Consider the following 144,179-nt stretch of genomic DNA (forward strand, 5'->3'; position numbering starts at 1 on the left):
AAAGGTCATGGAGGACAGGAGAGGTGCCTGAGGACTGGAACAAAGCCAATGTCACCTCAGTCTTCAAAAAGGGCAAGAAGGAGGACCCGGGAAACTACAGGCCAGTCAGCCTCACCTCCATCCCTGGAAAGGTGATGGAGCAGCTCATGCTGGAGGCCATCTCCAAGCATGTGGAGGACAAGAAAGTGATCAGGAGTAGTCAGCATGGCTTCACCAAGGGGAAATCATGCTTAACCAATCTGATAGCCTTCTCTGATGGAATGACTGGCTGGGGAGATGAGGGGAGAGCAGTGGATGTTGTCTACCTTGACTTCAGCAAGGCTTTCGACACTGTCTCCCATAACATCCTCATAGGTAAGCTCAGGAAGTGTGGGTTGGATGAGTGGACAGTGAGGTGGGTTGAGAACTGGCTGAATGGCAGAGTTCAGAGGGTTGTGATCAGTGGCGCAGAGTCTGGTTGTAGGCCTGTGGCTAGCGGTATCCCCCAGGGGTCAGTACTGGGTCCAGTCTTGTTCAGCTGCTTCATCAATGACCTGGATGAAGGGACAGAGTGCACCCTCAGCAAGTTCGCTGACGATACAAAACTGGGAGGAGTGGCTGATACCCCAGAGGGCTGTGCTGCCATTCAGAGAGACCTGGACAAGCTGGAGAGCTGGACGGAGAGGAACCTCATGAAGTTCAAGAAAGGTAAGTGCAGGGTCCTGCACCTAGGGAGGAATAACCCCATGCACCAGTACGGGTTGAGGGTTGACCTGCTGGAAAGCAGCTCTGCAGAGAAGGGCCTGGGAGTGCTGGTGGACACGAAGTTAAGCATGAGACAGCAATGTGCCCTTGTGGCCAAGAAGGCCAATGGTACCCTGGGGTGCATTAGGAAGAGTGTTGCCAGCAGGTCGAGGGATGTGATCCTGCCCCTCTACTCAGCCCTGGTGAGGCCGCATCTGGAGTACTGTGTCCAGTTCTGGGCTCCCCAGTACAAGAGAGACATGGAGCTACTGGAGAGAGTCCAGTGAAGGGCTACAAAGATGATTAGGGGACTGGAACATCTCCCCTGTGAGAAAAGGCTGAGAGAGCTGGGCCTGTTTAGCTTGGAGAAGAGAAGACTGAGAGGGGATCTTATCAATGTGTACAAATATCTGAAGGCAGTGTGTCAAGAGAATGGGGCCGGACTCTTTTCAGTGGTGCCCAGCGACAGGACGTGAGGCAACGGGCACAAACTGAAACACAGGAAGTTCCATCTGAAGCTGAGGTAAAACTTTTTCACTGTGAGGGTGACAGAGCACTGGAACAGGTTGCCCAGAGAGGCTGTGGAGTCTCCTTCTCTGGAGATATTTAAAACCCACCTGGACGCAATCCTGTGCAACGTGCTCTAGGTGACCCTGCTTGAGGAGGGGAATTGGACTAGATGATCTCCAGAGGTCCCTTCCAACCTCAACTATTCTGTGATTCTGTGATTCTGTTAAAGGTACCTTCTTGGTGCTTCCTAAAATGACAAGTCTGTAATATAAAAACTGCAGGCAATCTTCTAAGCAACCTCTTGCAAAGCCAACATCTTCAACCAAAGTTACCTGAAACAGAAAACTTGCATTGAAATTGTAATTTCAATAACTTGAAATTACCTACTATCAGAAAACTCTAACTCATGCTCAGGCCAGGCTTATCTCAAAAAAAAAAAAAAAAAAAAAACCCTATCAGTTCATTAAAGACTATGCTGGATATCATGAACACAATTGGCCAAGCTAAGGTCACATTGAAAATTTCTTCTACTATCTCCTAACACATGAATGTTTGACATTACAACTTTAATTGTTTTAACATTTTTTCCAGTTACATGCAATTTTATAGGCTTTTATTTTAAAAGCAAGCTAAAAAAAAAAAGTAAACCAAGGGCAATATATTTGCAAGTAGGAGGTTCATCCAAAGCAAAGTTATATTAGATTCAACTCATGAACATCTGCCACTTGAGCTAAAAGAAGGGACTAGAATGGGTGTGGAGCTAAAGGAGCATTTTTTGACTTTTCTTCAGAATGAACTCTGTCTCCGCTTGCCCCAACCTGTTACCCTTTTCTTTCTGTCCTGTCTGCACCTCACTCCTTGCTTCACCCTGATTCTCTTTGCCTCCCAGCTTCTGTTCACTAACAGTCTTATCCAATCTCTTCCTAACCTGGCCTAATCCCCTTTTTAGTTGGGCTGATTACCAGTCGCCCTCCACCAAGTTATAATCCCTATCTCTCCTTATGCAGCCAAACTTTCCTTAAACCACCATTTTTCTTCCCCTCGCCCCAACCCTGTCCCCTCATCCAGTCTTTGTCCCATTTCCATACCTCACTTCATTACAAGTCTCTCCTTGTATAACTCCTTGACACTGTTTCTGTTTCACACTCCAAACTCCAGTCTCACCAAACTTCTTGGCCTATTCTGCTCCTTATTGTTTCCCAGCTCTGGCTTTTGAACCCCTCTTTTGCCAGGTTACTTGAATGGTAGCTAAAGGTCACTGAGAAAGCAGAAAATACAGGACCACTCATCCTTAATTCCAGGGTCAGATCCTACCTTACCTTCGCCCTGCATACGGGAGCAAATAAAAGGGAAGAATTTCTGACAAATGATAGCATACAGGATGATGACTCACCTTTTGTGAAGGAGGCACACACAGTTCAACTAGCAGTATACTCTGGGAAAGGATAGCACATGCTCAGGAAGCAAGAATTTTTTGCAATTTAGCTTTTTAATATGAAGGAAGTTGGCTGAACATATATTTCAAATGTTTATTATTTGATCAAATTTCAACAGATTTTCAAGGGGCCAATAAAAAAAGTACATCCCTGACCCATATTTCAAGTCTCTGTTGGAAAGGAGGGGGCTGCTGTTCAAAGAAACATGACAAAAACGATGCATTTCTGAACCACTTTGGTTGAAATTAAAATAAAATGCAAAAAAAAAAAAAACCTTAGTCTGAAGCTGACACAAAACATGAAAAAATTTTCAACTAAAGTTGTGCCAAGTTATAAGCAACTTCAAAATGGGAACTTATACTGGGGATTTATAATGAAAAGTATTGATAATGTTAATATTAATAATAACGCGATGCTACAGTCCTGCCTATAATAACTGACAAGTAACACTCTCTTATATAGGCCAGAAGTAAAGATATATAATTTGCCACAACTCTATGGACAAGCAGCTACATATATATCTTTCTCTTACAGCAAAACGAGTGAGATAAGAAACTAGGTGATGGAGGATTTTGCTTCTCCACAGAAGTAGGATTTTCACTGGTTTCACCAGTTGTGCAAATTTGTTTTTGCACAGCCGTATTTTCTTTTAAATCCTGAGGAGCAGACATTTGTCCACTAGGACAATTTTTCAGACATGTATGAAAATATCCCTAGTTACTGTGTAGAGTGAACAAAATCCATATCCAATATCCATACGCAATTATGTTCCATTAGTCACCCTTCCTTCCACCCCCTCCTTCCTTCCCATTACTCTTTTGCCAAAGACACCTGGCTTTTTATTAATTATTGCACAGATTGAGGATGTCAACCTTGAGCTACTGAGTACCAACTTTTCACTTGACATTCTGCCAGAAAAACTCTACCTCCTTCAAGACAGTGCTGTAAGCCCTATTATCACCAGTACTGCTGATCAGTCTACTCTCTTAGTTTACCTAAATAAGCAGCACTCCACTTAACCTTTAAGAACTCTAGCATCTCTAATAAAAGCCTTGTTACTTTTCCCCTCGTATCCTGACAACTTACTTGTCAGAGGTCAGTAAGAGAGTGTTTATCATTCAGCTTCAGAAACATCTCTCAATAAATGCTATGAATGAAGAATTACAGTCAGGTATTGTCTTGCATATAATACTTGTTAAACCACAGTTTGAGGTTGGAGGGATCTCAGTGCTGGGTTGGATCCATGTCTGTTTTATAATGGCTTTCAGTTGGTATAAGTTGGAAGGGCAAGGGGAGAAAGCTGTAATAACTCAATAGAGGATGAGCATAAATCAGAATCAATAGGGATCTGATCTACATATAATGCAAGTGACATAATAGGCAGATGCAAGTGTATGTATCATTTGCATATGTTATTCTTTATTCAGTCCAGCCAGAGTTCTCTGTAAAAATGACTTTCTGATCCAATGATGAAAGAAAAAAAATCCAAAATATTATTCGTTTCTCATGTCAACTCTTTGCTGTGGTCCCCAATGAAAATCGCTTTTGATAGTCAAGGCATATGCCTAGGTCTTTGGAGTCCTTGGTTCAGGGCATTCCCTTAAAGACAAAAACAATCATTTTGACATGCTTTCTTATCACTACTTGAACACTTTTGTTAGTCTGACACCTATGCTGCTTCATGGTCATAGAAGGTGACACAGAAGGTTTGCCACTTCAGACCAGAAGGTCTCCAGTTCTCGCTTCGCATCATTCTTACATCCTTTGCGGGAATACACATGCAGGTCCTGCATGTGTAGCACATGCATGTTACAGCAAGCATGGATACTAGAACCAGATTTTGCATTAACCCATTCAGGTAGGAGCATCCTTGGTTCTTCACAGAACATCATACAGTCTTTAAAATCATGCTGCCTGTTAGAAGAACCTTTATGGCACACTTTACTGATTGCATTATGCAGTAGCTTCATAAAACAGCAGTATTATGCCCATATATCACACTACAGAGAACATACTAATCAGCTTGACCCTAGATGGTAATCCACCTTTTCCCTACCATTTTACTGAGAAAGAGTCTGGCTGTGCTTTTTCCCAATGCTCTGATGTGTTTTTGACCTCTTCTCTTAGATGAAAAGATGCTGCCCATGACATCACACAAAATTTCCCTAAGTCATTTTGAGTGCCAGAAACGCTGTGCTGAGTTGAACAAACTCTGAGGCGATAGATACAGGGATTGGGTTCATTTGCAGTACTAAGGAGTGAAACCTGTTTGGCCATAAAAGGTAATAAACAGTATTTCCAATAGTAATAGGTGTTTAACTGTTCAGAAACGGTGCATGGAGGGATATGTAGGCAATATACTACTTCAAGGCTTGACTATGGCTTTGCCATCCGTGTTTCAACAGACTGGAAAGCAGCCTGTCATTTGGACAAATGAGTTGGGGTTTGCTGGTCCTTGTTTTCTAGCTATGAAAATAATTGGGGTGTCACTGCTTATAAACTGCAGCATATTTTTCTGACATACTAGTGTAATTACACAGGTTGCTCATTATTATCCTAACTCACCTTTTTTTGATTAATAAAAGCCAGTGCTTCTTGTGTTCCTCACTCTCTTGTATAAAAGGAATACAGAATTACCACACACTCTCCCCACTTACATTTGTAATACAGGCAGCCATTCTGCTTTGTGTGACTGGGAAGGTCATACTAATCTCCTCAAACTTAATGGTTAGAGGGCATGGCTAAGCCTACAACATTTGCAAGTGCCTGAGTATGGGTCACCACCCCCACACAGGGAGATTGAGGAGATGAGAATGGTTAATGATGATACTCCACAATTTAATGCCAAACATCCCTTCATATTCCAACCAAATTCTTTACTAAGAACTCTTATCTCTTTTTTGCTGATATACATGTCTGCATACTGTAGCTTATTTCTGAAAAATCAGTATTTTCATGTCTATCTTTTAACAAAATCTTAATTTTCTTTCTGTTATTGCACTAATATCTACAAATCTGTGAAGGAAATGCATTACATACATTCCTTGTTAGCTCCAAAATTTGTGCAACTTGTCATGTCTGCCACACTACAGGCAGAACAGCAAAAAAAACCACAACAAAATAGGAGTAGTGTGGGCAAATGTGATCACATGGCTATGTCTTCACGTAAATCTTTATGATTTTTTATTTTATCAAAAACCAATTCTTAGTCATGTTACCAAAATTAATGCACATTATTTCCACTGACAAGGAATAAAATAATATTCAATCATGTCCTGGTACAGGAAGCACTAGATCATGTCATGGGTAACATAGAGCGCAGCTAACAGAGGCAGCGAACAGACGCAGCAGTTTGCGCAGCAGTGGTTGGGCTCTGACTAGAACTTGAGGATCTTGTGGAAGTTGTGGGCTTTCTGAGGACCCCCGAGGACCTAGAAGGTGATCGCTGTGAACAGGAAAGGGGAAGCTAGGCAAGGACAACTGCAGGAGGCCTTGACTTCTCCTGGGAAAAGCTCGTGGGAAAAGCTCCAGCTAGGAGTGGCTGCTGCTAACGAGCTCTCTGGGTTACCCCTGACCAGAGGGGGTTGGGGCCTTTGATCCCAGTGGCCCTTGATTGGGCGGTCAAGCACCCTGTGAGTCAGTGCTAGGGAGAGGCCTATATAAGAGCCAGGCCTAGAGCGCAGCTCCCAGAGCGCAGCGAACAGAGGCAGCAGTTTGCGCAGCAGAGGTTGGGCTCTGACTAGAACTTGAGGATCTTGTGGAAGTTGTGGGCTTTCTGAGGACCCCCGAGGACCTAGAAGGTGATCGCTGTGAACAGGAAAGGGGAAGCTAGGCAAGGACAACTGCAGGAGGCCTTGACTTCTCCTGGGAAAAGCTCGTGGGAAAAGCTCCAGCTAGGAGTGGCTGCTGCTAACGAGCTCTCTGGGTTACCCCTGACCAGAGGGGGTTGGGGCCTTTGATCCCAGTGGCCCTTGATTGGGCGGTCAAGCACCCTGTGAGTCAGTGCTAGGGAGAGGCCTATATAAGAGCCAGGCCTAGAGCGCAGCTCCCAGAGCGCAGCGAACAGAGGCAGCAGTTTGCGCAGCAGTGGTTGGGCTCTGACTAGAACTTGAGGATCTTGTGGAAGTTGTGGGCTTTCTGAGGACCCCCGAGGACCTAGAAGGTGATCGCTGTGAACAGGAAAGGGGAAGCTAGGCAAGGACAACTGCAGGAGGCCTTGACTTCTCCTGGGAAAAGCTCGTGGGAAAAGCTCCAGCTAGGAGTGGCTGCTGCTAACGAGCTCTCTGGGTTGCCCCTGACCAGAGGGGGTTGGGGCCTTTGATCCCAGTGGCCCTTGATTGGGCGGTCAAGCACCCTGTGAGTCAGTGCTAGGGAGAGGCCTATATAAGAGCCAGGCCTAGAGCGCAGCTCCCAGAGCGCAGCGAACAGACGCAGCAGTTTGCGCAGCAGGGCGCGCGAAGGGACCTTCATTTCTGTTCCCTGTGGTGTACACTTCCTCAAGTATGGTCGTGACACGCCGCACAACGCGTTCCCCAGTGACTGTTGGAGTTGCTGCGTCAGAGGCTTGGACCCAGACTGACCCTCTGACAGTAGATGCGGCTCTACAGGTCTCAGGCTGTAGGGAGTGCTTGGGGCCTCTCCAGGAGGCCTGGGCTGGCAGCCAGCTCTCCTGCAGGAGGTGTGCTGCTGTTGACGAGTTGTGTCGTCAGGTAAGGGAGTTACGGGAGGAGGTCAGTAGGCTGCGCAGCATCCGAGAAGCAGAGCAAGAGATAGACAGGGTATTCTCGGAGACTGTACAGCTCCAGGAGTCCCAACCCCCTGCAGCAGTGGAGTTGCCAGAGGGCTCTGTGCCGTGTGAAACGGTACATCATAACATCACAGAAGAAGGCTGGAAACTGGTCACTGCTCGTGGGAGGAGAAAGGCTCCTACTCCTCCTGAAGACCTGAAGCTGAAGAACAGGTTTAGTGCCCTCCAGGATGAGGAGGAGATGGGCATGGCTGCCAGGGAAGTAACCGGGACAACAGACCCTGTGCCCTGCCGGAACACCCGGAAAAAGCGGCGGATGATTGTTGTGGGGGACTCCCTGCTACAGGGGACGGAGGCATCTATCTGCAGACCTGACCTCTTGTCTAGAGAGGTTTGTGGCCTGCTGGGGGCTCGTGTGAGAGATGTCATGCAAAGACTGCCAAGGCTTGTCCACGCTTCGGACTATTACCCACTGCTGCTCTTCCATGTGGGCGCCAATGACACCAAGGGCAAACTGGAGACCATCAAGCAGGATTTCAGAGCTCTGGGGATGGTGATCAAGGGTCTGGGAGCCCAGGTCATCTTCTCCTCAATCCTGCCAGTGAGGGGGATGGATGAGAGGAGGAGGAGACGGACTTTCCAGGTTAACGACTGGCTGCGCCGCTGGTGTTGGCAACAGGGTTTTGGTTTCTACGACCATGGGACCCTGTTTGAAGATCGACAACTGATGGCGAGAGATGGGATCCACCTCACGAGGCGGGGCACACAGGTCTTTGCCAACAGGTTGGCCAACCTGGTAAGGAGGGCTTTAAACTAGGAAAGATGGGGGAAGGGGAGAGTTATAGTGACAGGGTAGTTGGCAAAAGACTGCTCAAGTCAGGATGCCTCCAACAGGTGAATGCAGCCAGGGAAGTGCGCATGGGATGTGGCTATGGAGGACCCTCTTTTAGCCCTCCTGGGAAACCTGCATGCTCAATCACCTCCCTGAAATGCCTGTACACCAATGCACGCAGCTTGGGGAACAAACAGGAAGAACTAGAGATATCTGTGCGGTCGCAGGGCCATGATCTCATTGCCATTACGGAGACATGGTGGGATAGCTCGCATGACTGGAGTGCTGTCATGGATGGCTACGTGCTTTTTAGGAAAGACAGGCCAGGAAAGCAAGGTGGTGGGGTTGCTCTTTATGTGAGAGAGCAACTGGAATGTATTGAGCTGTGCCTAGGGGTGGATGAAGAGCGAGTTGAGAGCTTATGGGTAAGGATCAAAGGGCAGGCTAGCATGGGTGACACTGTTGTGGGTGTTTACTACAGGCCACCTGATCAGGATGAGGAAATCGATGAGGCCTTCTATAGACAGCTGGAAGTAGCCTCACGATCCCAGGCCCTGGTTCTCATGGGGGACTTCAACCACCCCGATATCTGCTGGAGGGACAACACAGCTAGGTACAAACAGTCCTGGAGATTCCTGCAGAGCATTGGTGACAACTTCTTGACACAGGTGGTGGAGGAGCCAACAAGGAGAGGTGTGCTGCTGGACCTCGTATTAACAAACAAAGAAGGACTGGTGGAAGATGTGAAGGTTGGGGGCTGCCTTGGCTGCAGTGACCATGAGATGGTGGAGTTGAGGATCCTGCGAGGAGGCAGCAGGGCACCAAGTAGGATCACAACCCTGGACTTCAGGAGAGCAAACTTTGTGCTCTTCAGGGACCTACTTGGAGGAATCCCATGGGTGAGGGCCCTGGAAGGAAGGAGTGTTCAAGAGAGTTGGTTAATATTCAAACATCACTTCCTCCAGGCTCAAGAGCGGTGCATCCCTATGAGTAGGAAGTCAAGCAAAGGAGGTAGGAGACCTGCATGGATGAGCAAGGAGCTCCTGGCAAAACTCAACCAGAAGAAGGAAGTCTACAGAAAGTGGAAAGGGGGACAGGCCACTTGGGAGGAATATAGGAATGTTGTCAGAGTATGCAGGGATGCGACGAGGAAGGCTAAGGCCCGTTTGGAATTAAATCTGGCTAGAGATGTCAAGGACAGCAAGAAGGGCTTCTTCAAATACATCAGCAGCAAGAGGAAGACTAGGGAAAATGTGGGCCCTTTGCTGAATGGGGTGGGTGCCCTGGTGACGAAGGATGCAGAGAAGGCAGAATTACTGAATGCCTTCTTTGCTTCAGTCTTTACTGGTCAGGCCAGCCCTCAGGAACCCCAGACCCTGGAGGCAAGAGAGAAAGTCTGGAGAGAGGAAGACTTTCCCTTGGTGGAGGAGGAGTGGGTTAGAGATCATTTAAGCAAACTTGACACCCACAAATCCATGGGCCCTGATGGGATGCACCCACGAGTGCTGAGGGAGCTGGCGGACATTATTGCTAAGCCACTCTCCATCATCTTTGAAAGGTCATGGAGAACAGGAGAGGTGCCCGAGGACTGGAAGAAAGCCAATGTCACCCCAGTCTTTAAAAAGGGCAAGAAGGAGGACCCAGGGAACTACAGGCCAGTCAGCCTCACCTCCATCCCTGGAAAGGTGATGGAGCAGCTCATCCTGGAAGCCATCTCCACGCATGTGGAGGAAAAGAAGGTGATCAGGAGTAGTCAGCATGGCTTCACCAAGGGGAAATCATGCCTAACCAATCTGATAGCCTTCTCTGATGGAATGACTGGCTGGGTAGATGAGGGGAGAGCAGTGGATGTTGTCTACCTAGACTTCAGCAAGGCTTTTGACACTGTCTCCCATAACATCCTCATAGACAAGCTCAGGAAGTGTGGGTTAGATGAGTGGACAGTGAGGTGGATTGAGAACTGGCTGAATGGCAGAGCTCAGAGAGTTGTGCTCAGCGGCACAGAGTCTAGTTGGAGGCCTGTAGCTAGCGGTGTCCCCCAGGGGTCAGTACTGGGTCCAGTCTTGTTCAACTTCTTCATCAATGACCTGGATGAAGGCACAGAGTGCACCCTCAGCAAGTTTGCTGACGATACAAAACTGGGAGGAGTGGCCGATACCCCAGAGGGCTGTGCTGCCATTCAAAGAGACTTGGACAGGCTGGAGAGGTGGGCAGAGAGGAACCTCATGAAATTCAACAAAGGGAAGTGCACGGTCCTGCACCTGGGGAGGAATAACCCCATGCAGCAGTACAGGTTGGGGGTTGACCTGCTGGAAAGCAGCTCTGCAGAGAAGGGCCTGGGAGTGCTGGTGGACACCAAGTTAAGTATGAGGCAGCAATGTGCCCTTGTGGCCAAGAAGGCCAATGGTATCCTGGGCTGCATCAGAAAGAGTGTTGCCAGCAGGTCGAGGGAGGTGATTCTCCCCCTCTACTCAGCCCTGGTGAGGCCACATCTAGAGTACTGCGTCCAGTTCTGGGCTCCCCAGTACAAGAGGGATGTGGCACTACTGGAGCAAGTCCAGCAAAGGGCCACAAAGATGATTAGGGGACTGGAGCATCTCCCCTATGAGAGAAGGCTGAGAGAGCTGGGCCTGTTTAGCTTGGAGAAGAGAAGGCTGAGAGGAGATCTTATTAATGTGTACAAGTATCTGAAGGGAGGGTGTCGAGAGGATGGGGCCAGACTCTTTTCAGTGGTGACGAGCGACAGGACGCGAGGCAATGGGCACAAACTGAAACACAGACACTTCCATCTTAACATGAGGAAAAACTTTTTCACTGTGAGGGTGACAGAGCACTGGAACAGGTTGCCCCGAGAGGTGGTGGAGTCTCCTTCTCTGGAGATATTCAAAATGCGCCTGGATGCAATCCTGTGCAATGTGCTCTAGGTGACCCTGCTTGAGCAGGGGGGTTGGACTAGATGATCTCCAGAGGTCCCTTCCAACCTCAGTGATTCTGTGATTCTGTGATTCTGTGATAGTCAGTTGAAGGAAGTTGCAGTAGGGAGGAAGGGAGCCTTAAAAGTGAAAATAAATTAAAAGAGAAAGAAATTCTGATATTTGCAGCTCTCCTGTGGAGACTTGGAATGGACATGGCCTTAATTTTGTATCTCTAATAGCAGAGACAAGGTGTCCATCAGCTCTGCCTACCCTCAGCAAGGAGTAATATACTGCATAAAAGGGTTCTTGAACCCATACCTTGTCTTTACTATATATTTATGTATTATGCTGGTGAGCTGCTATGTGGTTAACATCTTTCACCTTTTAGGCTTCTTTTTTCTTATTTTCTTTTCCCTCCCTTCTCTTTCCAACAATCCTATGAGCCACTATATTAAATGCCTTCTTCTCCCACCATCCCCAGCTTTCCAATTTCTACTCAAACCTAACATGCTCTGCTAACAACATGATCTGAATGCTGCTTGTCCATTCAAGTCTTAAGATCATCTTCAGGGTGGTTCTGCACCTTCCTGTCTTCTCTGACTCAGATATGTAGCCCTAATGTTATGTCAGTGCTGTTCATCGAAGCTACCCAACAGGTATGGGTTCAAGAACCTGTCACACTAGTTCCATGACAGTATCAATGCAAAGGTTAAATCTGCAGCTGTAAATACTTGCAGAGGTAAAATAAAAAACACTGAGGTTACTGCTGCTTTTTGAAATCCTCTGTTCTGAGGGGTGTGCAGATATACAAGAACAAGCACTGCTACCAAGCAGTGTAATTTACTCTTCCTTTCTTTCCACTGTTATTCACCTTTCTGGAGACAGGATCCAGTTCTGATCCCACCTCATGTTATGGTTCAAGCCAAGGCAGAAAGACCAGAGCACAAGTGATTATTCTAGAAGACATTGTTTAAATACTGCAATGCACAGTCAGAAGTTCCAGATGTAATAAGACAAAGTATTAACTCTTAAGTACTTTATAGGCACAAATATTTCCTTTTTTACAGAAGTTAGAACTTCCATTCAGCAGAGACCCTAATGACATTAACTTCAACGGCCATTCAGTGAACCTCTGCAGTATGAATAATAAAAGTGAATTATGAATTGAAGCACAAGTCTTTCCTGAATCCCTCCATGTTCTGGGTATCATAAAACTTTCAACCAAATCTTTCTTCCTGTTACCTATCAGTGTATAATAACACCTTGGGAGATCTTCTCAACACCTACTTCCAGCTGGTAAGCAGTGTGCAAGGTCATCTCTGAATATTTTTCCTGAAAATACGGTTGAATGGTTCCTAAGAATCCTACTACCAGTAAGTCAGAATTCTTTCTGATATGCTACCTACTGTGTTTTAAGTTTTGAAAAACAACAGTTTTGAAGATTTTTCCTCTGTAGCCACAGCTGGGTGACGTAACACAAAGCTCTGATAGCTGTTACTGAGTACTGTACAGAAGATTTCAGAGCAGTGCTCTATGTACGGTAAATAGTCATTCACCAACCCTAGATGTGGAACCAGAAATTTATAATTCTCTTGTCTTCTGCAGACAAATGGCTACTGGTCATTGCCTGTAAAGGGAAAGGAAATGCTAATTTTCTGGACAGCAAGCTATTAAACAGCAGCTTATTGATAAATAAGTTAAACAATGGGTGCTCCCCAGCCTTCCAAACTATATTGATTTGTTTTCGTTATTTAATGCGGTTCAGGTCTGGTTTTGTATCATCTCAACTATAAGGAAAAAAAGCTAATATAAAACATTTTAAATTGGAGAACAAAGGTATCAGGACTACTAGAATTATAAAATTATAGTCATATAATTCTGGTAAAAAATATAAAATTCAGATTTAAAACAGGATACAATGGATAGCTAGCTAGGCATACAGTAAATGAGGACTATTATGAATACATTTTTTATTGCAAATACAATGGAGACAATGGAGACTCACAGACGTTCTGTGAATATATCACTTTTGGTAAACAATTTTGTTATTTAATCATAATTTTTGATGCAGCTAGATAAAACAACAGTGCTACCTGAAACCTGTAGAATAGGGGATTCAGATATCATAGATGTTTCTAACTGAAAGGATAAAGTTCGCTGTAACTAAGGGAAATCCAAAACTCTCCAGACCTTTCAGATGAAAATTGATGCTATTGCCATATTCCTGACTGGGTTTTAGATGAACAAACAACTGATCTATTAGATCTATTTTAGCTGGACTGTGGATGTAGCTGTGATGTAGTCACAGCAACACCAGTTGGCAATTTAAAATACCTGTAAATGTTCCAGGCTTGCTTAATATCTATGGCTAATATTTTAAGTAGGTTAAATCAATATATCTAATACATATTCGTATATATATAATATGTTTTATGACTGAAATTTAAACAACAATTTGCAAACTGACTGAAGAAGGAAAAATATTCTAATAGTAAGGAGTTTTATTTACACTTATCAAGGGCATCACATGACATCACAGGATGTTAACAGTTCCATTGCATGCATTCAAGCAGCCATTAGACAAATTCATACACCCGCTTTCAACATCAGTAACCTAAAGTAAGGCCTCTAAGAGGAGCACAGAAAAACAGTAATTTGGCTATAAACCTGTACTATATGTTTTATCTTGAAAGATCTATTGAAGAGCAAATATTTTAACTTTTAAAACATCAGTGATTTTACAATCACTCCCAAATCACCTGAATGCCTGTTAAGTGCTTTAACTCCCAAAACTCCTGATCAAAGGATACTTCATGATTTCTGACCATTCACAGTATTCATTTGAAGTGATGGACATCAATTTTTATTTCCTTATTTTTTTTCAGGAATCAGTTATAGGAACATACAGGCATTTTTTTTTTCCTCTTTGCTTTTTTTGTGACTCTTCCATACCAACAACTTTAAGTGTGTTCCTAAATTCTCATTCACAATGTATTCACAATACCTTTACAATGTATTCTTTAACAAGTGCAGATGTCTTGTTAGATATCTAGTGTATTAGCTGTGTATGGTAGTTACGCAAGGGAACAAATCTTTCCAGCGAATGAAAAGACTTTTAAAGAATATCTACGCTTTTCAAGAGAAGGCTCAGTCAAAAAGTAAATCTGTGCCCTGCACACTCTCTAATAGTGCTTTGTGAGACCACAGAGCTGTATGTGATTTATTTGTGATTCAGCCTGCTACAACTACACTTCAGAGGGCGAATTTGAAACTACACATCCCATTTACCATTGAGTGACATGATTATTTTGTTAGTCCAACTTTAATGACATTGGGTCTTCATGACCGGATGGGCTACTGGGTCAGGCACATCAGGATAGGCAGATTTGTTTCTGCCACCTGTATAGACAATACAGTTGGACGTGGAGGCACAGTGGCTCAAATTTCCCCTTAGTCTGCTTCGAAACTCATTGCAGTCAGAGCCTGAATTTACATGCATGCTACACAGACAGCTGCTGAGTTTGGGCTTGTGTAGAAATATGAGCCTTAGCTCACTTACACACTTCTGAGATGCATGGGAAAGTTTTGTTAGTAATGGGTAGGGATAACACAAAGTTAAATGTCATTCCCTAATCACAGTGCAGCTACATTTCCCAGTTCCTTCTTTTACCTTTTCTTTTTCTTAAGTTCTTAATCAAAGGATATATGGCACAGCATGTCTTTAGGTCCTTGCATTCAAAACAAATAACCTAATAACCATACTACCTGTACCGTGATCTGACTCAATCACAGTTTACTCAAAAAGAGAGAAATATTTCCACCCTTAGAGTTGAGGGAAAAAAAAAAAAATTTAAAATGCTCCTTTTTCAGGAATGTACTAAATCACCCTGTCTTCCTCTTTGTGCCCCCAAGGACTATTGATTTTTTTCCTATGCCATGGATAAGCTTGACCTGGAACAGTACTGAATTCAACTTTCTCCTCAAATAATCTGTAAGTCATGGCTGGGATATTCTTCAGGGAACCACAGGACTGAATTTCCTCTGGTTACATTAACATGCTCTCTGACATCCTGGATATGAACTATCGCATTATGGACAATAATAAGGAAGGTGGGGAAAAATCTTCCTTTAGTCTGGTTCAAAGGAATGTGTCAGTCACTACTGTACTTCTGGGGGGCCTAACAAAGGAGGAGCTGAGTGTGAAGAACTCTGTTAAAACTAAAAAAAGCAGAATCTCTGTCATTCAAAGGAGCTCCATTCTAAAACAAGGGCATATCACCAGAGTACAGGCACCTCTGAGACTTGGCGTTAGATGGTCCCTGGCTTGCAGAGACGCAGTTTTGGACCTTGGCACCTAAACTGTGTCAATGTTCATTTTAGGAACCGAAACCCCTTTGAATCTGATCTTTACCATTTAAAAACAATAAAAACTAATGTAATGCAGAGTGACAGAGATAAGATTTGTTTACTGCTACTGAGTGTTTCCAAATATGCAGGAATTTCAATGACTTTTACAGGAGTTTTTAATGAAGAATGGGATTTATGATTTTTCTCAGTTCTCATTTCAAAGATGAAATATGTTACAAAAGTAAAATACATGCTGCTGTGTTCTTGAGCATTTAAAAGATATCTGAATGAAAATATAGGATATAGGACTATCTGACAGTGTTATTAATACAGATCTACAATTCACTATTGTGCTGACAATATTACATGTAAGCCAATTATAAAACCTTCTGCACATGGTAAATATGAGAACTTTTGATAAAGGTGGCATCAGATCTAGTCTCTTTTCCATTACTGATATGATGATTACTAGCCCATAAGTAACTTCAGGGCGTTCTCCATCACCAGAGCAAAATGCACTTCCTTATCTCAACTCTGTGTAGATTTTTAAGGGGAATGAATTCCACTCTCTTTTGTTCTTTCCTTTCAAAAAAATTTCTATTTTCACATTCTTTCTGTTATCCTGCTTCTTTTTCTTGGTTTCTTCATTTTCCTTCAACAGTGAGAAATTATCCTTCTATTTATAAGTTAGTTTTTCTCTTTAGTAGCTCCTGGCGGTGTGCTCTGTTTATGAGTTAGACATAAATTGTCCTATTATTAGCAAAAGACTGTACTGGTGACAGCACCTCCTTCCCTGCTCTTCTATATCTGCAGGCACCACTTCATAATTACATTTTGGATGTACATTTAGATGAAGCAAGGATATGGGATACTCCTGTACTCTTGGGATTAAAACATGTAGAACTACTGCATATCTGTTTAACTACTCACGATCTGACAATGATCATCAGCTCTAAAAGGCAACACTAAACTGAAGGTGTTTCATCTTCCACCAGTGAATAGAACTTAGGTGAGGGAAGATTCAGGACTCACATTTTCCCCTCAGTCATTCACTGAACTACTTCTACACTAAAGAAATCTTCCCAGTAATCAGATTTCTCACCTATTGCCTTGCCAGTCTGAGATACAAGAATAAAAAGTAGAAGGTATACTGAGTCAAGGTATTCCATCTCATGAATCAGTCATGTACATCTCAGGTAAAGTAAAAACTCCTGAGTTATCAAGTTTTCAAAATAAACTCAAAGAAAGCTTTCCTATGGTTTTAAAGCTCTTGGATATCTATAATATTCTTTATTTCATTTTGCTTCATGGGGAGAAGACAAAGATCTGCAGAACTTAATGCCAGAAAAGATCACCAGATCACCAGATCCAATGATCTCTCTTTTTTATATTACAAACTTTATACATTGCTCAGTTTCATACACACCCTAAGGTTTTAATTAGACCATAGTGTTTCAGAATAAACTCTGGGCTACAGATAGAAAAGAGGAGATCAAGACATTAGTAATGCCAAAGGAGCCTTTGATGTTAGAAAACTGACGAAGTGAGATCTGCTCTGATGATTCCCAAAAGCTGAACCACATCCTACGTTGCAGAGGAAGTTGAAAACACCTTCTCCCCAGCGCGCAAACACACACACATGCACGCACAGCAGCAGCATCAAGATCCTTTTCAATCTAAATCAGGTTCATCCCTAAGCTAGCAATCAGCCTGATCCTCAAACTTGGGGCAAGTAATAGCCACCAAGAACTGAAGAAAGAAGCTTCTCTTTACTAACTCAGAGCATAGTTTTGAACCACCTATCACCCCATATCTAGCTGTGGTCAATCTTTGATACTTAAGAGGAAGGCCAGAAAAAGTAAAGAAGATGACCAGAGTACAGCTTACTAAGTACAGCTAGACGTATTCCTGAGAGTTCCCATCCTCTTTTGTAGATTCAACAGATAGGACAGCTGAAGTATCAACCTTTCTGCATTCAGATAAACATGAAGACTGTGGATGACTTTGCACTACAGGGCAGACACATCTAAGATAGCTCAGGGTAAGGCTGAGACTGGAAGCAGTGTAGCCACGTCAGCATAACTACTTAGCCAAAGCATAATACAGTACAGCAATGATGTGTCTGCGTTGCTTCCAGCACCCAGAGCGCAATTTCTGCTCAGCATTTTACAGATGTGTAGATCTACCACCTCATCTGGAGCTAGCCTGAAAATCTTAACCAGAATTCTGCACTGTAAGGCGGCCCACCCCGCTATACATGCTTCCTGTTGTTTCAGGTCACACAAGAGAGAATTTAGAGACATTAAACACATTCGGTATCTGGCAACGCAGCATCTCCTTTGCATTATTAAAAACTTCTGTATCCCTTCTTCTTGACAACAGCAACTTGCTGAATACTTTTTCCTAACACTTGTCAGGAACAATTGAACCCCTCCATCTCCAGGAAATCTCAATGACCAGATTACATCCAGTACCACTGTGTATTCAACACCATGAACATAGGAGCAATTCTGTAAATAGGCATGCCTCTTCTTTTGAAAAAGTCTTAGGAAAATAGGCATTTCCTACTTATTTTCATTATTTTCTTTCTTGTTCTTTTTTAGTGGAAAATGAATATAATTTAAGCATGAGCACTACCATCCTTTGCTTCCTCTCACAGTTAATCCTTTTTTACCCACACCTTTTTACAGGTAATTTGAGAACTGACTGGATCAGTACCCACCTGCTCTCCTCGGAAAATCTAGTCATCTCTCCTAGCCGTTGGTCATTTAAAACAAATTAAAACATGGAGAGCAAAGCCACGTTAACTTCCTTCCTTCCTTGGTCCCTTGAGGAAAAGCCTTTCCAGCATTGACTGTGAGTCTTATTTGACTGACTTTTGCACTTTCAATTGGTCCTTGGATACAGCAGTGAGAAGATATTTCCTGTGTTGTAGAGTGTAATAAGAGCAACAGATTTTACCCTGAGCCATGAGCTGAACAAGAGAGGAAATTGGAATGCCTTGTAGTAATTAATCATTGTACGATGAGACCTGTCAAAACCCTTTCTAAAGCTATACTGCTGTCAATAATCAGCCAGTACATCACCATCTGTGATTGCTTAAAATACCAGCCTGTACTATGATCAACATATTTTGCACTTTTACTTCTTTTTTTTATTTACCAAATATAATTATCTTAAGTACTATATATGCCACAGTGCTTGCCAGATGACAGTACTGCTGGTGTCAATATCTAAACTAAATGGTTTTTGCCCATAGTAAGTATTCAACAAATCCCCTGAGCTGTGAAATAAAGTACCACCTAAATTACATTTGTATCTAGTCTAAGTTCCAGTGGTAAGGAAAATTTATCACCGAATGTTTGTACTCAGGATGTTGACTTATGGTTGAATGAGAAAAGAGAGAAGTATGTCAGAGTAGTTTCATGTCATACTCAAAGTTAAAATAAATAATAGCTGCCAGATTCTCAGCTGATACGAAAGAAAGTAATTCCATTTTAATGTTGGAAAATTATGTTGTTTTACACCATTTGGGATTCTGGTCCACATGTCCAAACAGAACTGAACCTAAATTTTGTATTTTATAAATTTTATATTTTATCTAAGTAACTGAAAACAGCAGCACCACCAGCTTCCTCTGAAAACTGCTAACTTGCTCTTTCTTTTACCGAATGGCTGCGTGCTTTGTGGGATAGGGTAAGAAGTCATGAGGTAAGGCTCACTTTACTTCTAATATTATATCTTACTTAACAACAAAAATTAGAAGTTGCTTTTTCTCTCATTCAGTGGCTGCATGCAGCCTGTGATGGCTGCATGCCCTGTGTGGGCATGCAGTCCAATCTGCTGTTGCCTGCAGTCACAGAAATCTAAAATGTTAAAATAGAGGCTAACAAGCAGAGTAAAGGAGGATGCTGCCTGCAGTAATTTATTTGCATAGTGCTGTTTTTCACAGCTCCAGTGAAGGCTAAGGAATATTGGTCCCAGACTTGCCCAATGAATGACATAGTCAACTTTGTGCAAGTCCAGGAGAGAATCCTGCTCCACCAGTTGGCTATTCAGACTTTTTGATGCATTTGAACTGCACAGAATGCAAGATTCATTAAAATAAATAAATAAAAAAGACAAAAGAGAACTTCCACATGATGTGTGTAAATCAATGCAAAACTGATGCAGAGGTGCTTCCATCTCTGCAAGACATTAACATTTGCATAATAATGATCTTTAAATGATAGATTTTAAAGTAGCCTCGCTGTGCAATTGCATGCCTAATTTGTACAGTTAGTGTAATTTTGGACAAAAAATGAGGAAACGCAAGTCCCAGAGAAGAAATAAGCAATAAGGAGGAAAGCAGTCATTAGCCTGACAGTTCTTTCCCTAAATTACCCTGAATGCAAGAACTTTAAAATCTAAGAGTTAAATGATTACAGAATGGCCTTGTTTAACTCTTGATCATTGTACCATCCCCTCGTTACTCTTTAACTGGATGTTAGCACTGTGATGTGAGCAAAAATGCTACCTTTTGTATATATTGATGGGCCTAGGCATGTTGATGCCCACTACTGTGTGATCAATTAATCTAACCTTCTTCTATAATGTCAGATGCCTAAACAGCTTCTCAGAGGATAAGAGAATGCTGTGCAGCAGTCATCTGCAGTAGTTGCTTGTGTGAGTTCTTACACCTGTGACTATGTCGGGCAGACATTTCTAGTGAGGTCAAGAACCAGAAGGCAAGGATTTGCCTTCTTTTAGACAGAGCAAGTCTGTTTTCTGGAAGCCCCACATCCTGAGTGAGATTTCAAACCACTACAGGAAAGGGAGAGGGCACATTCACCCCTCACCACATTTTTAGGAGAATAAGTCCTGTTCTGTTTAAGGCAAGACCTTTGTACTCTTTTCCGGATAGCTTATCAGGCCCCGACAGCTGTGTGGAAGGAGGTACCTAAGCTGCAGAATGCAGCACTGAGATTTCAAACACACCCGTGACTCTCACTTTTCCCTGATTAAAAGCACTAGCAGGTTCCTCTGTTTCAAATGCCAATAACTCAGTATTCTGGTTCTTTTAGATCCCACTCTAAGGTAATTAACTCTCTGTAGACACTGTACAAGGAACCTACTTAGCTAACTCAGGGTCATGTACTCCAAGATCAGGGCTGCATGCCTAAAGTATAGGCACTGTGCAATCTTTGTTGCAGCATCCAAGTCCTCTTTTGCATTGTAGAGGCCTACAAAACTCAAGCTGTCCTCATTTTGATCATCTCCTACGACTGTGGGGGGCAAAAGCAGGGAGGTCATGATGGAAGGGTATGAGTAATAAGATATCACTTGAAGAGCCCTCTTACAGAGGATGGGAACAGAAGACCTTGCCAACAGGTTCTGGCTATATAAAATGATGAAATCATGTTTCCTGTATTGGCTGCATAAAATATTTGCAGTTAGTGAGCATAGCCTTGCTGCTTCCTTTATCTCTTCTCATCCTGTTTCTTTAAATGTTTGGAAAACCAACTGCATTGTTCCTTGTGGTCCGGATGTGTCATGAGTGACCAAATGAATAACCCTGTCATATAGTATTGCTCCTGGGTGTACTAATTCCTAATGGACCACAAGAAACCCCAAGATGTGCTTGCAGTCAATTAACCAAAATAAAAAAATTTCTCTGCTGCAGTGACCTATCTTGTTCACCTTTCCAAATTTTTGCTCTGTTGACAAGTACAACAATTTTCAATCTTTTATTTTTATTTTTTCTGGTCATTCATATATAAATATTATAAAATAGATTAGGGCAATGAAAAAAATCCTTGTATGACTCAGCTCCAAACTCATGCACTCAGTGATAATTCCTTGTTTACATGCCAGGACCTGTAAGATAACCTTGTTAGTCTTTTTTGTTTACATTAGCCTTTTCACTGTGTACCATGTTAATTCTGTATCACTCTAATTTTTAAGAAAAACTGTATATAACTATGTCACATCTTACAGAAACTTAGGTATGTTACATTAACACAATTACACTCAGCAACCAACAGAGTAATGTCACAAAAAAGAAAGTTATTTTGACAGGATCTACTTTCTATACACTTATGCTGGTTGACATTCATTCTATTTTCCTCCTATTTTCCTCCTTTAATTCTTTGGTAACAAAGTCCCATATCAGTTGCTCTATTTTTTTTTTTTTGCCTGGAATCGATGTCATGCTGACAACCCTATAATTATGTCGGTTGTCTCATTTAGTCTTTTTAAACACTGGCACAGTATTATCTTTCTTCCAGTCCTCTGGAATGTCCTTAGTGTTCTTGCAAATCAACATTGTGGTATACGCCAGTTGGATACATGCTGGTTTACCATTCACCAGTAATTTACTTCTGTAATCCATTTTACAGAAGTTTCCAGCTAATGAGAATCTTGGGCAGCTCTGTGTGACTGCTCTTTTTTGCCTAAGTTGAAAGCTTATGAATAAGCACTTTAACTCTAGCAGCGTCCTCCCTGAAATGAGAATAAAACTTCAAAACCTTTTTCTTCTATAATTTTAATCAAAAAAATTCTAGATAGTTCTGTCTTAAAGTATGCAAGACCTGTTTTTATGCACACATACACACATATGGGTGTGTGGAAAAATATACATATATGTACATGTATGTATTTTCTTATATATTTGTATACATATGTTTATGTAGATGTGACAACTGAGTTATATGAAATATGATTTGTGGTTAGCATAATTTTGGCCATGTCTGTGCTAACAAGTGATTTAGTACCGTAGGAGTAGTCAGTAGATCTAAGCAGTTGGTGATGAGGCCCCCATACCTAAGTAGTACGTGAGCCAGGTGTTACGCTGTCCTGGGTTTGGTTCCGTCCCTTTATGTCCTTATTAGGAGTTGGGCTGTATTTGGTATGCAATGAGAGAAGAGCTTTTTTCTCTGAAAAAAATCCAGTTGCATGCACCAAAACTGCTCTACAACCCAAACAATTTACAGCAAATGCTTTGGTCAGAGAATTTGCTTCCAACTGCAGTCTTGTTCTCAGCCAAAATGCTAATGTATACACCTCCACTGACACCATTTTGTTGTACTGAGAGCACTTCTTACGTAATGTTTTAGCTAGTTTCTATTTCTCATATTTTAATTGACATTTTAGATTCTTTTTTAATAGAAGTACATGGTGTTGCATCACAGATGAGAGTAAAACCTACTGTGCATCTCTGTTATTAGTTTACAGGAGAAAAGCAAAGGAGAAATTTATTTTTCACAGTTTATCAAACAGTATTAGCAATTTGTTACATGTATTCAACCTAAAACCAATAGATGCAATAAAAGAGCTAATGAGAAGAACCGAGTGAGATTTAATCCTACCCACGTCAAGCATTTAGATGAATGCAAGGCTATACAGACTATTATTCTAACCACATTCTATATCACATATATAAAACATCATTTCAGTAGTTGAAAATGCTTTCATCACTTGTACAGGCAGTTCCTTCCTTTTGCTGCTTATAGTCCCTGTCTTAAACTTAATTTGCAATGTTACATGTCATATTGGGCAGAAAGTGAATGTCATGAGGAACTTCAGGATAATAAAACATATGCTCATCTCTTTCTAAATATCACAGAGCAATATGAACAACTTCCTTCACGTGGCACTATTTCCTTGTCATATACTAGATCTGTCAGAATGGTTTAATGCATGTTCCATGCAGACAATAGGGATATGACTAGCCTGTCTAGGGACTGCTACTCTGCCTCTATGATCCTGACATAATACAATATTTATATTTGCCATGGGTTGCAAAATTTACTCAACTTGTAGTAACTTGTAGATTCTACTGGGTTCAGTCCAGTCCCCTACTTCAGAGGCTCCAGTGTAGAACACTTTTCAATCACTCCCTGAGCAACATCTTGAACTTTTTCGCTAGAATTTTTGCTAAAATTTGTTCAAACCCAGTTAATTCTAGAACCTCACTGTGCTAGCAAACCTGCTTGCAATTTCCAGTCTAAATTAACTCATGACCAGTTCATAACCTTTGGTTCATGCCCATGCATTCTTTGGCATTAGCTGCTTTTCTCCCTTGCTAGTATTTTTCTGCAACATATTCAAAGATAGCACCTTACTTAGACTTCTCTTTGCAACAGTGATTGAGGAAAGCCTTTTAGGCACACAATTTATCAGACCCAACATTGATCCAACAAGCATACGAGAAGTAGGTGAAAAGTCCTGTTTCATATATTCTTAAGAAAGTCTCATTCTTTGTCCTAAAGCTTGATAATTTTAATGAAAAAAAGCTTTAAATAGGGAATTCTTACAGTAATTTTAAAATTATTTTAATATGCTTTTAACATATTTAACACATAATATCTTTCATCTGAAGATCTCTGAGGAATTAATTCACTAATTAAGTACTGCAACATCCTTGAGAGGCATATACCATAATTATCTCCATTTTACAGATGGGGTAAGTGAAGCACATGGAAGCTAAGTGATTTGTCCAAACTAATATATTCCACTGGAGTGTAGCCGAGAGAGATACCCATGGTTTCTAATTTCCAGTGAAACAGTAGCTTACGCTATACACACCAGTCCCCCAAGCAGGCTGTTACTATTTTCTTCAGCAGAAATTGTTGGCTTCCTTTTTGAAAACAATATGCAAAACTCTGCCCCAATTCACATTGTCTAGTAGCTGCCAAGCAGTCTAAAATCTGTATTTGCGTACAAATAATTATAAAGGTTTGTACTCAATGAAAGACTGAGTTGGAAATGATATCCAAAGACACTTGCTCAATGACAGACTTTAATCCTGTACCTTCCTTCCTGACTGCACATCTGATCATGCAAAATTCAGGTATCTCCCTTCATGACAAAATCATGTCTGATTAGGTAATGGAAAAGTTCATATGCCTCAAGTCATATCATTGGAGGCTGCTATCATGTCCCTTTGACTAATCAAACATACATCCATCGCATGATAGGGAATATCTTCATTTTGGTCAGCATCCTACCACAGATCCAATCATATAAGAATGCAGAGGCTGCCATTTATGATCCCTGAGTATCTCCACGAGAAGCTGCATGGCTTGCTTCAGCCAAAATTTTAGTTGCCTATTACTAGTAGTTAGTAAAGCACCTTCCTTCAAGCAGGATTCTGGAACCTGAGCTGAGAATTGTCTGTATTCTCTTCGATCCAGTATACCTTAGCCAACACAAAATGCAGTCTTGAGAGCCAGCACCAAAACTTAGGAACCTCATTGTTTCCCTTCCTCTTTTCCCTGTATCTCCTAATTACTACCATATAGTTCTCCCTTCTTGCATATTATCTTTCTGACCCCTGACTTCTTTGCCACTTTGTGATGCAGCCTCAACAGGAGAATGCCACACCTGTCTTCAGCTTCCCTGATTAGTGTGTATCCTAGAAGGAGCTAAGAGACACTTTGAAGAGAAGCAAAATCGAGACAGCTGGTTTGGACTGCTTAAGCAGAGTAGGACATTGGACTTGTTCTTCCTTGGCAAATTTAGAACTACTAGACCATGCCATAAGAGATAGGAAGTGCTACAGCTCTGACCTCTTCAGCTCTCTGAGTGGGGAAGAAATGAATGGACCAGGTTCATTTGTTCTGAAAAGAACTGTGGGCTTGAGACTCCAAGCTGATTTGCTTAAGTTGTGATTTAACTTCCTAGCAGCTCTGGATAGCTCCCTTCTCAATGTGTTGGCTGATTGGATACATTCTCAGATGACTAACTGCCCTATTACATGTTGTTTCAGATTGAATTACAGGTCCAAAAAGTTAAAATTTTCCTAAAGGACAAAAATAATAGAAATGCATAGCACTTAGCACCTCCTTGTTTTCCAGAAGTTGGTGACTATAAAACAAATGAGCTGATTATTTTCCTAATTCATGTTTCATGCACCTCCTGCTCAGACTAAGAGGAATTACACATGTTCATTTAGAGGTAGAAATGTCATAAGTCTAGAAAAAAATATGCTTATCACTACAAGATATAATGCTATAAATGTATGCAAAGCTGTTTTTGATATTTACATGACAAATCAGAGATTAAAATTCATTCTCAGAATTTCAACTTCACACAACCTCTGTTGTCTTAGAAAGCATACAATGTCCTCTTAAAATGGCCTATTATTAGAAAAGAAATAGAAAAATATGTTATTGAATGTGAATGTGTTTTGAATACCAGATAAACACAATTTACTATAAAATTAATGTTTGGATTTCAGCATTAAGATCTACATTTTAAAATAATTTCTACAAACTAAGCATCTATTTTAGATATAGAATTATTCTGAATATGGCACTTGTTATTATCCAAATAATATCCAAATTTTTTGAAATAAACAAAGAAATAAGATACAAAGTTATTATCAACTTTAAGATTGTCAGTGGATTTTTTTCTCATTCTTTCCTAGATATTGTGCATCAATATCAAGAGCTAGAAAGTGAATAAATTTTATAGTGTAAAAAAAATCATCATAAGCCTTGTATTTAAAATAAATATAAACACAAAGATGGTAAAATTTGCCAGTGATGCATGAAGAACTTATATGTTAAAGTCTTTACATCTACTTTTATGTTACTATATATGCATTAATTAAAGAGCAAGAGCAAAAAATATATAAAGTTGATGAAAGGTTTACAGACCTAGTGACCTATCCCAGCCCCAAGGATTAGTACAGAAACTGTGTGTGACTGCAAATTATTACACCAACCTTATTAGGATAATGATTTTCCACCTTCTATGGTGCTGCATTGTTATCCATAAGCTCCCAAAGGTCCTTAAGCTTGTTAATAACCGTTATAGATGTGCAATGAAGTGAATCAAGACTAAAATGAACTCACCTGAGCCTAAGCAGATTAACCCTGCTCAAGACTGATGATGTCCATATAAATTCATCTGGATCTCTTCCTATCAACAAATAGAAAAGTGATAAGACAAGGGTATATTTTATCTGTTCTTTAAAAAATAACTTCAGGAAAACATGTGGGAGACAAATTCAGGAATTACCCCTTTAACTGTAAAAGAAGGTCTGTCTTCCTATTGGGGATATATCTGAGCTCTTGGGAGTATATTCTATGGGAGTTCAGTATTTAGAATTCTTTAGTTCAACTCACAGACTGAGGGCACTGTGACTTGTAAGCTGACTGCAAAAATGTGAATTAAACAAAGCTGGTCACCTTCTGTACTAGTTTATTAGCTAGACTCCAAAAACGTTATTGAAAAGATGATATGGGGAAAAATGAACAAACATCACATTCAAAATAAGGATACAGGAAGCAATTGTATGAAACTCGTAGACTAGTTTTGTATTACTGAAGAAAGAAAACAAACCTTGAATTTGATCTATTATAAAGAGAAATGGAAATATTGCTATAGGATAGTCTGCTAGGATTCAAAAAGAGTACTTTCACCAAAAAGATGAAATTTATGAAACTATGCCATCAGTGGGATTTCACATATATCCTAATATCTTATTTTCTATGAATATTTAACTCCACAGGATATATTTTCATGGACATCTAAAAATTAGATGAAAACAATGCCAACTTTTCAGATGACTTTCAGACATTCATGGAAAAGTGATTAAGCATAAGATCCTGAAGCTGAGATCCAAAATCATGCAATACCAAAATATTTCCAGAAAAAAAAAAAAGACCCTTATTGTGATTTTTGAGCTTTATAGAAGTTTGGTTTGTTTTAGTTCATCTGCCTCACATGAGAGTACAGATACTTCCTCACTACTTAGAATAGACCCTGCCAGAACTGGAATTCCAGTTTCCTATGTTCAGCTGTTGTTTTTCCCCACTGAGCAGCAAGAGTTCAGACAGATGTATGTAATAAATTCAGAAATGTTGATCTGCACTGCAGATGATAGGCCGAACAACAGTACAGTCATAAAACTGAAACGTTTATACCATGCAAACAGCCTGTACTATATTTTACTCCACACTTCAAGATATATCACAATGACAGATTTTCTAATGTCAGGATATCGTATCAAAAGAATTCAAAGAAGTTTCTCAGCAGCTGCTGTTAGAATAGTTGCAACTGACATAAAACTGTCTCAATCATAGTAGTTATCCCTATTGCTTACAGTTTTGGAGTATTTTTTTTGTTAGTGCAATATCAGAGTCAGAACAATCTTTTTAATGAATATATTCAATCATTCTACAAAACTGCTAATGTTTTTAGTAATGAACTGAACTGGAAAATTTATAGTAACAGGAAAACTGTATAAAGAGAACTTAGAAAAAGTAAGTGATTTTTATTCACACTATATAAAACATTTTAATTTTTCTTCAGGAGACATCCTGAACTGTGGAACATGGCACAGCAGATTTCCAAAAGTTCTATACAGTCTTTTGGTCCCTTAGTCTAACATTACCAGTTTAATTCCTTCAAGCCTGTACTAACATAGAACATTGTTGTTCTATGTGGCAGCATAATCGCATAAGATTAATTATCAAGAAGGTACTTGCAGCTTAAATAATTGGCCATCAGGTTGCCAATTACTGCTTGTGCAGGAAATCCAACAAATTTTTTTTTGCAATAAACGTAAATATGTACAAACTAGCCTTTAAAAAAGACTATTTGTATTCAGATAACTGGAATGCAACTATTGAGAAATAATTTCTTAATTCTATTTTTAAAAGTAGCTTCTGTAATAGTTGTTCTTTATGCAGATGGTTGTAAAGTCAATGTCCATGGAAAACTTTTGAGGCTCTTTTAGCAAATGTACTATCAATCTGGATCAGTCACAGCAGGTGTATACAATTGTAAACATGTCTAGTCTGGAAAAGAAGCAGCTTGGCTAATGATGGAGATAAATATTGATTTGCATTTTTAACATTTCCTTTGTATTAATAGACTGTTTCATTTCATGAGCATATAAGCAATCATGTTAAAGTGATGGCAGTATTATGGTATACTAGCATATTCATTCCTTGAAGTTCCCCAATCAAAGACAAAACTAAGTTGTTTGCTCTGATATTTATTTAACGATGTGAGCCCTGACTGGACTTGAGTCAACCTCAAGTATTTCATAGAGCAGCAAGTTTCTTTTGAAATGGAGCAATGTAACCATGCTTTCAGGTGTTATATAAATAGTGAAACAGTAACTCATAATATTTCTTTAAATTAGCACAATGCTAATAATTGATGGGGGAGGGGTCCTATATAGGTTGCCTGGCATAACAACAAAGCTATTTCTCAATATGTAGGAAAAAGAATAACACAAGTTACAAATGTACAAAATATACAATACAATAATCAAGATTTAGAACTGCCCCCAAATATCTGAAAAAGACTTACAAAATGCTTCAATGATATATTGATAAGCAATGTTTTTCCTGAAGCTTTTTTTAATGACATATGTATTATCATACAGTCGTATTCTCATTAGAGTCCTTATTTTACAGTCTTATAGTCAACCATTCTGAAAGAGCTCAGATGCTTCATGCACCCACTGTAAATCTTTCAGTGTAGGGGTTCTTGCTGCCTCTTTCTGAGCATTTACAGTTTCATCCTCCTCCTCAGGTGAATCAAGGTCAGTCAAGTCAATCAAGGGTAAAACTTGGAAAATGGGGCAATATTGACAAATAGCAGAAGACAGTAGCAAACAATTGGTGATGGAATTTGGACGCAATGAATAGAGAAGTGACAGCCAGTGGGGTACTGCTGCATAGGTACAACTAGATACTTCCAGTTATGATTTTTTTTCGTTTCTATATTCACTATAGGAAAAACTGGTAACTGTGTAATGATGGCAGTTTAGTCAATATGCTCAGACACACACACGCATGCACGCACGCACGCACACACTACACTTTTTTAATGCTGAGAATAAGTATAAATTATAAATAGATCTTGACATTATTAGAATTAAAAGTTAATGACTAATGTAAATGTCATTTGACAGTTTAGTGATTACTCTGATGGAAAAGTAGTATCAGCCAAACTGGGACAGTTAGAAAGCACTTGGAACTTCTTTTGGAACTAGTTTTCAGAAGTTATGAGACACAGAAATAAGTCTTTTAGTGTAAGACTACAACTGTGGACATCAAGTGGAAGAGGAAAAATTAATTCCAAAAGAAAAACACTTTTCAGAGATTATTAGGGGAACATCCAGGCTGATACATTCCGGAACTCCATGTCTCTTACCTTTTCACCCGACCTACAGATATGTCTAACCTCATCCAAAATGCTCCTGTTCACCTACACCTCACGCTCTTCTGGCCCTTGAAGTGGCCCACCCATTTCCTCCACCCATTTCACCAGCCTCTCTCTTTACCTTCCTCCTCAGTTTGGTGAGATAACCATTGACATCACACCATGCCCAATATTTACTTCTCAAGCAGTCACCTCAAAAGGCTTTCCCAGGTGCCAGGGCCAGCCCCTGGCTGCCCAGATAGAGAAGTGAGCAATGCTTGGGTCCCTTCCAGGAAGAAGGAAAGCAGGGAGGATGGCCATGAAAATAACTGTAGAGGTTGCCGTGCAACTCTCTGTGATGAACAAAGATGCAAGGGCTGGTGAGGAGCTATCAGAAACAGGACACACTCATCCTGGGAATCCAGAATCAAAGCCATGCTCTTTCCACCTCACTTACAAGATCCATCCCACCAAACATTTGTAGAGAGAGAGGAAGTTGCTACTCTTGCTGTCCACCTGCTGTACGCTATTTCAAGAGCAACGCAGAGTCTGCATCCATATGAAAAGGAATAGGCTTGGTGAGGGCTGGAAACAAGTGGTTTTGTGCCTTTCCTCTGACCACACTTCCAATTTCATCTCCTCAAAGCCTTTCTCTCTACACCTGACTCTTCCGTCTACCCTGCTGCTATACATGGAAGGACTTCAAAAATAGAATAATTCAGCGAGTGTGGGTATTGAGGGTATCTCCCACAGTTATGAAGGTTTTATTTAGGCAATAGTCTTTATGTTTTGAGGGGTTTTTTTTGAACAGGTTATGTTAATAAACATGAAACTTTCTTGGTGTTCTGTATATCTAAGAGACTTTGTCTTTTATTCTTGAATCTGAGAAGAATGTCACATAAGTTTATTACTTTCAGACTACAAATTCTTCCATCTTCTTCCACCTAAAACTCTACTTTGATCAATGTATCCACTTTAGGTCTGTGCAAACCATGATCAAAAATAAAAAAACCTCCATCTTTAAGAACATTCAGCTTACTAAACACATCTTATCTAACATTGGAGGCAATTTAAAGTAACACTGCATATCATTAAAGGATTACAGATAGTGTTTGTCCAAACTAGCCTTGCATTTGTGGCCTGCTCTTCAGGATTAGTGGGTTTGGCAAAAACAGTGAAACTAGATCCACATGAATGAAATTGTTTGTGGGTCTCCCACAGCAGGACATTCAGAGAGTGGATACAGTTCTACAACAGCCAAGTGAGATATAACTATGAAGTTCAACCTACACCTTTTACAAAACTATTAGAAGTGTTTGATGTCAATAAAACCAAGATGAATCTAATTTTTCTTTATGACCTTGTATCTTCTACATTCATTGTTTAGCTAATTATGTGTCTGGCATTTTGTAAATGCAGTTAAGCCCCAGACGTAGTTAGACTGACAAATTATGACCATTTTTTGTTTTAAAGAAACATATACAAAGGACATATGCTTCTATATGCAGAAATGCAAATACCTGGCCGCTCTTTAAATGTGTTCACATTCAGTAACATCCCACTGGATATATCAGGACTAGTGTTAGGTGTCATATAGAAGTCCAGGCGGCATATCCATTGTGTATCCACCAGATATGAATGGCATGCAATACTTCAAGTTTTTCAGTCAGTACCACGCCATAGCCCTGACAGATAAGGACTTGTGCTTGGTGTCAGCTGTTCTCCGACTGCCAGCTCCATGGCAGATTTTGCTAGGAATGACTTTCGTCTGCACTGACAACCAAAATATAGTGAACAGTGTCGTTACACTTCTGAGATGAGAGTGAAAGGACTATGTGTGAAGTGCCAGTCAGAAACAGCAGAATATGAATACACGTTACTTAATGTCACTTACAAATATAAGACACAAAGACTAGAACAATAACTTCCTCAGCAGAAGGGAGGGGGTAAGCTTCACAAAGATATTTCATCTTGTTTAAACAGAAAAGAGTCAGGAAACAGCACAGGGTAGGAGTGAACTTGAGTAACCCTAATGAATAAGCAGTGTGTTCTACCCTTGAAGTCAGTAGCAAAATGCTATCATGGCAACCCATATACATGCTCCTCAGACATGCAAAGTTCTCATCTTGACAAGTGAGGCTTCTAGATATGTATCTAAACTCATCCCAGATCTTTTGCTGGCACAGTTAGTGAACTAATTCATGCAAAGACTTTTGAATTCCATAATCTTGCTTCAGGATATTCCCTAGAATATGTGAAATACACAGAAATGAATATAAAGACTCTATCCTAGAGAGAGTAAAGACAGCAAAATCAGTTTTTCAAATTTTAAAAATATTAGAATTTTCAAGCTTAATTTAGCCCTTCGATACACAAAGGAAACGTTAGTATGTAGAGATATGACCCTAGACTGCGTGTAGAATAAAGAAACACCATCTGGAAAACTATTCATTTCTTTGCCCACACTTTAAAAAGACTGTTGAAAACTCAGAGAGAGCTAAAAAAAGAGGTATAGGAGTGCTTTCAGTTCTAGAATGCTTCCAAAGGTGTTATTTAGCTCTGCATGGCTTCAAGAGACTAACAGTATATAACATATAAAACCATTTCTAGCTACATTAATGCACCTAAATAGTAAATTATGGTTGAAGAGGTGACTACTGAGCATGCATGAAGGTAAATTCAGACCTTCATTATAAGTTCAAGTCTGTGTGGATTTAAACAAGAATAAGAGAAAGTCCATCTCTCATCCAAGCATGATCTCCTTGCCAAATTTCAAGTTTCTGCTGCAAGCTCTCAATCACTAAAAATTCCTCAAAGATGGACAACTAAAACTTAATGTAACTCTGACATTTTTCCCTGACTTCATTCATATTGTACCATTTTTACTGAAACCTTGTAAAAAATCAAGCCTGTGGATTTCCATGAACTATGGAAAATTTTAGTCCAAATGGTTAAAATTTGTAGAAGGTATTATAATTCTACAAAAGGGATCATACAACAAAAGAGTATTAGATACCTGCTATAAAAACAATCATTAGTAACCTAAAACCGGATTGATACCTGATTTCTTTCATATGAGAGAAACCTTCTGTTTTCCCTCATCTGAATGCATCAATTGGAATACAGTTTTGGAGGAATATTTGTATGATCTAACACCTGAAACCATTTTTTACCCCCGGCCCTTCCTTTTTGCACTAGCATACAGCCACATTCCAAATGCCTGTATTCCTTTGATTCTTCTTCATTTCTGATAACACTTGCCTCAAACTCTTGGTGGCTCATGCCACCAGACCTCCAACCACCATGGATAACCTCCACTCATTATTCTTCTTCCCAGCCGCCTTTTTCCTTTTTTTTGTTTTTTTTTTTGTTTTTGAGTGAACGTAATACCCACTCTAAGTGATTCACAGCTACTGCCTCTTCATAACCCATTCCTTACATCCTTAGGATGTCAAAAAATCTATATCCTGACTGAGCTTCTTCCTCTGTCACATCTCTTGACCTGAATCAGATAACGAACTGATCTTCTTTCTTGCCTGCTGACCCAAACATTACTTCATCTTCAATTCACGTTATTTCTTCTCTTCCAAAAAGTACTGCCATTGACTCTTATGTCTCTCACTCCATGTTTCTTTCATCTGCCATACACAGAAAGCCTCCCCACTAACACATTGGAGTTAGCATCTCATATTTATTTTCCAGGATTTCCATCTTTATTACTCATGCCTTGAGCTTTGTATTTCCTCATCCTTTTTCCTTCATTTGACTTGAAGCCCTGGCTGAACTCTTGCTAAAATTCCTGCTCTCTTGACTTGGTTTTCACCATGCTCACTCTCTCACATTTCTCAGTTTATCTCTTATGAGCTTTTGCCACTCAGCCTCTCCTTCATACTTCTCTCAATATTTTCTGATATTCTTTCAACATTGGTATCATATCATCTGTTTTCAACCCTCTGCTCCCTGTTCTCTCTTCTCTTTCTTCATTAACATGGTTTTAATGGTCTTCATTAAAAATTTTTCTTTAATGTTCTTCACTTTCCTCTGTCCTTGATTTACCTCCCTATTTCTTATAATGCAAGGTCTGCTCTCCAATTGCCAGTGCTGGCTCATTCTTGCACCATTTCCCTCTGATGCTGCTCTTACCATTAAGGAATGTTTCTAAGAAATATCTAATAATCAGGGTATCTTCTCCACCACAAATTCATTTTCTTCTTCCGTTCTTACATTTATTTAGTGAACAGGTCTATTTCCAGCCTAAACTGATCTGCTTTTCTACCTAGTGGAACTCATGCTCCCTCTCCATGTTATCATTTCTCACTTTTGGCTCACTCTTCAAACTTCCATTTGTTTCAGCACAGGAGCTCAACAATTTATTTTAAATGATTGACAAAAAACAACACCAAATCCATCCCACATTCTCATTAGGGATTCCGGTCCTTTTGCTGATCTTTCCTGAATTCATTCTTATTCATTTTCTTGTTTTTCTCCACTTTTAGCTCTCCTGTGGTCCCTTCTCCTTGTAATATATGGATAGCTTACTCTCTTCCATCTAACTAAAAAACGGTTTTGATCTGATTGCCTACCTAGTCCATCCACCTGCCATCTCTGAGGTAAGTGAACTTTTCTACTACACTCAAATTTAAATGCATTTACATCCTAGATCATCTCAGTCAAATTCCTGTCTGTTTTAATGAACCAAAACCAATCTCATTTAAGTGCCTAATGGCATCCTGCTAGCCAAACCTTAAAACTAATATTCACTCTTCCCCTTGTTCTCTTAGCTACCCATCAACTCCAATCTTTCAAAAAAGCCCCATCCTCTTATGACTACCCTCCATGCTTTTTTTCAGGTTCTTTTTTTACTGCTATAAATGGTCTGTCAGTATGTCATTCCTCAAAATATTTCTTAAATATGACACACAAAAAAAACTCCCAATAATTTGACCTCTGAATGCAGTAACCAGTATCGTCCATTGTTCCTTCAAAATCTCATTTGGTGCTTCTTGTCCATATATTTGTAAGCTCTGCATTTTGTGAATATAGTGGCCAGCACAATAAGGCTTATGAGTTAGGGCTCCAAATTACAGTAATGTTACTGATACCACAATTAACTTTCAGCGTTCCAGAAGAAAGTGTCTTTTTGGAATCCTCCCCACTTTTCTGAAACCACCACTAGTCAGTGCAGACACGAACAACATGCCAAATAGACTTTAGAGTGAATGCCAGGAGATGAACATGTGAGTTTCACAGAGGCTAAAATAAGCCAGGTAAGCAGGTGAACTGTCATGTGCCAGTAAGGTGAATAAGGAAAGATGAATAGCTTTGTTCTTTGACATTCACTATCGTATTTTTTAAATTCAGGATTCATTGGAGATTGTTAAGTGTTCTGAGGAAAGCACATGATCAGATGCTGGGCAGACATGAACAGGCTAAAGATGATAACAGTAATTATTAGATTTTTGTTGTTATTAAATGAAACACTGGACTTGATTATGTAAAGGCATTCTAGATTTCTATTGCTGATGATTTTTAAGAACAATTAACGAAAACATATAACAAGGAGAGTTTATATATTGTTGGTCCTATACTGTGGGAAAATGTTACATGATTTCTTAGGATCATCTCCTACCCTCTTTCTGTGTTTGTTAGAATTTTGACAATAAATCAGTGATTTGTTCATGAATAATAAATATTCGTGAGATATATCATCATTATTCCTCTTTTATCTTTGGTTATGATTGAGAAAAATTAGAATAAAACACTAAATATGTAAGCCCCTTAGTCTTAGACAAAAGGAATAGAAAGTAATAGAGTGTAACTTTAAGGATCTTTTTCCTCAGGATAACAGGTATGCTAGAAAGATGCTTGCTTTGATGAGGAGATGCTTTTTTGAAGTTCTGAAAGGAACCACTGAAATGGAATGCATATAATCAAGAGATTCTTGATTCCATGCTAACTGCTAAAATAGATCTCAACTTCATACCCCCATGTTAATAAAAGCACTGGATTGAGATCACCTAAATAAGTTAAAAATATGGATCAAATCACAACTACTCCAAAGCTCAAATAATAAATTTGAGTGTGTGAATTCCATCTATCACAGACAATCTAGACTATGACCAACTGACATGACATATATTGAAGCAGCCACAAAATAATATCTAGATTTGTATATTACACATATATCCAGTCTTCAGCTGTAATAAACTCAGAAAGAAAATCGACTGAATTTTGATAAACCCCTTCTATTCTTCTAGAAGTCTCACTTTGAAAGTAAACTATTTTTATATTAATAATATGATATAAGCAAAATAAATAAAAACATCTGTTATAATTTCAAGATATGCTATGTTCTTTAACATTTGGTACCTTCTCTCTAAATGCTTGTTTATAAAAGAATGGCTTTTTTTCCCAAAATAAAATATTCTTAGGTAACATTTTTTACACCAGAAAAAGTCATGCCTTGAAAGAACTATCCTACTATACTTAGAGGGTTTTTTTTTTCTTTTCTTGTAGCTTTACACAGAATCTCAAAGTTCTTCACAGTACTCTATTCTCGCGAGGTTTTGCTGCTTCTATTTCTCAGCAATGTACTAAATGTGAAAGTTGACCCCACAGGTCTTAAATAGGTGCCCTTTGCTTTTATGCTAGTCATGAAAATCACAATTGCTGTAATAATTTGCTCCTAGCAGTAGTCTAGCAGCTGTCTAAATTTACAAGGTCAGTTCTAGCACAACCTAAACCAGACTTAGAGACCTCAGGATCAGGTTTCAAATAACTGCACATTCCTACTTTAACCAAAAGCAATCCCTGAGACTCAGCACACTTTAAAGATGAATGTTCATCTCTTCTCACATTTGAAACTTCAAAGACCCAATTACTACTGGGCTGACATTGGCTGTTTCATGATACTTCCTGTGCAAAGTGCTACCTCTCTGCACTTTGTGTTTCTGATGCTTCTGTTATCGCTGGCCAGTTTCTCTCTGGCAACACAAAATTCAGTACCAGGTTTCCTCTCACTTCTTTCTTACACTTGTTAAAAGCAATTACTGTTAGCATCCATATTTGAACTTTGATTTCTGTTTCCAGTATTGCTAATATTCTTTATGATGGCTACATTAATCATGAGTTATTGGGTTATCTCACAGTCAAAACTATTGGAAACACGTGGCTAGAGGAAAAAAAACAAAACCAAAAGTAATTCTACTAAAAAAATCAGCATTAGGCTCAAGATAATACCACTATAACACTATTGGTACATGATTTGCTTTCAGTGAAAAACATTGACAAAACTAATCAATCAAGTAAAAGCTAATGCTCACCCTAGCAACGGTAAAGTTGTTCAATTTATAATTGTGTATTTTTGGTACAGAGCTTTAGTCATTATTTTAATTTCCATTCAGTGATTTAAAGGCTTTTATAATGGACAAACTGAAGTGTAAAGTCACAGATGGAAATCACACACATCTTTTGTTCACAGCTCTCCTTCACTAAGTGGGGTAATTTGCACAATATGGACTTATATTTCTGTGTCTACTCAAAATTTTATTATTCTTCATTTAGTATCTATATTTGATTAAAATAATCCTGTATGATAGCTCCATCATACACAAAAGATCTTGGTTAATTCATTAAAATTCTTAGTCAATAGATGGCATAAAAGAAGAACAATCACAGTATCATCATAGTTCTTGAGAAAAACTATAAATTTATAGGACGAGTGGGATGGGATGGGAATGGATGGGGAGGAAAGGAAAGGATTCCTTATGTAAAACAGTTAGAATTTTTCTTTTCATTTTATTTCAGTGAAACGCTATTTCATAGAATAAAGTATAATAATACAGTTTGGACTGCAATGTTCACTTAGGAAATAACTAACTATGACTCTTCTGAACCATGTTTTAAAAGACGTAAAGACTTACAATGTATTTAAGAAGCTTAAGCTAAATTTGACTGCAAAAAATTTTTAAAGTTTAGTTGTGTCTTGGTATTAACCTGCAATGTTGAAATTGTTTGTCCTTTATAAGGAAAAAAGTGAAATCATTCCCAGTAACTTAATACCCTTAAATGGTTTATACTAAAATGGTTTGGTCTCTTTTCAGGGATTTACCTTAATGATATCATTCCAAAGGAGTCTGGTTTAGATCAAACTGGGTTAAAGATCATGACTGTCAAAAGATAATGTCATTTAGATTCCATTACTAATAAAACCAGGGGTCATTTTGAATACGGAAACAGATTGATATTCATGCTTTCTTTGCCTCTAATACCTTTAGTCATACATTAAGAAGTCATGCATCAAAAAGGTAAGACCGAGCTCATTCCAGCATAGCAGAGAAGTATGTCAACATCACATTTACATGTTTAGCACTTTGTCATTTCTAAAAGATACCCCAAGAATCATTCAAAATCATTGTTGAAACAAATAAATGAAATTGTTTTGTCTAGCAGATCCTAGTCTCTATATTTTATAAAAAATTAAGGGTGGAGATGCAAAATCACAAATTTATTCTATTTATTCTATTAATCCATACAAATGCACTCATTTGTATGTACATTGTACAGTCAGTACAATGAATATGAAATGCAAAGTTAGAGTAAGCTAATGTAAGATTGCAAGGCTAAAAATTTACAACTCATTACAGTAGTTCAATAGTGACTCTTCCCTTGACTTATCTATTTATTAATTTATAGCTCCCTAAACTGTGCTTGGTCTTTTCCAGAACTATGTGAATTTCACTTATTCCCTGAAAACATTACAGTTTTAATTAAATTAAATTAAAACAAGAATAGGTAACAGACTATACGCTTGCAATGAAAGACTGCAATAATCACTTTGAATGAGAAACAACAGAAGCACAATTAAACAGAGGAATATTTGCCACTTTGGAATACCCAAGCTGTTTGCCTCAAATGGCCATTTGTAGCGAAATATCTAAGAAATCAAACAAAATAAAAAACCTATGATTCTCATTACAGTTTTAGATCTTGCCATCAGCAGTCCAATGCGTAAAAGGAAAAACAGAAACAGATGACTGAGCGTTTGATGAGAATTAAAATAGATATATATCTAACTATGATGGAATATGTTTTGATGACTTAGGATCCTACTAGCACACTCCTGTTTGCCTGAGTTCATGATTTAAACAATTTATATTCAAATCAATTAATTGCTAGAAGTTCAGAAAAGATTCAGAACTAAACCATTTTGTTGACCTGAGGGTTTAGTTTTCTGATACGACGGTGTTAGCCCATTTTGAATGTTTACTGTGAATTTAGTATTTTTCAAAATTTCATTCACTTTTCTATCTAGAGGTAATATTAGTAGGAACCACTAGATGGTAGTATTATAGACAGTGCAACGACTTCTGTTGCTTGGATGTTGAAGGGGTAGCTCTTAAAAAAGCTGCTGTTTGTTAGCTATGATGCAACTCTATGGCTATTTGCATCTATTTCTGATGCTCTTTGTATTCATCAGTATTCATCATTCACAGGTACAGCTGCTGCAAACTTAAATGCTGCCTGGTAGCATTTGGTAATAGCAATTTGGTAATAACCAAAACATTTAATGCATAAATTTGTTGTAACATGCATTCTCCCACAGTCTGTCCCCTTAGCTATGCAAACAACACTGACCATATTCCTCCTCAATTTCTTCTTTCATTCTTTCTTCTACATAACTTTCCATGACAAATCTCCTGTGTCTGCCTTATTTTATTTCAAGGATTCTTACAAATTCTTTTCTGCTATGAATCCTGTAAGAAGTAAATGAATTAAAAACAAAGGTGAATCATCATACTCCGAAACTTGAACCTTTCCCTTATTCTCCTTTTATTTTTCATCACCCTTTTAGTATAGTACATCTCAAAGAAGATAGCCTTTTTTGTTTCTGAGAATTCAGAATGCTTTTTGTAACTGAACAAAAACTAATATTAATAAAGGAAAAATATACAGAAACAAAACATTTCACTGGGGCATGTTCTTCTGCTAAAAAGTTCATAAGGGTTGTATAAATATATTTAAATGGACACTTTATAATATACATTCCTGGTAAAATCTTTAACTTGCACTGAAATTAATGTGCCATATGGAGAACTGGACAAAGTTTATCCTAAAACAGATAAACCAACCTTTGGAAAAAATAAACACTACCAGATACTTCATGGGTTGAATCAGTTACACAATCTGTTGAAACATGTGAATTACCTGCTGAATCAGATATTTAATCTACTAAATCAAAGTCAACACCTACTGAGTAAGCATAGCACCTAGTAAAAAACTATTAGCACAGATATATGTGTTCATGTGAGTTACAGTAAACACGTTGCCCAAGATATACAATGCGCACTACGTTAGTTCTGTTATTTATTGCATTACGTTTACATGAGAACAAATGATCTGCTATGAGGGAATTTTCCATTCAGGTAGTAAGAAATAAGTTTTTTTCGTATAGGGAGTCAATTTTCTTCATTAAATGGCAGAAATTCTGGCCAATGAATTTGTAGATAATCTAAAATCTAAGCAGATCTTGTGAGAACCCTTGGAGGAGGGGAGAGAAGGCATCTATGCAGAGGTACTTTACTCCCTGCTTCTTTTATTACTCTTTCCCTCATATATTATATTGCTACACATGTAACTGCAATGAAAAGTATGTGGGAAGAAGAAAAGGGGCGTTTGTCTGACTTGACTCATGAAAACATCAGTTTGTAGATCCACTGGGTCAGCAGCAGATGATTCCGAACACAGTGTCTTTTCTCAGATCCTCCATTCTTCAGTCCTACTATTGTACAAACTTACACATAAACTGCTTTTTAATATTTTCCTTAGACGTTTTTGGAACCAAGTGTGCTACGTCCATGTTGTCTTTTGTCCCCAACACATTTATTTAATGAATACTTCTGCCTTTTCAGTATTTTGATTGGCACACCTTCTTCATCTAGCAATTAGTCAATGTTGCTGTTCTAATCCTTTTGTTCCTTAATACTCTTAAGATATTCAATGCCCTTAGCTCTCACATCAATAGAAATCCCTTTCTGTCCATTTGCTTCCTTTATCATTTTTCTAGAATTCGAACCTTGAGATAAAGTTTCAGTTTTCCTTTTCTTCCATGTACTTTGTACATGGATATCTGTAGTATACATACTTTTCTTTTAGACCTGCTATCATTTCTTAGGCCATGTTGCTGCTTTCTCAAAGCCATGCCCTTCTTTTTCAATTACGTTTTGACTGTGCCTGTTGAGACATACAACATGTGCCTACCTTTGCGTTTTAATTTGTATTTTTGAAGCAAACCTGCCAATTGTTCCTATTTATTGTACTTTGATTTGCATCATGGAGTGGTCTTGGAGTACACGAACTGATTTACTTTGGGGAAAAAATCAATAAGAAGGAGTGTACCTAATGCACTCCAGCTGTAAATGGGCATTTGGTCTATAGGACAGACTACAGCTAATCCAAGTAACCTTCCTGCACCCCAAAATGTGTGTTGTGTGGTCATCAGCACCAAATGCTTCACTCTATATATCTGCCTCTACTGGTCCACACTGCTTGCTAATGAAGACATAGCCTAGACGTAGTAGACATAGGCAGTCCCAACTATCTTTCACATTTTTTTCTAGCAAATTTAAGTCCTAAACACACACCCACATACCTACACATATATAGAGATGATGATTTATTGTGATTAAGACTACTTATGTTGACTTTGCACAAGAGAAAAATGTATTATGATTTTTATTTAGAAAAACAATAAAAAATATTCCTTGTTTTTTTAAAGAGCTATGCAAGGCAAGTACAATCCCATAAGTTCATTTCATAGTCAAATGAGCCATTCTCAAATGAAAATTAATATCTTAACACATATTTGGGCAAAGATATTGTGATATTGAAAATGAGCCAAAATACAAAAAATGTGAAGCTTTTCTAATCAGATTTTGAATATATTGAGTAGCAATCCATCTCCACTTAATTGTACGGAATCCACCATTTTGATGTTGGAGTTTACAGTCACATTTTGAGTAACAGATATGAAATAACAAGCAAATTATATTCTCCTCATAATTTTGGGGGAAAAATTGGTTTGCCTTTTTTTTTTGTCTTTTTCCTGCCTTTTTTTATTGTAGCATAAGAAATACAAAGAAATCTTCTGTATTCTGTGTTATAGAAAATAAAGCAACTGAGTTTTTGTAAAAAGTTTTGTTGATTTAATGACCTAGGATATTTGAGTGTTTGGGCTGGTTATCAATAGTGCAACATGATACTTGAAACAGAACGCTGACTGCTGCAGAAAGGTTGCATGTTGTCCAGCAACCATGCTATGTTTCCAGAAGATACATTTTCGTATGGCACATAACTGTGAAACAGGTTTTACTCATTAATACATGACTTGTTACTGACCTAAAACAAAATTGATAAGTTATTTGCACTGCACCATGCTTGAGATACTGAGTAACAGCTGCATGTCTTTTATCTATGGAATTGTCACACAATATTTTCTGTTCATACACACTGGATCAAAAAAAAGTATTTGTTTTACCTAGAGCAAACAACAACATCCATTATGAACCTACTTCAGCTCCTTTGGTATCTTGGAATAGGCACACACTAGACTTGACATATATAGTCCATCTTTCATAAACTGAAATGCGTTGTTTATGGCAGCTGAACATCTCTCAGACCACAAGGTAATTACAAATACTTTACATTGCATGCCCCAGAAAAGAATATTGATTTTCTGCTGTATAAAAAAGCCCAGCAAACTTATCTGATACTGTATGATAATATGATTCCTAAAAATTGTAACTTTTAGAGGGTTAGATAAGGCATTATAGTAGTAAAAATGCAGCCTGTTTTGAATATTAATGGAAAGTAACCGTTTATGCTGTTAGATAAAACAGATTCTTAACTCATCTGGTTTTGAATGGTTAGTTGCAGATCATATAATGAGAGAAAACATAGTTTATTATTATTATTATTATTATTGCTTAATATTAAGCACTGATATAATGATATAATACAAAATATTCTTACATAAGATCTTAGAATATGCACACACACACACAAGGCAGTTAAAGGGAATGTAAATCCAAAGGACTAGAGAGGTAAAATGTAAGCGAGTTTGTGAGTTATAAATGTTGCATATGTCAAAGGTTTTTATTTGGGGATTATTTGGCTTTGACTAAGGCTTTCCAAAGGAAAAATTTTAGTTGGAGGAAATTATCTAGAAATTGTAACTCTGTTATTCTATCCTTTTAGTTGGCAAAGCAACTTTCCAGTTCACACTCTAGCACCTCACTTCCTTGGTAATCCCACCAAGTCATCTTCATACCCTAGCTGGATTAACAGACAAAAATGGTGACTCCACCATAGAAAATCCATTGCAAGCACTGTGCACTTTTGTTTCTCCTTCAAATTCTTCCCTGAATCTCACTCTTGTCTGCTGCTAGAAAAAGATGTAGTTGCTTTTATGATGTGGCTGGTAAAGGTCTGAATTAGAGCCATGCTACCACTCATGACTGCTTCCCTAAAAAACGCTTCATACTTTGCTTACTCTTTCTCTGGGCTTCTCCTTCCAAATCATTCACAAAAGTCTTTGAATTCAGGTGTCATTACTGTAAAAACCACAGAACCATCTTGAATATAAAAGGAGATGAGTCAGTACCACTTTCCACCAACTTGATTTGTGTTTGTTTAACATTCCATTTTCTCCAGGTTAGTGTTGTTTGTTTTTTTTACGGATTCTAATGTCAGGCCCTGAGCACACGGCCGTCCCAAGGGTTTGAATACCTGGCTTCAGCCTGGTCCCAACCCTATGGAGGTGCCCAACACTGGGACTAGGGCTGCCCCAGCTGCCCCTGGCACCCTGCTCCCTTGCGTGGTGATAGGATCCTGGAGATAAATGAGCTGTTAAACTTTGAATAGTCTCATGCAACCCAGAGATGTGCTTAAAACCTCGGATAGAAGTGACTTGTTTATTAATCAGAAGCAATGGTGAACAAGTCAAACCCCAGCTATTACACTATGCAGATGACTTTTTACTAGTAAGTTTTATTTGCTATCTATCTATCACCGGTTTTAGTTTTTCCCCTAAAATATATTTTAATGGAAACTACAAAGCCAGGCAAGCCTGATTTATAAATTGTAGGTAAATATAAGAGTAGTTAGTGAAAACACAGTATTTTTGCAAATCCAATCTGGAGTCTACTGACGTACTGTGACATACAGCAGAGAAAAAGGCATACATGGAAAAGGCAGAATGGGTTTATTCCAGCACAATTTTACTTACAAGGCCTAAATAATTCAGTTGTCTTCACTCAACTATGCAAGGAACTTCTTGAAAGAAAATAGGATCTTGATGTGCAAACAGGAGTGCAATTAGATCTTCTCAGTTATAAAATAATTCAATAACATCTCCAATATATAATTTTCTCATTTGTAATATGAAAATCCTGTGCAAAGTTTTAAGAGATATATTTGTTAAAAATGTTTTAAGTCACTCTAGAATTGAAGATTAATTTTGTTGTGAATTAAGAAAAGGGTTTAATTGGAATTAAAAGTTGAGAAATAGATACACAAACTAGCAACACTTTCTGTCCTTAAGAACACTAATAAAAAATATTTCTGGCCAAAAATTTGAGAATAGTCATATGGAAATTTTTGTATGGGGTTCTCACACTGAGCAAAAGCTTACTAGAAAACTATAACAAGATTCTGAGAAGATTTTTGCTTGAATAACCAAATTTGTGTGAGGATGAGCAAGAGTCTACTAACCACCAGGACTGCCCCTTCCTAAGTTATTATTATCATAATCCATGATGATATCTGAACCACAGATGGTCAGATGTCCCAGGACTGTGGCTTTTTTCAATGGATTCTAGGTCCAGTAAATATTTGATAACAGTCCTCAGTGCAAGTAACCCATTTAAGAGCTCTGATATAGCAGTCCTTCACTGCTTGGGAGGATGTGGAGTATCTCAGACTTGAAGAATAGCATTATTCAGATCCTAAGCACTGGGCTTCAGTTACCAGTGGTTCCTAAGAAAACTTGCAGAACTCAAAATAAGAAAAATTCTGTACAAGAGTTTCATAAACAAAAGAAATGATCCCCAAAACACGAGTACCCAATTTGGCATCTAAAGACCAGTTCAAGGTTGAAAAAGAAAGAAAGAACCAGCTCCCAAATCTTGATTCACAGCTGCTCAACTATCTCTTCTTTAGTTCTCACATAAGCTGAGAACATAGGCCTAGGTTGTCCTAGTGCTGCCTACACCTTCTCACAGTCCTGTTCACCACCATTTCACTTCCTGAACTGTGCCAGGAATTAAGGCAACATACAGTTTGAAGTCTACCTCAGATTCATTTCTTGAATTCTTTTCTTTTTTTTTTTCTGCCTTCAGAAATGTCTCCTGTAAGAACTGCGCTAAAATCCTTACGTTCATTTTGAGAAGAAAGGGAGCAAGGGAAGACATCCAGAGTTCTGGTGTAGGAGCAAATAATCAATGGACTCTGTAATATCACTGGTGACATGCAAATTAACCAAAATGGAGGAGCCACATGGTGATGAAACTGTATGCCTGGTGCACTCCCAAAGCACATTCCACTCATGGGATTAAAGTTAAAAAAAAAAAAAAAATTAGAACATTTATGAAAAAGACACCCTTACAGGCCTCCTTCAACATATGAAAGTCAAGGTACCCACAAAGATATCCACCCATCTCTATGCAACTCCTCCTCTAAAAAAAAGACAGACTGTGCACACAAAGGACGCTTTTTCCCTCAGCTTGACAGTCCACTGCATGCAGGCAGATAAAAGCATTTTGGATGCTTGCCAGGAGAGAAACCTTAAAGCAGCTTCATTAGGCAAAAGTAAGATAATCAAAGTAAATATACAATGCTGCCTTTGTTACTTAAGCTTTTTGATTGGATGTTATGCCATTGGCTAGCCAATTAATACACTGAACACAGGGCACTGACAGTTCTGGGCACCCGAGGGTGCACACAGGGGTGTAAGCATCCAATGCGTGACAGGATTTGCAAAAATGGCTATGCATATTTCCCGTTTGTTCAAAGCCGAGAAGATATCCATGCAAGAGGTCATTTCAACATGCTAATTATAATTTGTGTATGTTAATTATGTCAGTGTATGCAAAGGTGTGCAGCTCAGGAAAAAAAAAAGTTAATTTGTAGTAACAAACTGAGTGCTGGCCCTGGCAGTGCAAAGGGGTAGGTAGCAGAAAGGGCAAGCAAAGCAAAAAGTGTCCAGTGATGCTAATAGAGAGAGCTATGCCTCTGTAACTAAAGACAGGTGATAAAGTATTCCTTAGAGCTCTATCCAATGCCATGAATTATAGACTGTGAAGCCAGAGAGTTGGAATGGAATGAAGCAGAACAGAGACAGAGATGAACAGTAAAACATCTTGTGCTACAATGGGAATACTATAGGGCCTCTAAGCCCAACTGTACAGATGATCCGAAGACTTGTTCCCACCACTTCTGTCATTACAATTGCAGGCCACTTGAACAATATTTCCTCAAAGAGCAAAGAAGAAGACAGTGTATATGAAATGATTATTAAGCATTTATGTTCGCACAGCTAACCACATTCTGAAGGCAACTAAGGGCTACTTGCAGAACTCAAAATAAGAAAAATTCTGTACCAGAGTTTCATAAACAAAAGAAGTGATCCCCAAAACATGAGTATCTAATTTGGCATCTAAAGACCAGTTAAGGCTACTAAAATGATTAAGGGACCGGAGCATCTATCATATGAGGAAAGGCTGAGAGAACTGGGACTGTTTAGCCTGGAGAAGAGAAGACTGAGAGGAGATCTTATCAACGTGTATAAATATCTGAAGGGAGGATGTAGAGAGGATGGGGCCAGACTCTTTTCAGTGGTGCCCAGTGACAGGACGTGAGGCAACAGGCGCAAATTGAAACACAGACAGTTCCATCTGAACATGAGAAAAAACTTCTTCACTGTGAGAGTGTCCTTCCTTGGAGATATTCAAAAGCCGTCTGGACACAATCCTTGGAAACATGCTCTAGGTGACTCTGCTTGAGCAGGGGGGTTGGACTAGATGATCTCCAGAGGTCCCTTCCAACCTCAGTCCTTCTGTGCTTTTCTGCTTCTGTGCAACCTCAGCCAACATACTCCATGCCAATATCTTCTACCACCCATGACAGAACCTCTCCCACTGTGTTCATGTACAAATGCATATGTGTGAGACCCTACCTTTCACAGAATCACAGAATCACTGAGGCTGGAAGGGACCTGTGGAGATCATCTAGTCCAACCCCCCTGCTCAAGCAGGGTCACCTAGAGCACATTGCACAGGATTGCATCCAGGCATGTTTTGAATATCTCCAGAGAAGGAGACTCCACAGCCTCTCTGGGCAACCTGTTCCAGTGCTCTGTCACCCTCACAGTGAAAAAGTTTTTCCTCAGCTTCAGATGAGGATGATCTGTGTGCGGTCACAGGGCTATGATCTCATTGCAATTACAGAAACATGGTGGGATAGCTCACATGACTGGAGTGCTGTCATGGATGGCTACATGCTTTTTAGGAAAGACAGGCCAGGAAAGCGAGGTGGTGGAGTTGCTGACCTGCTGGAAAGCAGCTCTGCTGAGAAGGACCTGGGAGTGCTGGTGGACACCAAGTTAAGTATGAGGCAGCAATGTGCCCTTGTGGCCAAGAAGGCCAATGGTATCCTGGGCTGCATCAGAAAGAGTGTTGCCAGCAGGTCGAGGGAGGTGATTCTCCCCCTCTACTCAGCCCTGGTGAGGCCACATCTGGAGTACTGCGTCCAGTTCTGGGCTCCCCAGTACAAGAGAGATGTGGCACTACTGGAGCAAGTCCAGCGGAGGGCTACAAAGATGATTAGGGGACTGGAGCATCTCCCCTATGAGAAAAAGCTGAGAGAGTTGGGCCTGTTTAGCTTGGAGAAGAGAAGGCTGAGAGGAGATCTTATCAATGTATACAAATATCTAAAGGGAGGGTGTCAAGAGGATGGGGCCAGACTCTTTTCAGTGGTGCCCAGCGACAGGACGCAAGGCAATGGGCACAAACTGAAACACAGACAATTCCACCTGAACATGAGGAAAAACTTTTTCACTGTGAGGGTGACAGAGCACTGGAACAGGTTGCCCAGAGAGGTGGTGGAGTCTCCTTCTCTGGAGATATTCAAAACATGCCTGGATGCAATCCTGTGCAATGTGCTCTAGGTGACCCTGCTTGAGCAAGGGGGTTGGACTAGATGATCTCCACAGGTCCCTTCCAACCTCAACCATTCTGTGATTCTGTGACTAGGGATGAAGATGTTTTTAGAACCTCAATATTTAACCTTGTTCAAGGAACCTGGTAGAATCTCATTCAATGGAAACAGTCAGCTTTCCAATAAAATACTACTTAGGCAGAGGATATCAGATGTCTGTGGAGGAGCTGTGATCCATGCTACCATCTTCCTTGGTTACTTCTCTATGTACAATGCGAATTAGCTCTGGATTTCCTTGGGGCAATAAGTATTTCCTTCTTCAATTTGTTCCCTCAGTACCATTATACTCAAAACTCATCAAACACTAATCAACTTCCATGGTAGCTATGATTTCAGCTTCAAGCCTCTTTAAACATTAACATTTCTCCAAACTCTGAATCTACAGGATCACGACTACTTCTAGGAGATGGCAAACTCCTGTGGAAATCCCTGGAGAGAGATCTCTCTCCTCCAGTTGCACAGAGGCAAGGGTCAGAAGAATGAGGACGTGTAATGTGGACAACCAGGCAACAGTTATTCCATCACAACACACTGCATAAAAAGTGTACAAGGACACCTACTTAACTGGTGTCTTCAACAGAACATCAAAAACCTTCTCAAAAGCCAAGTGCAGAATACTGTGGAAAGAGTTTGTGTCAAATGCTGCACCTCCATATGAATTGCTCCAAGCACCTCACATGCATGTATTCATCTTGCAGAGGTAAGAGCTGGCACATGGTCTCATGACTGGTGACTTCACATCCCTAGAGGGTAGTGTAATGAACCTGCTGCACAAACCTCTTCTGAATCAGCCACCAGTTCTCTGTCCATGACCGTGAAATTCTTGTGGCCAAGACTGAGATTACCGCTAAAATCCACACCGGACACCATTCACCTTGTCAGAAGCAGTAGCTGTAACTAAACAAACAGCCCTGCACTTCCAAATGCTAATTTGCTTCTAAATAGCAGTAATACGCATAAGCATCCAACATCTAAGGTAGCTTCAGTGTCATTTTTTGCAAGAAAAGCTACCTTTTCTATGAGTACAAGTACAGATGTACGTGATGCATGTGTGTTCACATGCACAACCGCTCCTTGTCTATTCTTTTTGAAAGTATTTTTGCAAAATAAGAATTCACTTGTTCTCATATATTTGTCAGTTCTACCACTGGCTATCATCTCCCTTCTTCCTTTTTTAACAGTAATCAGCATTTTTTGGAGATGAAAAGAAGCCTACTCTGACAAACTTCCAGAGATCCTGAGCAAACCGCCACAGAGCATTCAACACAGTGAATTAGTATATGAAGAGAAACTTGAATATGCCAGACTTACTACACATACACAGATCCATTGTGCATGGCCAAATGACTCTCTCTGTTAGATCAAGACTCTATTGATTTTCATAGAAATACAGCTGAAGAAATCTGCTTAACATGCTGCATTTTCTTATACAAATTTAGCAGGGGGACAGCAAACAAAGTAGATTGCAGGACACTATTACTCAGGAAGAACAGGAAGAGAAAAAGCTACAACAGCCAGGGCCACCCTTGAAAGATAAGTGGACAGAGTCTATATTTGACTTGTGTCATTGGCGAGTGTTCTTCTGGTGGTGACCATGCATAAATGATGAGTTTTTAGAGGTTTGCTGAGGCTGCTCTGGGAATTTTTTGAGTAGCTGCTACTCAGTCTTGTGTGAGAGGGGGTGTAAACAGGCTTGGCAAGCTGATTCTCATGACTGAGGAAGAGGTGGATTCTGGGCCTAGTTGAGGATAAAAGGCAGTAGCTGAGCAATTAGGACAGTATAGTAAGCAGGAGGGAGTAAGTATGGTGGTCTGCCCTGTGAGTCTGTCTTGGTGAAGGTTTTTATCTGGCTGAAAAGTTTCAGGTCAGCTTGCTGTGTCTTATTTTTCTCTGTATGCTCTTACATATTTATCATATATTATTGGAAGGCTTAAGGGTAGGAAGAAAGGAAAATTCTCTAAGTTGCTCATTTAGAGAAGAAACTGAGCTAATATTTTGTGCTAGCTGCAGGCTTAAGTCCTCCAGTGACTGGGGACTGCTGAGTTTATTGCACAGGGTACTAATAGCTGTGATGGGGCAGGGTTTGAATGTCATGTAAGAAGCCCCAGGACTGGAGAGAATAGGTTATGCTCCCCTGATGTGTGAAGCCCTAACCTAGAACAACTTGAGGAAATGAATGTAGATGAGACCTAAAGGGATGGTATAAAGCAACCCTGCCTTCACAGTGGTAGCCTTTGTGCAGCTGAAGAATACAGGTCTCAAGGAAGGATGGTGTTCTTCTGGCAAGGAAGGCTCATATTTAATGAGAACTACTTTCCAGCAAATGTTGGTGTCATCTTGCACTGAGGATTTTCCTGTAGCAAGGGTGTCTTCAAGGACAGGAAGGAGTGGTGATAATCAGGTTTCCCTATTAGAGACATAGGTGAGTTTCTCTTCCAAGAAGACCATACAGTTGCTAACTAGTTCATAGCAATAACAAAAGATGCCTAGATAAAAGTCAGGGAGCAGCGAGAGTGGGGCTGCTCCAAGAGGAAAGGAAAACTGAGGATGACCACAGTACAGTCATGGGCAGTGCTCTCACTGACCAGGTTGCTGTCTCACAGTATCTGAACACAGAAGGCTGGTTACAGTGGCAGGATCCATCAGACACCCCAGACAAGACAAGGTGATAATCAAGTCCAAGGTCAATCCAGAGATACCAGTCAGAAAACCCTGTCTCCTGCTCTATCTGCAATATTGGTCTAGACTCCAGCCAGGAAAACTGGTCAATAAGCCAGAACTAGGCACAAGTACAGCCATGTCATAGCTCAGGCAAGGTCCAGGACTGAAATTAAATGAAGTTCCTGGCCCAATAAGCAGATGGTCTGTGGGTAGAGGCCCCAGATGAAGCTGACGGTGCACTCAAGGATGGAATAGCTACCTCATAAGGACAGACTAAAAGACTGGGACTCTTCCTGGAGAGAAGGCTGAGGAAGGCATATGACCAAGGTTTAAAAATTCAATGGGGGTAGATAACCTGAATGCAGAGCTCTTGTTCACTAAATGCAGCAAAGCAAGAATGATGTGGCAGTGAGTAAGTGAGGCATTAAGCACTAGATGAATTTAAAATACTGTTTTACCAGTAGTTGGTGAATTTCTAGAATGTGCTGCCCAGGAGTCTGTGGAAGAAGACAGTTCAAAAAAAGATTAGACAAATTCATGAACAACAGGCTCCCACATGGATAATAAAAAGAAAGGATAAAGATTTACGTTGCAGCATTCCTAATACAGTAGCTGTAGAAGTTGGGGGAGTATGTGAGGAACGGCCTGCAATTTGACCAGGCTCATGGGCTCTGCTTAGCTTGCATCCTCTGATCGGCCCCTGCCAGAACACTGAAGGGGGCAGATGGACTGCTGGCCTGCCCTAGACTGGGCACTTCTCATATTAACAGTGGAACCATAACACTTTGTCTGTTGTATTATGTAAATGACCTGGAGCAGACTGCTGAAGCTAGTCCAGAGAGCACCTGATCATCACTCCAACGGTGCCAAACTTATCTGAAAGCCTTACTGTTCGAAATTTCCACTTGGTAGCTGTAAGCATTCACTTCAGTTTCTTCACTTTAATCCACCTGCACCTTCTTCTACCAAACATACTTCTGATAGATACTTATCCCAGGAAGATGGAGTAACTGTGCATTGCAAAGGAATTCAGTCATAATTCATCAATAGGAGGAGTGATAGTGTTTATCTAAGACGTGGTTATAATACTCAGCTCAATTGGCTGAGTGATATTATTGAGGTCTGCACAACAAGAATAGTATGCTGGCCCCAATTCTCTGGCAAGTCCAAGACAATGAATCTATCACTGCAGGTGTGGGTTTCCTACTTCAAAATAGCAACCAAAGCTATGCAGTAGCTTTCTCATTCAGGAAGGCCCAGTTCAAATCAATTTAAATTGCTCAAGCAGCTGATTGTTAGAGCATTTGGGTTCTAAAGGTTTACTATTCACAGCATAAAGAATTATTTCCTTTTATCAGTTTTAAATTTGCTAACACTCAGAGTAACTGAGTGTCTTCTTGTTCTCACATTATGAGACTAAATTAAGAGCACCAAACAATCCATCTTCATTAAACAATTCTTTATTTGGTATAACGCTTCATTCTTCCTTTTTCTAAATTATTTAACTTAGCTGTTCTCAGACAAGTTCTCACACACTGCTTGCCGTGTTGGTTTCTCCATCCTGAATATATTTGTCCCTTTCATTTTTCAGTCATTCAACAGGGAGGTGATCAAAGATGGATGCCTTTTCTTCGGATGACTGCTGAATATGAACTTCAGTAATTCAAAACTAAACTAGTCTATTTTTATCTATGTTTGCAGATGTGGAAGTTGCATAATTTTCCATGAGAGCTATTATGGACTATTCTGTCCCCATCCTTTGTTTGGATGCACTGATGGCTGAATATTCTTCTCTATTTCTTCCTCAGCTTGACCAAATGAAAGGTCAATGAAATCTTTAGTTCCACTGGACAAAGAGATGATAGGGGCTGGCTGTAGAGGGGAACTGGAAAGAGTGTCTTTTCCCAGAAATTCCAAAAAATAAAATGGGAGAGGCACTGACTGAACAGGTAGTTGTTCTCAGGACAGTCTATTCCTCCAAAAGTCAGTTCCTGATTAGAATTGCCTTCTACCCTCATAGCTGCTAGCCAGGGTAGTTGACTAATCAAAAGATGAGCAAGAAACTCTATCTGAAAAAGTAGGGAAGAACAGATGAAAAAGTGTATTTCCATAAGCATAGTACCCATCTCACATGACATTTAGCCTGGCTGCAGTGAATCTAATTTTCAATCTAGTTCAACAGAGTCCCCAAAAGTGACCACATTGGGTATAGATGCATAGATACTTCCAAAAAGCAAAACCATTCTACTAGAATGTCTGTTTTTACACGAAGGCATTATCACAAACATGATGCAAATAAAACAAACAATAAGGCAATAATTCCAAAGTATAAGTTATATGAGAATGAAACTTGGTCATGCTGGAGGCACTGTAGTCTAAAGGGGGTCAAATCAAAAAGGGAATAAGATAACTGTCAATGAGTAGTGTTCAGTCCCTATAACTGAATAAATAGTAAGCAGGTAATACTAGGGTTATGCTAATGATTTGATTTCCTCTTTTTCTATTCAAATCACAGTAGTCACAGTGACTGGGGACACAAAAAGAGAAATCGCAAAGGATGCAGCAGAAGAAAACACAAGAATGATGGCAGACCAGTCATACACAGTCTGGGTAAATATCAGCTGAGGGAATGGTAGAGATGAACTTCCAGGTACTGGAAACACCTGTTTGAAAGAGATAGTCAGCAGGACAACTAGTGCTTGCCTTGCTCCTAGCACAAGCTAAGGTACCATTAGGATGTTACTACCAAAGAACTGCTCTGTAGTAGTTCAGCCACCGGTGGGAGCAGCTGTGAAGGGAGGAGGGAGGAGCATTTAATTTCAAATGGGAAAACTACTTAAAGTGACAGTATATTAAAAAGAAAATAAAAGGTGTATTTGAGAAAGTATAAAGGTTGCAGTTAGCTTGGAGGTTTCTTACGGACCACAAAAATATCTCAAGTCAAATATGCACCCCTATCAGAAAAGGACTATAAAAGGACCATACAATGTATAAAAGTTGCATAAGGAAGCAGCTTAGGAAAAGAACCTGTTAGAGGTAAGTCTGTATCATTAAAATGAAACAAGACAAAACAAAACCCCAAATGGTTGTGTCCAAACACAGAAAAGAACATAAATCTAAAATAACAAGAACACTGGCCAAATGAGTCTGAAAAACAATTTGCAAAAAATAATAAACTTTCCAAACATATCAGAAACAGCAGGCCTACTAGATCTGTAAGGTAAATAGACATGCAGGGATTTGTTGCTTTGGTATGCACAATTCACACATTCACAATGGAATAGGCTGGAGAAACTGGTAGAACCTATAATAAAAATAGACTTGGTAGATGCATGGACAGCTATGACATAATGTGTCATAATGATTTGTCTTTTGTAGGTAGACCTTTAGAGTTCATTCAAGGAATCAATGAGCAAGTAGAAAATAGTCATTGACACTGGATTTCAAAAATTATATATTTTTAAAGATTATTTAGTAAAGATTTTTAATGTAAATAAATTCTTATGGGCTAATAATTAAAAGAAAGCAATGAGTAAAAATAGTGGTTGATAAATACAAAGTAATGTACGTGGGAAAGTAATCCTAAGTATTCATGTACATCAATGGGCTGTAAACTACATGTTACCCCTCAGGAAAGAAATCCTGGAATTACTGCAATTACTTTTCTGAAAACCTCAGGGCAAGACCCTGAGCTGGGTAGAAAAGCAAATAATTTTAATTTTTAATGAAAAGAAAACAAAACAGAAAACATTTTGACTGAGTACTGCATAATAATCCTGAACTTGAATAGTTTACAGTTTGTGTCCACTCACCTCAAAAGATTGTAAAGCTACAGGGAAGGATAGCAAAAGTGCATATAAAAGTTTTTTTTAGAGGAGAGATTTAAAAGATTTGTTTTCCTTAATCCAGATGACAGGCAACTGACTGAGTGCATGACCATGGTTTATCAAACCATGAGTGGAACAAGGAGGATGAGCAGGGAACCTTGCTGCTCAAACAGACAAGTGAGGATGCGTCAAATGAAATTACCAATTGCATAAATCAAACAAAAATGAAGTATTATTTCATATAATGTTCAACTGAACTGTAGAGCTCTGCTATGCTTTCACAAATTCCCAAAATGGGGGGCAGGGAGAGGCAGATAGTATATACAGGTTAATGGAAGAAAAATCCCCGAAGAGTTGTTAAACATAAGTATATTCATCTCTAGGTTAAAAGATTCCTGAACTCACAGGTATCTAGGTAGAAATATCACTCAGGGTTTGTTCTGTTCTTATACTCAGATGCCAATCTCTGAGAATATATGGGGTGGGGGCGCTGGCCACATCATCATGTGTTGCTGAGTGACAGAGACCATCATTCCCAAGCATTTCAATGACTTGGCAATATTCTAATTGCTGACAAATGAACTAGATTTGGCCCCAGTGCAGTTGCTCGTTCTGGAAAAATGATTATTTTTCATTAATATCACCTATCTTAAATGCCTTGTTTATGCAATGTGACTTGCTGCATTTTTGAAAAGGATATATTCAAAATGTTAATGATTATTTTTTAGGTTTTTATGATATAAACAGATTTCAACTGGGATTAGGTTCCCAATTTTATGAGTCTGTACAAATAGGGGTTTGGTACACTCAGTTCAACTCCCTTTAAAAACACTCCTTAAAGGCACTGCTGCTTCTATAACTTGCTGGTCCTCCTCCACTGTATTATCTTCCTCATGTTGTTTTCTGTCTTCCCTTCCTTTTCTGAAACAATTCCTAATTCCGGATTCTCCATGTTTTTTCTCTCACCTCTCCATCTTTCCTCCATTGCCTCTGCTTTGGGGAGAATCGATTTAATAGATAATGGTGGAAATGAAGTGTCATTATTAATAAGAGATAAGAGAGTTCATACTCCTGAGTCCCTGTCAGAAGTAGGCTCAAGATTTTAACAATCATTGCTGTATCAGCCAAAGCTCCATCCACATCTGGTAGACTTCTTCACAGTCTTCAGAATTAAAAGTGTAGATTTGGTTTTATTTATTTTTGACAGAAAATCTTCTGTACTGGATAACCTAAATATGTGCAGAGGAATAAAAGCCAGTTCCAGAACATGGATGGGATATTTAACATGCTGCTAACAGATTCGGCTTTCTTCTCTTCCACCAGTTGTGAAAATAATGACAATCTTAAAGCTGGTTGGCACGTTTAGCCTTATAAAAAAAGAGGACTTATTAAAGGGGAGGGTCTTTTTCCTTTGTTAGTCTTCCTTCAAAAAAATAATTCAGTTGTATCTGATTGATCAGATTTTTCAGAAAGATAGACTGCCTTCTTTTAAATGATCACCGTCACCTTTGGTCTCCAGTAAAATTGAAACCTGAAGATGTTCACAGTAAACATTAACTTCTCAGGATGCCATCACTTTCCATGACTTGTTAGGGAAGGAGGGAAGGTTGAGTCCACAGAGTGCTCTGGACAAAAGATGGCTATGTGCTTTTTATAGGTCTCCATAGGAATTAGGCCAAGTTGCTTTCAAGGAATATAGTCAAATTTCTCTTTTTTTCACAGCTGCACTGACAGGATGTGCAAAATATTTAAAGAACGGAATCAATAGTCTCTTTTGTAAGGCTCAAAATTCAGTCTCAGTTCTTTTGACTTAGTTCTCAGTTCCTGTCAAAACTCCTTCAAAAACATTTTTCTGTGGACACCTATACGTCATCTGAAACTCAACATTGCTAAACATTCTTACTTCAGATCCTCGAATTTTCCCAGTCATTGCAGGAGGACCACAATGGTTATGGTCTTACTTAGGACCGTAACTACCGTGCCATCTCTGATTATGTGCTCTCTTTAAATGCTTTAGATCCAGACGATGTTTGCTTTGCAGTGTCTCTCAGCTTGTTTCATCTAATACGACCATCCTCATGTTTGTCCATGTTCTTGTCACCTTGTATCTCAACTTTTGTAACACATCTTTCATCTGCCTATTGAAAACTGCTGTTTTACACTACTAATAACCAGTCAGAATAACCCTGCAAAGATCACTTTCTTTCTCTATATTTTTGATCATTTCCGCCTTTTTAATGGCTCTATTTACAGTAAAGCTTTGGCTGCAGTACTGTATTCGGTTTTGAACCAATTGAAAAAAGTCTGAGAGACAGCACTGAGATTGATGAGAGGACTTATATGGAAAAACTCAATGAGTCAAGGTTGTTTAGTCTAAAGAAGAGATGTAAAATGGAGAGATATGAAAGTCTACAAGTATGCAAAAGGCTGCTGCAGGGGGGAAAGGAAAAATCTGTTTTCCATGTTCATGTTGGATAGGACAGCAAATAACAGGCCTCAGTTGCAACAGAGAAGATTTAGGTTACTAATACAAAGTTTTTTCTAGTGATCAAAGTTGGTGAAGCATTGGAACAGTTTGTCTAGGGAGGCTCGTTAAATCCTCCTTTGGATATCTTTAAAAATAACTTGGACTGATATATGCCAGAGGTGATACTGGTCTTGTTGATTATGTCTTCTGGCACAAAAGATGGATTAGATCATCTCTTCATGTAACCTTCCAGCCCTATAATGATTATAATTGTTATATTGCTAAATTTATCCATTCTCTTGAGAGCTTTGAAGACCAAGAACTAAGACCTCAAATCTGATTTGATAACTGAGGAAAAGCCATTGTTTAATCAAAGAAATAAAGTAGCTTGTTGAAGTGCATCTACTCTATTTAAATGTTAAAACATTAGGAATTTTTCTCTATATAGAAATTTATTCCCAAGTGAAGTGTATTACTGTAATACCCTGGCTCAAAAGATAAAAAAATATATGGCTCACCATGGGCACACTAGCCTCTGACAAGCTGGAATACTGCCTCCTCCCTATCCACAGATGAAAGAAAGTGCAGCAGCTGTTACCATTCAGGTAGCTGGTAGTGATGAAGAGCCCAGGAGGAGCCTGAGGTGGTCTATCGCCTTGACAATTGCAGGACAGATGGCCTTAGTTGTGATTTATATTACTAAATATTTCCCTCTTTCCACCTCTGCATTGCTTGAATCTAGCATCGTTCAGGTGGCCTTCACATGGGCACTGACTGAGGTAATGATGCATTCCCCTCATAAGAGATGCAGAGTAATAAACTATCAGCATGTGGGTAAGACTATACATGAACTTCCGTTTAAGAGTCAGTCCTAATTGCTTCTAAATTGAGGCTTTTTAGATTTTTGAATTATTGTTGTTTATTCCTTCTAGGTCTAAGATTGTGTGGGTAGCAAGTTTCAATAAGGACAATTTCAGAACATATATTCTTCTGTCCAGTCAAAAAGCTTTCATTAAATCTTTTTTGCCATAATGTTGCACTGCAAGATAGCAGACACTTGAGATTCAGCCAGAGTGCTTCTCAACAGACTGATGAAAAAGATTTTTTGATCAATTAAAAATGGGTGAGGATAAAAGTTCACAGTATGAATTATATACACTTGCTCTTCTAAACCATAATTAACAGTTTAAAGACAAAAGTTGAAGAGCCCTACTTGTTGAAATTCAGCAAATTTCAAAGACATTTTTATTGGGGAGAGAAGGGTTAAATAGGAAAGGGGGATCCACTTTTGAGTATCAAGCTGCAGATTAAAAAACTTCTGAACTGACACAATATATTTATACTCTAGAATAATTCAACTAAAAATGCTTTAGTGAGTGCTACGGAAAAGGAGAAGATAGATCTCTTAATTTCCATTTTGGCTGTGGGGTAGGACAGACTGACTTTCAAGGCCCTAGCTTGCCCAGGTCTGCTTTTCTTTTTCTATAAATATGCAAATCCATTTTTAATTCATTTTTTCAGCTGTTATAGGTCACTTATGAAATAACATTTGCTGAGTGGAAACAATAAAAAGGATGTTTTCCTTTCTTGATGTAGATAAGCATTTGAAATATCTTACTAGCTTCTTCAAGCCTTTGATCTCTTAGTTGGATAGCTCTCTTCCTTAGCATGATCTTAGGTTTGTATTCAAAAAATACTCTTGGCAGATCATGCTACTTTTTCTTTTCCCTATTGGGATTTTCAGCAGAAAACATACTGTAGTAGTTTTTTTGTTTGTTTGTTTGTTTGTTTGTTTGTTTGTTTGTTTGTTTTAGAATACACAGATATAGATATATATATCATAGAAAAGGTTGGAAGAGACCTCTAGAGAGCATCTTGTCCAATCTCCTAGTTAGGAAGATTAGCTTCAAAGTTAAATCATGTTAAAATTTCATGTTGAAACACGGCCTTGTCAAATTAGGTTTTAAAAACCTTCTCTTCCACTACTCAACTACCTTCACTATGACTTCTCTTTTCCTCATATGTAACCTGTATTTCCCTTGCTGTAACTTGTGACTGTTGCCTCTTGTACTTGCTGTGCATGCTGTACATGCTGTGCCTATCTGAGAAAGCTGGTCTCAGTCTTTCTATAATTGCCACTTGAGATTGTTCAGTTTAAGTGAGCAGACATATATGCATGTCTGCTCAATGACAGGAACAGTTGCACAGAAGTATTTTATGGAAGTTATTTAAACTACCACATTAATGGATAAGCTATTGTATTCTCATTGTCTACCAGATTATTTGCCATTCTTAGTATTTTTTTTTTCAAATAGCTGTCTGTTTTCCTTGCTGTGAAGTTGGCAGACTTGACATATGACAACATCCTAAGTTCAGAAGTTCAGAGGTAGCAAAAGCATCACAGAAAGGTTCCATCAAGGAAAATGTAGGATTCTGTTTTATGACTTTCTTGGCTGTTCCACTCTTAGCAGCTCTTTGACTTACCATACACATTTAGGCAACATTCTCATAACTTTTTCCAATTAATACTAAAACACACTAGAAAAGGAGAACGATTTGCCCCTGGAAAAAATGTTTACAGAGTCTAAGCAGAACTATTAGCCATGCAATAAATGTGTACAATTTAAGCCTTCATGATGCACAAATGTTTACTACATCAAAACTGCAGTCCCCAAATAACATAAAGCAAAAACCTAGAAACAGCTTTCTTGAGTGAAAAGAAAGGGAAAAACGGAGGCTGAAGAATGAACTGTCTTTTCTAACTTTCAAAATGATAGTCTGAAAGGCTTTTTCATTAAAATAGCTGAATTCTAAAAAGTTCTAGTCAGACATTATTTTTTGTCAGCTAGAGGGCCTACTTCTCCACAACTGTAATTCTTTTTTTTATTAACATTAAAGGTCTTAATTTTGCCAAAACAGAGGATCTACAGTATTTTGTTGTACCCTCATAATTTCCTGTATTTTTTAAAAATATATTTTTTAACTATGGCAAGGTAAGAACAAAGTCTCCTGATTTTTCTTCCAACTTTTTATATACAAAAGTTCTTTTACAGTAAGGGTTTTCAAGAGCCAACTGAAAAGTTTACAGCAAGGACGTGTGAGAGTTCGGAGAAAATGTGCTGTTTTATGCTTGTGTTATGCTCATGCAGTCTGAAGCAGCACATATGTTGAACTTATGCCCTGTAAAATGTTCACTATAAAAAAAAAAAAAGGAATCCATACATATTTGTTTCATTATAATGAATGGCAAAAGTCAAGATATGTGGTCATTGATGCCAAATGTAGTGGCTACTGCATAAAGTAGAAATCCAGCATCATTGATGAAACCCATTTTCTGGAGAAAAGATAAAATATTATTTACATCAGTCTAACTGTGGATTTTCACTCTATTTTGTAAAGAAGTTGAAAACTGTATTTCAGATTTCATGCCTGTAAAACAAACAATTTTTATATGATTGCCTTTGATAGTAAGATTTTTTATTATCTATGATCCATTTAATATTTAGAATATTTTGTTTAGAGTTATCAGTTGGCATTAAAGGACAGTAATTTCTTCCTTTCTGTGACTGACCAACAGCAGGAGAAGAAGGCAGAGACTAAAATGGACATAGCAAGTGTTAGAGAAGCAAAAGACTTTCCCGAAGAAGTTTGTCAGAAGTGGAAATAGATGGATTTTTGTGAGAAGCAAAACCACAAACTTCACAAGAAACAAAAAATAAGAGATCCTACCACAAAAATAAAAAGGAGACAGTGATCATAGGATTTCATTTTAATCATGGTATAGTACAGTGAAAAATACTCTGGTGAAGGCCCTAAACTAGAATTTTATGGTGAGCAAGGTGCGCCAGGCAATCACCAGAGCCTAGGAGTTTTCCAGCAGTAGCAGATGCTGAAGTTAATCAGCATTTGAACCCTCGCTGCTAGGCATCCCACCAGAGCCTCTCAAACATAAAGCTCTCCAAATGCTTGTACTACAATGTTAATACAGGTGGTTTTTTGCTTAAAAAAATATGAAACTGTGTTTTGTTTGGCTAAAAAGCATCAAACTGTTAAGTACACAAAAATACACAATTACTCTGAGGTACCTTGAGACATCAGCGCTACCGCTATCAGGAGTCCACTAGCACTGGTTGTGATGTGTCCTATGGCTCAGCTGTTTCCACCTGCTCTGGCTCTCTGCCTGGGGCTCTCAGAGCCCCTTGTATTTTTTCCCTCATGGAATTTGGATCAAGTGTTGCCTGTTTCCCTGACAAATGCATCTGTGTGTATTGAGGGCTTGATACAACCACAGGAGCAATATCTCAGCATACCACTGCTGTGTATGACCATTGTTTCTCATTATAGAAATGCAGCACCCATTTCTGGGAGGTGGTGACCCCAAACCTAGTCATATTTAGCTTTTTATTTTACATTCTTCCACTTGATATACTGGGAATTCCCAAATCTTGGCATGGTTTTTCCTGCAGTGCAGGCATTCTCATTTTCATCTGTTGTCCACTGAAGAAAATATCACAGTGAAACTTTGTATTTCAGCAGTGCTACATTGTGTTTTGTGAACTGACCATGACTATGCACTCTTTTTGCTATGTTTATTATTCTGACATCAATTTTCAGTATCCCATTAGATTGGTGATAACAAAGACTATCTTTAATATTTTACAATACATGTTCTCAAACATCTGGCAAGTACCTTCAAGAAACATTCCATAGTCATCTGATAGATATAGGTGTACAGTATGGTCTTTTTTTCTTTTTTTTTTTTACACAATAATTCTAAAAGATGGTGTCAACTTCAATTCTCCTTTTTTTTGTAAAATCTTCTGGCTTTCATACTTGCTTGCTCAGACAAGCATCACTCCAATTTCCCACATTTGACATCACACATTTAGCCAAGTTCTGTAGGTTTGCTGCATCTATTGAACTGTAATAATTTGGGTTCGTGTTTTAGGCTTAGGCCTCCATAACCTAACAACATTTAGCACATCTTTTCCCATGTAGAGGTTTATCTGACATTTTCTGATTTGTTGCTCTACTAACTTGAGGAGTTGGTAGTAAAGGTTTTCCTTTCAGATTAATCATCTGCAAATTCTTTTCAAAGTTATACTAAAGTATTACACTCCTCTGTTAGCTTGAAGATAGTATACAGATATTGTGTGTGCTCTCTCTCTGAAAACAGTGAACTAATACATAGGGTTTGTGACAAAAACTACTTCCTGCCTCTTCTGAAATCATTTCTCAGAATGGTGACACCAAGACAGTCGTGTGGTACATTATCAAGTGTACTGACACTTTCAGACGTGAGTTTTTTTCACGAGAAGAACCTGGGAAAGAGCAGGTTGTCATGTCACCGTGTGGTACTGCTCTTGTCAGATGGCCACTGGTAAGTAACACAAGATTTCAGAGTTCCTTAAATCTGAATATTCTGTTGTGGCAACCTAGTCATTATTTTGCTCTAACACTTCATTAGGCTGTATCGTAAGGAAAGTGTAGACATTTTTTCCTGCACTCCCTCCAGCACAAGAAATGATTATGTTACCCCACATACTCAGTTCATAGCTGTTCTGTCATGTGATATATGGAAGAAGGAACCCTAGAAAAAGGTGTTCAGCATTTTTAGCCCTATCACTGTTAAGACTTCACCTGTCTTCTGACAATTCAGATATGCTAGGCAAACAGTTTTCAATTTAAAATTTTGTTAATGTAATAATTGTAATTGCACTTAAACCTTCTGGTGGAGTATCTAGTGAAGAACAAGCAATCAAGATGAGCTGTTGTCACACGCACTTGGTTCTTGGGCCATAACCCTTGTCAGGACAGACATAACCCTACATGAACAGAAGGAATCTCAGCAGCCATGTTGTAATTCAGATCCCTGCCCTTTCAAGCCCTTTGCTTCTCACAGCGTAACCAAGTGATCTGTGGGTGCTTTAAACCTATGTCTTCCACAGCCACAGCAGGATCTTTGCTTTTATGGAGCCAATAAGCACTTTCTTGTCCATAGCAGAATACTTTCTCTCAAAAGTAATTTCTCTAGAAAACAAACAAAATGCTTCTTTTAGAACTGTTAGGATTTTTGGTGAAAACAATTCCTAGTCAATCTGAGCCTTCAGTCGTCACAACTATAGTTAACACTGAATCAAACAATGTAAAATCCAAGATGATTATGTTCAAGGTTTTTTTCTGGAAACTAGCTGACAGTTGTCTGGGATAGACACGTGTGTCCATGAAGAGCTGCTCTTAGTTTAAAGCAGTGTACTTGGAATACAGTTTCCAGCCAGTACATTAGATATAAAGAAGTTGTCTGTGAGTCTTCATGAGAATTCATGAAACAAATAATATTGCAGAGAAACCAACTGGGCCAGGTTCTACTTGGATTTGAGACCCCATTCTCTGCTTCCCCTTCCCCTTCAAGGAAGGCATACCCATCTCTCCGGACATTTGGATTATATTTTGTTTCAGCCCAGTTGTACTAATGCCTCTGTATGTTTCTCATGAGCTCCAATACTCTTTGCAAGCATGTCAACCAGATAAAGAGTTAGGCTGTTCACAGAGAATCATGAATATCAGTCTTCAGAAAGTACTGATGGCAAAATACATGTCTACATAGTATTTTTTACACTTATTGGACTACTTACTCTGTAAGGTCTCTTCCTCGAATAAAACAAGCCAGAATTTCATTATCCTAGCACAGAGTTAAATGCAAGTGCACATTTAATACTGCCCTATAGGATTAATAGTTTACTACTACCAAATGCCTACACAGAATCACAGAATGGTTGAGGTTGGAAGGGACCTCTGGAGAGCATCTAGTCCAATTCCCCTCCTCAAGCAGGGTCACCTAGAGCACGTTGCACAGGATCATGTCCAGGAGGGTTCTGAATATCTCCAGAGAAGGAGACTCCACAACCTCTCTGGGCAACCTGTTCCAGTGCTCTGTCACCCTCACAGTGAAAAAGTTTTACCTCAGCTTCAGATGGAACTTCCTGTGTTTCAGTTTGTGCCCGTTGCCTCACGTCCTGTCGCTGGGCACCACTGAAAAGAGTCCGGCCCCATTCTCTTGACACACTGCCTTCAGATATTTGTACACATTGATAAGATCCCCTCTCAGTCTTCTCTTCTCCAGGCTAAACAGGCCCAGCTCTCTCAGCCTTCTCTCATAGGGGAGATGTTCCAGTCCCCTAATCATCTTTGTAGCCCTTCACTGGACTCTCTCCAGTAGCTCCATGTCTCTCTTGTACTGGGGAGCCCAGAACTGGACACAGTACTCCAGATGCGGCCTCACCAGGGCTGAGTAGAGGGGCAGGATCACATCCCTCGACCTGCTGGCAACACTCTTCCTAATGCACCCCAGGATACCATTGGCCTTCTTGGCCACAAGGGCACATTGCTGCCTCATGCTTAACTTGGTGTCCACCAGCACTCCCAGGCCCTTCTCTGCAGAGCTGCTTTCCAGCAGGTCAACCCCCAACCTGTACTGGTGCCTGGGGTTATTCCTCCCTAGGTGCAGGACCCTGCACTTGCCTTTCTTGAACTTCATGAGGTTCCTCTCCGTCCAGCTCTCCAGCTTGTCCAGGTCTCTCTGAATGGCAGCACAGCCCTCTGGGGTATCAGCCACTCCTCCCAGTTTTGTATCGTCAGCAAACTTGCTGAGGGTGCACTCTGTCCCTTCATTCAGTTTCCATCCATTCATCAATGGATGAAGAGGTTGAACAAGACTGGACCCAGTACTGACCCCTGGGGGATACTGCTAGCCACAGGCCTCCAACCAGACTCTGCGCCACTGATCACAACTCTCTGAACTCTGCCATTCAGCCAGCTCTCAATCCACCTCACTGTCCACTCATCCAACCCACACTTCCTGAGCTTACCTATGAGGATGTTATGGGAGACAGTGTCAAAAGCCTTGCTGAAGTCAAGGTAGACAACATCCACTGCTCTCCCCTCATCTCCCCAGCCAGTCATTCCATCAGAGAAGGCTATCAGATTGGTTAAGCATGATTTCCCCTTGGTGAAGCCATGCTGACTACTCCTGATCACCTTCTTTTCCTCCACATGCTTGGAGATGGCCTCCAGCATGAGCTGCTCCATCACCTTTCCAGGGATGCAGCTGAGGCTGACTGGCCTGTAGTTTCCCAGGTCCTCCTTCTTGCCCTTTTTGAAGACTGGGGTGATATTGGCTTTGTTCCAGTCCTCAGGCACCTCTCCTGTCCTCCATGACCTTTCAAAGATGATGGAGAGTGGCCTAGCAATAACATCCACCAGCTCCCTCAGCACTTGTGGGTGAATCCCATCAGGGCCCATGGATTTGTGGGTGTCAGGTTTGCTTAAATGATCTCTAACCCGATCCTCCTCAACCAAGGGAAAGTCTTCCTTTCTCCAGACTTTCTCTCTTGCCTCCAGGGTCTGGGGTTCCTGAGGGCTGGCCTCAGCAGTGACGACTGAAGCAAGAAGGCATTCAGTAACTCTGCCTTCTCTGCATCCTTCATCACCCGGGCACCCACCCCATTCTGCAAAGGGCCCACATTTTCCCTAGTCTTCCTCTTGCTACTGATGTATTTGAAGAAGCCCTTCTTGTTATCCTTGACATCTCTTGCCAGATTTAATTCCAAACGGGCCTTAGCCTTCCTCATCGCATCCCTGCACACTCTGACAATGCTCCTATATTGTTCCCAAGTGGCCCCTTTCCACTTTCTGTATACTTCCTCCTTCTGGTTGAGTTTTGCCAGGAGCTCCTTGCTCATCCATGCAGGTCTCCTACCTCCTTTGCTTGACTTCCTACTCATAGGGATGTACCACTCTTGAGCTTGGAGGAAGTGATGCTTGAACATTAAACAGCTCTTTTGGAGACCCACTTCCTTCTAGGGCCCTAACCCATGGGTTTTCTGCCTTCACTTCAGAACACATAAGCAGTGCCCTCTACTGTCCAGCACCAATACTACAACATACACATCTTTTCACTCTTGAGTTTTGCAGAGGTGAAAATAATAAGCCAGTCCAAGGTTATAGACTTTCTTTTCCCCTGTCCCATAATTCAACTACTTTGTTCCAGGGAGTCAGATTTTCCCGTGAAACAGCAAAGGTGTTCTTTTTCCTGATTTGACCAATACTGGCAGAGCATGCCACAAACCTTAGCATTTTTGATGTCATAGCCTCATTTGAACCTAGTGTCAAACATGTATTTGGCCCTTGTCCAAGATTTTTCAACTTTTAAGTGATTTCCATGTATTCTAAAAAAGAAAAACAAAACACAGTAACAATATTTAATGACTGATAACACCATCCCAAATCCAGAAATCACTATCCTGATCTCTTTGAACTAAATATGGTTTCATGTAAAAAGCTCCCCCTCGGTAGTAAGTAGAAGAAGCTAGGGGTATGACTCTCAGCCACGTTTTAATAGCAACCTTAATTATTTTCTCTGGCATCCTATATTCAGCAACAGTTCTGGCAACCATAATCCACAGTTGTGATTTTTGTTTTGTTTTGATCAGTCTGATAAAACAGTTCTGGATTTAGCTCCATATCAAAGTCCACTTATCAAGTAGCCAACAGAGTGTGTATACAAGCATCGGATCCCTCCCACACCCAGTCTGTGTTTGGAGTGCAGATCAGAGATTTTGTGGCTAGGAAGTCATCTCTGTGCATCAGGGATGGTTTGGCAGTATGCATGTATGACAGTGACAGTAATCTGTATGTGGATGGTGTCAGCTTAGACATCTGTCTTCTCCATAAGTATATAAACTTTTTTTGCATCTGTATTTAGGCCAAAGTCTCCTTTTCTCCTTTAATACATGCATCTGCAGTGTTTGTTATTATTCTTAACACAGGAACATATAGTCTGTAGTTTTCTCTCCATAATTTTACAATAGTTTTGTCAACATTTTCATTAAAGATATTCATGGCAACTTAATTTTATGTTTATTGCCATAGTATCTCACAAGTGAGGCTCCTTAATCTTCAGTTAGATAATTATTAATACTTTTTTGTCCATTACTTGTCCATTTCAGTGGACAGCTTTGCATAACATGATTAAGTGCTGGTTTGGGTAAATAATCAGCACTATTTAGGAACACATTTCTCTGCATTGCCTGGTGCGTCATTGAATCTTCAGTCATCTTCCCTGTTGGGTAGACATGTCTTTACAATGATCTCTTTGTTCTTCCTCCTATATTAATTTCCCCATATATATTGTTTCTGTTAGCTGAAGGATTGTACTTTTGCTTGTCTGCATTCAGGCTATTTTAACTCTCTGCGATGGTGCTCAAAAATCAGTCACTTCTCCCCCTGCCTTAACTTGAAGATCAAACTATCAGTACCTCCTACACAATACAAGTTTTCTAGTGAAACATCTCAGGTGCCAACTGCACTCTTGCGCAGGAACAAAGAGTGTCTACCTAAGGATTAGAAGGAATGAAACTGCATACTGTGTTCCTTTCAAAGTCACTGAGAGAAACCTGCTGACAACTTTGGTATAACAAAATATTTAGTGTCAACCCAGAATTTCTTCTGGTTGGTAGTATAAGAAAAAGAGCTTTTTATGCTATATATATATCTTGTTCTTGTAGATATGTGTGTAAATGAAGGCTTTTATCTCTTTTTCCAAAATGTTTCTCGTCTTTGCAGAAGACCTCCCCCAGATGACCTAGTCAATCAAATATTTCCTGAGGGTCTGGTTCTTCAAGTGTGATTTCACAAACTATTTTATTTGGATTTAGGGTTTCTAAAGAGATAATTTGCCTTAATTGGTCAGATTATCCCAATTAATCTCATTTACACAGTAATGGATGGGCTTAACATTAAAAAAGAGAAAAGTCATATTAAACAAAACTTAAAGTCAGAATTTTAGATGCAATTTTGTAGATAAAAAGTAAATGCAACACAAAACAATCCCTGGATTATATTGAACAAGACTCTTCTAAATGGCTTGGCATTTCTCACCTAAAATTCCTTCAGTATGTCCCATTTCACATGACTGGGCATTTTCACAGAATCATGCTGCCTGCCTTAAAGCTTTAATGGCTTGCTTTTTCTATTCAGTATGTCTAGAACTAGAAATATATCCGGATGCAATATTGAAAAAATGTGATCACTGGGTTTACACTGTGGTTTCCTGTGCTCTCTCTTCTATTTCTAATAAACCTTTATATCTTAGTTGTCTATTTGTCAGCTGAACTGAGCATTAAGCTGATGCTTTCAGAGTGCTATTCACAATAACTCAGTGGTAACTTCAGTGGTAATAATTTCAGGTCCATCATTGTGCGTGCACAGTCAGGCTTACATTTCCTCATTTACTGTAATATTCATTTATCAGTATTTCATCTATCATTTTACCACTGTCATTCGTGAGATCTTCTGAAACTTTGTCACCTTTGTTATTCCTTTTTCATGCTCACTTATGAGTACATTTACAACACAGATCTCTGCACAGATTATTACTATCCTCCTGCTTTAAAAATTGACAACTTATCCTCTATTTTCTATCCGTTAGCCAGTTATTAATCCATAATAGGGCTTCCTTTTTATCTCATGACAGATTAATTTAACAGGTTGTGGTGAAATTTTTGAAAATGCAAGCACTATATCAACAGCTTTAATTCTTCCAAGATTTGCACTGATTCTGTCAAAGTCTATCAAATTTGTGAAGTTTGACTTCTCATTACAAAAGCCATCTTCTCACAATTCCTGCTTAGGCTGCAAACCTGGGCATACCTTGTTGGCACTAGCAATTTTTCGGCTCTGAGGATCTGCTCTGGTTTGCAATATTTAAGGCAGGACAAGTTCAGTGTCCTGTCCCTTGTCAGCTGGTATCCAGTTGCCTTTCTTCCATGCATCTCTTTTCTCTGTCAGGCGACAGTGTCAGAGAAATGTAGAGCCTGCAAAATATTCACACTGAATGGGGTGGGGGGATGTTCCACTGCTTGGCAAATTCTAATTGTTTTATTTCTAATTATCTTTAAGGTATTTTCCCAAACACAATCACAATCCAGGATCTTGATCCTACAGCATTGCAAAACTACACTTCCACATCAGACAGGTCACACATTCTTCAGTATTTCTCATATGCTATATCTTTATATGAATCTATTTGTTTTAAAATTAAGTTTTTACTTAGCTCATGCAGAAAATTATTTAATACAGTGCCTTCTTACTAAATGGGCAGCCATTGCTTGCAAACACAGACTGAAAAATTATTTAAGTTATCCTATTGTCCTCATCTTTCATGACTTCTTCCTTTCCCACTCCTCTCCCCCAAGCATCAACAGAGTTGGTACTCATGGGCAATTTGGATCATGCTTAGTTCTGTGTAGCTAGCGAGCCTCCTTTGTCCAAAACGGATGTTGCTCATGACTCAGAGGCTTTTTGGAATACATTTGCATGCATTATCCCCTGCACCAATTGCAACCTATTTTCATGGCACCTAATGTGAAAGGTGGACAACCAGTGGCTCAGCAGCACATGTATAACCTAGCAGGAAGCAGCTGAAGAGAACAGACAGTCTCTACTGTTGTATGCTGCATCTTTAAAGAGAGGCTGAAGATTTTTGGTGGCTATAAGCAACAGATTTACACCACAGTTTTTTTGCTGCAAGGACAGAGCACAGTAAGAAGGCCTAACTGAGGGAAATTTAGTTTGGAAGTGTGTTATTCTGATAGTACTGTGTATAAATGTATAGTAGTGTGTATAAATGTTATGGACACATGAATTATGAAATTTGACAACTAGAACACAAGAAAGTAGCAAAAGTATTACATACAGTGGAGACAGATGGTTTAACAGTAAGTTCCTTGAAAAACAGCTCTCCTTCTGCCTTAGCGTATAACTTTGAATATCTTATGAGGAATGGAGAGATCATGCCTTAGGAGCTAGTGACCTAGTGAAACTGCCCACAACCCAAAGTGGAAATCTGGTCTTGACTGGATATTGCAGGTAACTTGTGTTTGTTGACTGTTGAGTCTATTTTCTACAGTCTCAGTCTTGCAGTGGACTTCTCACTATTAGGAAGCTCCATGGAAAACTGGATATTTTCTATGGCCAGATGATGTTACAAATTTCTGACGTTTCATAACAATGCACTCTCTGGATGGGCACAGTACAGGTGAAGATGCTGTTCCAAAATTGTCAGGCTACGAGGTGCTGATCTGAGATGTTAGCTATCAAGCCTCCAAACTGTTTACGGTCTAGGCAGTCACTTCCATCTAGTTAATAGCTGTGAGAGGTACTAATGTGAGAACAGTAGCAAAAAACATTACTTTTTCAGAGACATGAGTTTTGCATACCTGACTCTGTGACAGCCATTATGGAGAAAGGATAGCTAACTCCTCAGGAGTAGTTAATTAACTGAGGAATATAACCAGGTGGGCACACAGATAAAAGGATAAACTGTCTAGAAAGATTGCTCTTATGGAGCTGAAGAGCAGCAGAAAATTCCTGAAGAAAGGAGACCAGAAACCTTACAAAGATGACTGAGAGGAAAAGGGAAAGGGATAACATATTCAAATCATCACAACTGAATTTCTGAAGAGTGCATCTTTTTAATTTCTAAAGAGAAGAATTAAAATAAAATATTAAAATTCTGTAAAATAAGTTTTTTCTAATAACCAGTTTTCATTTTTGTATAACAGCCAAACACAAATTCTGAAGTGTGTGTGTGTGTGTGTGTGTGTGTGTGTGTGTGAAGTATCTTTAAATAAACGGTTGTTAAACTGAAGAGGGCCAGATACCTTATAGTTAAGTATCTCAAGATTTATCTACTTAAGTCACAGTAAACATTAGTATCTGTTTTCCTTTAAATTAGACAGTCATTACCGCCTTTATGATTCTGTTTAGGAGTGGCAGCCTCAACTGTCTAAACTACAACTATGCATGCCCTTGCAAATTTTATCACACTTAAATGGGAGAGAGCCCCACTGATTTCAAACACAGTGGATGGAGGGCTTCATTTCTAGAGTTTCAACGGAATCATTCCATTCTAACATCATTAGACCATTTTTTTCATCTTGCTAAAGCCTCAGAGTGATTTAACTATACACATGGCATAAAGTAAATATTAAAGAGAGATGTCAGAAAACTTTGTAGGAACAGATAACAATGAAAGAGCTGAAGCTGTGACTGCATCATTTTTAATCTTTAAGAAATCTAAAAAAGCACCTGAGCTGGACTTTTTTCTTGTATCAGTTATTTTCACATGAACCTCAGTTTATTAACATCAAAAATAGCTGAAGAATATGATTTTGAAATTTAAGTAAAGTTTTTAAGAAAATTAGGGAAAATACAAGGTAATGCACTGTAAATACTTAAATATGATTGAAAAAAGTTTACACTTTCTTCATGTAATAATGTTCCCATTAAATCAACTTATTGAGTAACTGTCTTATGAAATCATGTTAATGACATGCCAAATTAACATGGACAGTTAGAGTATATTTTACTAGACAAGATTTGTCTTTTTTTTCCCATTTGAAGTGCCAAAATCTGTCAGCATCATTTCATGCATTTAGAAAGATGTTCTTTCAACTGTACATACATGTACAATACACTATAGGCATTGAAAGCAGACATTTAAGAATGACTTCTTCCTTTACAGCAAACTAAGGATGTTTCTGATGCATACATTTCATCAAATGAGAAAAGGAAACAGTTTGAATTGGGTAAATGTTGCCTAGAAGAACATACTCACAAAAGGCAGCTAATATAATGAAGATCTTCATAGTGAAAGATGGTTATAACAATTCTGTAAACTTACCCAGGATTTTTTGTGTTTTTGTGTGTGGGGGTGTTTCTTTCTTTTTCCTGCACTTGCATTATTTTCTCTGTTTCACTTGTTGTTTGTACTTCAACTTTTTGAGCTCTTCAGACATTAAAATATGAGAAGAGATTAAAATCATTTAAGATTCAGCCGTTAACCATACAGTAATGTTTCACAGATTCTTGTCCTAGAAATGAAATGTTAGTGGACTCTTGTCAGTTAGTCTTTGATGTTTTACACACATACACAAAATAATAAAGATGTATTGATTGACTTCTGTTGAGGTTAACCTTAAGATTTGTTACACTGAGCAGTGAGCACTGATTAGTCAAGACAAGGAGGGAGAATCAATATCTGATTATCAAAATATCAAGACATTTCTAAATAGGTATTTATATTTATAAACATATATTACCTATTTATAAACATATTTGGAACTCAGTTTGGTAATGAATGAAAATTGAAAGGTGGAAATTTAACATTTGTTTCTGATAATTCAAGGTAAGGAGCAAAAATGCTCATATGCTAATGAATGACTTGACAAGAATGAATGCAGTTTCAGGGAAACTGAATATTTGTGTGTGAGGATTGTTCCAAAGCTTAGTTTTGGGGCCTTTCAAAGTGAAAAAAGTGAAACTTCTCACTATAATTAACTGTTTTCACATGCCCCAGTTTTCTACTGAGCTGTGAGATAATATACTCTATCAGAAAACATCTACTACTTGAAATGAGAACAGGATTAGTCCTTTTTTTGGAAAATTGTTCTTATTTAAAAAAAATCATATATCTGTACAAATAAGCTAAACTAACCACTTTTTGAAAGTTATTCTAGGTCTAATAATAATAAAAAAAGGAAAACTACAAGCTGGGCTTCTCTCCAATTATTTCATTCACCATATACACTACAAGCAGTTCTTTTCTTTTGAATGTTTTCCCCCATGTGTAATCTTCTGCATGCAAGTCTGAAGAGCTGGGAGAAATGCAGAAGAGCCGATCATCTTTAGAGCTCTTAAAGGACTTTACTATGCATATGAGTAAGAATAAACATTTTGTAGGCTTCCAGTAAAAATAAAGTCACTACCAAAAATCTTGTATTTCTATCTGTTTTACAAAGTCTTCCTTCTCCAGGAGACATAATGAAGTCAAAAAAAGTTATTAATAATTCTCCAGATGCAAATTTGTAGTGGTTGGGCACCTAGGCTAGGATCCTAGGTTTGGAGATCTCAGCTCAGGGGAGAAGTCCAACCAGATTTTCCATCTATTTGATGACATTTGTTGATTGTTTCACTAAACAAGTGGGTTTTATCTTTTTTTTACCTTTTTTGCTTTATGAATAACTAACTTTTTCTTTTAAGTTAATTTAAGTTTCTTTAATTTAAGTTTCCCAAGATATAATTGTTTCCCCTAATGATCTTTTAGGAACCCTTTATGGGATACCTAGTTGCATGCCATTTCAGGTGACAGGGAAAGGATATCTAACACTCAGGTTCTCCCCTGTCTAATATTTTTGCCTCTGAACCATCTGGAAATAAATTTTGTATCTTTTTTCCAAACTCATAGGTATCTTGAAGAGGCTTATGTGACTGTCCTGGTCATCTTGCTGCAGTAAACATCAGGTGAACAACTAAATCCATCTACACAAAGTAATAAATGTCACCATAGCATTTAACTGGGACTGTGAGTAAGTGTTTGCTGATGAGCAGATGGAAGGAATCTTCTACCTGGCAGTACCACACTTTTTTGACAGTCACAGAAGCCTGCTTGGCACATATTTACTGTGAGTGGATTCCTCTTACTGTCCTGCCGGATGATTATGCTGTGGGAAACAGAGCAGAAATTATCAGAGATATCTAGACCTAAATGAATGATAATCAGTGAGTGCAAAAAAGATAAAGCAGGGGAGGAAAAAAAGATAAAATTAATTCATTGTAAAAATGTAATTCTACAATGTCTCAATTTCCTGAGATAGGAGTAAAGGATGGTATAAGGAGAAACAAACATATTGTTAGCCGAAAACTTGTGTATTTAGAATTTTTATCCCTTTATATCCAGATTTTAAACTGTAGATAAACTGTGTTTGGAACTAGAAATGTTTGTCCAGAAGACTGCAACTACTAGTATGTATCTTAAGGTATATGTATGTACGTGTTGAAAAGAATAATCAGAGACAATTGAAGGGTACATCACATCCAGATACAATACTTTCACTTATGGAGTCGACTGCTCCACAAATACTTAGATCTCTGAATAGGGCACTCTTCTGAATCATCCTTATTTTAGAGAATTTCTCCTTGGTCTACAGATCTATCCCAGTTACCAGTACCATGTAGCGAGGATGTACCTTTCCATTCACCCTATCCGAAGCCTTATCTTGGAAAACTGTAAAATTTTAGTGAATGGAATTTGTTTCTAGGAGCAGGCCAATTCTTTTGCACTTTCCTCTAACTTGAATATAACAGCATTAAGAGAAGCATGCATCCTTCTCAGATCTAATCCTTGAACAGCAGTGAGGCTAGAATATTTCTAAATATCTAACGTATGCTCCTGCTTTACAGTGGAGAGAATTGAATTATGAGAATCCTTATGACAATTTCTGGAGAAAGTAGGTCCGTCTGTTCATTTTCCACAGACTTAATAATACAATATTCCGTGCACCACTCCAGTTATTTCACTTCCCACTACTGCTGAGGAACAGACCAGAGGACCAGGGAGGAGAAAAACATAATCTAATCTAAAGAACCTGAAAGAAATTGCTTGCTTCCTTTATTCAGCCATCTGCTAAAAACAACAAGATAGAGGATCTAACAGGAACTTCACTTTCTTCTTCCCTTTGAAAAGAGAGGTTGGGTAAGAGAAGACAATTTTTTTTTTCCTTGAAAGTAGAGGTTGTATCTTCATGAATCACAGTCTCCACACACTAGCTCTTTTATACTTTCTATAAAGGTCCTTCTAGGGTCTTCACCTCACAGTTCACTGGTACAATGAAAATTTTTACAGGAATTTATCATCTCCCCTTTAGGACTATGATTACAGATTTTTAATTCATTTAAAATTCATTCCTTTAAAATTCATGTCTACAAATGGTGACAGGTTTGAGGAGAGAACTTTTTTCAGTGGTGGGAAAAATTAAAGAATCATTAAGAAAATCCAGCTGATCTCTTGAGCAAAGGGACAGTATGCTAGGAGGGTAGTGTGCTGATGCTTCTGCTGTGACAGGAGAACTAGATGCATAGATGGTGATATGCAGACATAGGCACATATGGCTTGATAATTTACACTGCTGTTCAGTGACCATCTAAATGAAGATGTGAATCCGTGAAGAAAATTCGCAAGTGCTGGTATATGTTGTTTGCCTAACTAGAGTAAGTTGTTGAATTGCTTTTAAGACCTCAATGTCTGCAAGTGCCCCTCTGCCCTCACTTCCCTCCCATCCCAGCAAAATTGTACTCCGGTCTTCGCAGGGTGTAAAGAGATAAAACTGACATATGCTCAATAGTATTTTAGGGCCTGCAAGTTGTGGTGAACATTCAGCTTGGATCCCTGTTTTTTTGTTTCTTTTTTTCCCTTCAAAGAAGAGAGTTGTTTTGCTCTCTCTCCATGGCTGTCTTACTATCATTCATGCAAGGCAAGAAAGACAGGGAATATCTGAACATCCAGGATTTTCTGCTCTTCTTTGACAGGCAGTAGTGCTGTTCCTAAGTGCTTCCACTTTTCACCCACGGAAAAGAGTCTTTTCTGACCGGCATGACTGTCAAAAATGGACACATATGAATGGGCCTCATGCAGTCTGAGAACTGCAATATTGAAACACAATTATTTACAAACCCTTGCTGAAAACACTGAACCTGGGCCCCCTTGCCCTGCCTCCTGCTTAGTTTAACCCCCAGCCACACAGCATGCCTTACTAATTGTGGAAGACTGTTTTGAATACAAGGTTCAAATAGCGAATTTAAACTGTAGATGTAGTCTTCCAAGTGCTGTTGAGATGTATGTAATTTCCTTCCACAAAAGCTGAACAAAGAGATGGCATAACATTATGATTGTGTAAATCTTCTTTCAACACGTCCATTGTACAAAGTGTAGTCTCAGTGACTGAATAGCAACAAACAAAGTCTCTTTTCAATTAAACCTCTGTGACTCACAAACACACAGAAAGCTTCACCTAACATATTTGCTATAATTAGATTTCTCCTTTAAGGTAAAGTGCTTCTGTTTCAAAAAATGTTTGGAATAATGCCTGAAAAAATGATAAAAATATAAAAATATTTTAAAAAATTTAAAAAATAATGATCAGATATTCTGTTTTGTTCTGAATCATTTCTTTAAAGAAAAATCAGATTTTTTCATTAAAGCTGCCTAAATCCAGCTACAGAATTAGAAAAGAATAATAGCATAGAGTTTTGCTGGTATCACATGGCTATCCATCACAATCTAGCACCTACAATCAATTGATATGCAGTAGGCAAATGACAATCTGTAAGTTATAAAGTATTTCAGCAGTGGTAGCTAGAGGGAAAAATCAGTATTTTGCCATTTTCAACAATTGAACACATTTAGTGAAAGCTTAAAATAACTTTCAAATGAGACGTAGACATAATATGCAATAAGAAAACCTGAAAAATATTCATTGTGCAGCAACATTCAAAGGCAGTGGGACATAAGTATTCATTGTTCAGTATTAAATATAATAACTATAGCCGCTCTGTAACAGAAACATTAGCCTTCTGTGTAAAAAGATAGCATGAAGTGCTATCCTTGAGGCCTTAATATGCCACCTTCTATCAAGCATAGACATACAAATCTTCTGCATACAGACAGTATAAGACTTCTTCAATTTCAAAAGTTATTTGGTTAATAACAGACAGGTGTGCCACATACTCCCTCACATGAAGAGACAAGGAGGGCAAAGTGATGTGCTCCCCCTGCTCCGGGAGAGGTGCTTTTACACCTCTATTTTATTCCTGAGGCTTTCCCTTTATCCATTGCTCCAAGTAGCCCAAAGACACTCAGTAAAAAACTGAGGATATGGCCCGACAGATTTGGCTGATTTTGTGTTTATACAGCGATGCTGCAAGATTTACATCCATGCATTGAAAAGATAGAGGAAAAACTGACCTCAGACATATGCAAATGGACATTGCCTCATTCTGAGTATTGTTGAAAGGTATAAGTGTTAGCAGAGGTAGATTAGGCCTGTAGAGCTAAGTTAGGCTAAATGTTGAAGGATTGCTAATGCTTGCCTTTCTTTACTGTAGGATATCTACATTTCCTTAGGAGATTTTTTTTTTCAATTTGATGCCTGAACTTGGGGTTGTAGAAAGAGTAGGGGTAGGGAATCAGTTCACATTCAACAAGGGCATAGACATTTTTGTAAGGTTTTCCAAACAGCTCAAAGTGTTTGATTCTAGTCTCTGTATGAGCGGTCTAAAATTCCATATTTCCTAGTAAAGCTGAAATAGGAATGACTCAGTGCTCCTCCCAGCTGACTTCTTTCCAAGATTCAGAGAGGGAACTTTCCTGTCTCTTGTGTTGAAATACTGGCCTGGTATTGCAGTATGTCCTAAGGCATAATACAAAATAAAAGTCCTCTTCTTACCACAGGTGGAGAAAGATCTGAAAAGAATCAGTTGATGGAGATCTCTCCTCATAGCTGTGGGCAAGGAAAGCTCCCCTTCAGGTCTTGTGCAGTTTTCGTTCCATCGTAGGTGCTGAAAGACTTCTGGAGGTCTGCGGGGTAAGCGGACTGCTTCCCCCACTACAGGTGCAATTCAACCCCTGGCAGCCTGGTCAAAGTCTTCTGTAAGAACCAGGTGGGGGACAGTGACCCGCGTTGGCATCATGCCAGCAATGGAGGGGAGGCCACCCAGCTCATGTGTTTTGTTCCTCCCTCTGTAGAAAGGGCTTACCCCTATACAATTTTCCCTCTCCCTTGTTTTACTTTTTTGGTCATAGGGCCACTGTCACAAGTGGTGTGCACAACTTTATGCTTTTGCACCAGCCACTTTTGGTCCCTGCCTGTGAGTGTCTTCTGCAGTATTTAAATGACACTATCTTTTCAGAAGCTCTTTTCAAGCCCCCTTCCCCCTTCCTGATTTATAGATCATGCTCTGGTGCACAAATCTCCAAATGAAATGGAGTTCAATCAGTAGATCAGGATGTGCTACAGCTATACTGCTATATCTTTATAAATCTACAGCTATAATATCTATCTTTATAATACGTGCAGCTGTATCTTTATAAATAAAGATTACTTTATTATTCAGTTATATATTTTGTTATTTTATGTTCATGTAAAGGTATATTAGAATAAAACAGTCACAGTAATAAGAGAAAGAAGTGTTTAGATCTCTGAAGTTTCAGATTAGCTTTACATATCCCCCAAATCATTGCAAAATATTTTATTGTTCCTGTTCTATTACTACTCTCAAAGCTTCTGGCAGCCTTAGCTATGTCTTTAAAACAGAATAAAATCTTTATTTTTAAAATTCATTTTCTTATTTCCTCTCCAAAAGAAAAAAAAAAAAAGGTAAAGGATCTTCCCAGGCACACAAATATTTAAAGACTCATCAAGATAAAATAATGTAGTTTATTCCAAAAAGGGAAATATTCTTATAAGAAATTTGAAATGTAATTAGTGTTATTTTATTTATAGAGTCCTGAGTTCCAGCAACATTATTCCTCTTAGTCCTTGAGGAAGTAATATACTCTCATCCTTAAAACGCTGTAAGTAGTCAATAATCCATTATTACAGTAAGCCATACACTCTCACAGTAATTATCTAATAACCCCTTATAAAAGACCGTAGCTTCCTAATCTGTTTATAATTATCATTTCAATGATCCTTTGCATTAATGTCTGACCTTCAGCAACTCTGACCTGATCTTAATTAGCTCTAATATCAAATCGTCACTATATAAGAAACTAGCCATGACCAAATGAATGAACCCTAGGTACAGTTAATTTCTGGAGCAATTATCTTTTCATGTAGGGAGATTTAAATGATTATCTGCACAATTTCACACAGTTTTATGTAATTCTGTGACATTATAAATTCTGTTTTAAATCATATTTCAAAGGCAAGGCTCCACAGACTGACTGCATATAGTACACTAAGCTATCAGGATAGTATATCATACTACCAATGTATAAGAGTAGATGATTTTTGTGTCATTATTTTCAATTACACATAGTGTATTTCACAAAGTGATAAACTGTAGCTTAAATATATAAATATGTGCTAAGGTAGTCTAGGGGCCAGTGACATCCAGTATAAATTAAATATCATTTTAAAGAAATGTTGCATTATATTAAAATAGTTGAAGTAATTGATAATACTATATGCGTTCGGGTGAGATTAGAAAATTCTAAAATGGGTGTTGGTACTATGCATGCAGTATTTACAATGCATTTGGAGCTGAATACCATTTATCACATTTAAAAGGCTACTGTATAAAAATGATAATACCACAGAAAGTATTTGTAGCTGTTATTTAACTGACAATTATTCAGTACTGATGGCATAGGGACTATTTAATGTGTTATTAAAAGAGAAACCTGGGCTTTTGATTTACAGTTTAATCTGACTGAAGCATAACACAGCCCTTCATGCTATCCCAGCTATTTTCCTCATGCCTTCATACATGCACACACATGTTGGAAAATTCAGTCATTGAGGTAAACCAAATAATTTAAGATTCAAAGGATAATTCCACAGACAATACGTGGGTCTGCCACCTTTGTGAAGTTTTGAATAATACATCTCTGGGAGAACCCAGTAAATATTTGTTCTGTTTTTTTTCAAGAATACATTTTTTATTCAATTTTGGAGGGCAAGGGAGCGGAAGAAGTGTAGAGCAGCCTTTTTATTTCAGAAACTGCAAGTCAGTTGCATGAAGTATTTCAACAAGCATATTATTTACTGTCCTTTCTTAACACAGTTTATCAAAGTTAACCATTGAACCTTCTTTCTCAGAGCTCTTTCAAATGCTAGCATTTCCTACCTGTAAGCCAAAACATTTGTCCCACAGCCATCAGATGAAGATAGTAGCCTGATGAGGGTGATTGATTTGAAAGGTAATATGAATGGAAGATGTTGTGTACATTCTTTTAGTGATGCCACAATGACAGGTCAGACAACCTTTACGTGATATATCACCCAGGGAAGAGGAAAAGAGTAAATTTAACAAGTGGCATTGCCTTCTTATCACATTTTTCTTTTGTTCTAATTTAGTATCTTCATTCTATATTATGTCTAGCTATTTATAAATATCAAAGATAGTCAACAGATGTCTTGTCTTACCATTTAATTAAATTAAACATTCTGTAAGTGATGTACGTAATCAGAGAATTAGTATACCCAGGCTAAATAGACTAAGGAAATGATTATTAGAAATTATCAAAAAGTATTTGCAAAGAAATCCTAGCCAGCTTTCTGATCAAATGGAACCATCTGTTATCCTCTTTGCAGGACCACTTCTTTCCTTTTTCACTTCCTTTCCATATACACACATATTTAATTCCTTCCATATACTTAAAATATACCATGTGCTTTAGACCCGGATAATTTTCTCCTTTATACTTTTGGCATATTTCTATAAAGGAAAAATTGTCTTCATCTATATCAAATATTGAATAGTTTAAATCATTAAATAAACTTCAGCCCATTTTCAAGGTTGAATTTTTGAAATAATACAATGTATTGTTTTTATAGAAAATGAAATATTGCCTTTAAAAATACTGGAGTATGTAACTTGAATATTATCATCTTGCTCTAAAATTCTTTCTGTTTTAGATCTTTCATCCTGTATTTCTTTTTCATATCTTATAGTTGAAATACACATATGGACACTTCAGGAGGCTTAAAATCAAAATCAAATTCCTCTCTTCTTCAAAAGAAAATAAGGCTACATTTTAATCAAAGATGTTTAAAGAAAATACATATTTCCTACTTTTTCATCCTCAGTAATATTAGTGTGAAATCTGATGGTTTTTCCACTGTAAACTTCATTTTCAAATGTAATTTAGTAGATGATTATATGAATATTATGAGACTCACCCATCAATTTTAGAAGTGAGAGAGTGAGCATGAGTACACCATCTAATCAGGAAGAGCTGGAAGCATTAAATTTGTGGAGGAGACAAGGCATCCAAGCCTTCTAGTCAGGTTTACACTTACTTTGGAAGAGAAGTAGCTATCTGGAAACCAAACTTTCTTCCATAAACCTATGCACATACAGACAAGACTTTTACCTTCTTTTGGAGAGTATCTAGCTAGAGGCAGGTAGGTTTTGGTCTACATTACAATTACAGTATTTCTCATGCGTCAGATATGTCTCCCCTGGGGCCCGATGCCACACACTGTAAACTCTTCTAACATATTAACCCAAGTCTTTATTAATCTATTTGTCAGAAAGCTAGTGCATGAAAAAGGATGATAAAGAATTGTTGTTAGGAGTAAATACATAAACAGAAATTAATTGGAAGATGACGACGCAGACTTTGTGCAAGTCCAAACAAATAGTATTGGTTCTTTTTTTACTTTTTTTTTTCTGAGAAGTCATATGTTCAAACTTATACCTTTTAAAGTTATTTAGTTTGGAAGTTGTTTGAATCAAGGATCATGCATTTGTTCCATGTCTACTTAGTGCCTGATATAACAGAAAGCCATCTACAATGACAGGTCACAAAGGTTAAAATAAGGTTAAAAGTTTAAAAATAAGAAGAAGCATCCCTTTTACATAAAAATCAGTGATTTAATGGGTTGAAGAAACTGACTTTAGGTTGAAGCAAAGTGCTGAGAACCTTGTAACGGTGATCTCTTGGAGTGTGTTGGGCAAAACTGCTGGGACTATCTAGAAAGAGTTCATATATGGAACTGAACTTGTTTAGTCATGACAAAAAGTTCTCTCAAGAAGGTATGTTCTCAGGATCTAATGAATGGAGAATATATAGGCAGTATCTGCTGTAACTCATACTTATCAATGACAATTCTTCCTTGGCTGATAGAAGTTTTCTTCTAGAACCTCAAATAGCTGGTCTGTACACAGGAGACACACTTAGGTCTAGTACTAATAGTTCTGCACAAAGAACTGTCCCCTAAAGGTTTAACTCTAAAGCCAGCTGAACACATTATTTAAACTGTTCATAGCAGGGAGGATGTTTAATTTTGGGGAGCATGCATGTGCATGTAAGCCTGTGTGCTCTTATTAGTGTGCATATGTATATATGTTTTACATTTTTAAAGAGTGTAACTATTTCATAAAGCATGGACAGAATCACAAGACAAACAGAGGACTAGATGACCCTCCGATATAGAATTAGAGTGGAGATGGTGTCCTGTATTGGGGGGTGTCTACTTCACGAGCATTAAACCTTGTGCATCTGTCTTGCTCGGTAGCATGACTCCATGTGAAAGCTATGAAAGGGTTGGAAGTTGCATGTGGTATGTCCAAAGATAATATTGCTGCTTTCCACAAGCTGTGCAGTGTTAATGTAAGACTATCTAAATGTACATTAAAATGTAAGGACTTTCTAGAAAGAATGGAAATTGTGATTGCTAATAAAGGCTTGGGAGGCCGGATCTAGAGAAGACCAGTCCAGAGAAGAAGGGCTGCTTTCTCTCCTTGACAGAGGATTCTGCTTCTGGCTGGTAACAATTGTGGTTAGAAGATGACCAGGATGGTAGAACATTCTGTCATTGATGTCTGGATAGGTGAGAGCTGCAATGCAAGTGTAGCCAATTTCAGGTGAGACCAAGGTCCTACAAGGAAGGAAGTTAAGGGATGTCTCTAGTCTACAAGGAATGTGTTCACTGAGTTACTTGCAATTCTTTGTCTAGAAGCAGGGGAGGAGATTTGACTTCACAAGACATGGAGGAACTTTTCCAATACAAGAGGTGTACTGAAGCTTTTTGTACCAACTTTGGGCAGTGCCTTGAACAGTGGGTTTTGTTCCCTAATAGAGCCTTGTTTTTGGCACCAAACAAGGCTGAAGGCATGCACTTGCTTTTAGCATTTGGAAAAGAAATAGGCACTGGCAGTTTTATACTGTCTCTTTTGTTTTAAAAAATTCTTAACAAGACCTGTCATACCTCAGAAATTTAGACTCAGGTGAGCTTGTTCCTAAACTACGGAAGATAGTTTTTGAAACATCTTAACATTATTTTTAGGTATTTCCCCAAAGGCTGCAGTCTTCCTTTTGAATTAAGGTTTTGCTGAGATGAAAAGAAATTCTCTCACATTGATCCCAATAGGAAAGGCATTTTTCTTTGAACTCTGTTTTTAGAGATGTTTTAACACATATTTACACTTGGGGTGAGATGGATAAATGTAGTTTTGTTTTAAATTAACATGTTTTTGTTTACCTTATAGGCAGACAGAGTTCAGAATTTGTACATGGACTAAGCTAACATATACACCTCCTGAGAGCCAATGTTTCCTTTGAAGAATTTCTTTCCTGCCTCTGCACTCCACCTTGCTGGGCTAATTGTGACGGAAAAGGAAGAGACATTTCCATACCTTATTATTACAACTTAAAAGTGCCATTCAGAATAAGACTCATGAAATCACTAAAAGCTATGCTAAATTCTGTCTTTCATTCTTTCTACATCTGTCAACCTGTAACTCTGTAGAATGACCCCATACCTTGTACAGCAGGACAATGCAAAAGGAGGGTGTGATCAACTTTTACGAATCATCTTCATAGCTTTAAGAGTTAGTGTAAATCTTTTCCAATTCTTCTGAAAGCTCATTACCTGCATACAATATCTTTGGTCGAATTAGAAGGGCCATACCATGTTGTAACCCTGTTTCATACAGCTACAAGAGAAATGTGAATCAGGCTATAATTATTTAGGCTTGACTTGTTGGATATCAGGAATAAAGTTTCATACCTATGACTTTTGCATAATGGGGAGTCAATGTTTTGGAAGTCAGGTCGTAAGTTCCTGCTGTGCCAGGTATCCTAGTATAATGTCCTAGATGGAGTCACTTTGCTTGCACTACAAGCTCTTTTCCAGAAGACAGCTCCCTTCACTTTCACAGCCTACAGTTAGATAACTCATAACTTTGGTAGACATTTACATGGAAAATTTTCCGTAATGTGTAACAGGTGAGAAATTAATGCATCCTTTTCAGTCAGGACAAATTTGCCAGGTCAGCAAAGTTAACGCACAGTGAGATGAAAGTAGAGAAAGTTACCTTACAGATTCTGAGGACCCACATGGAAATCATCTAGTTTGTGATTCAGCTGCAGATGCTTTTTATACTGTGTACAATGAGCTACTGTAGTACACTGATCTCACAGGCGAATATCAGGTACTTGCTTGTGGCCTCTGCCATTTAGTTTATGTGCATAAACTCACAAAATCCCACTGTTGTGTGATGAGGGCCACAGTGTTTAAGTGGGTTCTTTAATACTGTGTAAATTAATCTAGGACGGTAGCTGCAGGTTTTCATCAGAAGATAATGCCACTTCAGCAGAAGACAGGTATGAAAGGGGACTTCCCAGGTAATCAAGTCCAGTTCCCTTCCACAGTTATTTCTATAGTAATTAAAATACTTCCTCCTATTTCCTAATCTTCTAATCTCTTCTAATCTTGTTGATGTCCAATATTTCATGGCCCTGCAGTTCTTTGACCAAAATTGTGCTTAAGCTTATGTAATTCATCATCATTTTCACTATTGTTCTTCTGCTCTCTCATCCCACTCCCAGTGCACCTGTAGAGAGCAGCAGTCCATTTCATAACCTCTTACCCCTTGTTTTACTAAGACAAGCAACCCCATTCCTTTAACTCTTCATAAAATGTCCTCTCCATTCTCCTGATCACTGTAGTAGTCCTTCTCTGTATTTTATCCATGTAATTCATCTTCAAAATGGATGATTGGTATCATATACTACATCCAGAAATAACTTGCCTGATGATCCAATAATTGTATTTGTACAGAAAAAAACACCAATAAAGTACACTTCCAAATGTTATCCCACTTCTTCTATGTCTGTCTTTGAGGTCATCTGATTCTTCTTAGATGATATTTCAGTATTGCTTTATATTATCAGTTAATTTCATCAGCTTCCTCTAATTGTGCTGACATTAATGCTAATATCAAAAAAAAAAATCATTTTGAAGCACAATCCTTGGGGAGCAAGCAACTTCCCACTAATTTTTAGTTCTACTAATTACTATTTTCTTTACTTTCACTAAAATATTTATTGTATATCACTATATCAACACCTACCCCCAGCCCTATTTCAGAGCAAAGAAAAAAAGGATCGATTAAGCGTGCTTTGTAAGGCTGCCTGTCAATCTGGAAAGCTGGGAAGTTACTGACAGAACTGCTGAAACTAAATAGAGCGCTAGTATGATGCATTCAGATCAGATCTGTGTGACTCTAGTTTGACACCTGTTCTTTCAGGTTTGCTAGGTGTGCAGCCTTCTCTGCCAACCTTTTATTTTTTCCCTTCCTATTTTATTTTTGTAGCAACAGTGCAAAATTGTATTGATAAGAACTTCTCTCTCTCCAGCTCCAACTGCAGGAGATCCCAGGTTTTGAATGCAGCCCTTGCATAACACCAATATTCACTAATAAATTAGTCAAGTGACCATGCCTTTGTGGTTCTATAGCAAGAAGGAAGTGTAGATTGTTACTACCTGAAGTTTGTAGATAAAAATGGAGGAACCTGGAATCACACATATACATCAAGAATAATTTTACGTACATATATACTTGGAAAACTATTTTATCCCATATTTTGTATTCCCTGAACTAACAGATGAATGTATCCCATTTGCTGTTGACTGATTTGGAAAAAAAAAAATCACCTGTTTGTTCTGTGAGCAGAGTTACTTCTAACACTAACTGTGAAGATTTAGGGAGCAGGTTACTGGGAAAGCTGTCCATTCCACACACCTGTATTCAGACTGGCAGCAGTTTTACTGTGTTTTGCTGTAAATAGTATCTGGGAAGAGTGGTTGTGAATGTTATTTGGGAGGACTGATAGGAAGGGAGACATTGATGAAATTACTTCTTTTGTTTATTTTTTGCTGTAGCAAGTAAACCTGTAGATAGAGGAAACTAAGAAGTCCACATCTATCAGTGAATAATCACAGCCGATTAAAATATGACTTTGAAATAAAATTTTTGTGCTCATGTTGATCAAAATTAATCACATGCATAATGATATTTATTGGAACAGATAGGGGACTAGGTACTCAATTCAGAAAGAATTCTGTAGCTCACTTGAACATTAAAGAGCGGTACACTACACTAAACTTTTTATCTTTAAAAGCACCTAAACAAAGACACATCAATAGAATGGGAGGTACATTTTACGGGTGATTACAAAACATTGCACATGCAGTTGTACAGTATTTGTGTACCTACTATTTGTTCATTTCCTACATAAAGAAAGCTTGCTAGCTGTAAAGTCTCAGATCGGTGATAATTTGGGAGAAACTTCCATTTGATATCAGCAGTGCATTGTAATTCAAATCATTCATCATGCATTTCTTGTAAAGTTTTCCAATGGGGGAAAAAGGTCTGCATATAGAAACATACAGGATCCTGTCAACACTGAGTGTTAGCCATGATCCAAGGACCCAGTCTAATATGAATTAAAAAAAAAAATGTGGACTGCTGAGATACAGAAGACACTGACAGCTATGGAAGTCACTCCTGTGATCTTGGTTAGTTATAGGATACCAAAATTAGAGGCGTTTCTATTGAATCCCCAGAAGATTAAGCATGTTCTCCCAAAGGTTTGCTTAAGATCTAGTTATTAGGTTTCATTTGATTTTTTAACAGGTAGAAAATCAAATATGGATTTAAAGAAATCCATATTCATACAGATGTCAATCAGTTAACATCTGTCTCCATAAAGCTGCATGCCAGATTTAACATTATTCTCTAAGGAACTCCTTTTGAGTTAAATTCTATAGTTTCATATATATGTTTAATGACTGTTTGGTGTAGGCCCAGTCACTTTGCCTCTCTAAAAAAAAAAAAAAAAGAATACAATCTCTAATTCATGCACACACTGTACTGTTTATTTTTATTTTAAAGTCAGATTGAATGTAATATATTAAAAACACTTTAATCATTTAGCTTTAAGAATTCACTCAATAGATTTTTTTCTCTCTTTTAATAGGACTTTCTGAACAGGGTTCTTTTGATCTCCTTGCCTGCTTTCTATATTGTAAGTCTAATCCTCTATTTAAACATTTTCCGACATTTCATCAAACACTCTGATTTAAATTTTCCTTAATCTAGCTAGTCATATTAATCTACTCCTTCACTTTACATTGTAGAGCATGTCATTTCCTTTTAAAAATAAATAAAAATAAAAATGGTTAATCAAAATGACTGCTACAACACATTTGAAAATACTCCACAATTTAGCATCACAAAAAGTGAACATTTAAAGATTCTGCTTCTAAATGCCACCATAATTAAAGGAACGTTCCTTTTAAATGTGCTTTTTTCAGATGCATAAGAGGCCTTATTCAAATGAAGGGGAAGACCTTTCACATACATGAGGCTATAATAGAGAGCTTAGCATAACTTCTACCTGATTTTCAATGCAAATGGCAGAGGAGAAGTTAGTGTGTTGATGCAGATTATGGTTTATCCTTCTCATACACCACAGAATTCTTCACGCTCTGGAAATATTTTGCTTATCAGTGAGTAGCAATGATCAGCACCTTGCACCCCCAATCCCAGAGAGACTCCGAAAGTGAGATCATCAATATTCAGATATAGTCAGATTCTCATGGTTCCAGACTATTAATTTGCTCCTAAACTGAAGGTTTACTCTACAATTCTCAGTATAAACATTTTACTGCTACATATCAAATAGAGTGATTAAAAGACAACAATGTTACATTGGTGAAAAGCAGCAGATTTTTGGTATTTAACTGCATTATATACAGACATGGTTGCGCTTATTACTCCTTATTGAAAAAAAATTGTTACTTTAATTTTCATTTTTACAAAAAGCACAATGTAGGAAGAGATTTCTATATCTGATATGGAAAGTATTCTTAAATCAGACTTAACAAGTGAATATATTGTTCACAACCCTTTGCTGTATTTGCTTCCAACAAGAGCTTGACATTGAAGTCAGCGCTTGTGTCACTTGCACGTCCTCCTTTCACTGAAAGCAGACACTATTTATTACAAGATAGAGGAAAGAAACCTGACTTAAAACCACACTAAGCATCACAGCCCAGAACTGAATTAACTGATGTTAATGCTAATTTAGACTAGCATTTCTGACTGCTCAGGAACAGTGTGAGGAGGACCATATGCTTGGTCTGTAGATTTCACATGGTTTTGCTGACCATGCTGCTGGACTCAAATAGCTTTACCCTATTCTTAGAAGAAAAAATAAAGCAAAAAAATACCACAAGCAAATAGTCCACCCCTTCACTAGTAAGGCCAAAAATTTGCCCCTTTCTGTTGGTCTACATCTGTTTTCTGTAGAACAAAGCTGTGAGATGTGGGGTAGGTATTTTTCAGATGCATCAAACACATGTCCTAGAGGATCATGAAAAACTGTTTAGAAAAGTAATGATCAGGTATGTTGATTTTGTCCTTACATCTGCCAGGAGCTAAGTCTATGATGGTTTCTTTCAAACACAGACCTTGTGACTATGCTTCATGTCTTTACCAAGGTGAGACTGGATTGCTGCATTTCCATACAATGCCAAATTACATGGTAGCACCTTTTGCAATACAGAGCTGATTCAGTTCGCAGCAGCCTCCTTGGTAACAGGTGTGATTTACTGGAATCACATCTTGACACCCGTGATGTGTCTGACTGCTCCTGGAGTTCCAGACACTGTTAAAATCTTGGTTGCTTTTGACCTATCAAAAACAGATGTGAAATTTTCTAAAGCACTTGCTCCAGCTGAACTTTGCTACCTTTGAAGTCACTGAGAGGAAAATTTGGCCAATGATGAGCTCTTCTGAAAATCCAGCTCTGGGTAACTCGGGATGTCTGAAAGGATATTTGTAGTAAATCCTCATTCATGTTTTTATATAAGGTTCTGGAAGCAGAATATTCTCCCTAATACCTAAAGCTTCTCCCAAACAGATTAAAGCTTTCATTTGCCCACCCAGCTGAAGAATGCAGTTTTTATAGGGAAAGTCTTGTTCACTGATGCAAGTTACACGTAAAGTGTTCTGAAGTTTTTTGTGCTGGTTCTTTTTTACTGCACTGCCATTCTTTACAATGTAAAAACACACCTAAAGTAACAGATCAGCCTTCTGTTTTACATTTTATCAATGACAAATTGAATATAATTTCACAAGTTTCCTAGAGTTTGGCTGAGATCAGGATAGAACGAAAATAAATTAACTGCAAGATAATCCTGAGAATACTTTTTGGTCACTTTAAATATAGAAAGAAGTAGCTCCAACTATCAGAGAAGCAACCTCTGGATCAACTAATTGGATTAGATTTTTTAAATGGTCCTGTATATATTAAAAATGACAAAGGTGCTTCAAAAATCATTATTTATGCCTTCTAAATCCTGAGAAATGCAATGCAAAATACTGATGTTATGTCAAGTAAGAGGGCAACATGGCTAAGATCAAAGCCTCAACAGGTTTCTCCCCAGAGAAGGAGGAACAGAACATGCCCTTTTAATTTTGCAACTCTCTTTTTATGCAGCGGACTTGTTTCTTAAAGAAACACTGTGTACACTTCATGTATGACCAAGCAAGCACTTAAACTAAGTGCTAAAATATTTCTTTCTCAAATCATTAGGAGAAGGTGCAGAGAGTCTTAAAAATACATCATTTTTGAAAGTCAGCTAAGAGGATTTTCTGTGAGCATTAAAAATGTCACAGAAACCCAAGACTCAAGCAATCATCTACATTCTTTGCCATATTTGTGAATGTCATCAATTCTTTTCAGAAGGCCTGCCAAATCTTCATTTGATGTCCTGGTGTATGAGTTATAAGGAAAGTGTTTTCCAGTGTTCTCTTTCAAAACATAGAAAATCCAGTATAACATATGTATAAACAAGAGATCTGAAATTTCCTCAGTTTTCATATGCCAAAAAGAATGATTAGAGTCCTGAACTACACAGGGCAACAGAGCATAAAAGACTTAAGAATTTACAAATGAGTCTCTGAGATAAGAATCTAAAACTCAGAGCAAGGCACCTAAGTTGCCCACTCAGTGAATGGAAGTTAGACATCTGAGAAAAATCATCCTTAAAACCTAGCCAGACACTACACTTAGCACAGCTGTATCTCTTAACTCCTACACTTTTGCAGAGCTCAGGCATCTGGTCTGGGGTTGGAAGCTCCTCTCTCCATGTATGACCAGAGGCCAGGATGCTGCCCTACGGTCACACCCACTGTGAGTGCATGGATGGTGCTAGGAGAGGTGTGTAAGACCATTTGCGTGGAGAAAACAGTAGAGTATCTGTGTATGACATCATCATGCATTCATAAGTACTCAGGAAAATTCTTTCTGAGAGGTAAGGTATAGAGTATGCCAGCTCTTTCTAAGCGTCATTGTACTGCTTGCTCTCCACTTCCCCAAGAACTGGGCTGTGAAATGCTGCTATGCTTTATGTATGCAATATTATTCTGTAGTTCTCAGGCATGGTACTTGTAGTAGCTAACTTAAAAGAAGACTGCTTTATCTCAGGGATGTACAGGACAATACAGCTATAAGACAGTATAACCTATTCACTGATTCTAGGGTTTCTTTCTTTCAGGAATTTCCTCAAATCCACATGCTATCCTCAGTGCAACATTCTACATTTGGTTTTTCAATTTAGGCAAAGGATGTATAAAAACTTGTGTAGCCCCAAAACTCCCCATTGGCCCCACAGAAAAGACAGCTTAGGAGTATAAATTATCCCTGTCAACAGTAATTTACACTTGCTAAGCTACCTGGCAGATCTGCCCTTTCCAGATACAGTAATAGCAATAACGTATGTGTTAAGCTAAAAAGTTTGTCATAATAATATTAGGCTTCTGAAATGTTTTTCATTCTGATGGAACGCCAGAAAGATTTAGATGTTATATAGAGGAATCTGACTACCATTTCAAAGTCCCTCATAGGCAAACATAGCTAATAGTGGGGAAGAAAAAAAATAAGAAGTGTTTAAGAAGCTGGAGATGTGAAATTCTGAAATTACCATCTCTTTTATTGACCAATATTGTCCTATCATTTCCCTTATTTATATGTGTTTTTCTGTATTCATCTGTTAATGCCTGTCCTATGCTTAGTTTGCAAGCTGTTCAGGGCAAGGACAGTGATGTTGCCCCATACTTGCCTACCACATTGGGAACACATGCTTTATGTTCCTTATGCTACAAGGATACAAATATAGAGATTAAATAAAAAAATAAAAAATAAAATAACATCCAGCCTGTAAAACTATCCTCTCCAGCAGCAGGATGTGTTTTTCTACCGCTCCAGCTGACATGAGTTCAGTACTGTTTTACAAGAAGAGATGTCTTTAAGTATCCTGAATTTCTCTTGAAATTTCCTTGCCCATATCCTGATCAGACTTGTTCTGGCCAAGCCTGTGAGAAGTAAAGGAACTTTAACCACAGGGGATGTAGCTGGAAGCAGATTTAGCTAATGACTCTTGGAGATTTATTACCAACAAGGCAGATGTAACAGCAAGAATGAATGATTCCTTGGCCATGGAATTTAACGTTTGTTACCAACGTGTGTTCTGGAGTTTCAGCTTTCAGTTTAGAAAAGTTAAGTTCTTAGCCCATATGGTGGGGTCTAGAAAACCAGTTGCAAACATGAGAAGTCCTGTGGAATTTTCCATTTTTCTAAAAACAAACACCCAGCCTTATTTTCTTTCTCCTGCTCCTCAGAATCGTCTCTGCCTGTTTTTGCTTCCTATCCACCTTTTCCCACAAGGAGGAGAGAAATTTTACTACATAGCTGATGTTTCCAGCTGGTATTGGCTCTGGAGTAAGACAGCTGCCTGAAAGGATGTTGACTAGCAACTATTGAAGTAGTTGAGATAGACGGCATATGAAAAGAAGATAAGAGGGAAGAGTGGGGAAGAGACAGATGACAAGGTGGTTCGCCTTAATAGTATTTTAGGTCTAGCATCTTACTATAGCCCAAGAATATTAGAAGTCCAAAAGAAGTCTAACTTTTTCAAATAATAATTATGGAAATAATCATGCGTTTTACACAGGATCCATATCTTCAAGTCCAAGCCATCACTGTGTGCAAACATAAAAGTGGGAACAAGGTTGTAAGGTGTCTCAGTAATAGATTAACATTGTCATGGTATTTAGGCACACTTACCATAGGGTACACAGGGCCGACTCTCAAAATGATGATCGTGAAGACTGTGATATTCACATATTAGGAAGGTAAAGATCTTCATAGTTTCATAGAACAGCAAAACAGCTCTGGATTAAAAGGTTCAGAAAGACTAAGTTTTCCTCACTGTTATATGGCTTAATCTTAATTAGTAATTGCAGCTGCAATGCTTGGCTCAATACATATTGGTAGGCCCATTAAAGTCAATAAAATTCTGCAAGGCCAAAGAGTACTTCACAACAAATCTATTTCCAAGATTAGGGCCTGGAATTATTTTGAAGCATAGCTTCTGTGTGAACATTATAATTAGAGCACATCCTCATTCTGCGGTCATATTCAAACAAATATATATCCTCATCTTGACTGGGCCTGTCTGACAAGTGAATAAGACAGCTTCAAATCATTTGTCAATTAAGGCATATGTATACTTGAAACTTTAGACATCTAACTAAGGTGCAGTTCAGATTCCTGAAACTTAGGGCCTACATGACCTGTAGTCAATGGAGGGAGGCTGGTATGCCAGGGGTGATTCAAAGCAGATATACTGAATTTCTTAAATGTAATGGTATGCTAAAACTACTCTGAATTGCCCCACTCTTTTCAAGCCCCATCTAACCTCAAGCAAGATAAAGACTCAGGAAAACCAAAGTCAGAATGGGACGGCAGGAGAGGCTGTCCTCTGATGTAGAGAATTAGTCATTTGTGATGAAAATTTAAAATAAAGACACTTAGAGAACTGGAAAATTGCAGTGAAATTTTGATTTTGGAAAAAAAAAATTACTATTAACCACATAGAATAAAATAAGATGTGATTATTAAAAGTCCTCTGTAATATATAGCTATTTCTATAGTTTTTTCCTCCTTGGAAATATCAGAAAAGATACACCTTTTAAGCTTATAGGTTTGTTTATAAAAGTCTTCCAATAAAAATTTATATTTCCATGTAAGACTTTTCCAACTGTAACAAATGGCAATGGGGAACAGAAAATCATGAGCCGCAGCCATGGAGCTGAAGAAAGAAAGAAATGAGGTAAAACTCATTTTCAAAAAAATGTAGGGGGTGTTGGATGTATTTTGACAACATGAACTGGAAAAAAAAAGCAGGCCTTTTTAACCGTGCATTGCCTGGAAACAGAGACCCCTTTGCTGAACAAGTAGTGACATTGAGCACACATACACCCACAATTCAAGCATGAATAATTTCAGGTCAGCATATGCCTTGACCACAAAGCACTAACAGGCTGATGAGGGATCAGAAGGGTACTGGACATCCTGATGTCTCAGAATGTACTGAGATTGTGGAGCTTGCTGAGGCTGGCTGTTGGGTACTCCTCTGCTACAGGGCAGGGCTCAGGCTCCAGTCCCTGCTTGTCTGGTGTGGCACAACTCACCAGGGGCCCATTCTAGCCCACAGGAATCTCCTATCCACTATGCTGCACCTTTCTGGAGCCTGGGATGGATTCCTTTCTGGATTCCTGTGGTGAACACTGCCAGAATGACTGAAGGTTTCTTTAGCCTGGTAGCCTTGAGCAGACTTCTTCCTTCTAGTGTTGCAATGACATCTCTTGGTACTACAACCACCACCTCTTTTCTTAGCACTAAGAGAGAGTGACAACTTCTTGTTCTCTCTCTTTCTGTCGCACTTTACCCCAGACCAGATTATTTTCCCAGAAAGTACATGGTATGGGCTGGGTATCCCTTTAGACTGGGGAAGATATTGGACAGAAGGTAGGCATCAAGGTGTCTGTCCCCGCTTTAGCATCTTTGTTGTTAAAAGAAAGAAGAGAAATCTTCAGTCTGGGTTTTGCACAGAGGCACCTGCTTTGGAGAGGAGCAGATTTTCAAAGAAGACTCTGTGTTTCTGCGTACTAGCTCTAGTCATCTCCTAGTACAGTCTGTAGGCTTGCCCTATTGCCCTTGGAAAGCAGCTAAAATAAATTCTTTATTGATTGGTTAGGGAATGCAGACATCAGATGTAAGTGCTCTCTATCACCTCCCTGAGATGCCTACAGTTGCCCCTTGCGACACCTAAGCTGATGTTCCAGGCCAAAGGGAATCATTCTCTATTCTCTATATTGACATGTCTTTTTTTTCTTTTTTTTTTCCCCCCTCCTCACCAGTGGATTGTATTACCACTCCCTGGAAAGAGTGAGAGAGGAAAATAATGCTAGAGATTCTGTTTTGTGGAATAGCTTAAGCTCCTGATAGGAACATGAGAGGAACACATCAGTTTCAAGTCTTGCTTTCCCTGCTTTAGAATATAAACTTCACTTCCTCTTCTCTCTTCCACATCATGGGCAAGTATAATAACCACTACAAAATCAGTCCTTTTTTTCCCCAGCTTCTCTTGTTGATGCTATTCCACTTCTCATAAATTATTAAATATTACTGTTAAATAATAAATATTAAATAAATGGGCTGGAGAGAGAGCAGGAGAAAGACTGGAACTAAGATCTTTCTCATAACATTTTCACCTCTTTTTTTTTTTTGAAAAGCATCACTTTTTATTTGCTTTTCAATAAAAATAAATCATAATTATGAATTTTTTCATTTTTTTATGAATTTTTTGATTAAATTATTTTTCCTACCATTCATATCATAGGCTCACAAAATTGGACATGAATGTATATAGATGTAAACAGTGTTCATTTCTCAGATCACAGGCAGTCAATGCTAGAAACTCTCCAAATTAATTACAGTACAGATAAGAATTGCAGAGGGAGGCTTATTCCAACTCATAGTCTTGTTTTTTTTACAGACGGGGTCATATTTTATGAGAAGGTTTTCTCTTCTGCATGCACATGAACATGTATTCAGGCAGCCGTCTAAACAGGAAGTGTTTTGAAATTACCCAAACACATAGTGATGTTAAACTCCTGGAACAGCTGTTAGAGTGGGAAATGTTTGCAAGCCATCGCTCATCTTCCATCTATTCTGCTTTCAGAAATTTTTCCCCCTCTCCCCTTAAAAAAAAAACAATAAACTAATAAATAATAAACTCAGTAACACTACTTGAATTGGTAAATACCATACACAAGGCCAGATGATATTAAGTGATTAATGTCCAGGAACAAAGTGCCCAGATGCGACTTTATCTTCAGATATTTGTTTTTTTCTGAAAGTATAAGCCACAAAGCTGGCACAATATCTTTCTGCAGTTATTGTAACGAACCATTTTTTAGAGAACCAATTTCAGAAGTTTCAGAAAACATAATTTGAACTGGTTATTTCAAAATAAGTTATTGTAAATCTATTTAAAAATATACAAAAGTAACACTTTATACCTAACATTTTTATGATGGTCTATGTGCATTATAGTCAAAATGTATTTGATCACCCTAAACCAAAGCTGGGTTTTAGTCCTTGAACATTGTAACTTTAATCTAAATTGCAAGATGTGGCCTCCCCACACCTCCACTCCCTCCCCCAATAAGGCTATTTTCCCAAAGCATTTAAATCTAAACAAACCATATTTGGTAATCTGTAATTAATGAGCCTTACTTTGTGGGATAAACTTCCAGTTGGTAGCAAATATGCTGTTGAAGCCCACATTCCACTTCTAACTATCATAAAAATAGCTTGGTGCAGCTTTATTACTACATAAAATCCTTCAGATCCTTCCTTCATAGAACTTGCAAAGCAAATATTCACCTAGAGATGGGCTGATATGAGGGCTGAACTGGTTGCATCAGGTGGCAGTGTTATGAAGCAACATTTGAAGGTTATTTGAGCAGGGCCTTCAAGCTCAAGTTCAGTGTGACCAAAATGCTGTGAGCTGCTCTGAAGAAGTGTCTGCCATTTGAAGGTGACAATTCCCAGAAGCTGATTTTGAACTGGAACGGTGTTGTACCTGCCCTGGAACTAGGAAACAGGGCTGTTCTGGTGTTGGGTCCAGAGACTGCATGATAGGTTCAGATTCAACTCTCTCTTCCTCAGAATTCAAAAGCATTAAGATATGAAGTTTTGTTTTCAGTGCATCCCTCTATAACAATATGTCTCAGAATCAAAACAACAGACTTACACCTGAGCACAAAGGTTATGACAGCATGTATTAATGGCTAAAATAAATACATTTTCCCAACAAGACGAATTATGCAGCAATATTCAGTATACCTGGAAAAGTCAGCACAGAACTCATCTGGGAGCAGAACCAATAAATTATTTGTGTGATAAAAGTAGTGCGTTGCCTAGAACAAAATGCACTGTGTTTTTTAACTCTGACAATTTATTTTCCTTATAAATAAAACATTATCCATGGTAAAACAATGTAGTGTGCAGGGAACAGAAATAATCTGCAATTTTTAGCATGCACTTTAACAATGGTGTGAGTAACAGTGAAACAAGTCCAGCAGTAGATGGAGACTAAGAGCTGGCTCTACAGGTGGGGAGGAAAAGCTGTATTTATGATGTTTCTAACAATATTACAACACAATCAGTTCTTGTTGCAAGATGTGCAGCCAGCTAGAGTGAATATTCATAATCACAATATGATTTATATACTCTTTGAGCCCAAAGTTTCCATTTAGTTCATTTTTCTTTCAGTTACACACAATACTTTGCACATATGCTGAATATCTGTTTAATCTTAGTCTTCAAAATCCCTTAGCATGTTTTTCTGAAAGTTCTTTTAATTTATAGTGCATATTTCTTTTACTGTGAGTTAAAGTCAAAAAAAAAATCTCCTCAAAAATGTGGTTAAAAAAAACAATCACAATGGCAATCTTTGTATTCCTAGTCAACATCAAAGGGCCATAAGTATATATAAGCACATCATACTTTCTTTCAACACTTGAAGCCACCAGAGGTCTTCTCAGACATACTGGCTGCCCTAGATGATCAAATTAGAGGTGTAGTGCCTTCACTGACTGCAATCTGATGGCTTCTTCTGTAAGCCATCCAGAGAGAAATAGGAAAATACTAGCTGAAATTATTTCTACCTGTAACCGCAGTCCAATGGTATTTCAGTTCAGGCACTTCAATATTTATAGATGACAAGAATGGTTCAAGGTGCCTTTCCTTAAACACCAGGTTACGAATATTTTGTCTTCAACAGATGACCCTAAAACAAAGATTTTTCTACTTAAGGACACTAGGCTACTTTTCTGGCAATATATGAATAACCTCACCTCATCCATGATGTTTACAAAACACTGACAAAGTGTAATAAGTCATTGTGATAAGACAATGTTCACTCAGCTAAGAGACAACTGTTCTTCTGTTACCTTATTCTTTCACTTCTACCTTCAATTCTCTCTCCTCCTTTCCATCTGTGCTTTTCATTCATTTTTATCCAAATAGAATGTAAACTTTTGTGGGATAATTATTCATAGAGATCTATACAGTATCTGCCTTTCGTAAAATACCATAAAACATATACACACTGATACGTTTTCCATCTTTTTTTTGGATGATATAATTGCTTGTTCTTTAAAAAAAAAGTGTGAATGCATTTGTGATTTACACATTGGACAGAAATGAAATCTTTAATGGTTTCAAAGGTCTTTAGTCTTCCATAGCTATGGCAGGACTATGAAGAAGATTCACAAGGCTATGGACTGAAGTCCCTCTATTTGTCTTGAAACCTGTATTCAGTTCTGCTTTAGATTCCACAGCAACCAGACATTAGCATGAAAGTTTATTTGTTTGTTTTTAATAAAATGATAGAAATCTCCTAAACTTCTACTGCCTTTTAGAACAAATGTCATATAGAAACAAAGAAAAAGTAATGGTGCCAAATAAAAATCCTACTATAAACCTAACTTTGACACCAACTGCAACGATATCTAATTAAAGAAGGCTAGTAAGCACTGTCAAAACATGTCATAGTGAAAACATACTGGCAGACAGGGGAAATAGAAGATTTAATTTTGCGCAGAAAATCTTGGATTCTATTTTCTCCCAGGCAATTTCCTCATCCCATGTAGAAATCACCTGAACTAGCTTTAGATTTCTACATCTGAGCTAATCATTAGACTCCAGTTATGTTCAGTAGAGAGGGTTAGTCATCTTAGATGGTACCTACTTCTTCTATCCTCTTGCAAGAAAAGTCTAGAAAACGAGCTTCGATATAATATCTGTACTGTAAGTATTTAACTACAGAGGAGCTGAATCACAGAATCACAGAATAGTTGAGGTTGGAAGGGACCTCTGGAGAGCATCTAGTCCAATTCCCCTCCTCAAGCAGGGTCACCTAGAGCACGTTGCACAGGATCGCGTCCAGGTGGGTTTTGAGTATCTCCAGAGAAGGAGACTCCACAACCTCTCTGGGCAACCTGTTCCAGTGCTCTGTCACCCTCACGGTAAAGAAGTTTTTCCTCAGCTTCAGATGGAACTGTTTGTGTTTCAGTTTGTGCCCATTGCCTCACGTCCTGTCGTTGGGCACCACTGAAAAGAGTCCGGCCCCATTCTCTTGACACACTGCCTTCAGATATTTGTACACATTGATAAGATCCCCTCTCAGTCTTCTCTTCTCCAGGCTAAACAGGCCCAGCTCTCTCAGCCTTCTCTCATAGGGGAGATGTTCCAGTCCCCTAATCATCTTTGTAGCCCTTCACTGGACTCTCTCCAGTAGCTCCATGTCTCTCTTGTACTGGGGAGCCCAGAACTGGACACAGTACTCCAGATGCGGCCTCACCAGGGCTGAGTAGAGGGGCAGGATCACATCCCTCGACCTGCTGGCAACACTCTTCCTCATGCACCCCAGGGTACCATTGGCCTTCTTGGCCACAAGGGCACATTGCTGCCTCATGCTTAACTTCGTGTCCACCAGCACTCCCAGGCCCTTCTCCGCAGAGCTGCTTTCCAGCAGGTCAACCCTCAACCTGTACTGGTGCATGGGGTTATTCCTCCCTAGGTGCAGGACCCTGCACTTGCCTTTCTTGAACTTCATGAGGTTCCTCTCCGTCCAGCTCTCCAGCTTGTCCAGGTCTCTCTGAATGGCAGCACAGCCCTCTGGGGTATCAGCCTCTCCTCCCAGTTTTGTATCGTCAGCAAACTTGCTGAGGGTGCACTTTGTCCCTTCATCCAGGTCATTGATGAAGCAGCTGAACAAGACTGGACCCAGTACTGACCCCTGGGGGATACTGCTAGCCACAGGCCTCCAACCAGACTCTGCGCCACTAATCACAACTCTCTGAACTCTGCCATTCAGCCAGCTCTCAATCCACCTCACTGTCCACTCATCCAACCCACACTTCCTGAGCTTACCTATGAGGATGTTATGGGAGACAGTGTCAAAAGCCTTGCTGAAGTCAAGGTAGACAACATCCACTGCTCTCCCCGCATCTCCCCAGCCAGTCATTCCATCAGAGAAGGCTATCAGATTGGTTAAGCATGATTTCCCCTTGGTGAAGCCATGCTGACTACTCCTGATCACCTTCTTGTCCTCCACATGCTTGGAGATGGCCTCCAGCATGAGCTGCTCCATCACCTTTCCAGGGATGCAGCTGAGGCTGACTGGCCTGTAGTTTCCCGGGTCCTCCTTCTTGCCCTTTTTGAAGACTGGGGTGACGTTGGCTTTCTTCCAGTCTTCAGGCACCTCTCCTGTCCTCCATGACCTTTCAAAGATGATGGAGAGTGGCCTAGCAATAACATCCACCAGCTCCCTCAGCACTCGTGGGTGAATCCCGTCGGGGCCCATGGATTTGTGGGTGTCAAGTTTGCCTAAATGATCTCTAACCCGATCCTCCTCAACCAAGGGAAAGTCTTCCTCTCTCCAGACTTTCTCTCTTGCCTCCAGGGTCTGGGGTTCCTGAGGGCTGGCCTCAGCAGTGACGACTGAAGCAAGAAGGCATTCAGTAACTCTGCCTTTTCTGCATCCTTCATCACCCGGGCACCTGCCCCATTCAGCAGTGGGCCCACATTTTCCCTAGTCTTCCTCTTGCTACTGATGTATTTGAAGAAGCCCTTCTTGTTATCCTTGACATCCCTTGCCAGATTTAATTTCAAACAGGCCTTAGCCTTCCTCGTCGCATCCCTGCATACTCTGACAACGCTCCTATATTGTTCCCAAGTGGCCCCTTTCCACTTTCTGTATACTTCCTCCTTCTGGTTGAGTTTTGCCAAGAGCTCCTTGCTCATCCACGCAGGTCTCCTGCCCCCTTTGCTTGATTTCCTGCTCATAGGATGCTCCGATCTTGAGCTTGGAGGAAGTGATGCTTGAACATTAAACAGCTCTTTTGGAGACCCACTTCCTTCTAGGGCCCTAACCCATGGGATTCCTCCAGGTAGGTCCCTGAAGAGGTCAAAATTAGCTCTCCTGAAGTCCAGGGTTGTGATCCTACTTAGTGCCCTGCTGCCTCCTCGCAGGATCCTCAACTCCACCATCTCATGGTCACTGCAGCCAAGGCTGCCCCTGACCTTCACATCTTCCACCAGTCCTTCTTTGTTTGTTAGTACGAGGTCCAGCAGCACACCTCTCCTTGTTGCCTCCTCCACCACCTGTGTCAAGAAGTTGTCATCAGTGCTTTGCAGGAACCTCCTGGACTGTTTGTGCCTAGCTGTGTTGTCTTTCCAGCAGATACCAGGGTGGTTGAAGTCCCCCATGGGAACCAGGGCCTGGGATTGTGAGGCTACTTCCAGCTGTCTGTAGAAGGCCTCATCGACTTCCTCTTCCTGATCAGGTGGCCTGTAGTAAACACCCACAACAGTGTCACCCATGCTAGCCTGCCCTTTAATCCTTCCCCATAAGCTCTCGACTCGCTCTTCATCCACCCCTAGGCACAGCTCAATACATTCCAGTTGCTCTCTCACATAAAGAGCAACTCCACCACCTCGCTTTCCTGGCCTGTTGTTCCTAAAAAGCACATAGCCATCCATGACAGCACTCCAGTCATGTGACCTATCCCACCATGTCTCTGTTATTGCAATGAGATCATGGCCCTGCGACTGCACACAATCTCTAGTTCTTCCTGTTTGTTCTCCATGCTGCGTGCATTGGTGTACAGGCATTTCAGAGAGGTGATCGAGCATGCAGGTTTCCCAGGAGGGATACAAGAGGATCCTCCATAGCCACATCCCATGTGCACTTCCCTGGCTGCATGCACCTGCTGGAAGCAAACCTGACTTGAGCTGTCTTTTGCCAGCTACCCTGGCACTATAACTCTCCCCTTCCCCCATCTTTCGATTTTCATGCTTACCATAGTCAGTCAGGGCTGTTTTCTTACTGAGTATGGCTCCTTCTTCCTCTCCCAGTGTGTTTCCTATTCAGCCACCCTGTAGAAGACAAATTTGCCCCCCTGGGATGCCACAGATCACTATATTTCAGTATCCATATTGGTTCACCCCTGTTAATTCAGCATTTCTGTGCTGCCCTGGACTGAAAAACAGTGGGCATTTTTTGTGGCTTTTTACTATTATAAGAAATTTTAAAAGAATTGTCTAAAAGGAAATAGTGGGTTTACATGGGGCTCCTCCCAAAAGCAGCATGGGAGCTATCATGCCAGTGCTTGTTTGAAAATGTAAAGGGGGGGGGGGGTGACAAAATACAGACAAGTTTTGCTGTAAATGTTTGAAGAACACATGCCAATTACCTGCACAACTGGGCTCAAATACAAGGAAAGAAATAATTTTACATGAGGCCTAAAAGTTTCTAGTAATTTTAAAAATAAGATGAACCACTGAAACCACATGACCATACAGAGAGTGAACAAAGTAGGGAAAAGAGTAAAGAAATCTTTACTCTTCACTCTTTTCCCTATTTTGTTCATCCTCTGAAGAGCGCTATAATTTCCAGGGAATTAATGAAATTTTTTATATATATTATAGCTGGAGAAAGTTCTGGAAACACTAGCTGCAACACAGAACGGCGGCGCACAAAACCTTTTTCACCTTATATTTTACAGTAAATCTGACAAAGGAACCTATCAAGAGACTTAGCAAATCATCTTTCTTACTGTAAAGTAATTTACAGTTGCATTTGCAGGCAGGCAACAGCAGGCTCAAAACCCATTACAGCCAAAGATAACAACATTAACTTAATCCTGACAGGCAAAATACTCTAGTCAATATAGTTGCAGGTATGGTATGTTGAAATATCCAACTGCAAACAATCCTGAGAAAGGTCAGTGCAGCACAAGTGTTTAACAATACTGGTGTTCCAGTCGGGTGTTTGAGACAAAGGTTATTACCAATATTCGAATCAGAGAACTTTACACCGAATCCTTGCCTTTGATGGTTTTGTTACGTCGAGCTTGCATTGCAGCCACAAGCAGTACTATTCATGTATCACAAAGCCTTTGGTTAAAAACCTGATTAGTGATTGCATCCACCTCCAAAAGGGTCTCACAGAAGCAGTCAACCACATATTTGGATTTTTATATTTTGTAATCCTTCTGTCCACGATACCTGGCACACAAGGAAAGGTGGGCAAACATCTGAACATTTGCATTATTTCCCAGTCCATATTCCCTAAGCACTGTAAATGCCTAGATAGTGTATTGTTTCATTAGGCGTTTTGATTTATGTTGATAGTTAAGCTAGCAGATCTGAAACTTGCCAGAATATACAAACAAAATATTAAATAATGTATAGTTGAATTCCTCTTTCAGGGGGACAAACAGCTGTTTTGGAGTCGATCACTAAGAACAAAATGCAGCTATCAAATAGTAGTAGCTTACTGATTAGCAAAAATTTAAGAAAGGGAAGGAAAAGAACTCCTGAAATATAATAAAGATGTGTTTGAGGCAAACCATTATTTTAGTCAATTTAATCCCTTAATCCCTTAATATAATCCCTTATTGATTTTGAAATTCATAGTTAGCCTCTGATGTTAACGTAATACTAATAAAAGAACATTTACAGTATCCCTTAACTGTATAGGACTGTTCCCTTGTCCTTACTTAGTGCCATGCTACCAAGAGATCACAGTCTGAGGTCCCAGCATCTAGTCATAAATATGTTATTTTTTAGACTAGGCCATGTAGCTCCCATATTTGTTCAAACTGAGATCTACAAGGTAACATTAACTCGGGATTTTGTTATTACTATTATTTCAGGTTCAGACTTGGTAAGAAATTTACAAATATAATTGTTAGACTTTAAGACCTCATTTCGCTAGTGAATCTGGCCATATAAAGGACAAATAGAAGAACACCAAATTTAACAGACCAGCACTGGATTTCTTCTGCATTTTTCAATAAACTAGTGCTTAGTATATTCTAGTAGGTTAATGCTTCATGTGGTAAGTGACACTTACGTATAGTTACAGAAAATTATCAAATTACTCTTTGCTGTGGGGAAACAGTTGTTATTGCAATAATAACTAACATGTTACTGTGTCATGAGTAAATTTCCAGGAGAAAGCTGATGCTCCTCAGCGAGGGACAGACTAGAAGGTTAAAGCAACCATGGTTCATTAAACAAATGCATACCACTAGATCATCTGCCAATAATGATACAGCTGACATACAGCAGAAGAGGTCTGCACCAGCGTTCTCACTTTGTTTCCACCAGCCTGTGTCATTGTGGATGCCTGTACTGAGGCCCAATATGAGCAAGAGTAAGAAAACAAATGAGGCCTTTATAGGGAGAGATGGGTGCAGTGTACAAATGTAATTTATCACAACAAAGGAGAGACTGGAGCTGAACATCTGTATACATGTGTATCTGTTATACTTTGACTGCCAAGATGTTGCAGAGTATATTCTAGAAACAGAAATAAGGATGTTTTTTAGAGCATGTGCATTGTGACCTAGCTCTGGAACAGTAGATGGAAATAAGCAAAACAGAAAATTGTGGTCAATCCATAATGTCATGTGAATGAAACATCTGACTACCTACATCCTCATTTTGAATTTATCTCATTCTAGCTTTGCAAAAGTGTACATGCAATTGTTAGTAGGTATTAACATAAACTGAAATCTCCAGCTGTTTGAATGAATACTCTGCTCTACAGAGTTTAGCAGTTTACCCCATTCATTCATACTAACTCCAGGGCTATGCTCTAGCAGAGGGATAGGACAGACAGCTAAAGGACAATAACCTTTTCAGCCATCCCAGCTAGATCTACTGCCAAATATGATTAAATGTCAGAAACCCTGTTAGATCAATCCATAATTATTTTCTCCGTCATGGACTGATAATTTTAGTCCCAAAATGCTGAAGCAAGAAATTAAGACAGGCTCTTTTTAAGTGCTGTTACAAGGCTACCATTCACCAACACTCAGAATCCTTTTACTCAGATATTATCTGTTCATTCAACTTACACTAGCCACCTTTAGTTGAATTTACTCTTGTTTTTTTAACCTGTCCACTATCCATAGTGCTTATCTTTGGGCATAGGATCAGGGTTAAACTAAGGAGAGGTAAGCCAATGTGCTCTTGAAGAAAACCATGCATCAGCCTTGCGTGATAGAGCAGTAAAAAGTTTGATTGCCTGCACTTAATTTCTGGACTATTTTCATGTATTCCAACTACCACTGTGACAAAGATTAGGCAGAAAGGACAGTTTGTTACTCTCCTTTGGAAAGAAGCAACTGTCACTGTTAAAAGAGTAGATGGGATTAACAGCTTAAATTCACATCGAGTTGCCTGTGAAAGCAATACACAAACCTTTGGAGGACTCCAAGCGAGGCTGCTCCAAGGTCCGGCTGCCCCAGGACAGTCTGTGAGCAGTGTCTGGTACGCTAGTGTGGATGCTCACACCCAACCATCAACCAGCCTTTGAACTCACTAGCACAACTGGTCAATAAAGGCATGAGGTTGCCTGATTGTTGCCTTGAAAAGAAAGCTTATAGGTTTTCTTGGTTCCTCCAAGAACTTCTTGGCTATTACTATAGTACAGTTTTAATCCCCTCCTTTGACATACATGTCTCTGTGTTATTTTCTGCCCAGTTCATAAAGGTTCAGGTCTCCAGCGAGGCTCTTTAAAAGGACATTATAAGCATTGGTCATGTTTGCCATAGTGCAGAGTGCTTTCAATCCACTTTCCCAATTTTATAACAAGCTAGTTATCACACCTTTAATCTGAAAATTTTCACCAGCTACATTTATTAAAGAGATCACCTTTTAAGGAGAACAGTATTATGGAAATAGAAAGGAACTGAGACCAAGTTTGTTACAGTGGCTGTGTGTGAATTAAAACAGTAGAAAATTCAGTAGAAAAAAAGTAAAATTCACCTTTTTCCTGTGTCTGTGTGTTTGTGTGTACAATTCACATGTGGTGTATGTGAACAACTTCTCCTATTTATTATTTAGAAAAAAACTTTAAAAGTGTTTTCCAAAATACTGACCCCTTCAGCTATTTTTCCATTATACTGATAGAGAATTGAAATACCTCAGAACTTGCTTCTTGGATAGAAAAGCTAATAAGTGATAATTAAGGTTGACAAGTCCTGTTGTTTTCTAAACAAGCTAAAATGCAATACAATATCCATTATGGTAAGATATTTTGAGTCCTCAAAAGGCTAACCACTAAATTTAGCACATATCCGCTATGGCAAAGCACTTTAGGGACTTCAAGCTAGGGTTAACTGACTTGCCCTCACTGTACTCACCCCTTCTCTGTGCACCTGTGTAGTTAAGAGCCTATTAGAGTGAAAATTAATAGGTCTGAGGTACTTAAGATGATCTAAAGGTTAGGTGTAAAGGTTTAGCATAGATTATGATACTTATGTATCTGAAAGCTTTAGTTTGGTTTATCTGCAAAAACCCTTCCAAGACAGTTTGGAGGGGATAGAGGTGGTAAAAGGAAACATAAAGAATGTTGAAGACTAGTTAAGAAGTGAAGGTGCACATTTTTCTTCAAGCCATGAACTAGAAAAAATATACCAGTACAGGTCTAGAAAGTCAAGATTAGCCTGGAATACCAAGAAGATGCTGTTCAGTCTAGTCTATTAAACATCTCTTAAGTGTATTCATGGGAAATTACTGCTGACATTATTACGCAGCAGCTAGATTTGTTATTTGGCAACTATTAGAGTTGTTTGTTTAAAGTTGTTTAAAAAAATAGAAATGAAATGTTAAATTCTATACTAAATATATACAACTTGGCCAAGCATATTGGACACACGCATATAAAAGAGGGAATTCTGAGGAGAGCTGACAGCACTCATCATCTTCCAATTTCCACTCAGCACAGCAGTGGGATAGATGTCATTTGTGATGGTAGCTGGAAATTACTGTGGTTACCTAATTGTAGGTTTTACAACAATTGTAGGTCATGCATATGCACAAGGGGGGAAGTCTAGGTAAGGCATTCAATCCCAGTCTTCATGCTTCCTCATCTTTAAGAGCTTAACTGAAGAATCAGTCCTAAACTTGTATTTCCTTAGAGATCCATCTTGCCCATCTGACGGGAGTTTTATCACTAATTTGGCAGGGGTCAGAACAAGGGCTTTGATGCCTTCTGTTTAATAAAATAAGAAACTGTCCATTTCTTTTCAATATGCTTAGAGTTGTTAGAGTTATAATTTTTGCCTTCCAAAGCTATGTGAACTTTTCAGCCTGCACGCTAAAGACTGAAGTTCCATGAAAATAAAAATGGACAATGTTTCTTTAGGAGACAATTTGTCACATAGCCTTTAAGTTTTACCAGCCCGGAGAGATATCCGACAACTAAATAGTGAAAGGAAAGTGAATGATTAGCTGGCAGACCTTCAGGCTACTGAAAGATAGTTTTAGTAGCCTGTCATGAAAATCTGTGGCCTCAGGCTGCAGGGCTACTTTTTATTTCCAAGCCTGTTATTGATTTTGATATGAAGAAAATAATTTGGTATTGTTGCTTAAGGTGTCGCTGAGAAAGCAAAAAAAAGAAGAAAAAAAACCCCAACCACATGTTTCATTTGCTAATAGTTTTTTGTTCAAATTTACCTTTTTATTACAACAAGGACTGAACTGGTAGATGAAGGGCATTTACTACTTAAAGGTACTACCATCTTTATGAAACATGGCACGCTAATCGAAAACAGAAGTAAACTGAAAATTAAATTTAAAAGCCTATAATTTAGTATCTTCCTTGCCAGGAATGATGACTTTCATTTACAGAGGGAATCCAGAGCTGCTCAGGGTCAGTCTGATGTGTGCCATTTTCAGGCCTATCACAGAGGCTGATGGAGTTGATTAATTCCACGGAGCTCAGCTTTGTCTTCTCCAGCTCACTGAACAACTTCATTTCAGCTGATGAGTTCAAACAGGGGTCAGAGAAATCCTCATTTCTGACAATCCCACAAAATGGGAATTAATTTTATGAGTTAATACTATTGAGTTCAAAACTAAGCAGAAAATAGTCAGCTAACTTAGCATAAGGAGGGAAATAAATATTCCATTTAAGATGCCTACTAAGATATCCTGAACTGTTTAAAAATACGGGAAAATATTTACATTAGCCAGGGAAAATGATTAAACAGCCCATAGAAGCTAAAACCTGAAAACTTGTTTAAGACCTTGATCAAATCAAACACTGAAATTGTAGCTGTTGCTCTTCATCATTATTTAAAAACACACAGAGGTGGATTAAAATGAGTTACAGAGAACTGAAAGATGCAGGCAATGGGGAGAACATATCTGCTTTAAAGGCAACAAGACTACAAGCTCTTACTTTGTTTCAGCTGCTGCTGAGACATAATAAAACAATGCTGCTCATGTAAGTAGTAATAGCATTTAACATTACGCATATGGATACTCTTTTCAGATTTTACTTGAGTCTTTTGCAGCTTTTCTTATAAAATGTAGAAGCTGTAGATTTTCTATTTCATGTGGTTTCTGGTGGGGGTGCAATGTCTGAGTTACACCTCCACCAGCTGATAAACAAAGAGTATTATCTTGTTCCCTTTTTCAGAGTACAATACAACTCTGACCAGATAACATGATGAAAATAGATGGAAAAGTCAAACACAGGAAAACTGCTCAGCCCAGATTGTGTGCTGTGGTTCTGATTGCTATTTATTAACTAAGTGGATACTGCTAGGCTATGACCATGTAAAATCACAGTTTAGATACAGTGTTTGTGCAAGTTATTACTTTTACCTTTCATCTTTCTTCCACTTCATGAAAAAGGCATATTTATTCATTCATTTACTTTGTCACTCAAAGAACCATAGGTCACTTCCAACATTGATTCCCTACCAGTCTAGAATTAGAAGTCCAGTCTTGAATTGAATAGCAATGATCATGGATTTATCCTGCCAGAAAGTTATCCGTTCCTATACATCATATTGGTCTTGCTGTCTCAGGACAGTTTCTTTAACTAAAAGATTGTGATATGAAAATTTATGCAGATATGTTACTGTTTCTAGCATCTTTTAAATAATTTTATTTTAATTATTTTAAAAGTGAGAACAAGTCTGAACCAGTGAAGTGGAATCAGTACCAAGAAAAATTATTGTATCTCTTTATATTTTCTGTATCTTTGCTAAGCAGATTTTCATATTAATTTCAGTATGTGATGTTCAGATGCCAAGGTGGTCTGATCAGTTTGAAAATCCCTAAATCAAAGCATTTAAGCCAGTCATTACTAAACCATAGATGGTGGTACATTAAATAAGAATGTTTGTCAGATGAGATTCCTAGCTGATATCTTAGAATTGTCTAAATGCATCATTCTACAGAAGCCAACATTTATGTTGTATGTAAAGGTTAAAGAGGTGGCATTTTTGTAAATATATAAACTTGTGTCTTTTTCCAGTTCCATGCAATGTATGTAAATAAATTCAGCTTTTCAAGGGGAAAAAAGTACAGGAAAGAATATTTTAAAGAATGTAACTGTTGAGTTTTTGTGTACAGTAATTCAATCAGTTAACAGAATTCTACTTTAAAAAAGTTTTAAACCTAAAATACTTGATTAAATATAATATTAATTTGCTCTTCTGTTTGCATCAACGCCCTGTTATTTTATAACTGAATCTAGCAAAATGTGCTACTCTATCTACTAACCAATTCATCTAATGGTTGACTCCAAAACCTTCAAAAATCTCATTTATTCTATACTTTCAGTGGTGATAAGATGTATATGAAAAGAGAAGATAAAAACTTATATTTTAAATGGCACACCTGTCTAAAGATTTACTGCCCAAATGACAAAGTAAGTTGCTCTGGACTCTCTTATGGATCTTTTCTTGCCCTTTGCTTGCTAGGGAGGCAAGGAGATGAGTTAGAGATTTGCCTTATCTGCATGATGTTCTCACTTGACCTCTTAAATCGGGTTGACTCATGGAATTGCAAACCTTAGGCTAAAATCTGAATCACTTTGCTGAAAGGAATAAACAAAACATTTTCGCAGTGAATCCTTCCAACTTTCATTGCTTCATATGTTGAAAGATAGGGCAAATCAGTAGCTCAGAGCTAGAGGACAAAGGAATAATTTCTGCCTTTGCCAATGAGTGGAGAAGGTGCTGAAGCACAAGCTCGGTGCTTGTGGAGCACATGGAGTTTAACAGTTGTTCTTTTAGCGCTGATGTTTGACACTAACTGATGTGTAAATTCTACACATATCCTTGTTCAGTGAAGCCAAGATCCTGATGCAGATCTTATTAGCTGCAAAAGTGAATGATACAATGTATTTAGTTGATAAATGTATTTACATTCTCAGGTATTTCACTCAGAACAAATTACTCCATTGTAATTTGTAATGAAACAAAGCAAATTGTAAATAACAGCTTAAAATGTCACCATGACAATGAACCTCATTTACTTAGAAGTAGAAGAGAGTGTTGCTGTAAGTCTTTAAACAGAAATACATATTATTTAGATGGCAAGATTAAGGGGTAAAAATCAGAGCATGACTTAGTTACGTTACAGAAGCCTTGAAATGTTATGAACCACAGTCCACAACCTACAAAAATTATACAAAGTGAGCAAAGGAGGGGTGCAAGTAGTTTATATTTTGAACAGGATCTCCAACACCTAGGATATCACGTTCTTCAGGGAGAACAACTTGAATGTATTTGTCTTGAGCAAAATATTGCTCATTTCTCTTCTAGCCTCTTCTATTACTGGATTTACTTAAGTAATTAAGTGTCCCATTTGTAACTGCAGTTACTAGTTATCAGATTATACACAAAGATGATTAAAAAGTACACAGAATACTGAAAGTGAATGGGGAAAGTTATCTGATCTGCTTCTGCAGGTGGTAGCATGTTTTGCAAAGTGAAAATCCATCTTTTTAGACTAATTTTCCTTGCTGTCTCCCCTTCCAGCATGTGCAGAACTTTCAGTCTGCTTCTGCCTTTCTGAGTCACAGGATGATGACTTATGTTTTGCTCACAGCTATCCACAGCGCATCTAAACTCCACATCAATAAGTCTTTGCGTATGATAGCTTTAACTTCTCTTTTCCTCCATAAGGGAGGAAGTGAGGTTATTAAAATCCAGGATCCTACTATTTATCCAGATTACAATGGTATGCCACGTTTATGTCTCTATTGATGTAGTGACTCCCCCACATGTCTGGTATTTTCTGTGCTAGACTGAAGTCAGACTGTGAGTATTGCAGATTAAAACAATTTTCAGTCACAAGTACTTGTACAAGTACAAGTACAAGTACAAGTACTTGAATAGAAGGACTACGAGCAGTGACATTTTGATTGCCACAATCTACCTCAAAATCATGGGCACTGCTTCTTTAAATTGTAATCTTCTGAGTAGTGCTGTTGACACCTAAAATCACTTGTGTACATACATACCCCTACACAATAATTCCTAACATGAGAATTGATTATTCAATAACAACTTAAACAAATTATACTGTAAAGATGATTCTCAAAGGCCAGGAGATTAAAAAATACCCAGGCTTTCCTGCTTTGATATGGTGAGAACTTTGAACTTCCGACAACATCAGAAGACATTCTGTGAGTTGCAGAATGGCATCTTTCATTAGCACTGTACATTATGAAATCAAATTGATCATTCAGTAGCATAAGTTTTCAGACACATTTTTCAAATCAGAAAAGTGAGTGTTCACTTGTGTCCATGTAGGTGGTAAGTGTGAGTCATGTCTTTTTTTGCAGTAAAAATGAAATTGCATGCTACTCAGAACTAGCTATAGGACAAAAAATGAGAGTGACTAGGTACTCAGGTTAGACAACCATATATTACATTTGTTTCAGACGCTGTCATTTCTGCTAAAACATTCTATCAGCGTTCTGGCCCAATATATGAAAGCAGTTAGACTTATTGAAGCCTAAAATAATATAAAACAGGAAACAATTCTGCAGCAGCTATTTGCTATCTATCCTTGTAACACAAGAATATGGACAATACACATGGGTACTGTGTGCCATCCATTCAGAGGTCTTCAAATAACATTCTTTAATTAATCCACTTGGGATTCAATTCTGAAAAATGAAGTAAGTAGTTTCTCTCATTGCAGAGTTCTCCACTGTATTAACAGCACATTGCACCAATGGGATGGTAAACTGTCATAAATAGGGACTTTAGATTTATTTTAACACTCTTAATCCAGCCCTTTGCAAATAAGACTTTGCATACACTGTGCTTCACTTACGTCTAGAAGGATAAAGCACAGATTGCAGCCATTTTGACTTTGCTACCCAGCCCCAGCAATTCACTGCTAATCGATCAATCTGACCTGAAGGGACCACTTTTAGGGAAAGTGTAATTTAGTCACTATGCCCACTGAGTTTTAGGCTTATCTCAGACTCTCAGTAGCTTCACCCCAGGCATTGTCAGTTGTACTATTCTGAATGGTTGCTCATGAATGAATATGCAGGCTCTGATGTACCTGACCACAATGCTCTGAAGATGTCGAAAATTGAGATTTGGGGCTTGAACTGCCACTGAAAGTAAAGCAAGAACCAACAGGAGATATGAAAAGTCTGGGCAACAGTCCCTTTTCCAGCCAATGAGATTATACCTACATACTACAAAGTCAGAATTCCTACCTTTTCTTCATCCCCCATTGTATTTAAAGACTCAACATAGTCATAATTACTGCCAAAGAATACAAAAATGACTACAACTAAGGCAGGAGCCCTACCAACTAAACACAGTAGAGTTCTCCTGCAAAGAGCAAATACCATCATCCTTTCTGACACATATTGATAACTGGACATGCAAAATATGTGATAAATTTGATCTGAAGAGATGCTCTGGAAAAGGGATGAGAGCTGTTCTTTGAAATCCTTGAATAACCTACCCATTCCTTCATCCTATGTGCCATCAGTGAATGCATTCAATTTTTTTCTTTGTTTTGGTTCTGGCACTATGTTTAAGATGTGGTCCATTCTATCTTCTCTCTTCTTGTGTTCTGATGAAAAGATAATTAACCAACCTGCTGCAGCTTCACTGTGAAACATAAAACTACATATACTCAACAGTATATATATGAAAGAAAGTAGGAAGCACTTCATCTGCCAAGGCCTTCAGCTCCCTCAGGTTTATTTCAGCAAGTATCAGACACAAAATTAAAGCAAAAAATAATACTGCAGATGGCAAGGATACAGAAAATAAAATAAGTAAACAAGCCAACAATGGGCTTATAATGAATTTATTAAAAAAAAGAATAAAAAAGAGGGAAAACAGTTTAGACTAGATGATATAAAAAACAAGAAAAACATAGATTTCATTTTGAATTGTCTTAGCTGGACATGTGCTATGCATTTTTCAGATTCTAAAATATTAATTACAGTTTGGAGTTTTATACAGTTGCTAGCCATACACATGCCTTTCAGCATTAACTGTAGCCTGGTTTTATTTGTGAGCTGTATTTTTTCAGCTCAGCATCATTTGTGTCTTGTACTCAAAGGTCTCCAAGCAAAAGATCTGTAAGACAGGTTTTGTCCCTGCAAGACTCCTATACAAACAAAATAAAACAAATAAGAAAGAAAGGCTTTTCTTCCTTCAGTTCCCACCCTCTACATGCATGAAAAAGAAGTTATTTTATATAGCATGTCAAGCATATCAGACTACACAAAGTGTGATAGCCACTGCTTTCCACAGCTTACTGTGCCCTGTATGCCTTTACCCACCAGCACTCATCAAAGATTTGGGACATCTAGGCCCCTTCATGTCCTCTCCTTGAGAGAAAGCAAACTCTGTCACTTCCCATGGGATTTAATCATGAGAGTCAAACAAACCTTTGTTTTCAGTGCTCACTACCAGCTTGTCAGCTCCCTGCTCTGCTTTTGGGAATCCTATTCTGAAATTTTTCACTCCTGTCGTGAGGGTGAAGGGGAGAGAAGGTTATTGGTTATTAGTTAACAGATTTATTGAAGATGGCCATACAGTGTAGTCATAGCAAGCAAATCTTACTGCACATTTGTTAGTGCCCAAGTCTCAGTTTCTTACTACTCCAACAGTTTCTTGTCAGAGGTTCTCTTAACTCCGGGAGAGTAACCTTGAGAGGCGCCCCAACTCAAGGGGAGATTTACCGCCGTGTAGCCTGCTGCCATGCAGGAGAGCTCAATGGGCTCTAGGCTGCAGCGCTATTTATGGGCACGGAGTTTGACTCATGGTCATACAATATTTGGTGTGGAGATATACCCTTTTTGCTGATCTCATGTTGTGTTGGGGAAAATATACCTTTTTGCTGACCTCATGCTGCATTGGGGAAAGTATACCTTTTTGCTGATCTCATGCTCATTTCTGGCCTCACCAGTTGCAACCAGTATCACCTAGTTCCCCCTGGGTGCAGTCAGTTATTTGCGGTCAGCTGGGGCCTGAGATAAGATGTTTGGTGGGGGGGGGGGGGGGATGGTTGTGCTCCACCACACTTTGGGCCTGAGATGGGGGGGGGGGGGGTAGTTGCGCTCTGCCACGCTTTTGGCCTGAGATGTGTGTGTGGGGGGGGGGTGGAGGGGGTAGTTGCGTTCCACCACAACTCGTTTTACGGATTTGATAGATTTATGGGCTGGAAATATGTCTGCCTATTCTGCTGCAAAGGTTTGGGGACTTAATTCACAGGTTTTGCACATCCACACTTTGTATTTTTATCTATACACAAACACACAAATGTATCTTTATATACCCATGCAAAGGCATTTATCCATTCCAATGCAGATACACAGTTATATACATACACACACACACCTACATGTAAAAAGACTGATTTACAAGGAGAGGTTCACTTTATAAGTAAATAAACAGCAGTATATTTGTTGATTTATATTTATCTATAATATGCATATAAAAAGGTTTGTAACTATCTAGATATCTATCCTTAGTAGGATTTGGGGATAAAGCTTTGGATATAAACTCCTTCAACTCATGCTGAAGCAACACATATATGAATCAGCAACACATATATGAATCAGAAAGGAGGTGTAAAATTAATAACCTACCACTTCAGTTCTTCTCATAACAGTTGGACCAGTGGGGACAGAGGCAGTTGCTAGACTGACAGCAATGGAAGAGCTGCAGCAGAAAACTAAGGCTTGCAAATTATCACTGATAAAAAGGTATATCTATATATAGATCAGTGTGTCTTAAAGCACTGGGAAATATGATAACGTGTTCTCTACTTATCCATTTTGTTTGTTTCATCTCTGATATAATTACCAGGCATGCAATTTATGCACATAAAAATTTTTAAATGTGGGCTGGGCATCAAAAAGAAACCCATGAATTCCTTTAGCTCAGGCTTTTGTTAGCTATGTGATATGACACAGATCTTTGTTCATGAATTGGAATTTCTCAAAACTACTGGAGGAGGTGGAGGTAGTGTTCTTTCATTTTTCTGTCATTTTTCATTATTAGATCCAACAAGTAGGAACTGGAGAGCAGAGCAGATGGTTTCAGGGTACCCAAAGTAGGTTGTCTCTGGGTTGGATATCAAAAATGTCAGGCTATGGAGAGTATTAATTAATGGTTATCATTTGTGTGAGTTCTCAGTGGTTCACATTGAAAAGATCATTATTCCCCTACATAACTTTTTTTTAAGTTAAAAGTAAATTTGTTAATCTCAAGTGTAAATCAAATGGAAGTATCTGTCACAAAGTGATGGGCAGTACCATGGGAATTCTTCATGATACTGTCAACAAAACAAGATATTGTGGTATCAACATGTACTGCTGTGGGGGTGAACAGAATTTTGGAAGGTTGTAGGGGGAAATAAGACTGTATCTCTTTTCCCTTACTAGCACACCTGCTCCAGAGGTTATTTGCTTTTGCTACAGTGTTGAGCTCTGTTCCTTGGAAAAGTTCATTTATAATAGAGATTGCAGTGCAAGACAGAGGCCAGGACACTGGAACTACTTCCTTCTCCAGTTGCCCTCTATTTCAGCCACTGTCTTCCACAGACTCTTCATAGCAGTTTTTTTATGAATTAAAAGGAAAAGTAAGTAAATTTTCATCTACTCTAGTATTTTAAAGAAGGAGTGGAAAACAGTAAAGCCATTTTTATAGAGTGCAACATTTGCCCACTAGAGGAAAGAAAATATTTTTAAGATTAGGAAGTCATGAAAGACTATTTAACAGACCTAAGCAGAAGTCTACAAAATCTGTAACAGCTGTTTCGGATAAGACCTGTGAACAGCATCTTAGTTTTTCACAAGTATGAAAAAAAGTCTTCTGACAGAAGAAATGTAGTTCAACCAGTTGGTAAAAGTCAACAAAGTGACATTTGGGTCACAGTGATATTTTCAAGCACATAAGCTTTCCCTCCATTCAGGGTGTGCCTCTTACAAATCACATTACATTTATAAATACTGCCATTGGAATGAAGGTGGGAGAAGTAACACTTGAAGTTTATTAAGACTGAACTTGGTGAATGCTTGCTTTTATTTTCCCTCATGCTAATATCTTTCAAAAGTAAAGAGTACAGAATAGAAAAGTCAGCAAGTGACTAGCATGGAGAAACAGGGGATAAATAAGTACTGACAGTGATTGAATTATGTTGATCGTATCAGCAAAACAATTATCATTGGCACAGGAGACCTGGGATCATCAGCCTGGGACCATCTGGCAGTGATCATTGCAGTGCCTGACATCAAGCAAGAAATGTTAACTCCACCACTGAAAGGGGGCTATGAACTATGATCAGTGATACACTCCCATCAATAGACATCTATTTTCCTGCTTTGCCATAAATGTCAGTGTCCATAGACCCTTCAATTATTCAGTGCTCTGCTGAAGGTTAAAGACTTAGAACTTATTTTATAAGTCAGCCTTGACACATATTATTTCCCCTGACCACCCAAACACGCACACACAAAATGCAGACTGGGAATGCCACAGTAGATAAAGATCAGCTGTAATTCATTTGTGGTAATTAGACAAAAATGAAAAGTCCTAAAGGTGAGGAATAAACAACAGATTTTGTTCCTTGGGAGAAGATTCTTTGAAAGCAAAAGGTTAAGAACATTAGGGTTTTTTTGCTGTTGTTTTTCCCATTTTCACAACCAACATTACAATTTTATGATGCACAAAATGGAAAACTTTCAAAAATGTCAGGTTTTAGAAAAGATTACTATGAATAATGTATTACAATACAGCTTTGTCAAACTGTTCTATAGTACATACATTTGTAATTTCTTAACACTGAATTTACTGAGAAGTGACACTACTGTGCTCATGCTGTTCCCACTTGTTTGCAAATAGAGGCAGTCAGGCTTTGAGCTTCAAATCCAAGTGTCCAGATACTGATGTGACTTGCCTGAAAGCACTGGCAGGAAAAGTGTGCTGTGTTAAAAATTCATAAAGAACACTGCTTTTTATTTCAAAAATAACAGAAGCAAAAGGTTTTTGCAGTGCCCTGGGAAACAGAAAGTTCAAATATTGTGAAGTTGCAGGAATAGATCAGAGCGTACTATTCACTGTTAAAGCCTACAAGGTAGCCCTTTATAGTGTCTTGGGTGAGACAACTGAAGGAGAACTGAACCTAAGAAGACAATTTGCTGAGTTTTGTTCAGTCTGTAAATTGAACAGTTTTTTATTATAGAATCATGAGCCACAAGAACAATTCAGCAATGAAAAAGTGTATTTCTAGGTTATTTACATTTATATTTTTATAACTACTCTGAAATGACCTATAGACCCAAGAAAGACTGATGCAACAGATTAGATCTTTCATAATTCTGATTCACCAGCTATTGATCCCATAACTGGCTACTTTTTCAGGCATTCTTATGTCAGAAATAGCTGTGTACTAGGCTGGAAGGAAGGTAAGTTTTTATTTTAGAACTGTTTGTATGCCTAGACTTCTTTTTCAGAAATGTATGAACTCATGCTGGGTTAGATCTAAAAGTCTACTACCTGAGGTGAAGCATTTCTTTAGTCTCTTGTCCTCTTCATCCTGAAGTCCATACTGACTGCTAACAAAACTCCTATGTGTCATATAATGTGAAATTTTAAATGAATATTCAGGAAAACAGCTTTGTATTTTAGACAGTTTCTGAACCAGATACTTCTAGAAGTGAGAGACAAACAACAAGAAACACTTGTCAAATATGTTATTTTATGCATTAATTAATATCTATCAAATATCTGTCAGATGGCTGACCAAATCCTTTCACAAAAAGTTAGTAGAGTAGACCTTCAGTGTCTGGCAGCAGTCAAATTATGCAAAGGGACCCACCTCAAGCATATGCACACTCATAAGGAAATGCCAAGAGAACAGCATTATGGGAGAAGCTCTCACACTTTTTCTGGGATATCAGCAGATTTCCCAGTGCCCACCTGAAATGCCTGTACCCTAATACACACAGCATGGGGAGCAAACAGGAGGAATTAGAGCTCTGTGTGCAGTTGCAGGGCTAAGATCTCCCTGGGATCAGGGAGACATGGTGGAAGGGCTTACACAACTGGAGTTCTGCTCTTTAGGAAGGACAAGCCTCCCAGTTTGGTGGAGAGGGATTTGCCCCTGATGTGAAAGAGCAGCGGGAGCTTTGTCTTGGGATGGCTGATGAGCCAGTCAAGAGCTCATGGGATAGGATTAGAGGGCAGACCAACACGGGTGATGCTGTGCTGAATGTCTGCTACAGACTGCCGGATCAGGAAGAAGAAACAGATGAGGTCTTCTTCAGACTACTAGAGGAAGCCTCACATTTGCAGGCCCTAGTCCTCATGGAGGACTTTAACTACGCTGTTATCTACTGGAAGGGCAACATAGCAGGGCACAAGCAATCCCAGATATTTATGGAGTGCATTGACAAAGACATCGATCACACAGCCGACTGATGATCTGATGAGGGCAGGCACTCTTCTGGACTTGATACTGGCAAACAAGAAAGAACTTGTAAGATGTGAAGGTCTGGGCAGCCTTGCCTGCAGTGACTATGAGATAGTGGAGTTCAGGACCTGGAGAGGAGAGAAACAAGGCAAACAGCAGAATCACAATCCTGTACTAGGGGAGAGCAGACTTTGGCTGTTAAGGGACCTGCTTTGAAGAATCCCACAGGAAATGATTGTGGAGGGAAGAGGGGTCCATGAAAGCTTCTTGATCTTCAAGTATCATCTTCTCTAAGTTCAAGGATGGCACATCTACGCGTGCATGAAATCAAGCAAAGGTTGCAGGAGGCCTGCACTGATGAGCAAAGAGCTCTGACTAAATTCAAACATAAAAAGGAAGCGTACAAGAGGTGGGAGCAGGATCAAGTGGCCCAGGATGAATATAGAGACAATGTCCAAGCTTGTAGTGATGGGGTTAGGAAAGCCAAAGCCCGTCTGAAGTTGAATCTGGCCAGGAATATGTAGGGCAAGAAGGGCTTCTACAGGTATATCAGCAGCAAAAGGAAGGGAAATGTGGACCTGCTGCTGAAAGAGGCAGAATATCTGGTGCCAGCAAACGTGGAAAAGGCCAGAGTACTCAATGCCTTCTTTGTCTCAGTCTTCACTGGTAAGATTTGCCCTGAGGAATCCCAGTGGGAAAGCCTGGATAAATTAAGATTTACCCTCAGTTGGGGAGGATGAAGCTAGAGATCATTTAATCAAATTGGACATATGTATGTTCACAGGACCTGATGATCCACAAGTGCTGAGGGAGCTGGCCAATGTCATTGTGAGGTCACACTTGATTATCTTTGAAAGGTCATGGTGACTGGGGGAGGTTTCTGAGGACTGGAAGAAAGCAAAAGTCACTGCTACCTTCAGGAAGGAGGAGCCAGAGAACTACAGGCCAGTCAGCCTCACCTTGATCCTTGAGAAGGTGATGGAGCAAATAATCCTGGAAGCTTTTTACAAGCATATGAAGGACAAGAATGTGACTGGGAGAAGTCAGCATGTATTGTTTAAGGAGAAATCATGCCTGACCTTCCTGATAGGCTTTTACAATGAAATCATTAGCTTGGTGGATGAGGGGGAGAGGTTAATCTTGACTTTAGTAAGGCTTTTCAATGCCATAACATCCCAACTGACAAATTGATGAAGAATAGACTAGGTAAATGCATAGTGAAGTGGACTGAAAACTGGCTAAACAACAGTTTCAAGGGGTTGTGTTCAGTAGCAGCATGAAGTTGAGCTGGAGGCCAGTCACTGGTGGTGTCTCCCATGGGTTGATAGTAGGGCCAATACAGTTTAACATCTTCATTAATGACCTTGATGATAGGACAGAGTGCACCCTCAGCAAGTTAGCAGACAATACAAAATTATTAGGACTAGTTGATACAGCAGATGGTTGTGCTGCCATTCTGGGGACCTTAAGACACTGGAAAAATGAGCAGACAGGAACCTCATGAAGGTCAGTAAAGGGATGACAAGTCCTGCATCTGGAGAGGAAGAACCCCAGGCACCAGTAGACACTAGATGTTGACCAGAAGGAAAGCTGCTTTGCAGAAAAGGACACGGTATCCTGGTGGACAAGTGAAACATGAGCCAGCAATGTGTCCCTGTGGCAAAGGCAGACAAGAACACCCTGGGTTCCATTAGGAAGAGCAACATCAGAAGGTCAAGGGAGGTGATTCTTCCCTTCTACTCAGCACTGGTGAGATCACATCTGGAGTGCTTTTTCCAGGCTTCTCAGTACAAGAAAGACATGGGCACACTGGAATAAGTCCAGGGAAAGGCCATGAAGATGATTAAGGGATTGGAGCATCTCTCATATGAGAAGGGGCTGAGGGCACTGGAACTATTTAGCCTTGAGAAAGGAAGGCTCGGGGGCGATCTAATCAACAAGCATAAGTACCTGACAGGAGGGAATAAAGATGATGGAGCCAAACTCTTCTCAGTAATATCCAGTAAAAGGACAAGAGGGAATGGGCATACATTGAAACACAGGGAATTCCACTTCACAGTCAGAAAAGACATTTCTCTGTGAGCGCAGTTGAACACTGGAACAGGTTGCCCAGAGAGGCTGTGGAGTCTGCATCCTTGGAGATATTCAAAAGCTGACTGTCATGGCCCTTGAGCAATGAGCTCTAGTTGACACCCCCTCCCCCCCCCCCCGGAGCAGGGGGGCTGGATTAGACAATCTCCAGCCTCAATGATTCTGTGATTCTGTGAATCAGTGATTTTGTGAAATAGTTCTTTAGAAGGTTCCTCTCTCCATAGTGCCTCTTATTTGAAATTATGTCCTTTTTTCTTAGCTTCACTCAGTCTTCTCTTTCCCTCTCCATCCTATGTTACACTGTATACTTCCAAATATTCTAGAATGTATACTTTCTGCATATGTACATGCAGTCCTAAAGCCTCCTATGCTTCTCTTATGTGCTGGCTGCCAACATCCTTAGTACCTGGTGAAATGTCAACACCCTAGTTCTTTCCAAGCTTAACTGAGCAAGATAGGCAAGATACAAGATTCCTGTGTCAAGAGGCATTTATGAGGAAGCTCACTATTGTCCATGAGGAAGCGCCTAGGGAAAGATATAATGTGGTTTCTGAAGTTAAGACTTCCAGTGGCTCAGGCTAAGGACAAGCCTTAAGAACTTGAATCTTTAGATTTCAGCAACAGTAGAAAGGAACATTGACAATTTCCATCTCCCTCCACTGTGGTAGAGATTCTTGATATTTTCATTGGTATTATAGCACTCCAGCAACTTTTCCTGTTCTCTTTTTTACAAGATTATAAAGAAAGCAGTCATGTTTTTTTTCCCCTCATATCCTCTAGCCAGAAAGAGAAGGGAATTTGGTATGGCAGACCTTGGAATGATGTCTTTGTCATCCTCCTTTGATAACTTCTGATGATTAACCATTTTTGGTTTATGTGGAAAACCAGAGAAACCTTTGACTCAAACTGTATTTAGGGGACTGTTTGTCCCAGCTACTGAAGATTTTTAAACGTATTCTGCAAATGTATCAATATAACAAGATATTTGACTACTAAGTAAAGCCCAGAATTGTGTTGGTTCGATGTAGAATTCCTTTCTTTAGTTAATGACTGGTACACATAACCAGTTTGATTTGAACGCTGGGCATCCTGAACTCACAAGACAGGTGACCACAACATTTCAGCTACATTACTTTATTCTTTCTCATTTATAGCATAGCATTAGAAAATCTAAATCAAATAATGTCCTGTCAATAAGAAACTGGCCAGACAGGATCCATTGGCTTGTAACATTTTGGATCTAGTGGAAAAGCTATGCACTTCACTATGTTGAAAAAACTACCTGCTTTTCAATAAATATGTGGATAAGTAGATCCCTAAGGCAGAACTGAATGCAGGAGATGGGGAATACCTACATCTAATATGGATTATAGAAGAATATGGTTTTTTTAGTTTCAAAGTTTCATAGTTTCTTTTGTTTCAATTGTATGAAGATAATGAATAAACCAAAACAAAACAAAATTCACCTTCTTGTTTAGGTAGCTATTAGCAAATATTCTAGGTACTGATGGCCTGTTACACTCTTAAGTGGCAACACAGGTTGGGATTTGGATGTTCAGACTTGCCAAACTAAAAGGAGTTTCCTTTTGCTTGAATTTTAAGGGACCAGATGTTTGCACATGATCAAAGTTAACCTTAAATACATTATTCATTACAAATTATTTGCTATTTCAATTTATTGTTATAGCTCCTAAAGCTACTAATCAGGTTTCTTTGAACTTTCTTTCTTACTCTTGAAAATAAACAAGGCTATTTTCTTTACATTTGCTTCTTCCTTTTATTCTTCTACGTGTTTTTGACATTCAAAATCTTTTCCTTTTATCTTAGTGATCACTGTGAATTTTAGTAGAAATTTCATTTGTGGCTTATTTAAATTCTGGCTACCTTAATATATACTTCTAACTTCCCAGGGATAAGTCCATCCAGACTCATATTCTCACCTGGTTCCATTTCTTCTGTATATAGGACTTTTCAGTGATTTATTTGTCCACTAATTTCTCTTCCCCATTCAATATTCCAGCTTCTGTCCAATTCTTAATTTTCAACCTCTTCAATTGTGTTGAACATGCTCCAAAAACAATTCTTTCCTTGTTAAATCTCTTTGTGCACCTTCAACCTATATTCCCTTTTCAAAATAAATTTGAAAATAAATGGGATGATTTCCCCATCCTCAGCTTCTCTGTAGTTCATGATGGCCCTAGAGATAACAGCTAACTTACTTACAGTCTAAGAGATTCCCCATCTCAAATGACTCTCAATTGCTGCAGTTGGAGGTGTACTGATACGTCAAGCACTTTTGACTCTAATACCCTTTTGTATTCATTAAAAAATGTTGAGACATACTTTGGCAGTTTTTGAACTCGTTACTCTAGAATAATACCTATAACAGTCTCAAAAAAACATATGCTTTCCAGAGAATAGTCCTGGCAGTCTAAAAATTGTGTGTATGTTTTGTCAACATGCCCATATCACTGCATTCAAGCTTTGACCAGAGCTCTCTACACTTTCCATACAAGATGTTCAAGACACTCCACAATGGGTGCTGATATAAGAACGTAGTCAAAACATAATCCAAAATCATCTGTATTCAGGACAACACTTAAATATGTTTAACCTTGATTATCTGTCTTATAGACTTCTGTAAGAATTGAATATATGCTCAAGATCCTTGTGGAAGTCTTAACTGTTAAAACTGACTCTTTATTGCATATATATGTTCTTCTACAAGGACACTTAAGTTTAAAATGCTGCTAAGAGAGCAAGTGAAATGAAGTGTCTAAAAGACATATTTCATCAAAGAGTAAAGAAGAGCACATAGACCACTGCAGCATAACACCTGTGTAACTGAGCCTAGTAATACTCAGAGTCTGCCTCCGTTCTAGATACAGAAAACATCTGACAAATCAAGTGCAATCAATAAATGACTCCTGCGAGGACCATAGATAGTTATTTCCCATTTGGCTAAATGTTTCTTTTGTTATCATTGATCACTTTTGGTACAGTCACTGAGTTATTGCAAAGTCTAACTGATTTATCTTCTTTGAGTATTCTGCTTCACTGAAGCTGTCAGTTACTTGTTTTTGCTTCAAACATTTCTGGAGTGTTCACTAGCTTTTCGAGGGTACTGCTCCTAGGATGGGCAGAAGCTTCCAAAGGAAGATAAAGCTAACACTTTTATTTATTGCTATAGTAGCAAAGAAACACATGAAAAAATAAATTGGGAAACAAGAAAGAAATGTTCCCTCTCCCCACATTCCCTCCCCAAAAAACGAGAGAAAAGAGAAACTGCAGCAATTTTTCCTCCTAGTGGTAATGGAATTTCCAACTTTCATCTTCCAGTCAATCACACAGGAGCCTTCACAACACACTTAAAAAAATATGGGTAGATAGGCAAAAAGATTGTTGCTGCTTCTTGAATTTTTTTTTAATCTGTTTGTAGCAGAGATTGTGTTCCTAAACAAGTTAACAAGATGATGCTATCACATCAGCTTGCTGTCGATAAATTTTGACAAACATTTCTTCTCCCTTGTCTCTAGCAGAAAGTTTTTTATATTGTAGGGCCTGTGTTGAGCTGAATGTCTATAGAATATCATCTGAGTCTATCTGAATCATAGTTTTCTTGCTCCTTCATTGGTCATATGGATTGTAAAAGTCTCTAAATAGGCATCTTCTGTTGACATTCAAATTTCATTCTTCTTTCAACATAAGGAATCTTTCTAATATTTTGTGTATATCTGCAACTCAGGGCAAGAGATTCATTTCTGGAGTTTGCATGAGACAATCATAAAATAATCAGAATATTTTGGCTTTTCTCTCTGCCATTGAGTTTTGCGAGTGCATTATTATAAATGTTTCAGCACAAGGGTTTTGCATTGTTTTGTTGTTGCTCTGCCAGTTACTATACTTACCCCTAATTCTTCCTTGTCAATTATTCCTGTCAATTTGAGCGTACATTTCTTAGGCATGTAGAAACTGCCATAGCAGGTCTGTAGAGTGATGCATAAAATTTTGTGTCCTCTCTCTAACAGAGCGCTAATATGATCACTAGTCATCTTGATGAAAGGACTAGGTGTATTCTTATGAAAATTTCAGATGGCACAGTTGCAGTACATTACCAATGTTCAGAGATTGAAAATATGCGGGAAGAAGTGGAAGACCTTATTAACTCCCTCATTAAGATGAAGTGCAAAATCACAACTTCTTATGGACAAACCAGAATAACCTTTGCTATAGATTGGGCTTACTAACTAGAACTGAAAAAAAATGAAAAGGGAACTGGACATAATTGTTGATGATTAAGCAATGTAAATGTCATGCAGACGTGAACAATTTAGTTCTAGAAGATAGCAGGTGGGGTATTTTCAGTAAAGACAAGGAAATATTAATTCTGTTGCACAAGTCTTTAGTAAGATCTTGTTAGAATGTCAGGCTCAGTTCTGATTAGCTATGTTTAAAATGGTAATTTCAGTGCAAAAACAGCCTACTCAGATGATAAGGGATTTAGAGAACAAATCTTAAGAGGAGACTAGTGAAACAAAAGTTGTGACAGAATATGATTGTTCTCTATAAATACATTTACTTGGTAAACACAATGGAAAGGCAAAGGACTGTTGATGCTAAACATACTTGCACAAGAGCAAATGAATATAAAAATTAATATATTTTAGCAGTAAATTAAAAGAACATTTCTAACCATTAGAGATGAAGTTGTGGTATGGTCTTTTGAAAGATGCAGATACATTGATTAAAGATGATATCTGAAAACATCTGGTAGACTCAGTATGGTGGCCAAAGGAAAAAAACAAGCAATGCTAGTACTGATTAATTTTATAAATATATATACTTGTAACTAGAACTGCCTAAATATTTTGTATATATAAAATACATATATAAAAGTGTATGTGCATAGGCACATACATGCACATATGTATTCATACAAGCCTAGTGTTTGAAGTGTTATATAACCTCTACTTAAAATAACCAAATATGTAGTTTGCTTTATTTAGCTGTGACATTGCACTGAATGGACTTGTTCACTGAGCTGGTAATATCTAGAGCTTTTTCTTGAACACTTATGGTTCAATTCAAAAACCCTTGAAGAACCACTCTAAGACTTTGTACCAGAGTACCTTCTCTTGTATACTGGTATCATTTTTCCTAGCTTTGCTCCTATGGACTTATGTTAAGACATAAGCAATCTTGAGCAACATACATTGCTACATCATTCAGAAAACCTTTTCCTCTCCTTCAGTTCATTAATGAAAATATTCAAGAACCTCAGAACTCATATAGCCTCTTTAGATAGTCCATTATCTGCTTCCTTTCTTGTTAAAATATGACTATTTTTTCCTCCTCTTTCACTGTTGTCTCTAAAGCAACATTGATCCTTCCTTGTCCAACCCCATTGTGAATGATATGTCAGACTGTTCTTTCAGACACTAACATATACATTCACAGTCAATAAAAGAAGTTATCTGTAACTCAGTTAGAGATGTTCCAATAGACAAAGATAAAATAGCAACAGGAAAAAGAAAATATTGGGTTTTTTTTCCATTTCATCTGTGATACTGGAAATGCTCTGCCATAATCAGTAGTTTGAGAGTCAGGTAACTTATCGGTTTTTGTAACGGCTCCTTATACTTTTCTTTTTTTGTTTGTGTGTTTAATCAGGGCTATTTGACAGAGTTACAAGGAAAGATGAGATTTTTTTCCTCTCTCACACCACTGACAATTTCCCATCTCTCTAGACACTCTAAATATGATTCAGATCAAGTCTGTTTTTCCTATTCTCTTTTAACGTGAATTTACATGTCCCAAAGGAGGTTTGTTTGTGGCACAAGTGTGTAAACGTGTTTGGCTAAGTTCTGCCACCAAAACCATATAACTGAAACAGGAGAAGTTTCTCTGCAGACTGCAGAGGAAGCTACAAGGAAATCTGGGAAGCTCAGCTGAAATGTTTGGAGCAAACCATGGAGGCTAGAGTAGCCAGCCTCACTGACATCTAACTGGTAAGTGTCTGCTCAGTGGTCAAAATATGTCAAATAGTCAACACACCAATGAGAACCAGAACTAAGCAGAAGAAATCTGCAAGCAAACTTAGCCCTGTCTGTACCAGCATCAGTAAACTAAGCAAGGACTTTTATTCTGAAAAAAAAACACTTAACTTCCATCTCAGGTGCAAGGTCACTATTTGATCTTTTAATTGTGGGTGTTTCAGAGGGAAACTTTTATCTTTGCTCTTCAGTTTGAATAGGTGTTCGTAAGAACAAACATAGTTCAAAGATCTTCTAAATTTCCTGAATGAGAAACACTTTTCCTGTCAATCAGGTTTATTTTATTAGTATTTGTGAAGTTGTAATACTGCTAATGTTCTAGTTGTTCAGACAATCTTCTCTGGCAAAAGGTACTGAATTTCTAATTAAAAATTGTGCAAAAGATGCACAACATGTCATGAAAAAAGAGAAACAGCAGAAACCTATTATTTTATATTAGGGGCAGAAGTAGTGCTGTTTGCATAAAGATGCAAAGTGACAGCCCTAAGAAATACTCTAGCAGTATCAACTTTTGCATAAACAATACCATGGATTTGCATCATAATTGTATGGATGATGCATCACCACATTAAAGAAATGAAGAATGAAAAGGGGAAGAAGACTGCCACACAACAGAACAGCTTAGGTGACAGGAGAGAGGAAAAGATACAGCCTATGATATGTATGACTTCATAAATACCTGGTCACTTGCTGTCTACCTCAGAGAGAAGAAATAAACAGACAAAAAGGAGCCTTTTGATTTTCATAGTATGACAGACAAATGTTTTGCTGTTGCTCTGATCAGCAGCACGGAAGATTGTCCATATAGTCTTACTGGGTATATGGCTCCCTGTTGTGCTATGGGAAACAGCCACCAAAAACATAAGAAGCGAGAGATTATATACCTGAACATGCTGCATTTGGTTTGGCTGAACTGTAACAGATACTAAACTGTGTCCTGAGAGAGCTTTAAAATACTCTGAACCCAGAATATTTTGATAATAACCTCTCCATTATATTAGTCATTGAGGAAACTTGAAAATACCAGTTTGCAAGCTAAATAGAATAACTTTCCTCCATTCCAGACTTTTACTACAGTTAGACCATTCATTTTGAGGAAAAAACAGGAAAAGATAGAGGGGGGGAAGTCGAAAAGAAAGCAGTAACAATTAGATTACTTCTGCCTCTGCTTGCTGGGTGGGTCCTCTGAATGTCAGCTTCATTATTCTGGACGTCAACTCCAGGCAGCAGCTCCTAAATGTCATTCCAAATGGTGGCCTAAATGACAGTCCCTGTTGCACATTTTTTCTCCAGTAATAATGGCAGGCTGTTGGGAAGTTCTTTTAGTTCATAATAAATTTCAGGAGTGCTAGCTTGAGAACAATGTTTGAGGCCTAGGCCAACACAGACTGGCAGATAAATGTTTTGAATGCACAATTTCATTATCGCTTCTGAAAGTCTGTAGGCTACAAATCTTGTTCCACTGGTGGGGAAGAGCCCAGATATTCTGAGGTGAAAAGGACAACTTAAATAAAACTTGTATAATCTCAGCGTCTCAAGGGCCCTGCATGGCTCTGTTCACCAGACTCTAAGCCCCTTGCAAACATTAAAGCATCTTCACTGTGGTTGCATTAAAGAAAAAATCCTTCTGTGAGGTCAGTTGGGATCCAAAACATGGACAAATTAAGTGAACAGACAACAAATCTGTGGCAGTGCCAGGAATCATGTTGTAATTCTCAGTCCACAGCTTCACCTCAAGAGTAATTTCCTTGCACATTTCTGGTAGCAAAAGAGACAAAAAAAGTCCCTCACCGAAACATCTTCATTCTTGTTTAACATGGATTTTATCAGTATGTGACATCCTTTCTGTTTTCCCATGTAGACTGTAGCAGGCTGCTGAACTAAGCTCCTGGATACAACATGTAAATCTAGGCTGTTTAAAACAAGAGATTCAAATTTCAGACCAATTCAAAATGCAGAATTTATTACTTACTAACAACTATGCCTCAAGCACTAACAGTTCTTCATGCCTCTGTCTTATTTGTTTGGAGGGAGAGCCAGTAATTCAGCCACAGGAAGCTGATTCATGGCCATAAAAGCAGCTCTTACCTCAGTCTGTTATGAACAGAGTGCAAAGTCTTCCTCAAGCTTTTCTTTCTGTTTAGCAAAAGGGTCACTTGGCAGCCACATCTTGTCATGGGCATTTTGTAGCTGCCTCTCCACAGCTCAGAGGTGCCACACTCTAACCACAAAGGTCCAGTCACATCTCAGTCCTCAGGCATGGCCATTATGGAAGAGGCACTTGCAAGATGAAGGTAGAACATCCAAATGCATTTGTCCTGAGCACTGTGCTCCTGCTCAGGGCAGGTTTCCTGTGGTTTGCTTGGGAGAAGAGAAAGTATGTGCCTAATTTTGCTCTCTTCTGATCGCAGCTGTTTTTCTCCTCTGAATTATTTACATGAAATCTCTTTAAACAATATAAAAATATCAAAAGAGCATATTTACTTTATTTTGTGTTTAAAGTTTTATGGCTGCCATGGAGAACTGAAAGACCCCAGGATAGAAACACATGACCTGAGCCACATTCTTCATTTTGCTTTAGTCGTTTGACTTGCCAATGGCAAGGCAAGCCAGAATCCCAATGCCTTTGCTCAGTGGCACAATGCAAGCTCAAAACCACACCCAAAGTCGCCCACATTTCTGCAGTGATGACTCTACGTTCCCACTGTAACATCGTACTTGCAAAGCAGAGGACTCACTGCAGTGAATGGGTTCTTCACTTTGACTCAGAACAAGACTGAATTTTCTGTGCAGCAATATATTTGCAGTGGTACAATTTTGGTTTTGTCTTCTCTTGAGAAGCACTGAAGAACAGAAAAATTAAACTAGTCTCACAATGTCGTGTGGCTCCAGCAACTAGACCCCTAGACATACACTGTGCCTGCATCTGACTAATCTGTCTCCCTGCTGGCAATAAGAATAATTGAGAAAGCAGAAAGGTATCTCCATATTTCCAACTGTTCCAGTTTTGGCTCCCAGGGCAGGCTCCTTGACTGTCTGAAAGGTGCTGGGACCAGGTCATCTCTATATGATAATAATCCCCAACAAATATAAGTGTGTCCTTGCATACACAAGCAGCAGGAAATAACAGAGTGGTGAATGTTTCTGTGGAGGTGTCTATGTCACCTAAATCTGCCTGAATCTGGCATTCCTGAAAAATAGCTCTAGTAGGAAAGATGCCAGAGTGCTTATGTAAAAAGGTATCAGTGAGCATTTTCCTTCTGACTGGCCTTTTTTTTTTTTTCAGATTAACGTAGGAGGAACATGGCAACAAGAAGGTATAGCAACAGTCTGATTTACTGGAGGAGGTAGAGGAGAAAGAGGGAAGGCCGGAGCTGTCTATAACAGCTGACTGACCTGATAAGAAAGTGCCTTTAGCCAAGTCCATGTCCAGTTGCAGCTTCATTTCTACTTCTCCCCTCATTTCCTCCTTGGGCTGGGCAGTATCCTTGCAAATGCTAGACATATCATGTTCTTAGGCATTTTCCATTTCTTACTTCTTCTATTCTCCCTGAAAACAGCCACAAACTAAGTCTAGGACTCTAAGGGTATAGAGAATTTAATAATGAAAAGACAAAAAAATATGCGCTAGGTGTGAGGCCAAAATAATACTTCCAGATAAATAGTCACATACTGTAATGAAAAACAGAACACAGTTCATAAGGATTTTAGGTATGACTGTCTATTAAAGTCAGCAAAGGGAAGGAAAAAGGTGTCAGGTAAAGGGAAGGATGGGATGTTTCAGTCATTTAAGCAAAAAGCTCCCAAAAGAGAAAGCAAGCCCTTTTCAGAAGTTAAGATTTCAGTGAGTTTCAGACCAGAATGAAATTCTACCTGGAAGGTGCCCCTATGCTGAAGGAAGTCAGCATTATCAAATCTATTTTGAGTATTGCGCTGTATAAGTGCCATTTCAAAAGATTCATTGGCTGTGTAGGCTTTTACTATCAGCATATTTATTTCACCTCCTAAATGAAATCCAATTTGAGGCTATTAATATTAATGTGCTGAGATAATTCTGATGATGAATTAATAAAACACTTGGCCTCTCAATATGCTGTTTGCTCTTACCATTTAATGATGCTCTTAACTGGAAAAAGAAAGAGAGAGCGGACTCCAGCAGGAGCCTGAAAATTAGAAACCACTTCATTGTTTTTAGCTTGCCGCTTTAATGACAATCAATAGCATTGATTTTGGACTAGAAAAGTATTTACTAAATCTTTACCATGTGCTACTATCCCTATTTAGATTCCTTAAGCATAATCTGGTATATAACGCCTGCTTAAAGTACTTCAACTCTTGCTGAGAATAACTTCAAAAATATTAAATCTGTAAAGTTTGGTTGAGGTTTGACTCTATTGCTTATGTTTGTCATAAATATTGTGGGTTTTTTTAATTTTTTACAAAGCAATTCCCCTGCCACTGAAAGCACAGCTGTACCTTAGAAAAATCAGATGGCATCACCAATCTCATTCCTTTACAAGAGGAAGTACAGTTCACTAAACATTTTAGTTCAGATAAGGCTAATTCTCCTACCTTATTATGCTAGAATAGATTTCCATTTGAAGAACTGAATCCAGTTAATGTACATGATTTTTACATTAGTCTTCACAGTTAGCAAACAATACTAATAGAAAAAGCTGAATAACAAGAGGCTATTTCTACAGGAAACTAATGTAAAAACATCTGCTTAGATGTCTATAGTGTCATATTCATAATTTATATAGTTTATTATTGATATAAGTGAATATGGAAAAAAAATCCATTCTAAGCTCACAAATACATACAATGTAAAACACTTAAAACACAGAACCTTAGTGCTAGTCATTTTTAATTTTCATTTAAGAAAGAATGAAAAAAATAACAATTTTAGCACTGTATTTGACAACAATTGTAATTTCATCTAAAATTTCATCCCTGGAAAGCCTGTCAAAATGGTGGCTGGCAGCATGTAGGCAGTTTAATTTTCAAAGAAGAACTTTAAAAGTTTTACCAGGAAGGTAAGCAAGAAAGTGAAGTCTGCATTTACAACAAACTTAAAGCCTAGAGTCTTCATTCAAGCCAAATGGCCTTTGTTTGAAATGGATCAGATTTTGAGATGACACAGACTGGTTTACCTTAACTGCATTGTCATAGTATGCAGAAATACCAGCAGATAAAGAAGCAACAACTGTAGCATATCATTGCTGGTATTAATAATAATTTTACCAATAATTACATTTCTAAAACAAAACTAAAATTGTTTCTTCAGAAAGAAAACAAAGACAAGATATTTATTGCTGTTCTTTTTCACTAAACTGTGAAGCACTTAATATTCTAAGAGCCCTGTTAGCATCTAGAGGGAGTTTTCTGATGTGGAAGAGAGAGAAATGTTTATCATTTCTAAAATTATGCTAGTCAAGAGTCAGATGATTTCCATTTTTAAATTTTTTGTGAGTAGGTAGTAGGAAATGGTGTATTAGGTGGTAAAGGAGATGAAAGAAGGCATGGAGTACCTGTGGTGTATCAACTCTTCATGATGCTTCTTATTTTGAGGGTACATGGGTAGAAAATCCATACAGTAAGTTATAATGCAATCAGTTTACAAATAATTACAAGCACGCAGTTTACAAAATTTGCCTTCTGCAGCCGTGTCTGAGGACAGACTAGGTAATCCAGGTCATCAGCCATTGAATGACCACATTAAAAACCTAATCAGTGCATTCTTATTTTTCTAGTATTTTTCCATCTTCCCCCTACCTGGAAGTTTCATTTCTCTCAGAGTTTCTAACACTCTAAAAAGACACACCAAATGGTCACCTGCAATAATAAACATGTGTTCCCCCTCTAAACACATTGAAAAGACTTAGAAAATGTTCCTTTAGTTGTTATCACATTATTTCTTTAGAACTAATACAGATTATCAAATATATCTGAAAATTTGCATGAGAAATAATGTACTGGCCATTACTTGAACTTCCTTCATTGAAAGTGTTCTGAGCCTTATCTTTTTTTGTAAAACAGTATCCTTTCTCCTGTTTAGATAATTTCAATACTATAATTTCCACTTGCCAATACACATGCCAATTACTCTTATCACTTAACTGGCATATAAGTTCTTCAGTTACAAACTGGTGATTCACACTATTTATGAATAGTGAATTTCAAAGGTGGTTTTACTCATGACTTTTCCTTCCATAAACTCTTGGTTGAAAATTACAAGTTTGTAGAAACTGTATAGGTTTGTATAATTCTTTCCAGTATTTCATCTTCAGGCTGAGAACTGTAATGAAGAGAAAAGAAAAAAACAAAAAAACAACCCACAGCTCCTACCAACTCATTCCAAAACAACCAAAGCAAGCTGCTCTGGTAGCCACTCTAACCATCAACAAGCTCTTCATGTTACAGCTATTGGAACAATAGCCCTGGCTACAACTTCATTATTACACAGGAATTTAGTTTACTGTAAATATGGAATTCATTTTCTTGATTATCTCTGTGATGGAAGGATAAGTCTTTCAAAATGCATTAAGTGCTTTGGAAATTATATTACCTACATTTTTGTTGGCCACAATTCAGAATGGCTATTTTGTGTCTGTAAGCTATTTTTCAGAGCTGGTGTCAGAACATATAAATCAGCTGACCTGAGTAAGTGATCTGTTACTCCTAAATCCCTATCAATGCTATGAATGATAATACATTTCTAGGAAGCTGCTTCTTTCAGTCACTCTTAGAATATTTGTATGACCACACTTTGTGTTAAAATTATGGCCTCTGAGAGAAAAAGGAAGCAAACCAAAAAGAGTCTGAGCACCTTTAATTTGAAGATGCTTTTAAGAGACTGCTTTAAGAGACTGCTTTATTCTCTTTTTTCTATTTGCCAGCATAAAATTTTATACTTCTTAAACATCAAGAAACTTGGTGAAACAAAATGGACTTTAAAATATCAAAATGCATTTGAAAATACCAGGTGACATTCTTTAAAACACTATTCATTGAGAAGAGGCTAAAACTTTCCTATATTTTAGCTGCAATATATTTTCCTCAGCAGCCACAGTGATGTTTTGTAATTAGATAACCTAGGGCCAAACACTAGGAGTTTTTCAGTGTTGAATACCTTAAACTTCTGATAAAGTGAGAGCAACGAGTACTCAGTGCCTCAAAGGATAGGTTAGTGTTTATATAACGATGTGTAAGAATCAGTTTTTATCTTGTTTTTCTTAGACATAATTTGATGTTTTACAATAGAAAAAAAGTGTAAGCACACCCCAGCATATCACTTCTATCACTGGTGCGTATAAAACACTTCCACTACACTTTTAAGGTGATGAAAAGGACAACTAGCTTGCATCCAAATCAGGAGAGCTTGATATGATGTCAAAGCCTTGTCTTGGCTAAACATAGTTTGACATAATTCTTTCAATAATGAACTTTGGTCCAGAGCATTTAACAACCATAAGAGGAGAAACCCAATATAAAAGAGAAAATCTCCTCATTCAGGTTATCTTGACTCTGCTGCAGGCAAAACATAGAAATATTTTTTTTAATCGAGATTCTCTGCAGCAGCCCATTCTAAATGCCAGTATCCATCACTGATGACTGGATCAATAGCTCTGTTTTGGCCCCAGTCTCCTACGAGAGATGGCATGCCATCAGTGACAGACAAATATCACAGTTAAGCAAAATATCCAGCCAGAACTAGTAACATTTTTATTGATTTTTGTTGTGCAAATAATGTCTTTTTGGGCTGAATAAATGGCTTTGAGCCAAACAGTCATTGTTTATGATTCCAAAATGCAATAAAGGGACAGGAAATATATTATAGCCTATGTCTCAAGGCACACAACATAATCATCCTTTGGTGGTGAAAAACTATCCAGCTGAAACCATGAGTGCATATTTATCCATGCTTAAAGGTACCTGTAGGACTTGCAAATCTTACATAAAATGTCCTGTTAGGAAACAGATGGTATTGCCCTTTAACCTATTGAATAACTACTAGAAAACCAAGCAAAAAATAAGCACTATATTTCTTCAATCAATACAAAGAAAACACTTTATTATTTTTCCTTCAAATGAAATATCAAACTTGCCAAAATGACATTAGGATGCTTAAAAAAAAAAAAAAAAAAAAGACAGAAAATACCTGACTGTTTTTCAGATGCTGCAAAATTATAAAAACAGTGGTGCAGCAGCAATATTTGTTGGTTTTGTTTTCCATTTCTTTTTTTGTCAAGAATTATTGAAACAGGTTTCACATTTTTTTTTAATATTAAGAAATCATATTATTTGTCTTTCTTTGAAAAAAAGTTTCTTTTCTTTTTACTTTTGTTAATTTAAGATTACTTGATCATTTAAGCTAGCAACATAACTGAAAATATCTCCTTATTTATCTGTGCGCTAAAACCCAGACCTTTTCTACTAGATGTATATCCATTGTATCTAGTAAAATTAATGAGAAACTCTTCATTTCAGCTAGCATGCAATGGCCAAATTTCCTAGACATCCAGATCTAATAAACAGATATTCTTTTGTAATGATATTGTTAAGTCACAAGCACAAACCATCAGCTGTGAAGGTCTGAGGAAACAAATATTTTTATAACTGTCAAACAAACTGCAATGAAATTTTAAGGGTTTGTGAAAAATATTCCCCCCCCCATTAACCAGAAATAAACTGCACTAGCTGGTATTATTGCAAGGATGGTAAAAATATTTTGCCCTCATTGCACAGCCTTGTGTTTTATTGAAAATATCAATAATTCAGACACCTTTCAGAAAATTCAAGAATATTTATCCTCACCCCAGAAGAGTCCATTCATCTGTAGGAAAATACTACAGTAATCAAATGCCAGCTTAAATCCTGTCCCTCTTTTTATGTCTTTTAAAATTTCAGGCTTTTATTAACTCTCTCCTGACAGCCCTAAAGAGACTTTTGAAGGCTTTGGAGTATAGGGCTGTGCCTAAGAAATGACATTGAAAATCTGGAAGTTCATTTCATAAAATTTTGAAAATTAAATTGCAAAAATATGATGGAAGTTGATAGGAAACTACAAGAGGAGATATTGCTGTATTAGGCTAGATTTGGTAATGGCCTTATTGTTACCACAAAACAAAGCCCTGATCCTGTTCCCAATAAGCCAATTGCAAAACTTTCGTATACTCCATAAAAGCAGATATTCATTCTGAATTACGTAAAATCATTACAACAGGCCTCCCAAACATACATCTTTGCTATACACCTTGGGGTTCTTTTTAAAGAGTTATTCAACCTTTATAAGCATGGCAGTGAACACTTACAAACATTTTTAGTGGACTTAGACTTTTTTTGTATGAAATTTCCCAAGATGACTGAGTCATCCCAACCCTGGGAAAATTACAGTCTGTGATGAGAAATCATATATGTAGAGAACTCCTCTGAGTCAAGACTTCTCATGAGCACAAAGTTACTCCTGTGTGTTCAGGTTCATGAAGGCAGGGTGTGAAAAGACAGAATAGAGATGGAATGAGACTGATCTTTGAAATATCACATATCATATACAATACCCATGGATCTGGCAGGTCTCTTCCCCCTGCCTACCCAGTCCATCAAAGTTCAGAAGAGATTTTCTCTACCCAAGCATTCTGTAACAGAAGAAAACATCTTCTGAGAGAAGCGCTATCAGATCATAGACTTAGTCTTCTCTCCCTCACTGACTGTTGTCAGTTTTCTGAATACTTTACAACCTCTGTCATAAGTAATCTCTTGTCTGAGAAGCTAAATGGAAACAAACTCTCATTCTCCCATTTCACAGGGGTCAAGTCTCTCAGATCAAAATCTCTTTTTCTATGAACCCCGATCACTGAAGTATGTATGAAGCAAGTCTCTCTGAATCCTCTGCCTTGTCTCATGACAAGATTTTTTGCTTCAAGAGTAAGAATTAAAAACTAGTGAAACACCTAGTCATCTCCCCTGTTTCTAGGTACCTATCTTAGCATGAGATGAATGGCCTTCTGCAGGTGTCTATTTATTTCCATTAACTGTACAGGAAGCCCAGAATTACTGGCTCAGACTTAGATGTCTATCTTACTTCTAGATAGCTAGATAGCTAGGATAAATGAATCCCACCTTTGGTCATTCAGAAGGTTTCAGACTGCAGATCCTGAGCAGATGAGGGTCTCTTCCTGTACCTGCATCCCTTAGGACTGAACTGGACAGGATTTCAGGCACACTGTTTCTTTGTATTTTCAACAGTCATGCATTCTGAGAAATTTATTTACCTATTAGAAAACATAACTTTATTTTTTATCCAGAAACCAGGTAACTAATGTTAAGTATTTTGATGCTTGTCTTTAGATGCTAAAATGTTGTATTGGATGTGGCCTATAATGTAAGATTTGTGTTTGCTGAAATTGAACTAACAGTCAGATTAAAGGAATTGGACCAGTTTATTCTCCTGAAGACATGCACACTTTTTTTTTCTTTTGTAATTTAGAGGGTTTCAGAGCATTTTCTTTGATATTTTAAACTCTATTAAAACAGAAACATTAAACCACGTAGTATGAAATTACCAGGGAAAACTTCTGCACATAATCAGCCAGGTTACTAGTTCTGTAGACTAAGTAGCCCTCGGTAAACTCAGACTCATGGTGAATCATTCCCTAAACAAAGGAGGAGGCTTACATAAGAGCCAAGCTAGGTATTAAGTCATCTGCAACTGCTTCTCCTGCAGACCTCAGGAACATGTGTTCACATGCTTAACACAAACCACTCGTGCCAGTAAAATTCTGGCCATTGTCATGCTAAGGAAATTCAACCCTCCCTACAGACTAAGCCCTGTGTATGTCAGTTGGTCAGGCACATCTTCTCCTGGGGGAGCTGGATCCTGCCGACTGAGTACGTGGTTTCAAGAGGGCAAAGAAATAGGCTGTAACTAGATAGGATGTAAAATCTTCTTGCAAAGACTAGTTACCTGTGAAGTGAAGATACTGGAATGAACATTGTTAGAGCATGAAATCACTTTCACTGATGAGGCTGAAAATAATGGAATAGAAATGGTTTGTTCATAACACCCTTATTACAGCTCCTGTTTTCTCTTCAGGTAAAAACCCTTCTGCCCATTGCCCTCATTTCAAATGTGAATACAAGTAAAAGTATTTTTACAGCAGATGCAGCAAGGTAAAAACAGAAGTGCTTTATTGGCTGGCTTTTAAAGACAATGACAGCTGTGGCTAGACTGATCTCTTAGTCCCACCGGCAATGTTTTTATAGCTGTTAGAGTAATGGCGAGTCAGTGGCTCTTACACTTACAGTTACCTAACTGCTTTCATTGCAGATCTTTGTCCTCTGGTGTTATCTAAGTTTCTGTTCCTTTTCATAGCTGAAATTTTCCACACAATCTGCACCCAAAGATAAGTTACTAGGAATGCTTTATAGAAACTTTGAGGCTTGTGAGTTAGAGCTTTGCATTGGACTTCACGTCTTGGAAGGAGAAAAGGGCTGATGGAGAGCATGGGTGGGCTTGGGAATGTGCAAACATAAGGTCTGCTCAGATGCACTTAACCAGCACAGGGCTTAATATGAAGCAGCTAAGATTTGCATAAGCCAAGCTTCTTGAAGGAAACAACATAAGCCAGTGGACAGGCCCCTAACAAAAGAGTCCAGATGCCTTGTGATCTGTCCCTAGCTTTCTCTTGGGTTGCCATGTGATCTTGGGAATGCTACTTCCCCTCTAGGCCTTAATTTCACAGTCTGTAGATGCTTAGAGGGACATCTAACCTACAATGTGATTTCAGATCTTTCTGAAATGCCCATTTCTACTGTGATGCCTACAAACCATTAGCTGACTAATAATAGTAAGTTTAAGTGTGGAGGGTCATGACAGGGTTAAGTTGGAGGAAAGTTGCACGCCATGGGAAAAGGGGAACTGGGGAAACTGTTGCTAGCTCGAACAAAGAAGAGTCTCAACAGGAGCAAGCATACCCAAGGACACCGGTGCAGCTGGGAATGATACATCTTGAGAAAGTACAGATAAACCAGCAAAAGCCAGTGGGAACCAAGGCTAAGAACAAGACAGCATTTTTCCAACAAAGAAGCAAACAAGGCATGATCGCTGTGTGCGTGATCGGTGTAATGATTGGCTACCTGTGACATAATCTGCATGATGATTGGCTTAGCAAAGTGTATCTGTGAAATTGCTGAAGTAGCTAACTTTTTAGTATAAATATGTGTTAGAATAAACAATAAATGTCTCAGGATGCAAACCGTCCTGAGTCCATGCCATTAATCCGCCACATTTAAGGGGGAACAAAGGGTTGTCTATTATACACTTGAGAGGCAAATCTCCCACTTGATCACTTTGTGTGAGCTGTTTTTCTCTTATCAGTCATATTTGTTTGTTTTGCCTTTTTACACTTAGAGTTCTTTGGTACAGGAATTATTCTTATACTCCCAAACATTGCTAGCAGATTTTGAAAGACCATACTAGAAAGAGGAGGAAAGTGAGATTTCTGCCTCATGTAGAGTCTGATGTTCCCTTTAGAACTTCTGAATAATTTTGCCTTTGAAAAATAAAGGATCAGAACTGGGCAATATTCAAACCTAAATAAACTGCTGCAGTTTTTATTAAAAGTAACAAACTCTATAAGCCACCATGAGCTGAAACAGAGTAGCTCACAATTGCACATCATTTAATGCCTCCATAGCATAATAAAGATGTGATTCTGTGATATGCAAGCATATACAAGCAATCATATGCCCAGTGAAGATCACAGGCACAGGTCACAAGAGCAAGAGAAATGAAGTGGCAGCAGCAGTAACAATTAGTGTGTGGTTTCTGCAAAGGCCCTGAGAATATCCTTTGGTTACATGAGTGTGTTAAACCTCAGACTGTTGCATGTCTTCAGTGATACAACAGCTATGACAGATAAACTTGTTTTCCTGGGATGAATAACTCCATTATGAGCTACAGGTTCATAGCATGTAAACTGTATAGTTTCTCCAAGAATTAGGAGATTTCAGAGATTTTTGTGGGTTGGTAGAGGAAATCTTCATCCTTATAGGGAAATCATCTCAATGACTTTGGGTTTTTTTCTGATACTCTGATGCTTAGGAAAGAAGAATTAGTTAGAGCAGCAATACACACACATTCTTGTGTATGAGCGAGAGCTCCACCTCCACACTTCCTAACTATTTAAGCCATGCTGAAGTACTCAGTCATTTGATCTCAGCATCATCTGGGGACCAGCTGTCCTGCCAGCTCTCCCACTCCCCATGTGGTCTCTGCACCCCATACGTTTCCGGCCCTTTTTCCCACATGCCTTGATCTCCCTGTATGCACCAGATACCCAGACTCCAGCTCTCTTGCTTATCCTAGAAGTTATCTGGGCATGGTGCAAATGGTGGTTTCCACCTACATTCTTATCTTCAGCAGCTATCTGGCCAAGCCTATCACTAGTTTGCCAGGGTGCCACAGCAAAAGCAGCATTTCTGGAAAGTTCCTGTGTTACTCAGTAAAATAAATCACAAGAAAAGGTATGGAAGATTCATAAAGTATAGAAGATTCTTTTAACATCCTGATACTGTACTTATTGCCTAGGGGAAAAAAAAAAAAAAAAAAGGAAAAGAAACAGACTCTGAGGGACACTGACTGTCTTTCCAAAAAGCAAAAGTCTATCCACACTAGAAGTTTTGGTCACCAAACAGAGAATGAGTTCTTTATCTCTTTCTGCTTCCCTGCCCAGTGTTGCTGAGCTCTCTGTAGGTGTTACAACCATGCTCTGCTGTTAGAATCCACTTCTTATTATAATCCTAATATCATACCATATAATCCAATATCCTAAATCATCTATTTGTTGTCAAATATCCCATATAGAATACTCTTGTATTTGATTCCATGGAGGTAACTTTAGATTCACTTGTCTATCTTACCTTCCTTTTTCAAAGGCTATATCCTTTTTCAAAGGCTGTAGGATTTATCTAGTAATAGAAACTCAGATACGTTGTGCTATTTCTGTACACTTCTTGTATTATATTATAGTGTATTTTATGCATCCTCTAACCAATCACAGGTAAGAGAAATAAAATGCCTTCACCATGAGCCCAGTTTAGAATGGTACTTTGGACTTGATTACCCATATCTCTTTAGAAACAAGAGTTGCACTATGAAGTATTACTTAGTTTCCAACTGAGCTCTGAATGGCATCACTTCAAAAACAGAAATTACCTAGTTTTGTCAGGGTAACATTCTCAGCAGCATTTTTTACGGTGGCAGAACAATACACTGATATGCAAAAAGGCACATCGAATTGCAGGTTGTCTCTGCATGATCCTCTGTTTATATGCAGGTAGACATATTATTCTCACCTTTCTTCAATCTAATGTTAATGCTTAGTCAAACTTTTAGGCCTGAGATTCACATCTCAACAAAAGGTCAGCTCAACTAGAAATGTTACGTTGGTAGGAAATCATTGGTTTCAGGAGCCATGCTTAGAAACCACTGTTTATAGATTTCTTCTGAATGTCTAAATATTGTGGATTTCCCCTAGGGTTGAGAAAGTTGTAGTAACTCCAGTAATTCATCTGTGTTCATAAGTTAAATGTTTAAAACTACTTCATCACTGTAGACAGTATCTGCAAAATGTTCCCTGAACCATGCAAACATACCATTCAGATTTAGGGCCTAATGTAGCAAAGCATGAAGCACATGCATAATTTTAAGCATGAGAGAAATTTGATTTATTTCAATGAACTGGTGCTCTAGTTTTACTCGATCAGAACTAACACCCTTACATCAATGACTAAGGCAATGAGTCAGGCTAAATATGTAGGGATGGAACTGAAGACAGGGAGAGAAATCTTGGTCCCAGACAGATGTGTAGCTTTGATGAGGCTTTCAAGACATGAGGATAGTCAAGCATTGGAACAGGCTGCCCAGGGGTGTTCAGCCCAGGGTTGTTCGACCTCCCTCCTTGGAGGATTTCAAGACCAGACTGGATAAAGCCTGGTTTGACTTCATAGCTTACCCTGCTTTGAGCAGGAGGTTGGACCTCATGAGGTCCTTTACAATCTTACAACAAATTGTCCTATGATATAAGCATACAAAATTCCATAATCAAACACCTAAATTGCATCAGTTTACCTGTGGTCTCACTTCTTATGTTTAACAACGTTATGAAAAGCAAACATTGATTACAGAGACCTAAGATGTCATCAAAGTTTTGGCCCTGACTTCTGGTGGTATGTGTGAGTTGTCATCTGGTGGTTCTCTCTCTTCTAGCGCATATTTATTGAAGATAATTGCTAATGAGCAAAATGTTTTTAAAAGCAGAAATTACTAGATGAGAAGATCAATGTCTGTAGTGTGATGATGATCTTAACGGTTTAATGAAGGGACACACTAACACGAGCCTCATGTTATATTAGACATTTTTGAACAAACAGAAGTTGTATAAGGGTATTTCAATAGCGTATAGCTGGACATGTAGCAGAAGGGGTTTTCTAAATGTACTGGGTGTTTCTAAACATGTTCCTCTGATTAGTAAATACTAACAAGCATTACCTATTCATACAGCAAAATATTTTTAAAGTTCTTTTATTTCTTGATTGTAGCATACATAAAATGACAGAAAGTATTATTTTGAAAAACAGTAAAGGACTTTAGCACTGAGAGAGAGATTTAAAAAAAAAGGAAAAAAAAACACTATTGCAATAATATTGTCATAGTAACCTATTCCTCCTGGACTGTGATTATAGGAATTAGAGAGTGAGCAAAGCAGTCATGAGGATTTTTCTGGGTTATCTGGCTTTGAAAGGATCATGCTCAAACCCTGAAAAGATAAAAGAGAGACTATACAGAATGTAAGCTGGACCGTTAAACATTTCCATATGACAAACTCCTCTCCTGAGATCTGACCTGCCTGTAGATTCCCCAGTTTGCAGATCTAAAGGAACCAGGCCCACCCGTGCCTGCTCTAAAGAGAAGAAGCTGGGTTTGAGTAGCTTTTGAAAACTACTTTAAAATTCTCTCCAGAAAATGCCTCAATAAAAAAGGAAGATATATCCACAACATGTTCAAAAGAAAATCCCATAAACCAAAATCTTTAGAAAATAACTCATCTAAAAATGATTATAAATACAATATCCCATGTAGGCATTTCTGAAAGAAATCACTGCCCTGTGTAGAAGACATTTCTTTCTCCTAAAGATAACTGGTAAATTACGTCCTTAGGCATCAATCCTGACATTTATGCACATGCATAACTCTAAGCACATGGCTCATTTCATAAACCACAATGGAACTATCTGCATTCTTAAACACATGTATAAGCATTTGCAGAATTGAGATCTGTAGTCCTAAATCAAAACTTTATCTGCTAGCAATAATTATACTGATGGGATAGAAAGTTTGAAGTACAAGTAGTCAGACATAGATGTTTCTCCTTCATCTAAAAGAGTGTTTCTCCACTATAATTCTGGCATGAGCCCAAAGACACACTGAAATCTGATCTCATCTTCCATCCCCATGGTAAAACAGGGCCTTAGATGAACCACAGGAAAATCTCAGTGTATGCTGCCTTTTAGGACAGTCCTAGCTGCACATCTAAGTACAGCAGCTAGTCACAGTGAGCGTACTCCAGCTATCACCATATTTCATAGCTGCCCATGTCACACTGTCATGTAGCTGAAATCCGGCAAACAATGTGGCTTTGAGTCATTCCAGAAAGCTCTTGACATCAAGTACTGCAAGACCAGGTAGGATTTGCAGGCAGTCTGAAATCAGTCTGCTCTTAGGACAGACTGGACATCCAAAGCAAAGCTGCAGGTATCCACCAAGAGAAAATATTAGTACAAATAGAGCACACTACTAAATACCAAATGCTCAATGTAACACAAGATTTCTGGGAAGAAAACTATCAGAACTATAAGTTTGATTATCAAAGTAAAATCAGGCACCTAGGGTTACATCAAATAAACAGCCATCTTAGAGATGTAAAATCCTTTTTAAAATTAATGGGAGTTAAGCTAAAATCCACCTATCAATTTCTGACACCCATAATACATGGATGTGTAACCTCTTAAGAAAGCATATCACTCATCCTTTTTTAAATCTATTCTTAGCAGATGAAGAACAGCTTCTCTGGCAAGCTTCCCATATGGATTCAGTAACTATCATATAGCCACTTAAAGCAGTCATTTCTCATGACAAGATTCCTGATAGTTAAAAAGAATGACATTGTTAATCAGCTACATCATCACATCCACTGATTTAAAAAGGTTATTTTAATCAGCTGGTGTTTTGTGAACTGTTAATTGTTCATAGTCTGTCCTGCATTTGAGAAGGTTGGCACTTGTTGGAGAACTAGCCACAGGTTGTCTACCAGCTTAGCTTGACACCAGAGGTTTCTTGATGACAGAAAGCCCACTCAAATGCATATCTAGGTTAAGCAACTCCTCTACCTAAAGTAATCAGTCTGGGGTTCTAAAAGAACCTTGTTTTTCCTGCCATGTGTGTTTTGCACAACAAAACAAATTTCTTACTTTTGCCAAATATTCTTTGCAGATCTGTGAGCCTCCTCCCTGCTGCACATCCTTCAGGAACCTTTAGGCAGTCGGCTGCACAGAACTCAATCACAGCCCAGCCATCTGACAGCCCAGGGGTGTTTGAATGCAGGCATCTTCTCCTAAATCAGGAATTTTTCACAACAGTGAGTATCAATAACAGCTGTAAGAGTTTTATGAACTGCAGAAGTTAGAAAGCCTCGTTTCTTGTGACTTTTGTTTTGTGGTTAAATTGCTCCATGTCTAAGGGATTAATGCTTCCATAACACATTTCCACATGGATTTTCTTATTCTAATATTAGAAATCATGGTACATCCTTCATTTCTGCAGGCCCTTCTCCTCTATTCAGCCACTTGAAAGCTTGTGGAAACTTCATATTTTTTGAAATCTCTACTCCTGTATCCAATCTGTTAGAAATTTGCTAAGAAGTTCAAAAAATATTAGACAGACACTTAGATCTCCTAACTTTATAAAACTTATT

Source organism: Apteryx mantelli, chromosome 2, assembly GCF_036417845.1.
Source record: "Apteryx mantelli isolate bAptMan1 chromosome 2, bAptMan1.hap1, whole genome shotgun sequence".
NCBI classification, from domain to species: Eukaryota; Metazoa; Chordata; class Aves; order Apterygiformes; family Apterygidae; genus Apteryx; species Apteryx mantelli.